General features: G+C 40.8%; 5 protein-coding genes and 1 long non-coding RNA gene across 8 annotated transcripts; 2 read left to right on the forward strand and 4 right to left on the reverse strand.

Moving 5' to 3' along the window:
- Positions 1–361: 361 nt before the first annotated feature.
- Positions 362–25,754, reverse strand: DCAF13 (DDB1 and CUL4 associated factor 13). Its single transcript, XM_065832936.2, has 11 exons — positions 25,601–25,754; positions 23,465–23,664; positions 22,084–22,191; positions 20,196–20,285; positions 19,116–19,271; positions 18,302–18,379; positions 15,895–15,977; positions 13,800–13,964; positions 10,361–10,496; positions 2,067–2,230; positions 362–1,227 (listed from the first exon to the last, which is right to left on the reverse strand). The coding sequence occupies exons 1-11, from the start codon at positions 25,668–25,670 to the stop codon at positions 1,140–1,142; spliced, it is 1,338 nt and encodes a 445-aa protein (XP_065689008.1). The 5' UTR covers positions 25,671–25,754; the 3' UTR covers positions 362–1,139.
- A 38-nt stretch (positions 25,755–25,792) lies between these two features.
- On the forward strand, positions 25,793–41,016 carry SLC25A32 (solute carrier family 25 member 32). The gene is made up of 7 exons (XM_065832547.2): positions 25,793–25,985; positions 29,365–29,515; positions 30,683–30,768; positions 31,871–32,031; positions 37,379–37,492; positions 38,044–38,189; positions 39,885–41,016. Exons 1-7 carry the CDS (start codon positions 25,823–25,825, stop codon positions 40,018–40,020), a joined length of 957 nt encoding a protein of 318 aa, XP_065688619.1. The 5' UTR covers positions 25,793–25,822; the 3' UTR covers positions 40,021–41,016.
- Positions 41,017–49,742, reverse strand: CTHRC1 (collagen triple helix repeat containing 1). Its single transcript, XM_065831650.2, has 4 exons — positions 49,350–49,742; positions 46,002–46,223; positions 44,796–45,012; positions 41,017–43,602 (listed from the first exon to the last, which is right to left on the reverse strand). Exons 1-4 carry the CDS (start codon positions 49,665–49,667, stop codon positions 43,460–43,462), a joined length of 900 nt encoding a protein of 299 aa, XP_065687722.1. The 5' UTR covers positions 49,668–49,742; the 3' UTR covers positions 41,017–43,459.
- An 8,741-nt stretch (positions 49,743–58,483) lies between these two features.
- On the reverse strand, positions 58,484–88,391 carry FZD6 (frizzled class receptor 6). Of its 3 annotated transcripts, none has more exons than XM_065831074.2 (7): positions 88,259–88,391; positions 87,442–87,830; positions 68,360–68,556; positions 64,896–65,913; positions 62,647–62,795; positions 60,946–61,374; positions 58,484–60,463 (listed from the first exon to the last, which is right to left on the reverse strand). In XM_065831074.2, the coding sequence occupies exons 2-7, from the start codon at positions 87,619–87,621 to the stop codon at positions 60,307–60,309; spliced, it is 2,130 nt and encodes a 709-aa protein (XP_065687146.1). In that variant the 5' UTR covers positions 87,622–87,830; positions 88,259–88,391; the 3' UTR covers positions 58,484–60,306. The 3 variants fall into 3 exon arrangements, with proteins under 3 accessions (XP_065687146.1, XP_065687148.1, XP_065687149.1); XM_065831076.2 differs by having other exon boundaries at positions 88,174–88,384; XM_065831077.2 differs by lacking the exon at positions 88,259–88,391 and adding an exon at positions 87,922–88,037.
- Positions 88,392–88,506: 115 nt separating this feature from the next.
- LOC136097501 (uncharacterized) lies at positions 88,507–91,800 on the forward strand. Its single transcript, XR_010650819.2, has 3 exons — positions 88,507–88,621; positions 89,605–89,730; positions 91,112–91,800. It is a non-coding gene; the product is annotated as an uncharacterized lncRNA (long non-coding RNA).
- A 13,359-nt stretch (positions 91,801–105,159) lies between these two features.
- Positions 105,160–131,870, reverse strand: BAALC (BAALC binder of MAP3K1 and KLF4). The gene is made up of 3 exons (XM_065832606.2): positions 131,584–131,870; positions 112,959–113,128; positions 105,160–109,241 (listed from the first exon to the last, which is right to left on the reverse strand). Exons 1-3 carry the CDS (start codon positions 131,747–131,749, stop codon positions 109,137–109,139), a joined length of 441 nt encoding a protein of 146 aa, XP_065688678.1. The 5' UTR covers positions 131,750–131,870; the 3' UTR covers positions 105,160–109,136.
- Positions 131,871–144,179: the final 12,309 nt, after the last annotated feature.

Below are 144,179 nucleotides of genomic sequence, written 5' to 3' on the forward strand. Positions count from 1 at the left end.
CTACGTGAAGGCAAGTGCTCAAAGTGCTCAATTTCCAGATTAAAAAGTTAAACTATAAAGTTTATTTTAATTGAGCTCATTTTCTTTTCGTGCATAAACTAGGTGAAGGTGTAGTTACAGACTGCATTGCAGTGCAAAGGCTTACAAAAATCCTTTTGTATGGAAGATGTTAAGCAACACTTACAGTTGTTAAATATATCATATTTCTGCAAGAGAAGCCTTCACCCTAGGAGGCCTAGTTCAGTTCCAACATAGTTTTCTGATCACCTTAGCATCTTCAGTAAACAGCTAAGTCTGTCCCATTGGAACAGGAGAGGAACATTTCCCAGACAAACAGTAGAAGAACTTCAGACTACATATATCTTGTGAAACTGAAGCTTTTATTTTTTTATATAAACTTAAAATAGAAGGTTTATAATAAATGTCATCTAAAGAAGTTTCCGGCTTTTATATAATTTCCCATCTTTCATCCAGATTTTAGAAGTTTTAAATAAGCTAAAGAGAAAAGATATTTATTCAACTACGTCACAATATTAGCAACAGTCTGAAGTTTTGTCAAGTCATATAACAATTGTTAAGAAGACAGAGCAAAACTATAAATATGTTTACAGATGTCTGACATTCCTGTTGAATTCCTTTTCAATAAAAGGATGTACTGTAATAAGTAAAACACAGTATATTTGTCAGTTGGAATAATCAAGATTTATTTCATTGCCTTAAGGTCACTTGTTTACTATATCAGCTTTGGAACAAAGGGGTTTTTTGCCTCTGACAAATTTGAATAAAGTCCAGGCTTCTTTTTTAGTATGAGTACCACAGATCAGGATTAGAACTACAGATATCCTCCACCAACTACCAAGTTATCTGCTTATATGAGAAGGGTCAAACTCCACTGCAATATACAGTGTTGGGCCAGTAACGTCAGACACACAAATAGCTATAAAAGATTACAGGGCCAATTCTCAGAACTACCCAAAGCAGACGATGACTTGAGACATCAGAGCACGTGTATACTTGGAAGAAAGGCCATGTTTCTGGAGCCACACACCATCTTACCAATGTCCATCAAATTAGGTACTGTGGATTCATTCAGTAGTGACATTTTCTTTCATTGTGACATTTTGCACAGATGAAAACAGTTATTTCACTACTGCCACAATATGTTTCTTCTTTTCTGACACAAATGGCACAGATCCTGGTTTGCTGTGCTTACGACGATTCAGTTCCCTAGAAGTAAAAAACAGAAGAATGGAGTTAAGTAATCAGACGAACAATTTAACAAACACTAGCTTCCTTCTTAAGCTACTAATGGATATATGCTACGATTAAAATAAAATATACATATATTTAAGAATTACTCTGCTTTTATTAATCAAAAGCCATATACTTCTTCCCTTGAGAAGGACTGTCCCTCTGAAAAATAACTTTAAAATGGGCTAATTTAGAAATTCGAAATTGAGCCTTTACTTGGGATCTCAGCTTGCTTTGTTTTCTTGCCAGCAATATCTGCTGCTCAAGTTTGTAGTGTCTTTCAGCTCAGAAAGAGGACTAAAACCCACTACTTTTTCATTTGACTGTTAATTTAATGGCTACAAAGTATTCCACCTGCTCCTAGATATGCCAATATGGCAATGATCCAGGTGACTGTAAACACTCATCATGGAGCCTGGCACTTAATAAAACAAAAACAACCGAATACCACACCAAGAAAAACCACAACCTCCTCACACCCAAACCAGGCCATTTTGTTTCCATTGCAATGTTGCATTATGTTGTGTTTAACAGAGCACTGTGGCTCCTTCCAGCATGGTATTTGCTCCCATTTCTTCAGTGAAGTTTTGGGAAGCAGCCAGTCCTCATTGATACTGGCACTTATCTGCATTTTCCTTATAATCAAAGGCTAATCAATCCAGTAGTTCATGATCACTTATTCAGATGTTAAAAGTAGCTTCTACTTGTTCCTCCCACACCCCGTAGCTGTCAGTCCCACACATCGCTGCTACAGCACAGCAGCGATGCATTTTATTCAGATTGAGAGAAAACAAAGCCAGAAGAGGAAGACATACTTTCTCCGACGAGCTTCTCTCATGATGCGCTGCTCCTTGATTTGGCCAAATATGCTCTTAGGCAAGTGCCGGTGTTGAGCTATGCGTCTGATCTTCGGGTGATACTGGAACTTCTCCTTCAGCTTCTGATTGTAATTCATAGCTGCCTTCTCTCGTGGTGCGAGCTAGAGGCAAAACAACACAGGCAAGCATGTTGTAAAAGAACAGGGATTTAACTGTTGCAAAACTTCCTACAAAAACAAAAAATAACTTTTCATTCAAATGGCTTCCTTCAACAAATGACTGTAATCACAGAAACTTCAGAATTAGGGTAGGTAAGTATTAAAAACCTACAATTTCAACAATACTCCAGTGCTCAAACACAAAACATTATCGCATTTTCAAAGCTCAGTGAAGTAACTGACTACCCCCTGAAAATCAGATTTTAATGTGCTATAGAAATAGCTGACAGTAAAACCTCTTTGATCAGAGTCTGCCTGCTTTCCTAACCCCTGATGATGATCAACTTCTGTTGTGATACAAAGATTTGCAGGCATTTTAATCACTAGCCAGTGTAAGTACAAATGCTATAAATGAATTGTCTTTATGAACAGCTTTACAGACAGCTCTTTAGGTGGCCTAAATCTTACCCAGTGCCTTGATGCATTAGGAAATCTGAAAAGTACACTGAGCTTCAAGTATTAGCTTGACTATATGGCACATAGGGAGTTCCAACTTTCATCATGCACATAAAAAAAAAAAAAAAAGATCTTTGTATCAAACACAGATGAAATTGAGGTGAGCTAGTATTACCACAAAATACACTATTTTTTAAAATTATGCCTGAGCCATCATTAACAACACTGAAACTAAGAAATGCCTTTTCCTAACAGCTAACCTATAAAGGATATATGTGTTTTTTAAAATAGGCATATTTCCTTTGGTCCTAATGCTTTTTATCAAAGGGAAAAACCCTGTGTGCTGTGTTTTTGTTTAAAGCATGCACTGCTTCCTGAAGAATTTCTTATGTATTTTGGATTTGCTTAGATCTTTGGGAATTTCAGCTGAATTTCAGTCTAGTGAGCTTTCACACAAACAGAAAATCTGTTAATATTAAGTATTTAATATTAAATATTAACAGAGGATAATCCTGTCATCTTCCTCCTACATTCCCACCCAAAACACACTAACTCAAGTGACATTTAAAAGCCCTTCCTATTCTCAAACACACAGTGGCACAAGTCTTTTGCGCTCTCACATTTGCTTCATCCACTACTACCTGCACCTGAAGTATTAAAAGCAAAACAATAGTTCAGTTTCTATATAATCAGCTTTGCAGCTGACTCACTGAACAAACCTGAGTTTCAGACAGTAACAAAAAAAAAGCAATAACAAAAGCAACAACTATATTACACACACAGAAATTTGGAAATTCCACCTACATTATTATGCAACATGCTTTTCTCCCTCCTTTGAAATCAGCAATTGGCTGTTCTCCACTCTGGAAATCACTTTTAGAAGTGACTTCTTTTAGAATATTTCATAAATTCTGAAAAAATAAATATCCTACTCAGATAATTTTGGTCCAAAATACCATTGATGGTCTGAAGGCAAGTATTAATAACCCACATGGCAAAGGCATTTCTCTGTTGGGACAATAAAGAAAAAAGGTACCAGATGCAGAGTTGCTCACTGTTCAGAAAATTCTTATTCAGGCATCACAAACACAAAATACTCTCACAGCCTCTGTTTCTCCACATGCCCTTATCAATAAAAACAAATCCTTCTGCTTTACTTACATTTATCATGATCTCTCAAATTGCAAATGAGTAAATTTTACAATCTTAACCCACTAAAACTAACATCCCTCTGCCCTTTACTGAAATTCCTCCTAGTAAGCCAGCCTAAATAGCTTGTTCACTCTCAGTAAATCCCAGGTGTTCCCACTCTGCAGAAAACTGCCAAGAAAATCCAAATTAAAGAGCTTTTATTTTAATTAAATGCAATGATTTTCCTTTAATTTAAGAAGAGCGAATTGCTGCTGATTTAGAATAGCCTTGATGATCCTACAGACAAGAGGTGAATCTGTAAATTAAAGATACATCCAGGATATCTTATTTAAAAAAATAGCACAGATTAAGCAGTGGTTAGCTTGAGTCCAATTCCATTTTTATATATAAAGTCATTTATAGAAAGGCCAGCTGCTGAATGCCAATGCCCCATATACGAGGCTGGGCTGAGCACATTCTTATCTACATGATGGTAGAAGAAAATTTTGCAGTAATGACAAGTTTCTGTCTAGTTACAAAAGGCAGCAGACAGCTAAGAAAGCAGACTGCAAGAACGCATGGAATTCCAGTCGCTCTTGCAAGTCATTTTCCAGAGGTCAGCGCAAGCAGCTGAAGAGAACAGCATTGCTTCCCATCCTGCTTCGAGCTGGAGAAGATGCTGTAAATGCAGCAGGATTAGAGATTTCGTTTGTAGGGACCAGAACACTCCACAGTATAATAAATTAGGATTTATATGACATCATGAGTGGAAGACATGCTCAAAGATGAAGTATGACCATTTTTCATACATTCCAAAAGTGAATGTGCCACTTCTTTCTTGTATGAGGAAAACGGAAATTATGTGGCAGAAAGACAGCTGAGTTGTGCCATTACCGCAGTGGTACTTCACAGCAAATATCTAGAGTAAAAAGGGGCGAAAAGAACCCTAAAATGCAACCAAGTTGTCAGCAACAGGAAAATCTGAACTTGAGTAAACTGCCTATGCCTTTCTTCCCTCCAGATGAGAGAGGTTGGTTATTTTTCCCATCTAAGCAGAAGGAAAGTAAGCATTTTTCCAGAGTTCTGACTGAAGAGCTAAAACCACCTTTAACAAAAAATTGTCCTTTTAAAGACTATGTACTGTGCGGTCTTTAAAACTCCACACTATTAGACTCCTGTAATTCAGCATGAGAATACGAAATAGCTGTTTATCTATCCTGTCCAGGTTGCCCTTATACGGCAGGGCAGACAGAGCACAGATGCAATGTATTTTTAGAATCCAAACATATTACAGCAATTTTCTACACCATAGTTTGTCTTAATTCAATTTTTTCCATTGCTCTGCTGAAAACACCTTTTAAAATTTATTGTCATAAAGTTTATTACTCATTGTTTCCTTGGATCAAAAACAACAGAAAAGGTAGCGTAGATGTTGAGAGCACAAAATCATAGCTAAAGGGATGGAGTTACACGTGCATTGAATCAAAAATACAAAATCACTATGAAAAGATTGCCATGTCATACAATATCTGGTACTGCTTATCAGCCATATGTCACAAAATGGTGTGCCAGCAGCAGACCAAAAGGATATACAATTAGACAGTTTTGATATGCTCCTGCTAATGCACTTTGCTAGATCAAAATCAAGACCTGTAATTGCACTTTCTCCCATCTTTTTCAGTCCTTACTCTGAAGCTGTCACTTCTGCATCTTGTAAGAAAGCAGCAAACCTACGCTACACTCCTCACACTAGTTTTACTGAAACATAAATCATTCATACGCAGAAGGTTTTCTTCTTCAATTGTCCAGTGCTCTGTTCCAGTTCTTAACTACTCTGGAAATGTAACAGAGCCAAATTTGGAGCTGTTACAGAAGTAAATGTTACTTAGCATTTACACTATAGGAACTGCAGGTGCAGATTTTTTCTGATGTGTCAAAAGACTGAAGATCAATACAGCTTTCTGAAGTTTTACTGATGGTTCATTGCTTTCACTACAATTAAAAAATCTCAATCTACCCATTTCTTTGTATTAAGTAGATTAATTCTATTTTATTAACTGAAACTTACTCTATTATTGCTGCATTTCCAGTCTTTTCACTCAGATGAGGCTCTGTTTTCCTCTCTTCCTCAAAAGCCAAAAATCATTTACCTTTTCAGAAATGCCAAACCTCTCCAAAAGCACAGGTACAGAAGACTCAAACATACATAACATCACATTTTATGTACAACAGTTTGGAGTATCTTGAAATTCTTGTTTAACTGGGTCTTCTGCTTCTGGACATGCAAAGCTAGATGTTTATTGCTTTAAAAATGAAAACTTAAGTCTTATTTGATAGTATTTACTATTTAATCAACTTTTATCAAAAAACTAAACACTGCAAATTATTTTAATGCAACTTCTGCAGTAGCCCTAACAGAGATTTGAGGTTTGCCACCCCTATTTAAAACCCATACAGACTTTATTGTCAGCAGAGTGGAGACACAGCATGCCTCTGGCTCCTCCTGAGACTTATTCTTACTTTAATGTTCCACTGATTTTAAATAATGAGTGTGATGCCAAATACATTAAAAAACAATAGAAACATGCACGTCGGAACCGATGACTGCTATGGCAGCCACGGTTCAGAAAGTATAACCTTCCAAGCAGATAAATGTTCATCACTCGCAACATAAGCACTATGTACTCACCACAACTTCATTGGAACCCAGCAATGCTAAAACCAAGACTAAGTACTCACCAAAGGAAAAAAAAAGTTTGATTACCATTCCCCTTTCAGGATGCTGGTTTCCATTCACTCCCACCCCTAAAATATCCATCTTAAAATACAATGCATTACAAGATGTTAGAATTATATCAGAAATACAGTGACCTTTGGATGAGTCATTCAATCAAATCTTCTCAGCGAAGAAAAACAGCAGACCAAGCAACTAAGCGTTTAAGACATATTCTGACACTTCCGACAGAATTACTGACTGTTCAGTTTTGAATATTCAAAATGGTCAAAAAATAGCCACAGACTATGGAAAACTGGACATTTACAAAACAAGCTACCATATGCCTATGAAGATAAGAACATCAATCCTCTAAAAAAGGAGCAGGTACTAAAGAAAAACAGCGGAACCTGATAAACAGCCATTAACAATTGCAATGTTAAGAATCACAGGAACTACCAGGTTGGATTGAACAAGGATTGGCACAGCTGCCTGAACTGAAGCAACATTTCCAAGGTACATCCAAGAACGTGGTAAGACATAAAGATTCCGCTCTTAAGTTCCATGAGCAACAGTTACTCTCTTGTTCCATGTCTTGCTATTTCAACAGCATCAGGCTTGAACACACTTCCACACAAGGTATGGGGATGTGAAACATGACCTCTTCTTATTATAACTTTTTTTTACAAGTTAATTAGCATCACCCATGTGACATGAAAGCAGTTTTTCTACATAATTCACTATGCCCCTTCTACGTTCTTCCTATATTTCTAAATAATTTTGCTTTCTTAAGACGTCTTTCGACATTGCAACCTGTTTTTTTTTTAAGATAGGATGACAAGTTTTGTATTCTAAATGACAAGATGACTTCCATTTCTGATAGTTTAAAAAAAAAAAAGGGCAAAACACCAAATGAAAAAAAAAAGAGAAAAGGCACATGCCACTTGACCTGTGTATCTTGGGAGCTGACAGCTGGAGAGCTTTGTCAGAAATCCTTACAAACTCTTACAGGCACATACAAAAGCTCTATTTGTATGATCCCACAACAGCAGAACTGAATGTATGTGCAGCCTCCAAGAAGGACATTAAGTAGCAACAATGTACTTACAAACAGAAAAAAAAAAAACCCAACAAACAGATGGGCAATTTTATATAGGATACACTGGTCAGGGAACTCAAGGAGTACTAATGTGCAGACCACAGCCAATACCTGATAGTCATAACTAGTAGTGCCTTTCTAGGCCCACTCATGGTCAGTTTTCACTGACGCAAATACTACATGAAACAACAGAATGTCATTCACCACTCTCCACTTTGAACACTGAAAAATATTCAAGTTGTTCTTTTGGTATGTAATATTTCTACAATGCAGGAGTAGTTGGGTTTGCATATTACTTCCCAGAGCCAAGTATCCTTACTCTTTCATAAGAAAAGGAGCCAATGCCACCTAGTAGTCAATAATGTGAATTTTCTGTTCACATCTGAAAATATTAGGAGTCGTTCTATATGAAAATTGTACTTTTTACATTCTTTCTACCCACTAGTCCTTCACAAAAAGGGTACAGAGTTAAGTTCTATGTCAAAAATACCAGACAATTCTGTTGCAGAACATCTTAGATAAGAACAGCATGCTCCTGCTGTGCTAAGTATGAATAAAAAAAGTTTCAGCTAATGCTGTAAAACCAGGTGAAAAGGACATTGCCATGACCATGTTGATACAAGAGCAGGAAAAGAGGTAATATTTCTGCCCAATACCGCACTGTCTAAGCAAATTGAACATAAAAGATAAATCAGAAAGTGAAGTCTGTAATGAGTTGCACAGTCCTTAGAATTAGCAAGTACAGCATTGATATCTAAATGTTAAATGTTCAAGTGGAACACTATGTGGGAAAATCCCAAGAATCAGTTCAGAAGAGGAAAAAAAAAAAATCATAGAATCATAGAATAGTTTGGGTTGGAAGGGACCTTCAAAGCTCATCTAGTCCAGGTCCCTGCAATGAGCAGGGACATCTTCAATTAGATCAGGTTGCTCAGAGCCCCGTCCAGCCTGGCCTGGGATGTTTCCAGGGATGGGGCATCTACCACCTCTCTGGCCAACCTGGGCCAGTGTGTCACCACCCCTATGGTAGAAAATTTCCTCTCATGTCCAGCCTGAGTCTCACCTCCTTTAGTTTAAAGCTATTACCCCTTGTCCTATTGCAACAGGCCCTGCTAAGAAGTCTGTCCCCATCTTTCTTACAAGCCTCTTTTAAGTACTGAAAGGCTGCAATAAGTTCTCCGCAAAGCCTTCTCTTCTCCAGGTTGAACAACCCTGATGCTCTCAGCCTGTCCTTACTGCAGAAGTGTTCCAGCCCTCTGATAATTTTTGTGACCTCCTCTGGACCTGCTCCAACCGGTCCACGCTATAGCATCCTCAACAAAAAAAGAGTTATTCCATTACAGAAATTCAACTTCAATAGTAGTTTGTAACCACAAAAACTGTATAGGCTATCAAGATATATGGGTATATATTTTAATCTATAGCTCTATAACGAAGATGAGAAAAATAATAGGACTTTCAAATACCTATGGCAAGCCATGGCTCAAGATGCAGATGCTGTTTTCGCTGTGCTACTCCGTATCCAGTGCTTCACAAGGCACAACAGTCCATGAACTACCCCATTCCACACTGTAGCCCTAAGTACTCCTACCACTCCTATTCACCTGTCACCTCTCCCAGCTCCACTTCACTTCCCTCCTACGCAGATACTATCACTTAAGAGAGCTTCAGGTAACCACAAGCAGCCCTAGACAGAATTATCCAATAGATCCATCCCCTCAACTGTACAATATTCTTCCATGAATTACAGCTTCCCTTTCCTCTCCCCTTATTCTTCACAAGATCAAGTAGAAACTCCCTGGAGCGTTATTTGACAGCTATGCTGATAGGCTCAGAAAAAGCAAAGTAAGCCACTCCAAAACAACCTAACAATATAAAGCTACATAAAGGGATCACTCCCAGAGGACAAAGTGTCAAATCAATTCTCTAACGTCATTCAGTACTTCAATACAACTGTGCAGAGGAATACATGCAAGTGGTAACTGTAGCAGAAAATTTTGGCTTTGTCTATACATAAACCTTTGAACAAGTGTAACTGATGAGACTTGTATCCAATTAGACTGATGTCTGTTCCTCCTATGGACACTTCAACCAAACTGACTTACACTGCAGACACCACACTACAGGGTGTTCCAAAAAGATGGACCCGATTTCAAAGAAGTAGTGATTTCAAATTGGGTCCATCTTTTTGAAACACCCCATAGTTTGCATACCTGATACCTGAGAGTTACATAGGCTAATGACGATCTCAGTTACGCACCGGGGCAAGTGCTCTGTTTCACAACACATATGCTTATCATTGCACATCATATGCACAACTGCACATGAACCAGTTGCATGCCAGCCAGAATGTTTTAAAAGTACTACCCCTGAGCCTCAGAAGAATAACTTACGTATGACAAATCACAATTTACTGCTTTTTCTCTAGTGCAAAGGGATGAATTCTCACCTGTAGCATGCAGGTAAAAAAACTCCCATCTTGTTTAGTTAGAACTGATGATTATTGTTAACATTAAACAAGACCAAAAACCCCACCCTGCGTAGCAATAACAAGGCATGTAATTCTATTATTACAAGCTGCAGTAAACGCAATGAGTTATACTGCATGTCAGTTCAAATTAAATACAAATGTCAAACTACAGTTTTATATTTTCCCTTTAGAAACAAATTTTTAGAAATTGAACAGGCTAACAGTTGTAATAACAATTTTTAAAATGCAAAATGCAACTCTTACCACTCCCAGCTTTTCAGAAGCATTAGCTTTCCACAGACGAATATTCATCTCATCTGAGCCACAGAGAATATATTTGTTATCTGAAGTCCATTTTACAGTGATGACATGCTGCATTCGCTTTGTATGATATACCTCCCTAAAGAAAAGAAACTTTTTAAAATGATCTATCATCACTTTTCCCACCAACATTACCTTTCAAATAGCAGAAAGCATTCTGTTCAAGACAAAACGAATTTTTAACTTGTTGCTTTTTTAAACACTTAAATCTATACATAGAGAGATTCAAATAAAGTATGATGATCAGACTGATAAAGGACCACCCAGGATAAGATGCTTTTTAGATCTGTGTTTTCATAGAAATTACAGTAAATAGCTAAAGAATAACTATTTTTGCAAAACATGCCATGGGTATATCATATGTGTACTGTTCTCAGGATGGTTTCCATTAACATGCTGTTACACTGATCAAGCATTACAGAATGGGACTGCAGAAGAATTGGTGCCACAGAATCTGACAGCACCATTACAAACGAGAAAGAGAACAGTAAATAAACATCTCCAGCTCTCCACTTATGGCATGGCAATGGATTGGCTACTCTTCACTGTGATTTCCCTCCTTTCCCCAAAAATTGTCATCCTTATCATTGCCTAAGAGACCCCTAGGAAAAATTTTGAAACCCTAAAAACTTGAAGTAAAGTCTACAGTCCTGCAAACAAGCTCAACAGTAAATATCTGCTAGTAAAAAAGCATTCAGAACAGCTGTGTGGCTATTAAAGCACAAACTACATTTAATTTCTCATCAGACTCTACCTCAACAAGTCCTGGCACCTGTTGAAAACTGTTTCTACATGTTACATTTAAGCCAATATTCAATGAAAATTAGATGAGAGTTTCATATAAGAACATATCAAACAAGCAAAACAATATTAATCATAAAGTTATTATTTAATTTCGGCTATAAAAATACAGAACCAAGAACATTTTTCTGGTAATTTTAATTATTTATTTGCATTCTAAAGGTGAAGAATAAGCAAGGCCTACTTATTTTCTGCTTATACCCACTCCTTTGGTGTATTAGTCATGCACTGCAGCTTATGGACCATTCTCTTTCTTCTACGCAGTTATTTTTACAAGTAAAATCCAAGTAGTAATAGAAAGAAAGTATGGAAACACCACCTATTCAAGAGCTGTGGAAAAACTAGACTGGGGTTGAGCTGGAGGGGTTATGAGAAAAGCAAAAGTAATCAATTCAGCACCCTAAATAAGCTTAACCACCTCTCGTAATTCACGCTCAAATGATGCTCTACAAGAACAACCATGTGGAAGACTGAGCATGAATACCTGCAGAAAGCATTAATACTCACACGACCTTTTTACTGATGCTTATGTTTAATAGTGTGAGTACACACATGCATTTTCATAAGCGTGTCTATGTTTAATTTTACTGTTTGTCTCAATAACAAAGCTTTTCTTCACCCACCTTTGGGGAACTAAGTACCTTTCCTTTCCTTACTCTGAATTTTCAGCCTTTACCTCTCCTGTTGCTGTCATCACAAGTTATTAAATACCATTCTCAGGGAAAGGAAAAACACAAAACATGGCCAAATAACCTGGATCTGTCATTTAAAAAATTTACACAGACATCCAGTTCTGCTTACCAAGAATTTATTAAATTTAATCAACTTCATAAATCTTATTTCTTATGGCTAATCAGTTCCCTTATTTCAATTTTCATTTTAAAATAAAATAGAAAGAATTGACAGTTAGGAGTTTCAGACTGCTGTAAGATCAAAAGTCAAAACTGGAATATTGTCAGGATCCTTCTTTACAGATACTCTTAACTGCTCTCTCAGTTTTCCAGGTGAGATCAGATCTTTCATTTGGAGACTTTTCTCCATTCTAGTAGATTAATTTCAACTGTGCAATTCTGAAAAAGTGCAGGTTCCAAAGAATTTTAAATGTTCTAGAATGCCCTAGTCAGCTTGCATGAGTTAAGTTCTTCAATTGTAAGGCTTCTCCTCACTAGACTTGTGCCCACCCAGGGAAGGGGAAAAAAGGAGGGACAAAGAAGAAAATTCCTTCCATGGGCCTTTGCAACAATCTGCTATAATGTGGAATGAAACCTTTTACTGTTGCATTAAGGGGTCTGCAAACATCCCCTCAATGGTGATACGCAAAGTTAAAGCACATTACTGTTGTGAACATTACTATTCCATAGAAAGGAAGACCTGTAGAACACAAGAGCTGCCTAATAACATAAGAATTAAAAAAAACACACCATACACAAAGCAAAAACAAACAAACAATAAAAAACCCCCACTAAAACCAAACAAACAAACCCACAAAGGAACTGCAATATCTAGTTACATTTAAAATATTATAGCAAGGCAGCAAGAAAATGAATACTGCCTGTAGATTAGTTCTAAAGGAAAATGTAAACAACTCCTCTGAATCTTTAATAGAGTATAAGAGCATACAAAGTTACATTAAATAATACACACATAGCTGCATCAATCAACAATAAAAATATACTACTACTCCCCCAAACAATATTTCTACATTTCTACCCCCAAAACCACTAGTAGCAAACTCTTTGGGGGCTTATCTTGGAGAGAGGAAGGCAACTAAAAGTAAAATGAAGTTAATAATAAAGAAAAAAAGAGGAAGAATTGACAGCAGAGAATAATGAAGGTAGGTTTATGAAGAACAAGTGATATCAGACAGATCTGATAACTTCCTTCCATTTTCATCAAACTGAAAAAATAATAATGGAGGCAGAGTAGATCCAATCTGAACTTCAGCAAAATATTTAATACTCTGCCTTATGAAACCTTACATGAAAAACTAATTCAAGGTGAACGGCATTCAAAGCATTGTCACATTAATCAGAATGTGGTTGACAAATATGAACAAAAAGTAGTAAGTGTAACAAAACAGATCACAAAAGTGTCCCAAACTGATCCTCCAGAATTCATACAATGCTTTTCATGTAACGCCTTTAGCAATCGTCCATATAGGACGAAGACAGTCCCTAGAAAACCAAGTGCCACAATGTTGTAAGGCGCTGTAAACTTAAGCAGTGACGGATACAGTACAAAGTGACCTAAAATCATTAATGATACATATAGAGGGAAATAAGATAGGATTCGTCTTGGTAAAATACAAATGAGTACACCCAAGAACAATAACCCACTGCAATACTAATCCAAAATTGTATGAATACTGCAGTTAAGTATAAGTTCTACTCTAATATATACTCCAGAATTATCTGTCAACTACATGACCTGTCAATTTCAAGTTATATACAGATTAAGATTTCAATATTCACCAAAAGTAAATGCCTCAATGAAGATGTTAATGAATGAATTAAGAATTTTGAGGACTAGGGCGGGAGATCACTGGAATGAATGACAGCAAGAAAGGAGTAAAATCACTCACCTGCTGTGACCTTTGTCTACTGGAAAAATGCGGATGGACTTATCAAAGCTGGCAGAGACAAATTCTTTCCCAGTGGGTGAATAATCCACATCAAGAACAGCAGACACATGATCCATATGCACCATCACAGGTGATTCAAGATAGCGCATATCAAAAGTATATAAGCTTTAAAATAAATACAACAGCTTAATATCTTTAAAACTCTAAAGTAAATAGTACATTTTTGCCGAACTGCTACTTTAATCACACATAAACCATACTTAAGAACAGATCCATATTGCAGAGGGAACTTTTTAAAACTGCTCATAACACATTAAAAGAAAGAATGACATACTGTTTAGGGTTTGAAAACAGTTTATTATTCAGAGGTTTTGGTTATTAGATCAGACCTAGGTTTCTTGCTCACTGTCAAAGAACAGTCAGTCTCCACTGCTTCCTTCCTCATCTGTTCATGGGTCACTAACCAAACCTATTTCTGCAATGACCACACTGCCCTCCTTTACTCCATCTTCAGATACAAGCACATAACCTGAACTAAGGCAAACATCTCCGAATCATTACAGGAAGCCTATCAAATTTGCAAGGTTTTCAGATACTCCCATGTTGGGAACACCTAATAATTCAGAGTCTGCTGGGAAGCTCACACATGGTTGGCACCTTTCCTACTGCCTAATTGTCACTGGGTGAGACAATGTTAAGAGCCCAAGGAAAGCTTGGTCCTTCAATACATGGAGATACCAGTTCAGCAGAGCACACTATCTGTAGAAAAGCATTACATTAAAAACAAACACACAGCTGCTGGACCACAGCTGGTTCACTCTTAAGCACTGTAAAGCTCACGTAAGATCTACCTGTACTCATTCTGAATCAACAGGCCCACTGATACACAGCGAGACATAACAACCAAGTAGATCATTAACGTGCTAGTGCCAATATGCAAAAGTGCTTTACAGACAAAACACTGAATGAAACCTGCTTAAGATATACTATTTAGTAGAACTACTATATTAAAAACTTGTAATTTAGCAAGTTTCTCACCCTCCTTGCTGCAGATGAATGTGTAACTGGAATTAATTCAATAGCTCTTATTTAATAGTTTACTGGCAACTATTACTTTTTCCTTCTAAACTCCCCAAGTATGGTAGCATCACATTCAAAACCTCTGGTCCATGTAATCAGCCAACAGCTGCATGTGCATTGTTGATACATGCATTTTCCATTGCGCTTATACTGATTGCCTTAGTTCACAAGAGGATAGTTGCCCTGAGAGTAACAGCTTACAACTTTTAGTTTAGCAAAGGGGAAAAAAAAAATAAGTAACATAGCTTGGTAGCCTTATCATACTATAACCAAAATAGGCGAAAAGCAGTACATTAAATACAACACCCACTTTCAAGGCGTGGGCCAGATTCCATTTCCTTGGAAAAACAGTCTTAAGATAAGTGATAAAATTCCTGTGTTCTAGAAGAAAACAGCAATCTATTGTTAGATCACTGACTTCCTGGACAAAAGGATAAGGAGCACATTTTACAGTGCCCTAGTTTTGAAGAGACAGCTTTTTCAACATCAGATTAGCTGTTCACATGAATAGCATTCTTCAAAAGTAAAACACTGAGACATTGAGACGATAAGTATTGCAGCCTCTGGAACCATTTCACAAAATACTTATATACATCTTTTTTAAAGAAATGTTCTCATCAAAATAGCTGATCAGTACAATATATAAGCTTCACAAGAGGCAGCAAGAAAATAAACACTCCTGTTGGTCCAGTCTGAGGCAACAGTATTCATTTTCCAGGTCTCATTGCAAGTTACATTTGCATTGGTTCAGCTGCATTTTTTTCTAAGTTACACTGCTTTTCCCCCCAGGCACTGAAATACATCAAAAGAAGAAGTCTACTATCAAGCTTTTTTTGTTTGTTTGTTTGTTTTTTAGATCAGTAAGCCTATAATTCTCTAGGTTATTACTTGAGTGATTCAAATTTAGACACAGAGGGCTTTTTAAAAAACATATTTTAGCATGATGACAAATAAATAAGACACAGATTAAGAACATAACATGATCAAGATTATTAAAAAGCAAGGTCACACTTACTTGTAATCTTCATTTGCTGCAGTAAAAATGAAAGCTTCCATGGGGTTCCAACACAGTGTATTTGTCCTCATGTTCAAGATAACCTGAAGAATATTTACACATTGCCACCTTGTTATAGACAATAAAATACTTGCTATAGTTCAAAGCCTCCCACACCACTGGAGACAAGCACTTTCTAGACACAGAACTATGGCAGAGGAATAGTGACATGACAGAATGTTTCCTTAGCAGTATTAGAATGGGAGCTCAAGAACTTCCTCTGCCCCATCATATGCCCACTGCTTTCTGCTACACTCCAATTATGTTCTGTAAGTCATCTTAGAAGCACATTCTTCTAAGTGGTCATTTAACATGTAAACATGTTAGTGGTCAATGTGTAAACTCAGAACTTCTGAAAATATTAACTTCATCATATTTACAGGAGCTTTAAGTTAAGTAATCTATACACATGTCTAACTGAATGGTTATTTCAAAGGATGTAGTCATTAACTGACACTGTGAACCAGCTTTTGCAAAGCCATTATAAAATTGTAATGTTCTCTCAGTTATTACTACCCCTTTATTGTTTTATCTCTGAAATGGCAGTTTGTGAATGTTGCAGGACAGCTGCCATTTCTTATTGAAGCACCAAGCAACATGTTCAGAAGTCACTATGTTATAATCTACTCACCACTATCACTGTATTAGCCATGACTCATTTGCTACACATTCACATGATTTGCTTGGTACTAGTAAGCAGATGGCTACAAGAGGCCAGTGTGCCTTGAAGCTGGAGGAATGCAGCTGATGACAGCCTAACAAGACCCTTCTGCTCTGCTCACAGCAGACAAAGCAAGAGTCATTCAGCAGGTGTATGTCGCATGCCCCCACTTTCAGAGAGAGCGGTGGGAGAAGCGGAGGCAGCAAAGAGGGTCCTGACACCCCGGACCACACAACTGCTCTGCCTTCTGCTGAATCTCACAGGAGCTTTCAACTATTTTATTTAAAAATAAATCCCATACAGTATTCCTGACACGAAGTAGATGTACAATTAAGGAGTAACTTATTAACAACCTAAACAACTCTAAACAGGATTTTCCACAATGCTCTAGGCCAGGCATTATCCTACTTGAAAATTCTGACATTTGGGTGTTTAATGCTATGGTACTCCAAACTCATTTTTGTTCTAAGCTTACTATACCAAACACCATAAATTCACATAAATATAACAAAATATAGTTGTACAATTATAACTCTTACAATAATGAACACAGAGGTACACATCACAGAATGTTAGGCATAGGAAGGGACCTCGAAAGATCACCTAGTCCAATCCCCCTACCAGAGCAGGAACACCTAGATGAGGTTACACATGCATTCATGTATGTATACTTTTTTATATTTAGTATATATACATATGTAAAATTCTGTTAGGCTTGAACCTACTTCACAAAAGCTCAAACTACACCCTTTTAACTGGAGATCTACAGCACTGGCTGTGTCTATTTCAACATTCAGGTCTCTGGCTAGTATCACTGACAGTTTTTTATAAGTCCTGTCTCAGTGGCCCAAATGAGACTTCATTAAAAATGGTTGGAGCACAGGGACAGAAAGAAATACTGTTATGCCAACAACATTCCCATTTTATAACTAATTTAAATACCACTATAGTGTTCTAGTGTGTACCAGACGACTGTTATTGCAGACAGTACATAACACACAAGAAGGATACTGAGTGTGTATTCACAAAACAGAATACTGTATTTCAAGATTAAAATTGTTAAGATAGTTCTGGGGCTCAAAACTACTGAACTGGATCAAGGTTAATACGTGTGTATGAATTACTGGCTTCTTGTTTTAAATAAATACATTCCCTTAAGATAAATAAGAAACTTAATGTCATTGGTAAATTCCACATACAAATACAATTTTGATTCCACCACAAAGGCTTAAACTAGGTGCACAAGGGAGGGTCTATCACCATGCAAAAGTAAAACACTTTTTCAAATACAGAGCAAGGCTCTCCAATGGTGAAAATGAAATGCCTTAGAAGTTACTTTATATCCTCCTGCTTCGCAGAAGGAAGCAAAGAAAAAAAATTCACACATGCCCAGAGAGAATCCAATACAGGAACATAAAGTTCTTATTGTGAAATTACTGTCAGGTCAGGCACTTTATCAAGAATTACAACACAGTGAGCGTGACAGCCCATTTGAATGCAGAAAAGGGCCCTTCTAACTCTGCATAGTTTAAAATCTCAACATCAATTCAAAACTCAGCTAAAAGGCTCAAAATTAGACAACAAAAAACTCAGTGAACTCACAGTTCAGAGCTTCCTTTTCTCTATTGTCATCAACAGTTACAGACTATTTACATATTCAGTACGATTATTAGTGCCTAAGCTTCTGTTAAAAGAAAGAAAGATTACCTTTTTTAATGGAGTTGATTTTCTCATATCATATAACACAATATTTCTGTCAGAAGCACAGCTGCCCAAAAGGTATGTCTGGGAGAAATAAAAAATAAAAAAAAAAAAAAAAAAAAAAGAAAAAAAAAGAAAAAAGAAAAAAAGAAAAGAAAGAAAGAAAATTGGCATGTGTGGTCTTCCAAACACTTCTAGAACACAGGGTCAACAGTTTATATTAGATACCCAGCTACTTCACAAAGCTGGTAGACAAATAGCTAGTTTTTCGGTCAAGGTAATACATCCATCATTCTTTCTGTGCAGCTAATCATTCAGCACAAACACTTCAAATAGCTTTCCCTGTAAGAGTTAGAATCCACCCAGTCCTCTCTACTTCACAAATAACAAGCAATTCCTCATAAACAATTCATCTACAAACACAGCCCAGCCAAAAGGCACATGGGAACTGCTAATCAAACGTGATTGCCATGGAGAAGGGGAAAAGTCTTGGTCACAGGGAGTACAGAACTGGAACAGATGAGAGCTCCACAGCCACATAACTGCTACACCATATAGCTGAGGTACGTATTGCTGTGGGTGGAACAGAGACCACCCCATTTTTCTTTCTCCTCTCCCCCACAGAGACAAAAGATAAAAATATGAAAATATATGGAACTACATTCCAAAGCAATACAGCCATATGTATATACCCTCCTAAATATTATGTTAAAACATATCAAAATATAGATTTGCAAAAAGGCATTAAATATTTGTTAATAGAGTTTAGATCTTATACTGATCAAGAATATTGATTTCCAATACATAACAGAAACATTACCTCAACGGGATTAAACTTTACACTGCTTATGCTGTCAAAACCCCATGTCAGAGAACACATGGGACTCGTCCTTTGCTCATCCCAAATGTCCACTTGATGGCCACAGGTGGCAAAAACAGCTTCCTTCCAGTGGTGATCAATTCCTGTATACACTGTCTTAAACAACAAAACAAAACACCACACCACAAAACAACGAACACAAAAAAGTAAAAACATTTACAAAATCATTTATAAATAAATATGCAAGTATAACTTTACTAAAAAAAAAAATAAAAATCAACAAATCATTGCATATCACATCTGTCATGTTTTTATTCACTTACATTACTGTAAACCAAGTCACCACTGCTACCAGAAACTAAGTATTACCAGATGCACCCTTACACAATAGACCAGCTTTCTGTGTACTCAATGCGCTTGCATGCGTTTCTTGTTAATTTACAACGGGGTCAACATTAGAAGCCCATTTACAAAGTCCTGGCTGCTTTCAAAGCAAACGGGAATTTCAAGGGTACAACTACAAATTTTCAATGAGGATCTGAACAGATTCCATAGACATTACAATAATTAAAGAGTTTCAAACTACCTATTTACAAAAAGCATTTAATATAATATAAATAAAATAAGCTTATCATAAATTGAAAGTGCTGAAGTATATATTTTTAGCCTTTTGCCAAAAAGAAAGACAAAGTAAAAATTTTACATTGAATGGCTGCAAGGCATTGTCATGAAAATAAAGTTATTTAATACAGACTAAGCACTGACAACACACATCTGTAGAGAAAGAGACTACAGAAAGATCTGACCAGTTCTCAGGAAAGTGATGATTAGTAGAAGCAGATTTAAGCAGTCTCTGATGACGCTTGAGATATTCCTTTCTGGTTGTATGTAAAATAAATATAATAAATACTTGGGAGATACTTCAAAAGTGTCATTATAAAATTGGATGCCATTACCTTACATCCCATTGTGATAACAGGCAATATCAAACTATTTCTCCCTCCTCCAAAAGCTACACAAGAATTGCTTCAAACATAATTCAAAAGAACCATGGGAAAAATCAAAACATGGATTTACTACCTTTCCAAGAATTGTATGAATAGGTTCTTCTTCTTCTCCATATTCCGGGCTCTCCATTTTCCACTGCTTCACAGTTTTATCGTCGCCAACCTGGAAATATTGGAGAAAGCTTGTACAGTTTCACAAGAATATGTTGGGTTTATTTTACTAGATACGCTTTGCAATGAAGTACAGGCAGCCTTGCATAAGAGAATGATCTAAGACCTACATGTGAGTTCCCTCTCTTACCTATTCACTGGTCCCTTTTATATCTCCAAGCTGAAGATTGTTTCTCCTTGTCATAATATTCCACTATAAACTGCGAAGATACATGTACATCATCTAACTGGAACGGTGCTAACACTCTTCACGGTAGCCCATACAGCGCTGTGGTTTGGATTTGCAGGTAAAACAGACTGATAAGGCACCAATGTCTTGGCTGTTGCTGAACAGCAGTTGCACGGTGTCGAGGGATTTCCCCCCGACTCCATCAATGATCAACCCTGCCTCCCCATCAGCAAGTAGGCCAGGTGTGGGCAACAGAGTGGGAGGGGACACAGGCACAACAGACGACCTGAACTGGCCAAAGAAGTATTTCATACCATATAACACTGTGCACAGCAATAAAAACTGGAGTAGCAGAAGAAGGTGGCAAGGGAGCTGGCTTGTAAAGTGGCTGCTGCTCAGAGACTTTCTGGGGATCTGTCTGCTTGTGAAAGGAGGTGACTGATTTCCCATCTATCACTGTTAGTGCTCCTCCACCTTTCCTTCACCTATTCAACTGTCTTTTTCTCAATCCATAGATCTCTTCCAGTTTTCGAAAGAGGTACTTCCAGGACTGAATAAGAAAAAGGTGAGTGGGAATGATGACTATGTTTTTAGGCTACATTTTGTGATTTTTAATCAAATAGCACCTTAAACTGCAAATTATTTTCTCAAAGTCATTTTGATAAGCATGTAAACAGTTAAAAGGCACTTTCCACCTCCAGGTGCCCCTGTCGCCTGTTCCTAACCCCGTGCTGCCTCTTGCACTATGCCACCACAAGCTTTTGCCTGCCTGTGCAGTGACCTGGATCAGGCAAATTGGGGGAAAAAAAAAAAAAAAGAAAGAAAGAATAAGCTATAAACATTTAACTTCCTCTCCTGATTGCACTACTTCTGTTTCTTCTTTCCCTCTCTCAATTTTCAGGCAGAGGTATTGTCAAAAGGGGATTCTAATCTGGACTTACTTAGAATTTTTTGCTATGGCTTCCTCTACATCCTAAGTGCTATCCTCGTGACCTGGTATGTATTTCAGAATAGAAAAACATATAGTATTGAAAATAGCTCTTCAACGCTGAGCCTACAAGAAGCAAAACCTCAGGACACTCTACTCTTCAAAACCCATTATTTTTATTGTATCATCTTAGAATGAAACATGAAGACATACTCTTTCTAGATGGTTTACACACAATTGCATCAGTTGTGGTTGAAATAAGCTAATAGAGCTTCAACATAACCTTACTGAACCAGAACCATTTCAAATTAATCATCTTATCTTTAATCACAGGTTATAAAAACAGTTACTTCTCTAAGCATTTGTTTGTCTTTCAATCTACTTACTTCTTCAACTAACATGATCTATCTACTTCTTTAATGAAAATTAGTTTACTCAAGTTCTATTTACATGACCATCCATTAGCAATTTTCTGCTATTTATCCCTTCCATAGTCTTGAATAACATCCATATCACAGTACCAAAATAATTTTCATCAGAAACAGGATTGTCAGGTTCACTGACAGGTTGAATATATGTGTTCATTCAATATTTAAATATTGTATGCCAGAGGGTAAGTTGCTCACTGGAAAACAGATGGCAAACAGATACACTGTATTGCTGCACTGTATTAAAGAGACACATTATACTTACAGTAAAGAATGATGTACCACAGAAACGAGCACACATGCCTCGAACAAAGCCTTCATGGGCTTGTATAGTACGAATACACTGTCGTTTGGCCAAGTTCCAAATTTTAACCTGTTAAAAACAGAAAAGTATTCTGTTGTTAAGTTTTCTATAGCCCAAAACTGCCGTTCATAATTCAAGTAAAGACATCACAGACGTTGTAACAAAATGGCATAGCTGGCTTGAACACTGGTCAGATTTTATAATGTTAAAACTACTTAATTATTCCCTTCTTGGAAAAAAATTTTGAAGTGCTGCTCTTTCCTTCTAACCCTTTCCTCCCACTCAAACTGTATACCTACCATATTTTTGCATTCCCTTATTTCTGAACTAGAATTCTTGCTAAAAGACAGTAGCAACAATAATCTTAGCATCTTAGCAAAAAATACCTCTCTAACGAAAAAAAAAAAGCACACAGAAATAACCTTTGGAAGCAACACAATGTTTTCAGTCCAGTTGCTGCATTATATCCTGTAGAGATATTCAACTCTCAGAGGTTTTGGTGTCGAAGCATTTGGGCCCATTTAAAAAAAAAAAAAAAAAGCAAAACAACAAAAACCACAGAGGTTTTTATATTTGTTTATATTGATACTATCCAGGACTTTACTCACTCTCCCAGCGGATAAGAAAACTGGTCAATGTCTCATTTAAATTTATTCACCTCCTCTCTGAAAAGGTTACTCTCCTTTACACTACTGCATGACACACATACCTTCTGTAAAAAGCAGAAAGCAACCAGCTACCCACAAGTCACCTTTAAAATACAAAAGTACTACCAAATAAACAATATATGGGTAAAAGAGGACAGAGAAGGCAGAAAAGACATGATTTTTTTTTCTGCAACTAACTCCAACAAAAGTGTCCTTGCTTGCTCCTTGCCATATTTACCTAAAATATTCAAACTGACACAGGGTTAGCATTTTCTAGGCAATACGCTAAATTATTCCACAAAGTTTTTCGTTCTGGTGCCTCTTTCCCCTAGCTGATCTGATTTTATGTAGTCTTTTTAATCTGCCGCAGTTTACTTCTTCAAAGGAAACAGAGGTTACATGGGCAGCAAAAAGCAATCATTATGGACTGTAAATATTAACATTCACTGCTTCATCCTGAGGAACTGAATATCACACCCCCTGCTTGCAACCGAAACCTGCCGCCTTTGAAACTCTTATGTGCACTGTGAAGCTACAGACTGCAGTTTGAGAAACACTACTCCAAAATGGGTATGTTGCACCTTCCAAGAGATGTCACAGCTGAACAAAGACACAGAGAGATAAGCAGGGGGCATTAAAAAAAGGCCACACGAAGAAAAAAGAAGGAAGAAAGGTGATCTGTAACTGCAGCTTACCTCTCCATCACAAGCTCCAGACAGCACTGTAGACAAACTCTTTGGATGTTTGGCCATGCAATTAACTCCATCTCTGTGGCCATCAAGAGAGCTAAGAAAAGGTTTTGCAAACAGACGTTCTAGCTTTGTTGCATTCATAGCTCTTACGTACTCTCTTGGGACCTCAAACGGATGTAATACAGGGTCATAGTTTCTTGGAACTGTAGTAAGAATAACACAGACATTAGAAACCCATTGTATGTAGTGTAGGTCAAGGTATGCTGAATTCAGCAGCTTTTATCTGATTTTCCTGCTATGGGAGAATTTTCTGCAACACCAACATTTTTGCCATTCCTACTGTTTTGAAATTGGTTCATGGGATCATTAGTATGCTCACTTAACAAACTCGAAGTTAACAGTCTGAAATAACTCTGAAATTATTTGATGTCCTTTTCAAGGCTATAGTGCTAAACCAACGAAGATATTAATGTATATAATAAACTGGAAGTTGCAGATACCTTGCAACTATTACTTTAAAAAAGAGCCAACTACCACAAAGCGAAACACACGCATACACACAAAAAACAACACAATACCAGCTTCCTACTGTTAAACTCTAATATACACAGAAAGAACACAGTTAAATGGACAAGCACAGAGAGGCAACCTCACACTCCTCATGTTTAGTCAGCTGGAAGCCAGCCCTCACTCAGAAATAAGACTCATTAGTTGCATTCACACGGTCCTCTGCAAGCACTATCTGATTTCCCAGAGAGGAGCGTTTACACCCAACAAGCTCCAGGGAAGGGTCTCTCTGCACTCACCTGCACAGCTGTACCTTACAATAAACTGACAGACAGTGGTTATTGACATTGCACTTCTGTTTTTTGTCTCTTTCATGCAAAAAGGTTGAAAAGTCAGAAAAGTAACTGCCATCAGATCACTCATTAAGAACAGATACTTAGTTCCATCTGCTGATTTCCAAGGATTATTTGACGCCTATTAAAATCTCTCAAATCTCTGATGAAATTGAGTTAGATATCACTCTGTAGGACACCACAGAATTTGATTTTACCTCTCATACACAAATCACATTCAGAAAATTACGATATATTCAGCTACTGTTGCAGTGGGTAACTTCAATATTTTTCAACATTCTAAGTGTGTTACTACAATTAAATAACTAGAGAATACTCCTTCATAGATCATAGCCACCCACCCCCAATCAAATAATGAAGTATATGCAGTTTCAAATACTATAGGTGCACTGTCCTGCTTAAAGTAGTTTGACTTTGTGTATCCACGACACACAGAGTTTTATTCCCCGCTCTTTCTGATGACAGGTGGCCATTTCACAAAATATTTCTCACACTAGGTAGAAACTAAACCTCATTTCTATCACATCACAGAGATGAAACTGCAGGACTGTGCGAGATGATGAGGATGAGAACACAGCAGGGACAGTCATCATCACAGCTACCAGGTTGCAGTTACTACTTGTAAAAACAACGTGTAAAATGTACACGATTTTTGCCAGTTTTAATAAGGGATAGGCAGGAAGCAGGATAAGATGTAGCGGGAAACAACCAGCAGTAAATGCGACAGAGTGCCAAGGGTATCGTGGGTCACACTGAGTGCAGCCTGGGAGGCCCAGGCCGGTGACCAGCGCCCCAGCCCCACGCTCCAGCTCTAGCTGTCTCCAGACCGCGCTCTGACACCCCGAGCACCCAGAGCAGCCCGCGCTCTCCGCCCGGGGCGGGCAGGGGGGGCAGAGCCCGGCGGGAAGGCCGCAGCCCCACGACCCCCGCCGCCGCACGGCGGGTCAGGGCCCGCTGCACGAGGAGCGGGCGAGCGCATGCGCACAGCGCCGGTTACCGACCGGCCGAGCCCGGCGGCGGGAGGGAGGGCAGGCACAGCCCACCCGGGGCTCCGCGGCTCGCAGCTGGCTGACACTCTCCCCCGCTGGCAGCTCAGCAGCGGGGCAGGGCCGGCAGGCACCCGAGTGCCTTCCCTGTCTCCGCCGCCTCTGCCCTCGGCCCTCCCGGACGGGCGGCAGACGAGGCCAGGCCGGGCCGAGCCCCGCTCCGGTAGCCCCGCTCCGGTAGCCCCGCTCCGGTGGCCCCGCTCCGGTGGCCCCGCCGCGCTCGCCGCGCTCACCGCGCTGCAGGTCGAGCTTGGTCTCGCGGACATAGTCGTCGGGATTCCGACTCAGCACCTTCACCCGCATCCTCGCTGCCGCCGGGAAGCGCAGCCCCGCCTGCCCTGCGCGCACGCACACGTGACCGGATTCGCCGGGCGCACTGTTCTCGCGAGACCCCGCTGGCCGGGCCCGGCTGTCAGCCCCGCCCCCCGCCGGCCCGCGCGCCGCCGCCGGTGACGATGAGCGCCCCGGGGCCCGCGTGCGCCGTGGAGGCGCCGGCGTCGCGCGCGCGGTCCGTGCTGCGGCACGTGCAGCTGGAGAACCTGGCCGCCGGGCTGAGCGGCGGCGTCGTGTCCACCCTGGTGCTGCACCCGCTCGACCTGGTCAAGATCCGCTTTGCAGGTGAGGCCGGGACGGGCCGCGGGCTCTGGTGGCTCCCAGAGGCCCCCGCGGGGCCGGGGCGGGGTGTGCGCCGCCAGGGGAAGCCCCCGAGCCCGTCCCCCTACCCCGACTTGCGGTTGCGGGCTGCGCGGACAGCGAGCGTTGTGCTACCCGGCACGACCCTGGCCCAGCTGCCCGGTTCCCAGCCAGAACGCCGGCGACGGTTACCTGAGGAGAACGCAGCCCGGCGAACCTGCGCGGGTCTGCCCCGGGCCGTGTGCCGGGACTCGGCCCGTGGCGCTACTGGAACGAACGGGCTGAAAGGGGCGGCCTCGTGTTCTTTTGCCTTCTATCCCAAAGCATGAGCTCCCTGTCGTTTCTAGGGTCTATACAAGGTGCCGTGTGCCTCGGGCTGTTTTCAGGTGAAACAGAGCGCCTACCAGGCTTTCCCCTCTGTTCCACGACCACCAGTGCCACAGGGCACAGCAAGGTTGCCTGGTTTTAACAGTCAGATTGCCTCAAGCCAATGTACAAAGTTCACCTTGGTGCCAAAGATTTTAAGCACTCAAAGTGTAACAAGAGTTTTGTAATAAACTTGGTTATTAACAGTAGTGGCATTGTTTTGCAGAGAACTCTAACTTCTTTGTTTTTCCAGAGCAGAGCATGTCAGCTTCTCCCTATTGATTTTGCTGTTAATATGAGAAAAATGTTGCCTTTTTATCATGTTCTCTTTCATAGAATTTGAAACATTTTGCTGTTATCTTTGTATTGTTATTTTAAATGGATGCATGGGTGTTCAAGGTACCAAATCCAAACAGTGAACTCTCACAGAGAAGTTTTTTCAAAATTTAAAGCATTTCATTTCCAAACAGGCTATTTGTGAAGTTGGATTTTATTGTATATTCTAATGTGGGCACATCATAGGCTGTGTTATGAAGAGTATAGCTGAGAGGAGTGCTCCTTTCTCTCTTTTTGGTGCTTGTAAGACCACATCTGAGGTACTGTATCTAGTTTGGGTCTCCCCAGCCAAAGGAAGACATTGACATACTGGTGTGATTCCAGTGGAGGTCACCAGACTGGTGAAGGGGCTGGAGAATGTGACATGGGAGGACAGGCTGCCAGAGCAGGATCGGTTTAGCCTCGGGAACAGAAGGCTGGGGGGATATTATTGCAGTCTGTGACTATGGGACTGGAGGACACAAAGAAGGTGAATAGTTGTAGGGCAAGAGGGAACATGCACAAGTTATTTATTAGGAAGAAGAATTTTTACCATGAGAGTGGTCAAATACTGAAAGAGATTACCCAGAGAGGCTGTAATCTCTTCAGCCTTGGAAATGTTCAGGAACCAAATGGATATGTCCTTGTGTAACCTCATCTAATTAGAGCTTTTGAGCCAGAGGTTGGATTTGATGACTTCTGGAGGTGACTGCCAGGCTAAATTACTCTGATTCTGTATGATGGTTTCAGTTTTCTTCCCAATTTCCATCTGTTAGGTTCTGGTTGGACTCACCAACATTCATGGCTTTTTTTACAAAAGTTTTTTCTGAGTCATTGAGATCTGATCCCCATCTTTTGACAGAATAGCTCACGTGTTGGTTTTTGATACCTGCAAAATACACCTTTTGCCACAGGAGAAAATAATGTACTGATATGCACTGAGTTTAGATGTCATTTAAGGATGTAGACTCTTCCTCCTTGCTGCATATGAGTGTGGTTAACAGCCCTTTCTTTCCATTGTTTGAGGCCACACTAGCATGTTTTTGAACAATACCTAAGTTCTTTGCTAGTACTCCAGTGTTAAACTTATTCTGCCTTATCTCCAGGTAGCTCTTTAGCCAGACTGTACAGAGAAAGAAGGATAATTTCACATGCTTGCTTGGGTGGAAAAGAATGATTTGTCTTCAACCAGGAAATAAGGGCTGAGATCAGAAATTGATGTGAAGATTCTCAGCAGCATCCATGGCAGACAGACTTGTATTCATATGTCTGATTTCCCACATCCTTTAATATGTTTTAAAACCTTATGCAATGTCGGAAAGGTCTCACAATGTTCGTCCAGTAGGTAGAAGAGAGGCATTTAATTTGTGTTCAAGTTTTGAGTGATTGTCAAGGTGTTGAGGCTTAGTGACAGTGTGCTCAGAAGAAGCATTTTGTCTTGAGTCCCGAAGTCATGACATGTAGTACTGTACACAAAGGAGAATCAATAATAAATGTGGCACTGAACAGAAAACATCTGAAATTCATGATTACCAGGGTTAATCTTGGTGGGGACACGTAAACTATGCTGACTTTAAAACTTTAAGATTAATTTTCAGTAAAACCGCATTCTAGCCGTGTGTCTACGTTAAGAATGAAAGCTGCTGCTATGCTGGCATCATAGACTAATTCAGTTCAGAAGAGATCTATGGAGTTCACCCTCTGCTTAGATCGGATTGCTCAGGGTCTTGTCTGCTGGAGTTCCAGGTAGCTCCAAAGATGACTTTTCAGGCAACTTCTTCCAGTAGTTGACCACTCTGATGGAGAAAAGGCTCTAGTCAGAATTCCCTCTGTGCCAGCTTGTGTCTGTTATCTCTTTTCATCGCACCATGTGCTGCATCATGTGTGTGATCAGTAACCAACTTCCTCTCTTGCTGTTACAGTAGGAGCAATAGTAGTTACCACTGTAATCTGCATGAATATCTGTGTTCTGAATGAAAGCTTTCAAACAAAAACTTGCATTTTTTAATCTTTTTGACAGTGATCTTTTCTGAATATTTAGAAAATGAGCTGTTTGGTTATTGGGTGGGAGAACATTTCGTGTTTTCCTGCAAATCCGTTCGATGAGAATAGAAGGAGAACACAGGAATTTTTGATGGAAATAACTGTGAGTGCTTGTTAAAAACTGACTTTGGAATCAGTAAGACATGATCCATTGAAAATACTCAGATCTTAGAAGAACATTTTAAAGAGGAAGAGTTGTTACTTGGGGCTTGTCTAAACTCCTTATAGAAATGTGTTGTCAAAGACCCCACATGTCTCAGTTGAAATATGATGCAAAATAGCTGGTGCGCTAAAAAAGAAACAAAATCTTCAATTCAAAGCTGCTGCTCACTAAAAATGTGTAGCAGTGAAGTTAGTAAGCCTTATCAGATTGATGGGAACTTTCTTCTCGCAGGACTTAAAAGTTCTTTTTCTCTTTTTTTGTTACTTTGTCCTTTTTTTTTTTCTTAATGTTCTTTAGTTCTATACTTATGAAACTGTAAACCCCAACTCTTTAACACTTCTAAAACACAGTTGATCAGTTAGGTTTCATGTTTGTTTGCAGCTTGTTTTGGAGGCTATGTACTTCTGTGGTGGCTTTTACACAGCCAAATTTCATGCTTCCTAAAATGTTTTTCAGTTTAATTTCTTTTTTCCATAGTAAGCGATGGATTGGAACTGCGTCCAAAATATAATGGGATTCTCCACTGTATGACCACTGTCTGGAAACATGAAGGACTACGCGGCCTATATCAAGGGGTAACTCCAAACATGTTGGGAGCAGGGGCTTCCTGGGGACTTTACTTTTTCTTGTAAGTAGAACGTAAAATGTGTCAAATTTTGTGTAATGTAATGTTCAAATATACACTGCATCTTCTTTGGGGGGGTATAAAAATGTGCCAAGTGGCTGATAAACTTGTGGTTCTTTTAGTAAGTCCAGGTCTTTTTCCCTTTGTATTGTGGTTTACTGTGTTTGAATTTAAGCAAGTTGAGTCAGAGACCTGTTAAGTACCTGTTGTCAAGTACAGTGCATTCCCTTGATGCTGAAAAAATAATAAGGAACTTGAGAGATGGTGGCATCATTCATGAAGAATCCTCTGAAAGTGCCAATACTCTGTGCTTAAAACCTCACAAAAAATAAAAACCTAAACTGATGTGTTAAGAATTAAAGAACACGATAAAGTTTTCTGCTAAAACTGAATGTTTAACAGCTGGGCAAGGTGCTCGGCCATCTTGTCTAGACTGTGCTTTTGCCAAGAAAGGTTTGACCAGGGGATCCCTCTGGTCCCTTCCAACCTGGTATTCTATGATTCTGATTTTTAATACTGACAGTCAGTTCTTTCATTGTTTTTGTGAGTTGATGAGCTTTGCTAATAAAGCCTGGTTTTCAATACTCAATCTTTTCTACTTTATTAGCTGTGTAACTGTGACCTGATTTACTGCTGATCACTATTAATTGAACATGTTAGGGAACAGTTAGTTAGTATGCATATGCAAACCTCACCTGTCAGTTGTCTAGACTCTATTATTGTTGGACCTCAGTCCTCAAGCTTTGCTATAGGTTCCTATTGACATTTCAGCTCCTGTTGACAGTTTCTCAATCTGCAAAGACTGGAAACTGGATCAAGAGAAGAAAGTTCAGTTTATTTCTGAGCTAGAAGATAGATACCTGTCACTGGTACTCTCAATAAAAAGAAGGCAATCTAATAGTTTTTGTCTTAGAAGTTAATTCTTGAAATCAGATAGCTGCTTCAAGACGGTAATACTTTTTCAATTCAAATATGTATTGCCATAGTTCACTTTAAAGAGCCACCTGCTCAGAGATAATTAATCAGCTAAACAAAGATAGTTTGATTAAATATGTTTCAAAAGTTGTGTACTACCTAATGTTTTCTGTAATCTTAAGACTTATTTTGGGCCTTTTTTTAGTAATGTATGTGTGTTTTCACCTTCACCAAAATATGTTGTATGTTTTCCAGTTACAATGCCATCAAGGCTTACAAGAAGGAGGGGAAGCTGGAAACCCTCAGTGCAACTGAACACCTAGTGTCAGCTGCAGAGGCTGGTGAGTTTGAATGCAAAGAAAATTGTTTGCCTCTAGCCTTTCCATATGCTGCTCCTGTGTCAGTGCTGCTTTTTCTTACAGGTCGCAAGTGTAAGTGTTCAAGTCCAAATACAATCATTTATTGTCTGTAAATAAATTAATCATGTCTAAGGTGAATAGTTGGGTCACTGTGATCTTTCCAGTTTTGCTTAGAAGTAGCAGTTGTCAAAATACCTTCTGACTTTGTTTTAATCATGTATAAGCATTTTCCTTATTAAGTACTATATTGAGTCCAAAAATATAACTATGAATCTGCTGCTATCAGCTTGTTAACTCATAAAATGTTTAACTCATACACCTGGAAAGGAGAAGGCTTATTGAAGTAAATATAATAAGTGAATTGGTCGTTGGTCTTTGAAAATCTTTATCTATGGTCTAAGTTTTCTTGTAAATTAAAGATACAAAATAAAAATACAACTTCTATCAGTTAGACTTTTAATACATTGTTTCTAACATATGTTCTTGTACATTCTGCAGTGTTGTATTTAATCTAGGCAATTGAGAAGACTTTTTATTAGCTGTTGGAACATTCATTTAACGTTGAAATATAAGACATACTGTTTTATGTGAAAAATAATAGTGGGTTATTTTACAACTGAGTTTTCAATAACCTATAAAGCTACAGCAGGCTGCTTCAATTAATCTGTCAAGATGATTAAGCGTATTTCTCATAACTGAGGTGTCCATTAAACAGTTGTATACCCCAAAAATAACTTGGATAATCAGGAATACATTAGGAAATTATGTATGTTTCCTATCTACTACAGATTACAGTACTGACTGTGGAAAGGTGAGGCAAAAAAAGTGCATACTAAGAATATGCAAAAAGTCATATGCTCTATAGAAGTGCTCCCACCGGCAGTGGTTTGGACATGGCTGTGAGCTTTGAAGACAGAGGGAGGATGATGGGTGGGCATATGCTTCACCTGCTTTAAGTAATATGAGTACTCTCATACGATAAGTAGTTTTGTCATTGTAGAAGCCCCTGTTACACTGGACTGAGCAAACTGGGACAAGCTTTGGAGTTGGCATAACAGTCAATCTAACTTCCATCTGTTCTCAGGAGCCATGACTCTCTGTATTACAAACCCAATATGGGTAACGAAGACACGACTTGTGCTACAGTATAATGCTGGTGTCGATCCATCAAAGCGCCAATACAGAGGAATGTTTGATGCTCTTATAAAGATATACAAGATGGAGGGCATACGTGGCTTATATAAGGTAATAAAGTTTAAGAAAAATTCCAGGATGGGCTGGCACCACTTAGTAGCATGGTGGGGCTTGTAAATACTCATCTACAAAAAAAAATGCAAGTCATTTTTTTGTATTAGCTCACTTGCCTTTATCCTGTGAGTCTTCATTCCCACTAAAGAGCTGCAGTAAAAAGAAGAAGAACTATTATACTGTTGAAATGCAGGAAAACACGGAAGAACAGAGTGTTAAGTTTTATGACTAGGCCTTCTATTGGGTGATAATGCTGAAATGAAAGTAAACAAGCTGCTTTTTTATTTTTTGGAGTCTTCCTATAATTAGAATTTGGATAAGGAGGGCAGCAATAGTGTAATCTATCTTGCTGCTAGTGCTTTCTTCCATTTCATCCCTTATCTCTGCCTTTTTGACATTTTGTGGAACATAACATATGACTCAAGTAGCTGCTAATTTTTTTCTTCCACAATGGACGGTTTCACAACTGCTCATTTGCCCTCTAGTTATTGAGGTCTGTAATCTGTCATCTCTAGATCCATAAAATTTGCAGACTTCTAAATATGGTCTGCATATGTGTGGGGTTTTTATTCCCTTTAATTTAGGGAAACAGATGGCAACTGGATTTGGACTTTTTGCCTCCTCCTTCCTTCAGGCCATGACATCAAGATGTGTTCATCAGTGCCTGGAAGGTGTGAAGAAGCCTATTTTAATTCAGTCTGGCTCTTCTCCTGCAAGTAATGCTTTAGAACAAGAACACTGTCTCTTAGGGATTGACCTGATTACTGAACATTAACTTTTTATTTGCAGTGAAAAGTATAATCTTTCCTATGCTGAAAGACTAGTATGCCACATACTGGTGAACGCCAAATTCTGACACCAGAGACAAGGCACCTTACTTATTCCTAAATTGGAATTGTCAGGATTTCTGACTTGCCTGCCTGGATGTCTGCTCTGTTCCACGTAGATAAGTTCTAATTTCTTGCATCTGTTAGGGTTTAAAATATCCTTCCATTGAGTTACTTTTCAGATTATTAATGCATCTAAGATGTGTTGCCTTTGGCACTAGACGCTTCTTTGTAGTGTTAATCTGTAAGTGGGAAACTAAACCAGCTACTTCCTTTCAAAGTGCAAATTACTTGCTTAAGTCTGCAAAGAAGGTGACCTGAATAGGTCCCGAGTGACCTACATAACTATGCACACTGAGCAACTTTTATTTGACGTCAGGATTTTCTCAACCTTCTCTATACTGGGGAAAAAGACACCTCATCAGGTGGCTCAATGACTTGTCCATACTTCATCCTTCCTCCATTTTCTGGTTTTGAGGCAGTTTTCATTTTTTCTTTTTCTTGCTTTATTTGAAAGTTGACAGCTAAAGTTTGTTAATTGCCCTGGGTTGCAGGAGCTGTAGTGCATATGAATGTCTTCTTTTTCCTCAAAATCTTAATTTCAGATAGAGTTCCTTATGGCAAATAAGGGCATCTTGGAGAATACCACCACAGGTTGGAAATAAAATCTGGAAGTAGTTTCTTTCTGATTAATTTTGAGATTAATCTTCTAAAGAATGGTATTTCTGTCCAAGCAATTCCATATCTTTCTCTCTGTTGCACAAGATGCTGTTACTGGTCCGAGCAATTTCTTCCAGTCCTTTGGGGCACAAGGCTAATAATGTCAGGATGATCAAAGCTGTCTTTTAATAAAGCTAATGCTCTGTTGGGTATTGTTTGTTAAGTCTTCATACTTGTATATAGCAACATACACTGAGATTTTCCCATCTTGACTTCAGTTTAGTCCCAGGTTCTACAGAGAGACAGAGGTATAAGTAACTTGCACGTAAAAGATGGTGTCGTTTTTCATCATGATGGACTGAAGATGCATAGGGAGACAACGACATACTTCCAGTGTCTTTCTGCACAAGTTGTCAGAGCAGGACGTTGATACTACTGGTCTTTGCACACTGAGAACCCAAATGAAGACAATGCTAAAGAGATTACAAGAGGAATCTGCTGCATTGTTTCGAAGTATAGCAGAGGCTGCTCTGTCATGAGCTTTCAAACACTTCAGGCAGTGGTGTGAGTACCACATCACCAAATTAACTGTAATTCCCTTCTTTACTAAGAAGCACAGGCTTTCCACTGTACACATCTGCCTGTCTTCGTTGTGATGAGCAACCTTTGAAACACTAGCCAACAGGATATTTTTCTCTTGTCCTGGATCTTTGGCACTTAACAGCTGTTTAAGCCAGCTTTAAAATACAATTTTTTCCCATTGTCTGCTGTTCAGGATTATATACTTTACCATTTCCATTTCTGATTATACATTTAATTCTGTCTTATTTGAATTACTTTTTGAAGGATTAGAATAATAGACATTTTTAAACAACCGTTGATCCTGTCAAGCCCTCATGGCAAATATTTTCTAAAGATAGACTTGAATATTAAATTTAAAAAAAACAAACAGCTCATAGAGTGAAATGATTTTAACATTGGTCTTCACAGTCATATTGTCGATAAAAAATAAATATAAAATTCTATCAAATCTTGTAGCAAGAAAGATTCTTGCGCAAAGTTGTAAGAATAAGAAAATAGAGTAGGAATATCTTTCAAAAACTTCCCCTGCCAAGTTATTTCATTACTGTGAAGAAATCAGTTTTGCTTTGAAGCATTTTTCCATAAGTACATATTGTTTTGTATGATCAATGGAAGCCTGAGTCAGCTCTTATTTTACTGAGGCGCATTGGCCAACAGTTGCTTCAGTCCCTTTTGCATTGTTTAATATTAGCGCAACATTAGCAGTCCTTCAGTCTTTGGAACCTTGTCCCATCACCAGAAGACTTAGAGCATGCTGGTACTCATTTAGCAAGTATAATATCATCCCTAGATGCTTTAGGACTCGTGGGTGCAAGTTATCCAAATCTGCTGGCTTAAATTTAAGAGTTCAGCACTCTTAAATGTTGTTTAACATTCTTCTTTTGTTAGTGGGGAAAATATTACTTCATTTTCCTATGATATAAAAATGTAATTCTAATTATTTCCAAGTAGAGAGCAGTTATTTCCTCTTTTAACACTCTTAACTGTTTAATCATGAGCAAATGTTTGTGAAGATTTTCCCTGCCATCACTATACATAAATTTCATACCATTCCTTGTTCTGCTGACCCAGAAAATTTTTTCTTTGATATTTTCATTTTTTTTGTTTCCCTTCTGTTCCTTCTCTTCAGTTTTTATATTACTGGTTATTTTTCTTTTCTGATCCAGGATTTCTGAAAACCAGAGTTGTCCTTTTGCCTCTGTTGTTGCCCTTTGGCATCAAACTCCATGAAATTCTATGACTCTGTGTAGACGTTTGGTTTAATTCCACTTGTCCTCATTTGGGGAAGTGTTTTTTCCTGGGACTTTAGCTAGCCCTTAATGCATGTGGTCAGTTCGTGGTCACTGATAATTAGTTCATGACCATTCTTTTCTCACAGGAGAAGAAATTCATCCTCATTTATCAAAAAGATCCTAAAAATCACTTCCTCTGTTTCTGTGCTATCCTAAACTTAAGGAATCTATAGCATCTAGAGAGCTGATTTCTGAGGTGGTAGAAGCTCTGTGCAAATTTTATGCCTGCTGTTTAGTTGTTTTGGTTTTTTCTGCAAGTTAGGAGTTCATGAAGTAATTTATTGTTTTTTTCCTGTTAAAACAGACATTTCAAAGGACTTCTACCAGGGTCCCTTCTCTTTTTCTTCTCCTTCTCCAGGGTCTTATCAGTATATTCTTTATTCAACATTCTGGGCTTCCACTTTAGTCCAATACAGAGTTTTATGTATGGACACATCTTTTAATTTCTCTGTTTTACCTGAATGGATCATGGGAAATAAGATAAAACTGTTTGAATACTTTTACCCACATTTTGATCACTTACTCCATAATTGTCCCTTTGCAACAGTTTTCAGCAAGTGTTTGTCTCCTTTAAGTAATTTGTGGCCAAGATTAATTCTCCATTTATTTGTGTTTTTCCAGTGTAACTGACCAACTCTTCAAAAAGAGAATTAGTGCTTCTCAGAACCCATGCAGCTGTCAGCTCATTTTCAACTGAGCTATTCCTGCTCCTGAAGGAGTTCCTACCTTCTCTTTCTTGCTGAGACACTTCAGAAAACACCTGTTTTCCCCTTCACTTCAACTTTTTTGAAGGAAAAGGTTTCTATATGTTTTCATATTATATTCTTACTATCCATTACTGCTTCTTATAAATGGGGACCATTTCCCGGTCTGCTTTGTTACACCTTTGGCCACCTCTGCTGGGCTGCTTTGGGATATGCTCTGAGCAGCGTGAGGAATGCACTCAAACTGATCCGAATCTTAGATTTATTTCATAGAATCATAGAATAATTTTGGTTGGAAGATAACCTCAGGATCATCAAGTCCAACCATAACCTGATGGTGACTCAACTGCTTCCCTGGGCAGCCTGTTCCAATGCCTGACAACCCTTTCAGTGAAGAAATTTTTCCTAATGTCCAATCTGAGCCTCTCCTGGTGCAACTTGAGGCCATTTCCCCTTGTCCTATCAGTTGCTACTTGGGAGAAGAGACCAACACCCTCCATGCTACAACCTCCTTTCAGGTAGCTGTAGCAGCAATAGGGTCTCCCCTCGGCCTCCTTTTCTCCAGGCTAAACAGCCCCAGTTCCCTCAGCTGCTCCTCATCAGACTTGTGCTCCAGACCCCTCAGCAGCTTCGTCACCCTTCTCTGAACCTGCACCAGCACCTCAGTGTCTTGTAGTGAAGGGCCCAAAACTGAACACAGGATTTGAGATTCTTTAATGTAAATCATCTCTAAGTCCATATATACACACACACACATACATACCGATCTCCAGGACTTGATCACAATCATTTTTTGTATCTCTGCTCCTGATAGCCCTCCTCACTGAAGTGACACCAGCTTCTGTCATTGCCTTACCAGACTCAGGTAGGGACCAAACAGTGTAATGCCAGTTCCTGGAAAGGGGCAGACACTGAGCAGCACATTTGCAAGACTGTAGCTTGATTTATGCTCTCACAATCTGATCCATGTTAGCAGCTTTTTAAGATCTGTGCTTACGCTCTGTGAGGTGGAGGCTCTAGGCCACTTGTTTTATCTTGCTCACTCATTAGACGTCTTTACCCTGTAGGTCATTTGGAGAAAAGTAACATTACACTTCTGTGTGATGCCTACTACTAAGAATAGTAACCCAGAATGGGCTTTGAGTCATACCACCCAGTAAATGTGTGCCGTCACAATTTTTAAAGTAATGATGGACATATGTGTGTGTCAGCTGAGCTCTTTCAAGTTATGTAGTTCTTGTGGGTTGCTGTTTAACCTTGTTTTATTCCCTTTTTTTAGGGATTTGTGCCTGGTCTGTTTGGTACTTCACATGGAGCACTTCAGTTCATGGCATATGAGGATTTGAAACTGAGATACAACAATTATAGAAACAGAGTATCAGATACAAAACTGGTAAGAACATTGAGGAGAAAAATGTGTTGTGGCATGTGAACAAGTGGAGATTCATTCAATTTGTCTACGTGATAGAACAGCCACATTTACATACACTAATTGGAATGCAGAATATACAGAAGGAAATAATGCTTTTTCACTTTTTAGAAACAAACAACTGGGTAGTGCTGTTTTCTTGTAGGGAAACCAACTTCTTGTTTTGGCAAGTGTTTTGAGGATTTTAGAGAGAGGAGTGATTTTTTTTGTTGTACTTGTAGAATCTGTGGCGATAGTCTTAATCACTTACACGGAAAACTGGTCAGGTGCAAGTTGGGCAAAGCCAGTTACTTTTGAAAGTGTTTCACTTGTTAGGATTGAGAGGGCACAACACAATTTACAATTAATTGCCTGTAGCACTGTGTAAATGTTGCCATTTTTTAAATGTGTGTATTATAAAAGGAAAACGTCTGGAGTATTTTTTAGTTCAACACTGGAAAATCAAATAAGATTTTAGGAAACTGTGTAATTTAAACTATACTTAAGGCAACCCTGGTAATTTTTGTTGCTTTTAGAACACTGTGGAATACATAATGATGGCAGCTGTATCCAAAATATTTGCTGTGTCAGCAACATATCCCTATCAAGTTGTGCGAGCTCGTCTTCAAGATCAGCATAATACATATTCTGGTGTGTTTGATGTGATCGGCAGGACATGGAGGTAGGCATGCAAAATTAAAAGCTTATGTCTTCGAAAGTGAGTCTTACAGAATCAGAACTCTCATGCTGCTGACTTGCAGAACCAGTGCAGCCTGGACCAAACAAAATGTTAGCTGAACAAAGTTGTTTCATACAAGATGCCACTAATAGCAATAATCTAAGGACAAAGGAGGAGATAGGCGAGGGTCAGTGCTAGCCTGCACGCTTCTGTTGTTTGTTCTGCCGCCCTTCCTCTCTTCCCCAACAAATCTCACAGGTTAAAACATAACATTGAGTTGGCCATTTTGAGGCTCTTAAACAGTGAAGTCTCCCTTGAGCTGCTTTAGATTGTCACATACACAGGAGAATTGTGCTGCTGGGGGTTGTGGCTAATCCAAATTCCTGGCAGGAGGAAGGGAGCTAGGTAGAGCTGTTCACACTGATGTCCTGGGTTACCCTGGGGCCTAGCTGCATTTGTAGTTTAGTCCCAGCATCCTGTGGGGCCTTCAGAGAACTGTTACCTCAGACCTGTGCATATCTTCTCACAAACCTCTTCCCTCAGCTCCAGAAAGCACATTAGAGTTTTAACACAGAATTCTGTAGTTAGTAAGCTTGGCCACCTTAGCAGTATGCAACCAATGTTAAGCTTCCTTTGGATAATATTTCTGGGTTGCAGCATATTGCTAGAGACCCATGCCTGGGTTGACCAACTCCTGGGGTATTAAGAGGTGCCACCGGAATGAGGGAAAGGAGCTGTGTTGTTCCAGGACCTCTGGTTCAAGAGACAGTACAACCATCAAAATGAAAATTGCTCTGTTCCCTCAGCGCTGTGCTTTTCAGTGCTGCAGTCTATAGGAAGGCTTATTAGATCTGATACGAAGTGTGAATGTATACAGCCATTCTGGGGCCACTACTCTGCTCATTAGAAAACAAATGCAACTGGAGCCCTAGGGAGGGTAGTGTAAACCGCACCCAAGCGCACTCCAGGACCTGTGTTAACTGTACTCCAGCTCCAGGTGGCCTAGGCCGCTGTAGGGCTGGAAAACAGGGAGCTGAGAGTAAAACTTCTGGAAAATTCTAACATGAATACTCCAAGTATGAATATTCCAAGTGGGAGAAGTTAGATTCTCATTTATTGGCCCATAGAATCAAAAGGTGCTTTACTTCTCTGAACATAAATGGTGACTCTCCTTAGGTACGTTGACCCTCAGCTCACTTGCAGTTACATGACCCAAAACCACCAAGTCTTTCAGCCTTACTGGCTTCAGTGAGATTAAATCTATAAATGCTTTTTGTAACAGGCTACAGAAATTTTAAATTATTTTAATCCGTTCTTGTTGCATGAAGAAAGATAGTAAATTGCCTCCTACTTAGACAATACAAAACCAAACCAAACCAAACAAAAAAACACAAACCAACCAAACAAAAACAAACAAACCACACAAGAAACCCAGACCACCACCAAAACCCACCACCCAAGCCCTAGGCTAAATAACTGACCCGCAGAACACCTTTGTATGTTTACAAGAGAAGAGAAGATTTGATATATTACGGCTCTTTAAACACTCTAGTAAGAAATAATTCTGAAATTGTTATTTCTGACCTGAAGTACTTCTCTTAGTGAGAGCACAAGAAGAAAAATGCCAGGCTTTGTTTTATGTCTGATTTCTATTAAAAGACATTAATTAAAACTAAATGTTCTTCTGTGTCTTTAAAGGAAAGAAGGAATTCACGGATTTTACAAAGGAATTATACCCAATGTGATCAGAGTGACTCCTGCCTGCTGTATTACCTTTGTTGTTTATGAAAATGTGTCTGGTTTTTTACTTGGTTTTAGAAAAGAAAATAATTAAAGGTATGAGCTTGTGTTCATAAGGAATATATCATTTATTTTTTATATTTATGATCTGGGAGAGATTTAGTTCAGCGGTATTTTTTGACACTCTGAATTCATCTAGTATTTTGAGTAAAGAACCTGGAGATAGTAAAACCCTGCCAGCATCTCTTCTGCTGAGTGTTCCTGCATTGCTGCCTTCCCTCTGAATCAGCTGTGTCTGCTTGCACCAGATGTCTCCGCAACTGTGAAATAATAGCACTGTGACTGGGTGAAGGCAGCTGTGGAGCAATTCAGCTCATCCTGGCCTGCCTGGAATATCGGACTAATCTGTTTTGACAAGTCTCAAGATAACAGTTGGTCAGATTCTACCCTAAGAAGTGGAAAACTTCATGTAAAAGCAACTCTGGGGGCTGTCGAAACTTCTTTAAATCTGAGTCTTATGAAGAAAGTATGTAATTGTTTACAGCAGTGTCTTCTGAATTCACCTCTGTGTTATTTGTCAGATTTTAGGATATGGAATGCTCCAAATTCCATTGCTTATCCAACACAAAAATGCTGCCTCAGTGGGGTGCAGTTTGGAAACTCAAATTGTTTTGTGAAACAGCTGTCCATTCTTGGGTTTGAATAATTGCCAATCTGATGAAACCCCGTTCTTGTCTCATACCAGGACTGACTTGCATTGTGGTTTTTGGTTTTCTTTGAGGACCAGACCAAAGTGTATGTTGTGTGCTTTGCTGGCCACTTATTTTCTCCCTCTTCCCTGTCTGCCCTCTCTTAGTCTCTGTCTCTCTCCCTTTCTCTGTGAGATTCCGTCTCCATTACCGATACATCTGACCAAATATTACTAAGTAAATGCATATTTGCAAGTAGGCTTACATTTTAAAAACATGGGATTTTTCTAGTAATCCCATAGAGATGCAATTTTCAAACCACTGTGGTAACAAATAAGACCATGCTCACTTTCAATAATATTCTCTGGAAAAAAAATAAAATCCATAAGCAGTCTAAAAAATATTGTGCACAGGACTTTATTAAAAAAAAATCCATGAATGTCTTTTTGTTTGGTTGGAGTAAAGGGCTGTAAGAACATATTGATTGCTAACTTAGCGATTAAACTAAATTACAGTACACCTCAGTAAATTTGTTCATTTGCATGCCAATAATTGCAGTCAAGGATATGCACTTTTTGGAGGTCTGGGTTTGTTTAGTTCTTCTTTAAGAAAATACATTACTGGCCATAACATCTGCCTTCTGTTTTTAGTAGGAAGGTATTAAATATCTAGAAAGTATCGCGTAACTAAGGAGGACATAAGTTAGCAAGCATTCAACAGCTAGGGGGAAATAATCAGTTTCACAAGGAGCAGGGAATACTATCCAGCAAAACACCTGAATAATCACTTAGATAAGTTTCCTGTTTAACAGAAGGCTAACCTAAAGCAGAAATAAGGCTTTTAAAATAAAATTTTAACAGATCAGCGAATTGGTTTCAGTTTTACATTAAAATCTGGAAGACTAAAGAAACTGCTCAATATTTTGAATCTTAATGCAGAAATCCACTTGCTTGTTTCTGTTGATACTATTGCCACATGCTACATTTTGTATATTCTTTATTAATAATTTACACTTTCTTCTCCAAGATCCCATCCCCTATGCGGATGGAGTTGATAATCTCATCTGAAAAGGGCATGTGACCGTTCTGGCTGGCTTTGGTTTTTGTTATGGAGGCTTCCATGGGTATTTAGCTGATGATCAAATTTGCTGAAGTTTACCATGCAAATTATTGTACAGGTCCCCAACGGCTACTAACTTCTTCTGCCTTTGGAGGGTGTTTACTTGGTTTTGTGTGTTTTCTAATACAAAAGATGAATGTAATGGAACACTGAGTTAACTCTTGCCACCCACGGTCCAAAAAATATTGTGAAGACATATCAATAAATCATAAGAAAGGAATAAAAGTCGGGCACTTACTATCCTGGATTAGTGTGCTCTAGGCCCAGAACAGGCTACTGGCACTTCAAGATAGATGCAAAAGAGCCTGCAAGCATACACACAGTCACTGTACGTTAACTGACATTCTGTAAAGTCACACCATAGCTTAGCTCATAGTAACTTGTTTGTGTTCAGATACCTTAAAACCCATCGTCCAAGCCAATGAAAACAGTACAGTTCTTCAGAGGCAAAACACCAGCTGTATAACTTGCTGGCTTGCAGCAATATCACACATAAGCTTGCAGCAGGGAAAGCCTGAAATCTTGTAACTTGTTCAGAAAAAAAGCTGATATTTAATACTAAATGGCTGAAATAAATGTCTTATCTGAGATGTAATTTTCTTCCTTTTAATTTATGAGAAGAGTGTAGATTTCTGCATGTTGTACATGCTTTTTCTTCTTGTTGTTTTTATTTCACTAATGTAAAATTGATTTTGTATTATAAACATGACTATTTTTTCCCTTTAGAATCTGTACAATTTTTAAAAATATTTATAACATGTTGCATTTGGAAAAAAATACTTAGAGTGCTGAAGCTAGTGCTGTGCTGGCATGGCCACCGTTGTCACTTGTCCAGTCTGGAGGCTGCAGTTGAAGAGCTGTGACATCATTCTTTCACTTTACCTGTACACTTTTTGAACACCAAGGCATTTCAACCTGCCTTATTTCTATACCTTCCAAACTATTTAATATAGCTAGCTTTTAATTAACACCGAAGTGATGGTATGTATCTGAAAGGCTAAATCCATGACAATCATTTTGCTGGAGCAATGAAGTTAAGTTTTGTAACTGTAAAATTATTTATTTTCTGCGTGTTAATAGTGGAGACCAAATGTTTATACTGCCATCCAGTCTGTCAAGGAGCAAAAGGAGGAAGGAGACCTTAGATAGTCTATTTTTATGAGGTGTTTAACACTTACCACATCACACCACATCACTGGGTCACAGTTAAGTCCACAGAGTTTGTTGAGATACTTAAGACTCTAACAGCAGAGCATCCTATTCTGTAGTCAGGTTTACAGGAGTAGCTATTAGGTATGTTTTCTAAAGGCAAGACCTGAGTTTACTGTCTTAGAATTTTCTGTGAAGTATTTTTAAAAACTGTAAATGTAAAATACCTTAAACAATTTGACGATCAATAAAATAGCCTGGATTTTTTTTTTTTTGTAAAAGGTCTTATTTATTTGATACAAAAAGTTAACAGTTAATTCTTAAAATGGTGGTGGTATATTTTCATACATCAAACATGGAATTAAAAAAGTTAATGAACTTGTCTTTCATATTCTAAAATGATTATTATAAAAAGCCTCTGCAATGTACAAAAAAAAAGGCTAGACAAAGACTACAGATGCAAGACTTTGGTGCCTTTCAGTCAAATACTTGCATCCAGCTCTATAGAAATAACTTCTGAAGAAAATTGTACAATATTTTTTTTAAAAGGGAGTGATTATAGAAAGGGAGATGAAGTTATTTTGGCAGTTCTTCAATGATGATTCGGGAGACTGAATTCCATCCAGTAGAAGCATCTCCCCGTGGATAATCTGAGCAAGTCCCAACCCAGATGGCAATATCCACCAAGCCGGCATTGATCCCTTCACACAGGCCTTCCACTGGTTAAAGACAAAAATCGGGTTACCTCGGCAGCCACAGCTGCTTTGTATTTCACAACTGAGGGTGGACACAAGCTCATGCTGTGCAGTTAGACCTGAACAGCATTTTTAGAAATAAAAACTATTACTTAGAGATGTGGCAGTACAGGTTACAGAGGCATGCACTGCCTTTATCCATGCTACTGTTGACATTTGTGGCTGAACCTGAAGCAGATCACAACCCACAGGATGGCTAAATGGGAGGTCTCTCTGCTTCTCTAAATGTCCACATTTACAGACTGGTAGCTGGGATATGGCTCCAATCCCACCCAGCCATCTTTTTAGCAGCGATGGGGAGGGGGCTGGGATACAGCCATAACTCCCACAGCTCAGCCCTGCAAAGCTGGTTGCCATCCTGTAATCTTTTCCACTCCTAATTCACTGCTTCTGTACGAAGTTCCACATCTCCTGCCTGTTTTTTTTCCCCACTGGCACCACCAGTTGGAGGTGGGTTAATGAATACAGATGGGTCCTACCCTTGATGAAAATAACCCTATCCTATCTCTAGATGTTAGTTTTCATGCGGTCATGAAATAGTACAGGGAAGAAAATGGAGGAAGAGTAGAGACTTGACATTAGCCGCCTTTTCCTAGTGTCACCTCCTTTTATGTTCAATTACTTCACTAATTTGCCTTTTGCTTAGCAGTTGAATAACTGTTCCTAGATATTTCACTTCAGAGGTACTTCTGTGCCGCACCTGAAATTATAGTATAAATTCCAGGAGGAATAAGCCTCATTTTATGCACAGATAATGCTCAAATATCAGTATTTTAAGCCAGGATGATACTGTCTACTTGGCAGTAAGGCGTTTTCTCCATGTGCTAATACAGAACAGAATGTCCCTGTATTCATGTTGTAGCAGAGATCAGTAGAACTTTCTGGAGAGAAATCTCTATCATTTCAAAACTGCAGAATGTAAGTACCATGAAAAATACCACGGTAATAAAGTACCACTTAATAAATAATTCCAATACTGTTACTATTGGTAGTTAACTGTGAGAAAGCAGAGTAACAGCACCAAGTGTTGGCTGGCCACTCGTCTGCCACTTCTTTCAGCCTTTGACTTTCTACGGAAGATTGTACGCTGCATTTGGCAACGAGATTTGCTACTGGCTCCTACTCCATCTCTCTTCTTGTGGGCTTGGCATACATACCTGAAGAAGTTCGGTGTATATTAATAGTAGAATTCAGCTCTGGGCTTCCTTGATCTAAATATATGATGGCTTCAATAGGAAGTGGCCCAGCACATTCTGCTCCATTGAAAGTGAAGTACCAGCGCTGACAACAGGCAGTTTTGCATTTCAGCCGAAGCGATCCGCTGAAGAGGACACGGAGAGCACTGTTCGAGCGCATCTTTGTAAATGTACATTCCTAAAAGGAGACAAAAATGCTTTGGTAGCAACCTCTGGTTTTGAACCTATTTCCTATAACTGTTTTCAGAATGTTTTTTAGTCACTTCCCTCTGAAAGAAAAAGACAAAAACAGAGAAGGGAAAAAAAAACAAAGTAGAGTGTGGCAAATAAATACAACCTGGATTTAACAATTACCACAAGATTTGTGAGAAGCTTAAACCGTGATGAAAGCTCCACAACTGAAAAACACTTTCAGGTTTTTAAGACGTTGTTATTCTGTCTTCAAAATGCTGATAGAAAGCTAGGGACAGTTCTGGAAGTACAAGGCAGTAAGAGATGTCTACTCAAAAGAGTTGATTTTCACTCTAGCCACAGCAATAGCAGTTCAAGTTCTCTAGCCAGTCTGGGCATTGCTTCGTATCTGGGATTTCTTCCCCTCTTCTAGGCTTGCAGCATCGTGTTTGTTTTACTCAGGGCTGCAGTGAGGACAGATTGTTTGGGTTAATCAGGGAAACACTTGGTAATTCTGCTCCTGAACAATGTTGATCCTTTTTGCAGCAGCACCCTGCAACTGAGTTTCAGTGAACAGTGAACAACCACTTTGAATCAGGAGTTACAAAGACGGGTACAGTTAACAGATTAAAGAAGTACATTTCTACTGTTCCTTATGATTGAAATGGCAAAAGCCTTACCCTATTCTGGGCAAGCCTGAGGTACTTTTTTGGTAGTGTGACTTTCAACCTTACAGTCACAGATCTGGTCTTCTAAAAGTACTTTTATACCAGCCACATCATTCTTTTGAAACACTATTACAGAAATGAAATGGGCACATAGCTGTGGAACACAGCTGACATGAATTCAAAGTAGCTAAACCTTTGAGAAGTTCACCCTTATATGTAGAAAAAGGCTTCAGTAGAAAATCTGTGCAATTGCTGCTCCCCAGTCAAAAGAGGCAGATGTAGGCCTGCCGTGCTGGTGGCGCACAGCATCCAGGCAGAGCTCACTTACCGCTATCTTCCCAAGATCAATGCCGTAATTAAGCGCACTCCACGAACACTGCTTGAAGTTGGGTGTCCAGGACTCCTCGATGCTCTCGCGCATGCACTCGCCCTTCTCCCCCTTCAGCCCGTCCCGTCCAGGGATCCCAGGCGTCCCGGGGATCCCATTGGCTCCCGGGTTCCCATCCCGACCAGGAACGCCACTGGGGCCTTGCAAGCACATGCCGTTGTACTGAAACACAGAATAGATCTTGCTGCTTCCGTCCATTAGCTCCAAGGCTAACCAAGTTAAGCACAAACAACAACAACAAAACACAAAAACCCCCTGCTGCGACAGAAACTAATGGGCTGTTTCTGGAGCACCCAGAAAGAGGTGAAAAAGGAAAAATACAATTTCAAAGATAAGCAGTCACAGCAGAATTTGCTGTAAATTAAGATGCCAATTATTTAACGAAAGGGTACATAAATCCTAGAATTAAAAATTTTTCTAGTCTAAGGATTAAAACCTGTTGGAAAACCTCAGAAGACTCAAAACATTCCAATTCAGGAAAAAAAAAGTTGTATATTAATAGTTACTTTCTCCTAACACACCATTGCTTGTGTAACTGTCACAGCTAATAAGCTTGCTTTTTTTTTTTCCCCTTCTTTCTTAAAGGAGAGAAACTTTTGGTTTTCATAGAGAGTGGAGGTTAGCTCCGGTTTTCTTCTGTCACCACTCCTCTGGGACAGTACCACGTCATGATAGTCAAGCCACGCAAGTCAGATTCCAGGACAGTGTGTCAGTGTTGATGTGGATGTGGGAAGCTGCACCCTGGAATAACCCTGAGCTCAGGATCCCCGTTCACAGCGGTGGGAAGGTGCACAGGGGAGGACAGCACACCAGCGTTCTCCCTACCACCACACTCTTAGGAATGGTCAAATGTTGCTCTCCCCAACCACATGTTAACACATGTTGCCTTCATACCTTATGAGATCTGGGCTTCTCCTCCTTGGAGAGCAGGTTTGTGCAGCCCAGAGTTCCTTCCCCAGCAGCATGAGCGCTGGATGCCGGAGGAGCACCCATGTGTGGAGTTGGCAGAGCAGGAACAGAAACCTGGAGCAGGAGCCCACAGGGGCTGGTGGTGGCCAGGCTTTGACTCCAAATGCTCTTTCCCATCTAAAGACTGACTGCTTCCTCCAGTCTTCATCCCAAATCCTCACCAATAGCTATACTCCCCTCCTCCTCTTTCTCACATCTATTTCTCTTCTTCCCTGTTAAACCACCTTATCACCATCTGTTTCAAAAAGAAACAATCATGCAGCTCTTTCCCCTCCTGCAAGCCATGCCACTATCTGCATCGCAGGAGCTGTAAGCTACGGCCCCTGCCCTCTCTCTTCTATCAGACTCATGAACTTTCTTCTTCTGGGGTTGTTCCTTCTCCTGTGCTTTGATGCAAAAAAACAGAATGGGCATCAGAGGCTCAGCTGGAGCCACTCTATAAAGAAAATCAGTAACTATATAAGAAGTAAGACGAACTAAAGAATGCTGGCATTCCTTTGCTGTTTTCACCAAAGAAAACACTGTTGGCCAGTGGCAGTGGAACTAGCGGGATATCACAATCAAGAAGGCCATGTCTAAAAATAGTTAGCTGGAGAGAAGACTGCTTGGCAGAGCACACACCGACCGAGGGACCATGAGAATGATGCAAAGACATTTCTGTTTCACACAGCCTTGGTTATCTGCTCTTGCTGCTGTTTTCCCATTGGACTCCATTTGTAAGAGTGACTGGGTCTGGCTTTTGCACATAGTTAATCACCACAGAAATCATGCGGACATGGAAATGGGCAAGAGCTGGGGTGGCCGAACCTCAGATGTGCTGTCTCACTGTCCCCCCCAGTCCCGACGTGCATCACAAGGGGCCACCCAGAGCTGCATTGCCTCCTTCCAGAGAGAGCAGCTGAGCCATTGCACACAAAAAAAAATGATGTGAGTGGAAGAATTACCTGGGCTTCAGGCTTCACTCCAACTAAATTCATCTATGCCTGCCAAATCAAATCTTTTTCATGCTTTCTTGAGCTGGAAATGCATAAAACATCTTTCAATATGAAAACGTCTGCTGAAGACAGGATCCCCTCTCGGGCAAGCCCTCAGTCTGCCCTGGAAGGGCTTTAGCTGAAGCTGTCTGTACAACCAGGCTGTGCCCAGCCCGGCTGCCATTTATTTACCTGCACTTCGCTGCCCACTCTGCCACACCTGAAAGCACAAAGCAATGCCAGAGAAATCCCCTGTACAAAGGACACTAAAACACCACTCCAATAGAAAAGAGAAGCTCCTCCATGTGTGCAGACTCTTTATTCTCAATGCAATTAAATTTCCTCACCAAAAGTGGAAGGGTAATGAGTGGTGAGAAAGGGAAGGAGTTCTGCCACCCGTGGTGCTTCCAGCACATCACTTGGGGGATCTCTCTGGAGATCACAGAAGAAATGGCAATGCCACTGATTTTCTATAGGAGGTGAATGGCAGTCCAGCAGCTCACAGAAATAGCATCACATCTGCTTTCTGCATTCCAAGGACTGGAAAATCTCCCTCCTTTCTTCTGTCCCTGAGATGGGATAGTCCCAACGCATTCAGGTTTCTAGTTGCAATGGAATTGCAAACAGCAGTATGCAGTCCATGTGCCAAAGGGAATAATAAATTTATGTAGCTCCAAAGAAAAGCTGTTTCGGTAAGCGTGCAGATAACAGTTTTCACAGTATCTAATGGCTGCTAAAGGGCAGTCCTTTTATTTCTCTTTTTGTAGTCCATCATTTATTCGTTAGCCTTTTAGGAACTACACTGCATTCACTACTTCTGTTGCAGGCGCTGTGAGACTCCCGCGCTGCCCCGGCAGTCTGCAGAGGGCAGGAACCAGCTCACAGTGCAGCCTTTATCCCCCGGCCCGGCCTCGCTCGGCCGGGCGGACACGACGGGGCGCGGAGCCCGCGGCGGCTCCGACCGCAAACCCCACAGACTCTGACTCGAGCAGGAAAACACGAAGACACCCACCCAGCCGCCGAAAACCAGCGGTTTCTGCCAAAGCCCGTCCAACCCCTTCTCAGCATTTTCCTGATTCAGCACAACCAGGGCGTAATTAAAAAAAAAAAAAAATTCAAGAGAGAACTCAAACGGCGCAGGGCGAGCTCGGCGGTGCCCGGTCCGGAGCGGCCCGGCGCAGCAGCGAGGTTTTCCGAAAACCGGCCTTTCTTCGTAGCTTTGGTTTGGTTTGGTTTTTTTCCCCCAATCTTAGCAATAAAAGAGCCGCTCCTCCGGCCGCCCCCTCCGCCCCGCACGGCGCCCCCGGCCGCCCCAGCCCCGCGCCCCGGCCCCCGCCGTTCTCACCACGTCCAGCACCTCCCGCTGCCGGAGCGCCTTCTGCTTCCCCTTGGGGCTCTCGGAGCCGCCGGCCGGCGGGGCCGCCGGCAGCAGCAGCGCCAGCAGCAGCAGCAGCAGCAGCGGCGGGGCGCGGCGCATGGTGCGGGCGGGGGGCGCGGGATGCGCCGGGCAGGGGGAGGCGGCGGCGCAGGGGCCCGTGTCCGCCGCTCTGCGCGGCAGCGCGGGGATAAATGAGCCTTTCAGAGCGCGGAGCCCGAGCTCCCTCCCCGGGGAGGCCGGGAATTTCCATCCTGTAAGGGAGCGGGAACGTCCAGGCAGAGCCATCCCCCCGCAGCCATTGGCACGGGGGCCGGGGGGCTCCCGCCCTCTCGGGCCGGGCCCCGCGGAGCTGCCCCCGGGCGATGCCGGCAGCCCCGGGCCCCCGAGCGGCGGCAGGGCTGGGGGCGGGCACGGCAGGGCCGCCCCCTCGGAGCGACGAAGAGCACTCTTCCAAGTCTGCAAGAATTTGCGCTGCAGGTTATCACACCTTTCCGATGGAAGAGCTGTTTTGCCAAGAAAGCACACAACGCCCAGCAGGAGCCTGATGCACCGCGAGGGAAAACGGTGATAAAGTAGCAGCTGGGCGTAAATCACTGATTTCATTTTAGCAGACGTACGAGGTAAGGGCACAAAATCCTTCTGAGCAGCAGACTTTTATTGAGCAACTTGGTGTTGCTGGATCGAACATGGTCTATTTAATAACACAAGAAGTGCCCTCAGCAACCCAGCATAAACAATTTCATTTTACTTTAATTTAAAATAAAATTTTATTTTTCATCATACCAGAAATGAAAACACCATAAAATAAAGAATACTGTATGTCCTTAAGCATTAAAAATGAAAGTAACAAATACTTGAAAGGTAACTTCTGTATATTGCAATTGCTGTGGCATTTGTAGAGGTGAAGTTTCCAGAAGGGGGAGATAAGCTTCAATACATTTTTTTTTTTTCTGAAGTATTTAACAAAACCACACATTTCTGCTGTAGGAATGCATGTTACAAGACACTGAGCTGTTCACGCTAGACCGCACAGAACCAGATTTTTGTTTACACTAAACGTCTTCATCTTGTTCTGACTGTAGCTACCTCTGGACTTAAAGCTCCTGTCCTTCACCTCTTTTCATGTCCATACTGACTGAACAACAGCAGTGAAGTGAGATTTGGACCAGAGGTTGCATTGCCATCACCTACCCTGTCACGCACTGTCCTAAGAACTGGGCTCAGCATCAGTGTTGCTGAGGTGTGCACTCCAGCCTTGTGCAGAGATACAGCGGTACACCCAACCGACTTCATGGAACAGCTAGTAAATAATAACGCTTCCCTAAACCTGTTGGGAAAATTTATGGAATTATGTAAATCCTTAATTACAACAATTGCTTCTGCTCTTCAGTGAACATCCGTGAACACACACATGCAGAACCTTCATTGTGCAATTGTGCACTGCTGCCAGCAAACTCTCCTGCCTCTGGTCCAGGCTGGTGGTAGTGTTGTGAAGATGGTAACGTTTGACTTCTCTGTACCATGTATATTCACACAAGCATCGTTACCAGGTGGTTGGGGAACCCCAGCAACACGTGCTGTTGCTAGGGCACGTCCCTTCCCAGACCGCCAAACTTCTGTGTCACAGATTTCATTTCTTCAGGAGATGTGCTATAGCTGAAGCACACAGCACAGCAGCACTGTACACCTTCCTAATACAATTACTCAGTATTTTAGATAACAAAATTTGCACACACATCCATATGAATTTCCCCAGCTGGGTTTGCTCACTGTTAGAGTTTGAGTCTGGGCTAGAAGGCTCTAAATGGCAAATGACTGGCTTTGCAGGGAGAAGCAAACTGAGGAGCGCTGTAAGGACAGTCTTACCAGGTAAAGGCAGGAGATCTACTTTGGCTCTGCTAAGTGCACTGTGCAGTTCCTAGAGCTCATTTGACTTGCAATGTGCATTGCCATCTGGAAAATAGAAACATCAACATCCTCCTTATCCTGCTTCAGTCCGAGAAGCCTTGCCATCTGCTAAGCTTATGCTCTGTGGAATTTTTATGTGTTTAAATGCTTCTGAGGGCAGCAAGCATTGTTGAATGCTGATGAGATACTCAAATTGAATCAGAACTACTGATCTACTTTGCCTTAAATATCTCGTGGACAAAAGGAGCTGTTATAATGAACATGCCAGAGCATCTTCGAACCAGGAACCACATTATGTCAACCACTGATTCCTTGATCTTATCCATACTGCCATATGACATGGAATTTATCTTTTATATGTGGCTTTACAAACATATCAGCAACGATGATGAGGTACGTACATCCACTGTTTAAATGCCTCTAAAATCCTCTGCACAACCTGCTGTGCTGCTGCACCACACAGGCAGGCTCACGCAGGGTCACCGTGGTGCCATCGCTGCAGATGCTCACACCGCCCAGCTGGAGCCAAGAGTGCAGTCTCTCCCCTCTGTGACTTGAGCTGTTCCTCCCCAAACATAGCCTCTCAGCACCCCAAAAAACAGCCACACAAGCCTGGAGAGGAGGATGTGCTCATAAGCACACAAGTTTCCGTTCACCTCAGCTATAAAATGTTTACATTCAAGGATCTACCCACTGGGACACTGGGTCTCTCTGCCTTTCTTGTGCAAACTCTTCCAGTATGTGAATGCTCTTTATTACAGCAGTTGTTTGGATTAAACCAGTAAATAGTTGCTGTTCATTCCTTGGTCTTCACAAAATGAAACAACTGCAGCAGGAAAGATTAGGAGCATTTCATAATGGGAAATGCATTGCCCGTGGTTGATGTAGAGCCTGGGAATGAAAGGCCAGGTCCATATTCTAAAACTGGTAGAAGAGACTCGGATCTGGCAGAACAGACCTGGATCTGGTAGAAGAGTCTCCTTATACAGTGGGGAGAAGCTTTAAGCACTCAGAAATACATTCTTTTCATATGGGAACTATGTTACTTGTGGCTTTTCACAACCAGGAAAACCAGGCTTAGGTATCTAAATATTACAGAAGGTTCAAGGCTGAGAATCCTGAGCCAAAAGAGGCCCAGCAAGGTAAGTGCCAAGACCTGGTCATTTCATCTGCTTTTAACTCTTACTGCTTTATATATTTCCCTGTTCTGGTGATGTCTGGGGATTTTGACTGTCAGTGCTCTCCGTACATCACTGTGGGGAACACACGAGCACCCCCAGGCTGGCAGCAGCGAGCTGCTCAGCAGTGCTGTGCTCAGCATCCCAACACGCGGCTTCTTTGCACATCTGCCCTTGGTGCTTTTAATTGTGGAGTTCATCATTTAGGTCTTGCTCACTTTATTGCTGATACGTGAGGGTGAGTTGTAAGTCGATGTAAAAGGCTGAGGTCAGAGAAGACTGCTGAATTTCTCGAATGACTCTTTGCAGCCTGCCTGTCTGATTGAGGAGACAAAGAGTCGTCTGTACCGCTGGAGAAGAAAACTGAAGTAAGAGCTCTCAGGGACATTTATTACAGGTTTAAGAAATAGATTTCATTTTCTGCCACAGAACAAACTTTGGAATTGCATAAAAATTGATGGGATCATGGCCTTGATCCCTTCTAACACATTTTAATTTAAATATATTATTTATATAGCATGCTTAATATTTTAAAATAATCCAAAACTTCTCTTCCTCTATTTTGATGCTTTACCAGCATGGATACACTTATTTTAAAAAATCTTCGAGTAGCTTTTACATAAAATTATAAGCATGGCATTATAATCACAATAGTGCTTTGCAGGTGCACATATTAACATTTGAATCTTAAAAACTAGTTTGGGGCAGACTTTTTAGTGGATTATAATACTCAGTGATGTCCTATTTCTGCCTTAAAGAAGAGATTAACAGCGTAAGTAATATCAATATTCTACTTGCTGAGACCCTGTACCTCCAGGTGACAGTCAAGTCCTGCTAATAGTTCACTGTGCAAGCCGTGAAAAAAACAATCGTCTGAATGACAACCAGACAGAACAGACAGAGGTTTGAGCATAATAACAGGGTTTGCCAAAGACAAGAGGGGCGCGACTGTTAGGAAAGCATATGCTGACTCTTGGGAGGCTTGGCTGCAGAAGATTCATGTGCCCATATACAGGAGGACAGCATGCTTTGAGTGTGAGAGAAAAATCCTGGAGGTGTTAACTCTTTACTGCTGAATAAACACATGGTGGTTCTCAATATTACTATAGGAAACGTTGTTTTGCATGAGAGAGGATTAACATTTTCTGTTACTCAGATTAATTAAGTTTTCTATTGAGCTAAATCTTCAAGTCAAGACCAGGACATACGTAAGATACCAAAGAGCTCATCTTGTGGAAACAGCTCTTGTCACAGCCTGATAGGGCTTGTAGGCAGATTTTTTGTCTGTCTAAGACATTTCCCTATAGCTGTGGCTTTTACAATAACAATGGAAGCATTGAGCATCTTGAGCTGAACACCACTCGCAAATTGTCAGAGTTAAGAAAGACTTTAATCAAACTATTTGGGACAACCATCTACTTCAGGTTAACACAGGATATCCAGGCATTTCCATAGTGTAAACTTTATGATGCAAAGCCCATACTGAGACCTGTTTTCACTGATTGCTGGCTGAAAGTGTCTGACTCTGGAGGAGTCTGGTCTGTAGCTCTGCAAGACTGTGTCTCCCAGGTGCGGGCGGTGCAACCCTGGCTGCAGTCATGGAAATGTTTGGGTTGGAAGGGCATCTGGAGCACATCTGGTCGAAGCAGGTCCAGTTAGATCAGGTTGTTCAAGGACTTGTGCGCAGGGTGGAACGGGAAAATTAATTCAGTCCAGCTTTAAGTTACATTCACTGGGCCTCCAGTGAATCATCATGTGCAAGGGGAGAGCTGAGGCTCACGAGAAACATTCGCTCATTAGAGCGGCTGTGAATTAGTCAATGGTAGAAAAATTACTTGGCTGCCTCATGATTCCTCAGTGAATAGAAAGGCCTTTTGCAGAAGTGAAAAGCTAACTTTCCTTGAATGCTGCGCTAGTAAATAGTTATTAACACGTGAAATGCAATACTCCAGACAGGAAAGCTTCTTCAATGAAGGGAATCATCTTGGATTTTCTACACCATTCATCAAATACACTGCCACAGGTCTGTCCTTCCAGTTTTGGAAGACAGTACCTCAAATTCATGTTAAACCTAAAGTTAAAGGAATTAACTTGAACTTCGAAATGTTTATTTTTCTTTGTATCCAGTTCCTCAGGATAAGCAAGGCAGCAATGCAGAGCGGGCTGCAGGCTGAGGAAGGGCTGCATAGCACTTCAGCGTGGCTTACAAGGACCAGAAGTCTAGAGCCACCATCGTGGGAACACACAGAAGCCTGTAAATGCACGGGGATTTGGTCAGAGAAACAAGTAAATTGGCCCAAGACAGTTGCACAAAAATTCCTGTCTTAGAGAAGCAACAGAGGGGCTGAGACACAATAGCAGTGGCAGATGTGAAAACGCATGGTCCCGGTGGCTCTGCCTGTTGAATGTAGCGACAGAGCCTGTGGCATTCCTGAGACCCGGCTTCTTATCTCAGATCATCTTGCCTACTAAAATCACATTGTAAGAAAAATAGCTCCAATTAATTTCCATGCTGAGTCCTGACTTCAGCCAGCCCGACACATTTGCATCTCATGTGCTCAGTGCCACATCACACGCCTGTCAGCGCCACCTCTTCACGTTTCACAGAACGATACGTGCCTGGGCTGTTAATCCATGTAATGTACACACTTGTTCTTTAGCTGAAATAACAGCCCTGTTTAGCTGGGTAACAGCCCTGCCTGTAGGAATCTGGAAAGAGAGCAAGTCCCAGAGAGGACTGTGTCCAGTGGGCAACGTCAGTGACTCAAACCCAGGACCACAAGCCTGCTCAGCTGCTTCAGCACCCTCGGATCTCCCGTCTTCATCTGGGTCATTCAAGTCTTCTGTGAACCCTTGGATAGTAGGTATGATACGACTAGAGCTGAGTCTGAAGCAAATGCAGCTTCCCAGCTAGCTCAGGCCAACAACTATTTAAATAACTTTCTAATTATTTTCTCAACGACCTCATCTGGCAGTGACTTATTTTTGTCCCCATGTAATTTCTTATTATCCAGTTCTATGTGGTCAAGCAGAGCATCAGGAAGATAAACTGGGATGCACATTATCTTACTAAAAATATAGATACTTTTCTCATCCCTCATACACAACGGACATGGAACGTCCTTTTTCATGTTAAGATCCCTTAAGTGGCCATGTCTAATGATCCCAGCATCACCTCTGTAACTTACAAACCTACTTAATGGAAGTAAAACTTTCTCCTGTTGTTTCTCTTCACCTTGTATGTTGAGAGTGGCTCCTAAAATATCGGTCTGTTCCTCTTCATTCACAACACCCACTGTCCTCTCACGCCCACGGTGCCGTACCTGAGCGTGTGCTCTCCAGGCTGGAGACCAGTCTCCCTCCAGTTCCCCTGCACCCATCTAGCGCCTCCCTCACAAAAACTGCTCTCTGAACACAGCTCTTCCTGCAGTAACTGTTCTCCTTCCAGCTCCCATTTGTGCTGAGAAACCAGCTACGAGCCATTTAATGAAGGTAGATTGGTGCATGTTTAAAGATACCTTGTTATTACATTTTAAATAGTGAGACCTGAAATAAAGTAAACTTTTATTATAGATTTAGTTTTGATGAACAAAGTTGAAATACAGGTAATAAGCATTAATGAACAGCTCAGATATAAATGTACTGGCATGTTTTTAATCTTTTAATTATACTTTGCATCTCAAGTGGTTTTTAATAAGAAGTAAAATCCAGTTAATATGCAGAAGCAGATTTCATATATGTACATCAGAAAGATACTTTCGGCTTCATTTCTACAGATACGAAGCAGACAGCTCAGGAAGGTGCAGTATAGGTTGCCCAACTTCTTTAGTTACAATTAAACTCTAGTCCATATTAAAAAGAAAAAAAAAGTATGATAAGGGACAAAAATTAGAAAGTGCAGAAAAAAATGCACAGGAAATAACATTTGTTTCCACAAGACTCACAGAATACCTTTGGTGCCAGCCACCGAAATGGCTGCAAATACCAGCGGTTAACAGTGGCAGAGACCTCCGGTGGCTGCAGCCGGAGTGGTCGGACGCCTTCCAAGGCCGATTGAGCGAGCGGCCGGCGTCAGGGCAGGGGTGCAGCCCTTCTCCTTTGGAGAGCAGCCTGAAACGGTGCCATGGGTGCTCAGACTTCAAAGGGAAACAGGATTCCTCATCCTGTTCAGCTGCCACATTTCTCAGTGCTTTGCAGAACGCTAAACTTATTTTTATTGAAATTCAACTTTTTGTATTTAAATGCGGTGAGGTTTTTTTAAATTTTTATTTTGCTTCTGAAATTCAACTGGATTTGACCACCTCCAAACCAAGTATATTCTAGATCCTGTAAAGGACCTACAGTTCCCTGTAAATCAGTTGGACAATTGTAAAGACAAATAGCATGATGATTCTACTTGTTAGTACTCCATTCCTGAATATTTTTTAAGTTTGAAAAGCAAAAGGATTAAAAAGGCTTTAAATACTGTACATATTTTTCATCCTATCTGCTAATACATCTTTTAAATGTTATAAATATAAACAAAATAACAATTTTTCCATATACAGGGTTAGTTTTGCAAACTTGGAGTATTTTTTTCAAAATATGTACACAGATTTATTTTATATTCTAAGCTTTACGCCAGTTTTCACTAAATAAAATTTAGAATAGGAGAGTAAAATACAGTATACACAACACGTACCACTAAACTACTGTATTGGTAATTTCAGGTGCTGTTTACATCACAAATGAAATATGATTTAGTATGTTAAATTTATCTTGTCCTCTGAAAGATTTTATATGCAACCTGATCACTCAGTGTAATGCATACTTTGAAGTGATTTATGACAGATACTTCAAGACAAAGAAGACCTTCTGGCACATGTATTTCAAGGCTCAGAGAAGCTGCCTGTATCCTTTATCCTACAAACAAAGGCAGAAAACAAGACTAAACAGGAGTTGGACTCGATGATCCCCGTGGGTCCCTTCCAACTCAGGACATTCTATGATTTAAAATCGCTGGATTGACAACGCATCTTTCAGAAGAGCCAGTCTCGACTGAATTGCTTCAGTTGATGGAGGTGTTTCAGTAGGAATTTATTTTTATGGTTTACAAAAAGCCCTTTTAACATGAATTGTCTATTTTCAGTTTCAACTTTGGTCAGGTAACAGATGAAAGCAAGTAACCCAAACACTTTTTGTTAGAGAAACTGACTATGAGCTTCTCCATAGCCCACCCCCGTAAGGCAGCTGCCCCTACCCCAACCCATCACTGCACCCTCTGCTTTCAGGTTTCTGCCCCCCCCCCATGTTTGTGGACATTCAAATAGCCGTTTAACTTCACTGATACTACTCTGGTATTTCGAGGTTAAAGCATCCACGATCTCTTTAGCTGCAAAGGTCACCTTGGGAATTCACAGTCTGTAGGTTGTTTCTGGTACAGCGGCACTGAACACACAAGTGCCACAGTCTCTGCCACTGCTGCATTTCACTTCCAATGAATGTTGTGGTTACTGCTCAGTATTTCACACTTATTTGAAAATGAATCTATTTTTAAGCCCACGGTACTGGTGTAACTCCAAAATTACTTTGTATTCATCTTTTTTTTAGAGCATTTACCACAAAACCATGATTTTTTATGGACTACGTAAAAAAGGGAATAATATTAAATTTATTAAAAACATGTACCAACATTTTAGGAAGGTTGCAGCAAGCACATAATGTGGAAATACACAGTCAGTGTAATCTAAACTAGGTCTTTAACTAGAAGTCATTAAAGAAAGCATTCTAAACATTAGGATGAAAGAACTAGTTCAGTTTCTCACTCTTCCATAACCTCTGTGTTCATGTGAACAATTCCCACCATTGTTCTGTCTCAGTTTCTCACTTAAGCATTGCAATGTTTTGATCCCTCCTGTTTATTACCTCACACAGCTCTCGGAAAAAAAGACATTAAAGTGCCTTAGGTGCCAAAATACTCCAGTGATAGAGCAAACATGCTACATCTAGTTAATAAGAAATATCAACTCGGAACTCTTACTATACAACAGTATATTTTATTACTAACAAAGACAGTAATAACAAAAGAACTGGACATGTGTATAAAGTTACCCATTTACAAACACGACTACAAGAATGAAGGGTACTTAGTGTGCATTTTCACAGGAGATTTTTCAGAGTTTTCTCACTGTCCTCAGCAGCAAGAATGCTGCATATTTTTAATAGGGAAATTATTTAAAAACCTCACCATGTCCTATTTAAGGCAATAAATTATAAATGCTAAAATCCAGACACTGCAATATAAAGTAAATACATTCAATTTTTAATACACGATGGATAAAACAAATAACTTTGGTTTATCGGAACTGTAGTTCCTGTTGATTCAGCATTTACATGACCTTTGTGCCACGCAATTTTGCTTGGCTGTTCAAAGCATCACCATGAAAGCTGCCCACATTGGAACACAATAATATCTCTGCATAATATCGAAATACTGAGAAATAAATATTCTCATTAGCAATCAAATGCAAGATGCTGGACAGTCTTACAAAATGCATTGAGATTTAGGTTTAGAAAACAGCAAAATCCTGGCTCCAAATTATCTCAAGCAATAAAGCACATTGACTGCTTTGGAGTCAGGATTGCTTAAGAACCAAACGACAAAATTCTTATTCATGTCAGTAGTACTTGCTCCTGAGAACCACCCTATCAAAACAAAGGCTACATGTATTAAGGCCTTTTTGATTTAAAGAAGATTTAAAGATTGCTGTAGCATATAGAAAAAGCTTTGTAGAAAAAGTTGTAGGGTCTTAAGTAAATATATTGTTAAGCCTGTATAGCAATAACTCAACAAGTTTATTTTCTGTAAGATATATCTCTACAGAATATTAAAAAATTAAGTTACTTGCATAGAAACAACATGAAACATACACTTCCACTGCAGCTCAGCCAAAAGCCCTGAAGTGTATCTACTTCAGATTCTGTCCCTCATACCACAAGAGATCTGAAGTGTTTTCTTCTTTGGCACGATGCGCTGGGACACCGCAGCAGGAGGGGTTCGAGGCAGCATTTTCGGAACCCAGGCTGCATCTTGCACATTATCCCTGCAACAGGACGCGGGTGTCTGACCAGCCCTGCCCCAGATGTGCCGTGTACAGAAAGGTACAAGCTGCTTTCCTCAGAGCTAAATAACCTCGTCTGAGCACCACAGGACTGGTGACCTCAGGAACAACCTACGGGAAGCACGTTAACTTCACCAATTTGTACAACACATACAAACCAGTAGTTCTAAATATTGACCTTAAGCAGTCAGTTATTTACAAAATTCATTTCTATGTACAAAATAAAGTACTTATAATTCCAGGTTCCCTTTCATATTCAGTGTACAAGCTACCATAAAACAGTGTTATAACTGATACAACATGACACATAATTTATAGAGCATTTATAAATTTGTGTATCCCTTAAAGTGACACTGCTGTTTATAACAGTAAAAAATACATATATATCAAAGATGCAGATAGGCAGATGCAATTTTTATGCCTTAAAAAGTAACAGTGCTTTCTAAGCATTATTTTAATACAATTACAAAGTGTTCTTTATACTGGGAATACTATTTGTTTCTCTTTTTCTTAAATTACTGCTAGTCAATCCAGCTGTGTCCTATAGAACTTCAATTTCCATTATTCCTGGATAGGATTCAATACAGTACATTATTGCTCAGATATTTTTATTTTTCTAAGTGCAAAGCAAGAGATGTGTGTTTTTTCATAAGGCACAGAATATCTGTTATTTCCAGTGTAACACAGAATCTATGTCAGTTTTATACACTGAAAACGTTCATATAAAGTGTCAATCTTTCAAGGGTTTGAACTGTTTACTGAATCCAGCTCTCTTCTGGTATCTGAAGCTGAGTAGACAAGTAGTGATACAGATGCTGACTGTGAGGCATCAGGTATTCGGGAACAGCTGCTTTGTAATGGAGGAGACTCAATGAAATCATTTTTAGGAGTTATTCTGTAAGTAATGAAAAAATAAAACACAGGGAGTTCATTTTAAGCACATTGCATTACACTGGAAAAAAGACATTTTTAGCAACAAAAATGACAATATGTCTTAAGTTATATTATTTTCAAGAGAACGCAATGCAGTTCCGTATACTTTTCCAAGCTTAGGTCACCATCCTTCTTTTTCAGACCTGCCACCTCTCAAAATGACTGCACTGCAGCCACAGATTGCTTGAGGATCACTGTTCAACAATACGAAAACATGCTACTACAGGCTGAAGCTCTGAAACTCAATGCTTAAAAAGAAATAAGTATCTTACAAAAAGCCCATATGCTAAAGATAGGTGGCCATGTGAAATATTTTGTATGAATTACAGTACTCTTGACAGCTACTGAGCACTATTTGTATATCGAGAGTATCTTCAGAGACAGGACACGGAAAACTTACAAAATTAGTGGTAAAACACGTGAGACTGAGTTAAAGCACCTTACCTTCCTTCACCTGCTCTTTTCATACTCTCAGCCATGCTGCTCATATCACACGTGCTATCTGCTTTGTTTCTTTTTTCCACCTGATCCACAGTCAGTTTAGAACCAGATAACATTTGATCTCCACTGTCTTCGCCTTCCTCGACTCTTCGGGCTGATGTTCCATCTGCCTCTATCTCTTTCTCAGATGTCTCTGGAGAGGTTTTAATTTCTGCAACAGTTTCTTGGCTCAAGTAATCATGGTTCGTGATCGCTACTGCAGAAGTTCCGTGATTTGTTGTGCCACCCGTACTGGTCCCCATTGATTTGGAAATGACTTTCAGTCTGTGTGATGTTGATTTGTAGTGCTTCTTTTTATGTTTAACTTTGGAATTGTGCCTCAAGAAAAATTCGCATGATTCTTGCAGCACTCTTCGACTCTCACTGATCGGACTGAAAGCAAATACAAGCAGGTAACTGAACGAAGAGGATAACCTTAGATATAACATAATACAGCTTCGTGAAAGACCAACTAATGACACAATCTGAGCTGGATGTTAATGAACATTAGGAAAAAAAATGTATGTGAAAAGAGGAGAAAAATAAAAACCGGATCATAATGGCTCCGAAGTAATTATGTCTGTGGAACAATTTAATAAAGCAGATTTATACATTTCTTACTTCTGCAAGTAGGTCCAATTACTTCAGCAGATTAATCATCTAAGAGAGGAAAGCAGGATTAGCTCGTAAGCAGCTGTATTACCAAATTAACTTTATAGAAAGTAAACTTGGTTCAAGTGAAAAAAGGTAAGCATTATAAAAATGACTTTGTTATTTTAAAATTCTTATAGCTGAAAGCAGTTAACATTTGAAATACAAGAAAAACTATAAAGGAAATGGAAAAAGAAGGGAACGGGAAATGAAGCTATAAGCTCACCATCAAGGAATGCGGATGTAAAATAAAAGGAGCTTAAAGACTGCTGCCTTGGGAAATATAGAGAAATAAAAAGATCTAAACCCACAGTATAATTTATGAGTAATAGATAACCTAAAAAGAAATAATCAAAGAATAAAAAGGAATGGAAAAAATGACAACTACAAGAAATGGAAATGACATTCATAATATGTTTCAATCCATAGATAGAAATTTACTAAAATGAAGTAATAAAACAATTATTCTGTTTCAGGGGGGGAAAAAAGGCAACAGTAGATTAATACAACAAAAGTGATACTAAGTAGGGTTCAAGGAAAACTAATTTTAAAGTAAGACAAGCCTGACAGAGGAAAAAAAAAAAAACAACAAAAACAAAACAAGAGGATGTTATTATCGCATGATAGTAAACACAGCTAAGTACTGCGCCAAATGAAGTAGTCAGAACACGTGAAGGGATCTAAATTGATAACTGAAATTATCTTCCCTCATTGGACTGAAAACCAGATATGTATTAGGTAATGCTAAACACAACAGGTCTTCTGCTCAATGAAAGACAGCTCAGAGGAAAATATTTCCTGTCTTCTGAGAATGCTGTTAAAAAGTCGCTGCATATGTAAAACTTCCACAGACTCCAGTAAAATTTCACTGATGCCCATATGCAGCAATTACACTCTGAAAGAGTCTAAGGATATTGTGATCAGCTGAGCTGTATATTTGAAGAAACATGTCCGAAATCCAAGTTATGTTAAAGTATACACTTGAAAAAACAGGAATAAAAAAATTGTTCTTACTCTCTCTTGCGGTTTCTGTTGAAGAAATTGGCCCATTCAGAACAGGTCTTTTTACTTCCCACCCAAAAGACTGGAGATATGCCAACAATTAATGTCAGCAAATATTTCATCAGAAACAAAAATATTTCTGGTCTCGCTAGTACCTTTGCCTAGAAGATAACAAAGTTTAATAAATTTAATAAATGCAAAAAAGAAAATATACTTGCTATTTTTTTTCAGATGCAGAAAACAAATTATGTAAAAGAAAGACCTTCTCCTTATGGCTGCTGTTCTTTGTTGAGGCTTGTACTGCAGACAAATGTTAGACATGTAGAGTCAAGTCAGACCTGGTTAATGTCTACAGCTGAATACACAGAGATTAGTCAGAAGGGAATATTTTTCTTTCAAATTGAAGGGAAAGATAATTGGGGGGGGGAGTAATAGTAACAGTGTTCTTCAGAGATAGTTTGTATGTATAAGATTTATCCCTTCAACTTAAAAGAAACAGTAAGTGGATGAGCTGGGAGTTAATCAGATTAAACAGCATCTTCAAGGAGCCGCGGGGAACTACACAGTAGTTTTCTGTTTATTGCAAAATTAATCCACCTATTTGCAGAACAGGATCATAGGAGCTGAGACATTTAACTCAGCAAGAGATTATTATCTTCTGCTCCCATGCTGCAAATTCAATTTACTTTATGTGGCTTATCTGCCAGTCCCATCTATGAAACTAACTATTTTTGTTAGCCAGGCAACATTAGCTATCTAAACTGAAGGGTTTTTTTGTTCGGTTTTGTTCTGGCCAATGTAATAAAAGTGTACAAGCTGGTTCAGGTAAGCCAAGGCTGAGCGCACCACGTTAAGCTGCTCCGCAGTCAGCACAGGCTGTTTATTACAGGGACAGATCCCATTAACTGTGTCTTTGTGTAACACCCCCTGTTGCTATCTACTCTTTCCAATGGGTTAATTAAAGGCTGAGAATAGATGCTCTTTCTGCATTATTATGCCAAGCTGTTATTTAAACACTACAAAACAAGGTGTGTTTTTTTGTTGTTGTTGTTTTGTTTTGTTTTTTAAAGCATAAAAGCCTTGTTTTCCACATTGTATATTATGGACCATTTAGGCTGATACAGAACCCAGTGTAAAACAAACTGAAGACAAGGTACACTTGTTAGGAATGGTAATGGAAGCAAAAATAGGCAAGAAGTCTGTGAGCTGTGCTACTATCAGCTTACACTGCCTTCAGTACAGAGGATGTTTAAAAACGCAGAAGGATCAAGCCTTATTATTCCATAATGCTTGTGTTTATATTCCTCTTTTTAATGATAGTTTATTGCAGTAAAATCATTATTTTACTTATTGCAGTAAGTGCAAAGCAATGAAAGATGTCATGAGACACTTGCATTTCTCTCAGGGATGGTGTTGTCTTGTATATTTTTTTCTTAAATTGAAAGAAATAAACTATAAATTACTTGTGATTCCTAGAGTTTTATGTACTTACAAGAGATTTAATCCACAGGGAGTGCAGAACATGAGCAATTTACTTTAAAAGCCTTTCCAAGGAAGCTGTTTTTTTAAGAGTCAAATGTTAAATACAAACACCTCCACAATTTAAAGTGCTGTAGTGTTGTGTGGTTTTGCTTTTTTTTTATTTGCTTTTTGTTTGGTTGTTGTTTGTGGTTTTGTTTTTTTTTTTTTTTCACATTACTGAAAAAGCAGCTTTCAAATGGCAACTATTGTGGAAAAATACACTGCAAATTTGTTTCGTAACTTCAAGTGTTTTACACTTCTATACTTTGAAGAAAAATACTAAAATGATTTTAAATATATGGTTATAAGCAACATTTTAAATCCAATTTAGGCTCAATTTTCAAGAATCATTACTTTAGCTTCAACTGAAATTGATGAAAACTCACTTTGATACTGAACTAGGTACTCAAATACTGAGTAACTACTTTCAGGAACAGACACTGAGAAAAATGATCCTCCCCCCAACACAATTTGTAACATCAAGTTCAAATACCATAAGGATTACATATTCCCTTCAGAGCTGTGAGCTGGAAGTTAATTGCTGACTGCTATCAATCTGATTTCAAAGCAGACTTATCATACCACTGATTTTGACTTAAAAAGCAACTAATCACTGCATGTTCTTGAACTGATCACTCAATGTGAAAATAATTTACTAACTGCATGGCAGACACGGTGATGCATAAAGGCTTTTGTTAATCAACTTTCCAGTATTATTTATAAAGCAAATGGCTACTTGCCTGATAAGGACAAGGAATATGGTACTGGTCACAGTGATCAAATACCCAAGTCGTTTCCCAGATTTTCCGGTTCACCAGTTCATATACATAACATCCAAGAAGTGCTACGAGTGGCACCAAGTATAAACCACTAAAAACTCCAATTCGGATCATAAATTTCTTTAGCTTCTCCTGGTTTCTGCCATCATGCTGTATGACTTGTCGCACATGATTCAAAGAAATAATACCAGCTAAAAGAAGAGAGAGACCGAAAAAAACACAAAGGCACAAGGGCAAAAGCACAAAGTACAGAGAGGCATCCAGATCGTAGAGACCCACAAAACAAACTCCACTGATATTGTCCCCTTCAACTTTGTTCATCGCAAGGAGCATAATGGTTAGAAAACCAGGTGTTCCCCAGGCAACCGCGTGGAACCACATGGCCTTTTGTGCAATAGCTTCACAGCTCCACTTCCTTCCCGCTGCAAGGAACCAAGTGATGGTAAGAATCACCCACCATATAGTTCCTGCCATAGTGAAAAAATACAAAACCATGAAAAGGACAGTACAGGCTTTGTTTTGGGAGCCAAGAACAACTGTTTCACCAATTTCTAACTTATCATCTGCCTCGTTACAGGCAGTTTTGTTCCCAAGTAAAAATCCAATGAAGTACATTAGAGAAACTATGCTGTAACAGACGGAGTAATATATGATAGGCCTCTCTGGGTATCTGAACCTTTTAACATCAATCAGAAAAGTCAGGAATGTGAAAAGCGTAGCACAAAGACAAAAGATTGAAACTATTCCGATGAAGCTTTTGGCAACATCCAATTCATAATTTTTGAAGTACATATTGGGACATGGGGGTGCACACTGATCAATTCCTAGGAACTTGTAGCCTTGTCCGTTGGTGGTGTGTAGGTGCCGTGGACACCAGAATCCATAATCCCTCCGGGTCTGGCCTGGGGTCTTCTGAGTTCCATGGACATTAGTGGTTACAGCACCAGTGGCAGGAAGAGTCTCATCACAATCAACTAGTCTACAGGAATAAACAGAAATTAAAAGACCTTAACACTCTTCATTCTCAACGAGAATTATTTCTTAGAAATATCCAAAAAATCTGATTCTAAGAACTGTTAAATTTTGCAGATAATGCAAAAATGTGCATCATATGAAATAATCAGGTGGCATTTTAAAAACCAGACTTCAAACATTTTCAGTTTAGAAGACTATTCAAACACAGCTATTTAACTGTTGTTCTCTAGCTGTTGTTTTATTGCTTATGAAACAGTACCCCTAATTGCAATTGTTGTTTTAGAGTCTTAGATTCTACTGAAGATTTATATATGTACATAAAAGTATTTACAGTAGTTGGGATTTTTAAAATCTGGCTAACAATAGACTGTTGGAGACAGCAAATGATCTTGTCAAAACGCAAGCTGCAGTCAAGAAACAAAGAAGTAAAGGTGACGATATCTAGAATTAACTGATGACTAGTACGTGATTATTATTATATTTTTTGCGATACAGTGATATCTCATTGTCGACAACAATAAAGCTACCTGAAAAAGACAAAAACAGAAAAGATAAACATTGTAAAAATGATCACTATTTCAGTAATCTTTTTTCTAGCTCCATAACATACATTTAAAAATTGCTGAAGGCTCAATTGCTCAAGAGTTTAATTGGGCACAATATGTGACCTTTTTATATGGTGAATATAGTATTAGCAGTGTTGGACACATCTCCAAACTAGATTAGGTAAGTATAACTCAAATAGGTAAGCATTTACTCAAAATAGGATTTATATTTATATGTGCTGTGAGTTTAAGCATATATTTAAAAAGAACAAGTTTTGCATTCTAGCTTTTAAAGTAAGATTCTATTATCTCAAAGCGTTCTTTGTCAAACACTATTATAAAATGAGTCCCTCAATGTCAGTTTGCAAGCTAAAAAAACCCTGCAGTTCTTTGCTTCTCTGAACTCTCACACTGTCCAAATAAATCCAGACTAATCACAAAGAAAACTGATTCTGTAGCAGATTCTTTCAATAACCATGGGCTGCAGCAGTATGCACGGGAACAGTATGGATTTTATTCACCCATGTCTTAATAGGCATTATGTGTGTCTGTAAGAATATGAGTATGCGTGTCTCAGGATGTCAGTCACTGCCCATCTTCATCCACGGGCTCCTGCAGCCAGATCTCTGCTGGTGTGAGAACATCCCACATTACATGGAATTCTCCATATAGGCTACTAGGGAGGCATCATTTCACACATGAACAGAGCAGGTTCATGCTCAGTAAATGATAGTGGTAATAGAACAATTTAAAGCTGCAGTAATTTCTGCTAAAACATAATGTGATTTCAAATGTCATTTGAAAGATATATTGAATAACTGGGTTCACTTGTAATTTTCCTAATTTCTCAAAACAATTTTTGAAGACATTTGCTGAGCTGAGTGGCACTACAGTTGCATAGAAGCTCACATTAGATGGGAAAAGATGCCTTCTTGTTTTAAAACCCCACAACTTAATTTTTTTCTGCAGAGCTAAGGGAAATTGCATTAATGCCATCTGTCATATTTACTCCGATACAGATTTCTAGCAGAGATCATGGCACAGGATGGCTGTTTGAGCTCTCCCTCAGCCCTATCAGACATTAGCAACTGCATGGGGGGAAAAATGATTTGAGTTTCCACTCTCCATTCCTGTACTTCTTACCCTGAGATGTATTTAAAAAAATAGGCCTTAATAATTTATAAATATCTGCAGCTGAAGATCAGAATCTCGAGAAGATTAAACTGGAGTGTTTTCGGTTGTTTTCATTTTATATATATAGACTCATCTTTTCCTCAAATGTAGTATTAACTGTCTTCTCTCTGGAACAGACATGTGAACATCTTTGAGAAAAAAGTGATTTATTTTTTTTTTTTAAAGAGACTTTTGGGAGGCAGTACAGGAAAAACAACACAAGACAGAATTTGCACATTTAAGTAGTTACGAGTAAGATAAGGCTTCTATTTCTGTGTTTGTTCGAATACGTAATATTTTATAATTCACTATTTTGTGAGCAACTACTTATAAAACGTATGTGAAGTAAATATAATCATCCCTAGTTTAGAGACCAGAAACCAAAGCAATATCTGTGCTGTAACATTTAATATTTTAAACTTTAAGAAACTTGTAGTGAAACGCTTTTTTTTTTCTTTTTCTTTTTTTTTTTTTTAGGTATCTGAATACTGGAAATAACTGCTGCAGAACTTTGCTGCAAAAAAAGCTGCAAGTCGGAAATGCAGGTGGTCATTTAAACAATAAAAAAGTTTTAATAAAAATAATAGTCCTATGCACAAGCACTGTAACGTCACCAGTGCTGAGGAAACTACAGCAAGGTAATATTTAACATTCTGCCTCAGATTTTCAAGTCAGTATAGGTCAAATATGAAAATACCACCCTTACCATCTGTCAACATGAAAAATACCCACCTGCTACATTCCAGCTCTTCAGGCCATGTGATTCCAAAAGTGTCCATCAACTGCTTGCAGTCCGAATACACTTTCTCACAGAGGCTTCGACAAGGGTGAATCACATGCACTTGCTCCAAGCAGGCAGGGACAAAGGCTTTGCACAGAAACGAGTGGATGTCTGGTGAACAGTGAAGATTCATAAGCGGAAAAAAAGGCTATGAGGAAGAACAAGGCTTTGGTTAGTAATTTTCAAAAAAGATAACACAAGGCATCAAAACTAACTTTTATTGCTAAGGCTTACATTTGGGTTGAAAAGATACTAGAAAACAGTGTTTGTTCAGCAGCTGTGAAAGAGCACGATTCAGTGGCCTGAGCAGTGAGTTCTGTTCACATTTCTGGCCCAATCCCTCACCCAGAACCTTGGCCAATCTGTAACTATTCAAACCTGATTTTTCCTAGTTGACAACATTAGAAATCTGAAAGGTTTTATGAATGCTCAACATGTTTAAAAAAACTGAGTAATGTTCCATCGTTCATCAGTCAGCTTTTAAATAAGTGCCCTGAGATTTTTAAAGGCGTGTCTGTCTCTGTAGTTCCTGTTTAATCACATTTTCAGTCCTAAATGGTGTGCTGCACCCATCAACTTCTCTCATGCTAGAGAGGTTTGGGGCTTTTTTGATTAATGAGGTCCAAATATCATTATTCTTCATTTCCAAAACATTGTATTTCAAAATTTCAACATGACTGAGAATTTCTCTGTGTTACCAAGCACCAGGCAGTGAATAACTGACAATGGCTATTACTAGAGAGCTCATAGAATGAAATGTAATGCAACTTTTTTTCCCCGCTCAATTCATTCCATTCATTACTTACAGTCAGAAAGGCTTTTAAGCAAAACCAAAACAAAACACACACCCCACATTTTATCAACTTTATTATTAGGGAAAGTTATTTTAGCTGAAATACTACCATGTGTGCAAGCTTCAGACACAGCAGAGGCTGCAGGTCATTTTTGAGGCAGGTTCCTGAAGGAAGCAGGTGAAGGCGCATGTGTTCACAGCATGGCCAGGCACCCTCCTGCGCTCCCCGGGGGGCTCCAAGTGCTGTACAGCCATGACCCCCCATTCCCAAAATGTCCCCAGCCTTGAAATCCACTGCAGGCTGCTCCTCGCTGTCCCGTCACCCCAGGCACACGTTCCTGACCCAGCTCATGAGTCAAACAAGCTAATTCAAACACCATTCCAAGGGAACTAACTCAGGCCTGCGCGTAAAACTCACCCGCAAGAGCTCGTCAGCCAAAGTAAATTTTAAGCAGGCTTTCTGATGAAAAACTGCTTGCGTTTCAGGAGAATGGAATCTCCATTTCACATTTAGTCAAATTCATGCATCAGGAAAGCTGAATTAAGATTTAACACACTTTGAAATGTGCTAATAAATATGGACACTGCACAAAATTTTCAAAGTAGGCTGAGTTTTCTCATAATGTTTTTATTTAGGAAGAATTTTATTTAATCCTTTGCCATTAACAGCCATGACTCTCAAATATCCAGGCAATGACTGCTAAAGGAAGGAGTATCTTCTGAGTCCAGATCAGCTTCTTTGCTTCTGTCAGCTTTTAAGTAGCCCAAATATATATATATATCCCCATACCCAAAGAGTAATTCTTACTACTGAACATGCAGTTTAAAAGGAAAGACCGATAAATAAATTTTCCCCTTCAAAATGGAATATCTACCAAACCTCAAAGGACCATAGTAATAAACACAGGAATGTGTGAGGAGGGGGGGAGGGCAGAAGATAAGCTAGAGCAAGAATAACATAGAAATGCTTTCTGAAAAGCCAAACCAAGGCTGGCACTGGGCTGCGCGCAGCACCTGCCCACGCCATCCCACTCACGTCTGACCCCCGGGGGCTGCACCGCAGCTGCAGGAACCCAACACCCGGGGGGCTTGTGACAAGGAGACGAGAAGAGCTCTGGTGCAGTGAGCTCCCCTTCCATAAATTGGATTACTTCCTAAATGCTACATGGCTTCAGATGAAAAAAATAGTCAGGAGGTAACCCTAAATTAATTACATTCTCTTTGCATAATTACGATGCTTGTTTTCTTTTCAATTAAATTTTATTTGCTCCAACGGTTAATTTGTGTTAGTTCTGTTCTTCCTGGCACTTAGGAAAAAATAAGGATAATAGCCTGCGTAGTCATATAAAACTCCTATAGAAATTGAGCTTACTTTTGAAATTAAGCCTTGTAGAAATCATCTTGACTGTAATGAATTCCTCCTTTTTGACACCCAATGTTCATCTCAGTTGATAAAAAATAATTTTCTAGAGCAAGTTTTGGGGTGCCAGTCAAGAACTTTTGCAGATGTACGTAAACCAGCAATATTTTCTCTAGAAAGTAAGAACTAAAAAAAAAACAAAGCCAAACAAAAACCTAACAAAAAATACTTCTTCCCCCTATTCATTACTCTGCATTTACCAACCCTAGATCTCACCAACCATTTTATAGTTGCATCTATCACCAGATCTTTCTGCAACTCTTTAGTTGACTTTATTTTCTCAGCAAATTCACTATCCATCCCTCTCTAGGTAATGTAGGAATTAGCTGTGTATCAGAGGTTCCAGTACAGCTGATGAGGGGAACCACTCTAGTCATTTATTTGGTATAGGACAAAACTGTCAGCTAATGATTTAATACTCTTTATTGTGAAAAAATACTTATTTATTCCGACTTTTCTTCGTGTTCCTTAGGTAGGTATTGGAAAAGAAAGTCCCTGTTGAGTTACCAGCATAGTTTATTTTAAAAAAATGTAGGTTATGACCATGTCAAAGCCATTTTGAAAATTGAAGTATAATATACTGGCTGAATCACCCCTTTCAAAAAATACATCAAATGCCTCAAAAACTCCAATTGATTCTACAGGGAATGAATCCCCTCAACCAAAAAACTCTATAAGATGTGAAACTTTGCCTCAAGCACATACAAATGGGATTTGTAAAAATACAGATTTATTTTCAGAAGCTGGCTATTTTTACCATTTGAGAACAGCAAAATAGGTAGTGAATTGCACCTGGAACTCTGCTAAAAATTAGGTGTCTTTAAATGTGGGCTTCACTTCCAGCTAGCCAATTTGAAAATGTTTCATTATAGAAAATAATAGGTCTGTATTTCCTGATGGACCAAAAAAAGTGAAATCTTACCAAAGTATTTGCTCCTCCAGCTGCATGGCTGCAAAATGCAAAAAGCTGAGATCACAAGCTCACTGACAGTGAGAATCAAGGCTGCGTTACCTGGATCACGGGTGTCACAACCATCAATCATTTTTTACCCAAGTGGTTAGCTGGATAACCTGCACACATGTACATGCTGATGTGCTGAGCATCCAACTCTGGGATTAAACACAGAATGTAGTACCATGGTCCACAATCACATGAAAGAGGCTCTTCCAGGAAAGCAAGGCACTTGGCATTTCTAGCATTAGCAACGACTGCCCTGGCACATGAAGAATGAAGATGAAAACCTGCAGATTTGGTGACAGCAGTGCTAAAAACAGAGTGAAACCAGATTCCTTTAAAACCAAGAATGAAGTCTTACAAAACAAATATAAGTCCTAAAACATAAATCCTCATCTTCCTGCCAATGGGAACCAAAACCCAGAAAATGTGAGGCAAACTAGAACACACTAACAATCTACCAAAAAAAATCCCCAACAAACTGTAAAGCAAAGCTGATGTAGTCTGCAACAGCAGTGTAGAACTGAGGACTGTGGGACACAAACTCCCTACCATGGTGCCAGTGCAGAGCACAAGTGGCACAGTTGCCCTGTGCCAAAATCCCCCAGGGCAAAACAGTCTGAACTGAACCCCCTGAAGCAACCATGCACCCACTGTGGGCCATTAATACAGTCAAACAATCAAACGGAGTAGAAGATCACTAGCCAGTGAAAGGAATATTCTCTGCACCAAACAAAATGCCAACAGCTTATTTAATAAATCCTAGATTCTTTAGGAAGTATGTCTATGTTCTATTTTCTCCAGAGGCAAAGCCAAACTGGCTCAGAAACCCAGCTTTGTTGTGGTCCCACAAACACTAACACACCTGAGATGAGTGAAAACAAATGGTGCAGAGTACAGTATAAATGGTTAGGTGCAAACACACTTTCAAACGTGCTTTGCCAACAAGTAAACTGCAACCTAGAACTGTACGTGAATCTCATGCTCAGCGTTCTCTGCTTTGAGCTCAGCAGGCTTACAAGTCCAAGACACAACAGACACAAGCTCATTATTCCTGGCAAACAGGCAGATGCTCCATCCTACCTCATCTCAGCTGGATTCTACAGAAAAGTATCACCAGAAATGATCAGATGTCTCTACAGCTGGCACGTACAACTACTACTAACATATGTCAAAACAAGTGAAAATACTTAAATAATAGAGAAAAAGGTGATCTTTGGTGCAATCAGCTATGACAAACTCCGCTTGTAAGCCACAGGAAATATCTTGAATTGCTGAGATACAGAGGATCAGAGCCTTTTTTCAGCCACTGGAGGCAGTTATTTGAGACAGTAACAACTTACTCTCCTAACCACCGAGGTCTAGGTACCAAGTCAAAACATTTAGTTTAATTGATCTAGCTAACACTGAGGTTAACTAAGTTAAACAATGAGAGACACTGTCTTGATGTTAAGCAATAGTACCTGTTTCATGGTTTGATATGAACCTTGTGACGTAAAGCAACAACATTACAACTCACGTAACTCACGTAACTACATATTTCAATCCTGGAAACACAAAAGGGCTTAAATCTGAATTTCTACAATAATACTACACTGTGTACAGAATCACAGACTCACAGAATGTTAGGGATTGGAAGGGACCTCAAAAGATCATCTAGTCCAATCCCCCTGCCGGAGCAGGAACCCGAGATTGCTACCTATATTAAATACACGCATTGTTATTCATAAAACTATTTACCTGCTTTACAGGAAATAACACCTCACCTAAATGATTAATAATTAGAATCACAGAATATGTCAAGTTGGAAGGGACCCATATAAGGATCATCGAGTCCATCTCCCTTGCTCCTTGCAGGACACTTATTATTAAACATTAACTACCAATTAATCATTAATAACTTACAGTACCAGACTTAAACACAACTACTGTCCAATAAGTGTTGCTATAGAATTAATGTACAGCTTCAAAGCCCAAACACAATATATTTTACATATACACTTTCATACATGATATTTAGCAAATACAGCCACTGTCAACTATGGTGAATATAAATGGTCTCAAAAGAACAGGCAGTAATTACTCTTTATACTCATAGAGCTATACTAACAATTAATCTTCACAGTATCTTTAGCCACTTTTATAATGATAATCTGTTTCAATTAAAACCAGGGAAACAAGCATGGCACGGTACAGTTTATTTAACTCTACACTGTTGTTTCAACAGAGTTATTCTGGACTGGATGCGAACAAGATCAGCATCATACCCAGAGAGATTAATGCCTTCATACAATTCCCAGATGGGCTGGCAAGGGTGGTAATTCGCTGATGGTCACAGTGAATCAGCTGCCAAGAAACTCTGAATTCTAATTCACGCGCAATTAAATCATGGTAAATAAATGTCCTAACATATGAAACTAAACGAAAGACAAAATTTTCAAGTTCAATTAGATTCAAAGCAAGGTTGAAAAAAGACTAGGTTCTTCCTATTGGAAGTGACATTGATGGATTTAGACCAAAGGCAAGTTAAAGGCATTTTTAAGTTGGCATGTAAGGATTTAGAAACTATTTAGCAGGAGGCTATGGCAGTTTAAGCGTCAGCATCTTGTTGCTACATGCCTGCTAGAGGTTGCTACGTGACAGCAGAGCAGCGAAACAGAAATGTGGGCGCAGCTCATGAACATCTGTGCAATGTCAACCACCCTTCAAGCTACCAATGAAGATGGTATGAACTAATCTGGGGGCCCACATACTCCATGTCACTACCTGAGCTGGGGGTAATAATCAACTATTGTTGCTAGTGACAAGTATCAGTCACAATCTGTATTTTCTAAACCTGGTTAAAATTACACAGGTAACTCCTCCACAAAAGTTTTTCAGGATGAAAATTTACTGATAGGAATTAAATATTTTAGGTATGAATACATATAAATATAATATGCATCATTATTGTAACTTAATTTGACAGAGGTAAAAGAAAACCATCAAAAGCAGATGAATTTGACTTTTATTTTAATAAGGTGCTTTTAAGAAAGCAGCATTACTTTCTGCAGCTTTCACAATAGAATTACGGCAAATGCAGTCATGTTTAATTTAAAAGCTTGTCAAACATTTTTTAAATGTAATCACTTAAATGTTTACAGAGGTAAGAATGAAATCTTCTGTCAGAGTAGAAAGTAGGTTACCTCCATAGCTTAAAAGACAAAATAGTTTCAGTTTCCTACTCAAGAACAATCTGGAGTTCAAGGAGAAACGAAAGAAAAAGGTAGTAAACAAGCAAGTGGACCAAACAATGCTGTTCTGCAATGAAAAGATGTTTGCAAAGATATGAGCTTTCATCTTTGCCATTCAACTGAACAGCAAAGGCCAGGCACATACTTGGACTTTCCAAGGGCTCTGAACAAAGCCTGGGGACAACTCAACTTGCAGAAGCTGATAAGCTTAACTGTTCCCAGCAGTCTGCTCCTCCCACGGCCCTACCGGTCCTGGAGCTGCAACTGGTCAGCACCCAAAGCATCGCAGTTTAGAAGGCAAAGTCAGATGGCGGTCGACCCCACAAACTGCTGTGCTGTAAACTCCAGCGGCACAGGGACTGACCAGAAGGCACGTGTCCAGGCAGTGCAGGCTCAGTGGGCCAGAACCTCAGCACCAGCCTCCAGCTGAACCACACAGGGATCAGTGCAGATCCCAGACTGTGAAACTGCTCAGTGAGCCGAATTACTCATCAGCTACATGTTCAACACATTTGCAACAAAATCATGAGTATATTTGCAAACTCTTCACCATCATTCACCCTTACACATACAATATAGTTTGATATATATTTTATATATATATATTCATGTCTGAACCCTCATACTAGCTGTTCAAAGTTGATGGGAATATTAATTAGAAATCCAAGATGGGAGAAGGTTTTCAAAGGTCAGTAGGGCTGCAAGGCACTCATGCACTTAAAAAAACCTGAACAAACACCCTCCCCCCAATACACTCCAAAGAACTACTCCAACATCACAACTAGGCACTAAACTTGCCATTGCCAGTATACACAGACACATACACAGCAAGATAAAGCAGCCTATTCTGCTTTTTACTTCTATGGGCTCCATTGCACTCACTAGTAAACACTGTATTTATTTCTGTAGTAAAACAACTTAGTTCCATGTTTTCCCTTTAAGTATTTTTAAGTGCAAAATAAAAATATTTTTTAACTATATCTAAGGTTAGAAACAATATAAACAGGAATATTACATCTCACTAAGAAGCTATTCTCAAGCAAACTAAAGTATACCAATACTTTCCAAAATAGCTTATTAGCAAAATTCACTGCATTTCGTGGTTCTAACCTAAATTATAGTTTGACCTAAATTATAGATATCCCAGCCTCTGCAATTTACCGTCCCAAACAAACATGAGAGAATTTTCCCAAGCATTGCAGAACTGAACTATTTATACAAAGTTTTAAATTATATATGTTTTTATCCCCATATATGCTATACAGAGCATAAAAGACAGACAAATGTAAGCTAACTGAAGGCAAGTACTCTGCAGGCCCTCAAATATCTGAAGTCTAGACAGAGCTCCATTACATCTAGACTGTGGTAGCAGAACAACCTCAAAATACTCTTAAATTCTTCATGTATTTCCTATGTATTATAGGAGTTAAAGGATTTATTACTGAATTTTTTGCATAGAATATAACTCAGAAGATTACCAGTAATCATGTTGACAGACTGCCTGTTATCTATAAAAGAGCTCCTCATTTGAAGGGGATGCCAGCAGAAGATGTTAACTGCTGTAGTTCCAGAAGAGTCAGATTCATGTTTCTCCCCATCTTTGTGTGTGTGGAGATGCATTTCAGTGGAACAGCACCACACAAGTTACCACAGTAGGAACCCTCCACCATGCTTTCCTTGCCTACTTCACACAAACTAAATTGGGAAGATCTCAGTCACGACAGGATTGATCTTCTCAAACAATCTGCTGTCAGCCGTCTACAACATCAAGGAAAGCAATCAAGAGCCAGATCCACAAAGGGGACTGCCTATCACAACACAAACTGGTGACACCAACTTTCCAGGCACTTCAACACATCCTCACAGCAGTTTCCCTATCTGATGTCCTCACAGAGAGGCACCTGAGAACATCCACAGAATTCAGGAAGCAGAGAGAACCTCATGGCCAGAGAAAATGCTCAAGAGGACCAGGATTCAAATAGCACGTATCTCCCAAACTTGCCTAACACTAAGATCCGGGACAGCATTTATGCAACAGACTCCTTCTCCTAATGCTCAGGAATCCATGTTCTGACACCTCCTTTGCCAGTCTATAAAATAAAAACGTAAGCAGCCTTGAGAAGTTGGGGGGGAGTGGGTGGGGAGGTGAGGGGGAGAAGCTTAATTCAGTTAATTTAACTCAGTGACTGGTTTGCTCATAGGAGAGAAACTGGGGATCTTGTTCCACTAAGTATTTAAGCATCTCAAATAATGTGATACAGGATAAACAGAAGAAAACAATAGACATTTCTGTGCCAGAAAGCCATATAACCTGCAGTTAGAGATCTAACTGTTGCTGCCAATTCAGTCGGGAAGGGACAGTCAGTCATCTTCCCCACAAGTTACTTAACTCCCTTTTCTAAACCCCGGCCACGCCAATTCTAAGACAATACCAGAGCACCAGATGCCTTTTACCATCACAGAGTCACCAAGATGGCAAGAAAGCAAGCCCTGTGGATGCGAAGACAACTGAACCAGCTCTGCACAGCCCAGTACCGGCCCAGCCAGGTGCCATTTCTACATGGCTGCTGGTCCTCCTCCAAGTCCACCCAGGAACAGTTATTTGGCACAAAACCTTCGGCTCAAAGCTGACCCCATCAGACCTGAAGAACCTCTGCAAGGAGCCACACTGTTACCTGCATCAGTTTTTCCACTCTTCACAGACCTGGGTTAGTCCTGCTGTTGGTTAGCTGGGGACATGGATATCATACATAAGTTGGAAATTCTCCTGATTTATGAAGTTAATTCTCATGCTAACAGGGAATAACAAACAGCCACCCTCAGCCTCTCAAATCCAACAGAATGAAAAGTAACTGTATACGTTGATTTCTTTCCCATATATTATAAAAACGAGACATAGCTTGTCCCATGGCCAGCCAAGCAGTGTCAATGTCTCAAGGCACAACCAGCTGGACCTACTGAAATCAGAAGACAGAGGCAAGAACTGCAAGTGGCGAGGCACATAACTGCAACTTCATGGGCTTCAACTCCATCATCTGACTTGCACATGCCTGACTGATGTCTCTTACATCAAAGCAAAGTGAATGGATTAGTTAAAAGTTTAAAATTGCTAAAATTACTAATTTCTGTAATGTAGTACAGTATCAAATGCTTCCCTGAACTTCAAATAGACTGGCTTAGTCCCTAGAAAATCTGCACAAGTCACTTCTGTCAGGCACATGGGTTGACAAGAAGGACAGGATTTTCTGAATGAATTCTCAGTAACAGAGAAGCACAGACCAACACGAGTCAGACATAGCACTTGAAATAAATGACCTGAGAGTCTGCACCACAAACCAGAGACAGTTCAAAAGGACAATGGAAAACTGGATGGCAGCCTCAGTTTGTTTGTGTTTGGGAAGCTTTCACCATGCAGCCAACTTTCTATATACTTAGCATCCACCATCTGCTGTAAATTTTGATGCAGAGTAATTTTCTGCTTCCCACTGCTTCTGGGAAGATGAGTGTGCATGCAAAATGGAAAAACAGGCCTTTCACTTTAAATTCACTTCTATCGCTGTCATCTTCACTATAGCTTCAGAACATAAAAATATAATTATTAATAATAATCATCATCATTATTACTCAGAATAGATAATTACTCTAACAGGAAAAACGGTACTCAAGAATTTTTTAAAAATATATACATAAAATCTCTTTTTGAAAAAAATGTGATACTTCATTCTTAAGCATTTGTGGGAAATAGTTCTTATCTGCCACAAAGGTATGTTGCTTCTGTGGCATTTTTGTTCAGTTATTCATTTTTATGAAGATAAAATGTCTAGAACCCAAGTAGTTGGAGATTTTTGCAGTTATAGATATATGTACCTTCATAAAATTACCTTTATTTATTAACATTTACTTACTCTTGTTATTTATTCTGAGACACAGGCCAACCTGAGAGGCAAGAAAGCAAGGCAGACAATGTGCTTTTAAACAATTAAAAAAAAATAAAAATCAAAATTTTACAGGATCGATGAGGTAGCTGTTAAGAAGCTAACTCCTTTACAGCATTACTTTATGATCACCTCCTACTTCCTCTAAATGTGAGATATCTAAATATAAGAAAGGGCTCTCATAACAAAGGTAATGATGTTACTACAGAAGCCTCTTTCTGCGTGCACTGCCTCATGCAGTCTCTCCTCCATCCCAGCCAAATCTGTGACACCGTAAACACCCTGCCACCTCCTGCTACCGAGGTCAAAAAGCCAAAGGAGAGACAGTTTCCCTACAGTTAATTACTTGCTGTAGCACAGAAGTAACTTACCACCACTTTACAGGACAGCCTGGTATGAGCCTTCACCCACCCCTCGCAGGAGCCCATCTAAACAAACAGGCACACGCCCAGCACCTCCACCACACTGCAGGAATCCACATCCCCGAGAAGCTGGGGGCTGTAGGGAGCTCACAAGCCACATTATTGTACTGTAACCTCACAGGCAGTCAACGACTCACATTTGCTTTTCTTCTCTTTCACAGATGCCTCTGATAAAGAGGAGGATGCATCCACCTCCATATAAGAGGCATATGTAATGGCACCTCTTCTCCCCTGGCATCTCATTCCCAGACTGTTGCATGCAAAATGCAGCACCTGCTCTGGGGGTCACGCCGAGGCAATGCTGCAGCACCTTGCAGCTGAGGTGGCACTGGGGCAGGCAGACACAAACAATGCTCTGCAGGTAGTCACTGACAGGCCCACCAAGGACATGGAAAAGGCCCAGAGCAGCTCTTGGCCCATCCTGCTGCTCAACTGGTTAAGGATCGGGACGCTTCAGACATGTGACAGGGTGTCAACTTCTGCAGGAGACCTTCCATTTGCCTCTAGAACTGCCAAACTATTGACTATAGCAGCAACCGGTGAGGCAGATGCATGAAGGCCTATACAAAGTCAGCACAATCCATAGACAACATCCTGCAGCCAAGTTGTCATCCTGCACATCACATTCATCTTGCAAGCAGAAAACTAAATTTGTATTCCACCTCCAGCTGCATTACAATAAGGGCCTGGGCTCCATACAGCCTTATGGCTATGCAGCACTGGCAACAAACAGCATCTCTCACAGTGGCAGGAAGGCATCTAACCGCCACAAAGCCCTTTTCAGAACGAAGGCATCACACAGAATCACACACAGAATCACACAGAATTGGCTAGGTTGGAAAAGACCTCAGAGATCATCAAGTCCAACCCTTGGTCCAACTTCAGCCCATTTACTAGATCATGGCACTAAGAGCCATGTCCAATCTCAGTTTAAAAACCTCCAGGGACGGTGAGTCCACCACCTCCCTAGGCAGGCCATTCCAATGCCTGATCACTCTTTCCGTAAAGAACTTCTTCCTAATATCCAGCCTAAACTTCCCCTGGCAGAGTTTAAGCCCATGTCCCCTTGTCCTATTGCTAACTGCCTGGGAGAAGAGACCAGTTCCCACCTGGCTATAACTTCCCTTCAGGTAGTTATAGAGAGTGATGAGGTCACCTCTAAGCCTCCTCTTCTCCAGGCTGAACAACCCCAGCTCCCTCAGCCTCTCACCATAGGTCATGTGCTCAAGTCCCTTCACCAGTCTTGTTGCTCTTCTCTGGACCCGCTCCAGCACCTCAATATCAGAATCCTCTTCCATTCTTAGGCTAGATTTGTAGAAGATATAAGCACCACGAGCCTTGCAAAGATGTCCACAAAGGTACCTTGGTGGTCCACCAAGGCCCACAAGAAAACCAAGTTGCTGTTGCCAGAGCTACATGGGCCAATGCACTGGATTTGTTAATGAGATGATTGATCCCATAGTTTGTCAACTCATGGACAAGCAGAGGGAAAACAGAGTGGGTCACCTGTACACCACAGTATACAATTTTGTCCACTGGTCCGCTATTCAAAGTAAGATAATGTGAGGAATAACCTTTGAAATTGTGGTCACATCATCCTTAGAAGACTTCTCCCTAATCTGATTTGCTACTGACCAGGTGAAGTTGTCACGGTTCCACAGGGCAACAGCCACTTCCTTAAAAACATGGGGACAATTTTGAAATTGAGTGTGATGATGGCAAAGTGTAAGGGCAAATACCAGCTTCAAATATACCTTTCTATATCTGAAAGCTCTGCACCCACTGCTGCCTTTCCCCAGTTCCCAAGGCTGATGTGTTCCCACCAGCCCGGGCTCAGCTCCCAAGCCCTAACCACCTCCTATCAATGAAGGCAAACCAGTTCCAAACAGTTTTCCTTCTCTATATAAACAGCTTTATAGAAGCTTGCATGACTGCATTAATTCACAGGTGTTTTCCTGGAACAGGCTACAGCCACAGGATTAACAACTTCAACTAGTGATCCACTCCTGTAACACCAAATTACTTGCTAGTGTAAACATAGTCTCTGAACACAGATAAAGATGAGGCTCTGGGAATCACACTGTCAGCACCATCTCAATGAACTATCTCAGGAAAATTCTCTGTCTTCATCAAGCATGCGTTCCTTTGGCCCTCCATGCATTCTGAGCAGCAAACCTTTAGAACAAGAAGCAAGACAGTACTAGTCACTTCATCAAGTGGACAAGGAAGGCTGTTCAGACACAGCAGCATTAGATTTTGCAGATGACTGACATGCTTAAAGGCAACATAATAGGATTACACACATCTGCCTGTTTTCAGACAATCTGCACAAGCTATTTAACCCTTGAGGACAGGCCTCAGTACTACAGGTAACAAACACTTTTTTAGTAGCTGTAGTTTAATGTACTCACAGGAATCAGCAAAGATGGTTTATGAATGTGTTGCTGTAATAATCACTGCAAGAACTAACGATGACATGTTTCTTTGGAACACCTGAGAGCAAGAGTGCCAAAATGAAAACACACTCCCAAATTTGTATGGCAGTCCACAAAATGACACAAATGTGTATAATTCATCTGGTTTTGACCCCTTAGCCAAAGCTTTCTACATGGTGATGCTTAAAACAGAATCATTCATGTCCAACTGTTCTGTGTTTCTAGAGACTTCTACAGCACAGAGTCAGTTGTACTGCTTTGTATTTCCCTTGATCCATATGAAGTGTCTATAAAAAAAAATACTTTGGCATTTGCCAACTTGCAGCAATTTAGCTGTTTCACCAAAAAGTTTTGTGACCACCACTTTGTTATGGTAAGCTAGAAAAGTTATCTTAGTTTGTCCTAAGTAACATTTGGTGCACAGCACGCTGCATTTACTTTTCACACAAACTTTCCCTGCCCATTAGTACCAGTGGTGTATGGTAAACACCAAAAACGTTACAGGTAAAACATGAATTAACAAGCCCCCTGTGCTTGTTCCATTGGGTCAATGTCCACACCTCTGCACCTTTTCTCTAACTTATGCTCTGAGGCAGCATCAGGGATTCAAGCTTCAAGTTTTAAGTAGTAGAGGTTCATGTATTACACTAAGCACTGCTCACATGGAGTAAGAGGGAGAAGCAAGATGCCTGTGTGTAGAGGTTTTAGTAAATTCACACCTGTGCTATTTTGCAGAATGTCCCAGTAACAAACTGCTAAAAAAAAAAAAAAAAAATCACGTATTTCCACAAAACTCCCAACCTACAGAAGGCAGATAGCTTCCTCCTCCCTGTGTGTATACACAAACATATGTACTGATTTAAGCTTGTCAGACACCAGGCTTTCAGTTTTTAGAAGTATCTTCATATTAAATTAATTGTAAATTTATATTTAGTGGAAGCTAACTAAGTGATTACATTAAATATTTTAACTCACAGAACTTGAGTTTTAAGCTTTTGAAGGTACTTCTTAATTCACTTCAACCTGGTTTTGTTAGTTTAAACTGACCCTAGTTCTCAGCTTCTCCCACTGCTGCAGCCAGTGGCACTGAACTCTCCATAGACACACACACATACCCTGGCACACAGTCATGAACCCAGAGGTAAATGGAAAACTCACTACTGAGTCATTTTTCCAGTCTCTCTGAGGTACTTTATTGTTCTGTGTAGAACATTTTCCAATGCCTTGTATAGTCTGCTTTAAAAACTCACTGGCAAGCTTTTCGCCTTTGTACTTTCACAGACCCATAGATCTTACCCAGGTCAGGAAGTCTTAAGGGCTTGTCTATGGTGGACACATTCCAGAACTGCAGCAGAACTGATTAAGAGATATGAACAAAAAGTTACAACACTGTAATATTATCTGCCTTGCTGGAATAATGCCTATGTTGACAACTTTCTCCAGGGTAGTTGAAGTAGGAATTATAATTTGGAATTAGAAGTTACTTGGTTTTGTGGATGACCACGAGAGGGAGTTACACCAATTTAAGAACAGCTGTAATAAACCAGCAATCCTGCTGTGTTCATCAATTTTCCTCACTACACAAACCCCAGCCCTTCAGCTTTCCAATCTGAGCTAGTAGCAACATGAGCAGTGCTACTGTTAAACTGCTTCGAGATGCACACAGGCTAAGCATCTGCAAATAATTAGATTCCACTGTCATGCAGCTGTTTAGCTAACACAAAACTTCACACCACAAAGCCATGTGGTTTCACTTTCATAAGATCACCTCTTGTTGTGTAAACACAACTAATCCAAATATAAAGTAAAACTCAAGCAGCCTAAATTCAAAAGCTCATAATTAAATAAATAAATAAAACAGGGGGGATGGCGGGAGCAACTGGAAATTATTAATTTTCTATTGCAGAAAATAAGAACCCAGAGGGACTATCATGACCAGCCAGAACACCCACAACAGAGGCCGTAAGATTGAGTTAGTTCTTTTTCCTCTTCTAATTAGTTTGGTGTTCTGGTTTACAACACATCATTAAGAAGAGTTGATACATGAAGCAGAAATTAAGACCACAGATTAGCTGATTTCCTGGAGAACAATCACCACCCAAGACAATGGCTCCACATCATCCTCTCCTGGAGAATTACTGTGAAAACACCACCCAAGAAATGGCAATTTAACACCTTTCCAGAAAGCAGAGAAACTGTACAGAAGCCTTTGTGCTCCAGCAGATGGAAAGCACAGCTCTTCCGGCTACACAAGGCTCCCCACAGCAGAAGACACCAGTCGAGCCTTGAGAGCGGGACATAGCAGAGTTTCAGATAGTGAACTTCACCTTCAGGTGAGACTTGTCCCTTTGACAAATCTTCATTCTTTCTGGGAGTAAACACTCCAAGGAAGTAATGGGAAGAGGTTTCCAGAGGGGATAGGAGCAGAAAACAGAACTAACATCAAGGCCCCTTCTGCACAAAATACTTGGATTTCTTCAAGCCTCCACCATGTGCCCTGAGACTGCATGATTCAGCAGCTTGCTCAAAGTCAGTTAAGATAAAGTGAGGAAAATATTACAAGCCTCAATCTCAAAACCCAGTGTTTACATCCTAAGACCATGCCCAGTCTTGAGAACAGGCTGTGGGGAGAAGAGGGAGAAGAGTGAGATGGAATTAAACACCAAAGCCTTTAAGCATTCCTGCTGCAGATCAAAAGAAGTAAGTTTTAACCAACATGCTATTAAAATTCTTTCTTTGATATGAACAAAGTTTGGACTACCAATTACAGAAAAATTCAAGCTGTTAAAACAGAGGTCTCCTCCACCTCCCAACCCACTGCCTTTTAAAACTGCAAAATGAAATCAAACAATATTCCAGAAGTCATGAGCTCCTCCTCCCCTGCTGCAACACCAAGTTCCCTGCGAAGGAGAACCCTTTGACAATCCTGGGAAGGGTCACTGTTACAATCAACCATGGACAAACTGTACTGGTGCCACTACTGAAAACCATGTAGAATCACAGCAAAATATGTACATGACATTTGTATGTACTGGTCTCCCACAGAAAAAACAATCCCACAGCAATGAACAATCAAACTTACCATATTAACTCAAATCTCACCACCAGCAACAGTTTCAACACAAGCTGCACACAAAATGGGAGGAAGCTTCCTTACACTTTCACCAGTAAAGCAGCTGTCTGAAAAATTCAGCTTGACCAAGGAGTCAATCAGCACTGCTGAATCACAAAGGCAGGCAGATCAGCACACATACACACCACGTAATTTAGAAATGTCTGCACAACACTAGAGTGTGTCAGGGAAGTGATTGCCTAAGCTTGTAGAATTATTTGGTATATTGCTTCTTACAGAACTTGGTTAGAAACCGCTTATATAGAATTCCCTTGGCATAAATAAGTTTGCTTAGCATCATTTCTGCAAGGTGCGAACCTTTAACTTTCTGCTTCACTAAGTAAAAGAGGCTACAGACTCTTCAAGCTGGAAGATTTGGGGAGCTGCATCCTTGGAGGTAAGTAGAGGAACAGAACAGCATCTGACAGAAGAATGCTTTGGACAAGAACTTATTTTCTTCAACTGTGGGTGCAAACCAACAACCGCAGGTCAGAACTTTAACTAAAAGCCTGCCTGACGAAAATTAGGAGATCCAATGATTAACAGGGAGACCCCAGACATCAATTTTGCAGTTGGCCTGGAGTGACACACAGGGGGTAGAGGCTTGCATTGTGAGGGTCCCTCTTCAGGAGGTACCCAGCTCAAGCTGCTCTACACTGAACCTTGCGAATAAGTTATTTATTTTAGAATAATTTCTATAATCCATGCCTGAATTTGTTCTGTGGGACAGCTAGGCAAAAGAAACTTCCTTAATAGTAGTAAGGTATAGAATCACAGAACGATAGAATAGTTTGGGTTGGAAGGGATCTACAAAGGTCATCTAGTCCAACACCCCACCATGAGCAGGGACATCTACAACTAGATCAGGTTGCTCAGAGGCCCATCCAGCCTGGCCTTGAATGTTTCCAGGGATGGGGCATCTACCACCTCTCTGGGCAACCTGTTGCAGTAATTTAACACTCTGGTTGTAAAAAAATTCCTTCCTCATGTCTAACCTGAATGTCCCCTCTTCCTGTTTAAAACCATTACGAAATTAGAGGCCAGACAGTGGCAAAGACAGGACACTAGGAAGCAAACACAACAAGGTAGGGAAATCAAACCCTAACAGACAATGTTGTTCCACATAACCACCCAGTCAGTTGGTTGAGTAGTGACCAACCACTGTGGCAGTTGGTTATAATGGAGACAGGATGGAAAAAGAAAGAAAACAAAAAAAATTCCCCACTATCACATCGTCTTTATTAATTGGCTATATGAGAACAGGTAAGCCATGAATCCTTTCCACAAGGAACTCCCTCCACACAGAAGGCATGCACTGGGCACAAGGTACTGACAGTTCAGCAAAGTCAGTCAAAGCATACTAATAAAAATGTCTCTGTGGTCTCCCTGCTCTAATAGCAGCATGACTGGCAGGGACGAATACTGACAAAAGCTGGCTCAACAACTGTAGCTAAGACACAGCAAGCAAGAATCAGCAGCATACCTGATGCGATAAAGTGGCAGATGCTGTAGAAAGGATTCCTGACAAATGATGACAGGAGAAGGCACTGCACAAAGTTCACAACTGAAGCCTACAGCCTACCTTCTACTTTAAAAGCCCAGAATTCATTTGAGATCTGCAGCTTAATTCAGTTGCTTGCATATGCACGTCTTAACATTTGATATCAGAATTCCCATATATTTTCATTGGGCTGGCAAAAACAATGCAACACCAAAGCCTGTGCCCTTCCAGGCTGACAGCCAGAGGCCAAACAGGGAATCCTGGCTATCCCAAGCAACACTAAAAAAATGTTTTGGCACCTGAACCAAGCTCCTCCTCCAGACTCAGTAAAGAAAATGTAAATAAGATTTTAGTAATAGTAGCCACCTCCAATAGCAGCTATATATATATATATATATTTTTTTTTTTTTTTTTTTAATCAGAAGCTTCTTAATTTTCGACTCACTTCTGTTTTGTTCTCTGCACAGCATAAGACCGTAAGCTTTTCAAGACCTCTGTTAAGATGTTCCCCCTCCTCTTACCACTGAAAAGCCTTTATTAAAACAGGTTTAAAACTTGTTTTACAAGCCTCTCACCCAGAGAGGCTCTCACCCTTTCTAGCTATTGCTGCCGGCAAAGCCTTTCCACAAGGTGGCATATTCTCAAGGGAGCCATGTTGCAGTCAGTTCAGGTAAGAAAAGTGTTTGTTTTCAGTTAAACGAACAAAGAAAAAGAGATTTTCTTTGAGTCAGAAGTTTCAGCATCCAGTCAGAAGACAACAGAATGCAAAAGCCACAATAGAGGGCTAAGAATAAGTTTAGGTACGTCTCCTTAGCAAATACAAACTAAGAGAGGAACAAAGAACAACTTCTAAACATTATTTTCCAGGGTGGCCAGGATACGATAAGCAATGTCCCTTCCGAGCTTCAAGAATTCCTCTGTGTATCAGTGAGGTGCCTGGGCTGTACGTCATCAGGTCTGCAAAAGAGCTCTAAATAGCACATTGCTGTGCTACACCCATTCCTCTTCCACTCTATTACACGATCCAAAGCGGGGAGAGAGGGCGTCTACAGCAACCAAGAAGCTCTAGTGCACTCCAAAAAGATTAAAAAAAAAAAAAACACCAAACACCTGCTTCCTTGCTTGACATTCAGTGCAACAGATACCACAAACCATTTCTCAATGACAAAAAAACATTGTTTCACAGTGTTCGTATTTACATACTATAGTAAGGGTGGAAGAACTTACCTCCATTTGGAGAGCAGCTGTGTCCTGATCATAGTGCCCCATGATGTTGGGGAAAAAAGTCATATTGTAAGGCATTCCTGAGCATCTGGAAATAGTAATTGGTTCACATGTGAATAAACTGTGTCCTCGCACCAGAGTCAGAAGTAAACTGCAAGCTGCAGAGAACACAACTACTCCCATTTTGTCAGGATCTCCAACTTCAGCACATAGCTCTGTTCAGTAGTTACACCAGCTTTGCACAAGGACAAAAACACACATCTTCTTCTGCTGGTTCCAGTGCAAGGCAAGGATGCAGGCTCTAGGGCAGACAATCAGAATCCTCACCACTGCTTCAGGTAGTTCCTCATTTGGGCTGATTGCGATTTTACCAAATCCCGTCTTCCTCGAGCCTGTACGCGGCAGAAGAGCAGAGTAATTAACAGCAGAAACAATCCGGCCGCGACCACCCCTCCGAAGGCCGAACTCGCTCCCGCTGCGCACCGTTCGGAGATCGTGGCCTCGCCCACGGGGGCCAGCGTGTTTGGCCCCGGCTCCCGCAGCCACCGCTGCTCCCACCACCCTGCTGTCGGCGCTCGGTTCCCAGCCCCGCCCTGGGAAGCGGCGCCCGTGGGGCCAGGCGGGGAGCGGGCCGAGAAGTCGGCCCAGGAACCGGGACTCGCCGGGCGCGGCCTCGGCGCCGCATCCCCGCCACGCCCGGACCACACCCGGGCCGCGCCCCCATCGCCCCCTTACCGGGACCCGCCTCCCGACGGACGCTTCCCCCCCGGCGGCCGCCGCGGGGCACTGCGCGCCGCTCCGAGGAGGAGCCGCCACTCACCGGGACGTGACCCGCCGCCCCGCTCCGCCGCTGCACTCAGCGGGGCCGGCCCGGCAGCCGCGCTCTGCTCTGCCCCTCCCCGCCGCGCCTCCGACGGCCGCTCCACCACGGACAGGATGTGGCGTGCGGGGGGCGAGGGAGGCGGTCGCGCGATACTTGGCGGGCGGGGGCGGGGCGTTCCGCACCTTTCCGCCCCGCCCCGCTGTGGGGCCTTGGGGCTCGTCCCGGCGGGTTCTGCTCTGCGGGAGCAGCAGACCGCCCGGCCCCAGCCACCTGCCCGGCCCCAGCCACCTGCCCGGCCGCCGTCAGTGCAGCCCGTGGTCCCGAGGCGCGCAGGCCCGTCCGTGCTCCAGCGCCCCTCAGGTGCAAGTTCAAACTCGTCTGAGAAGGTCCCCGAGGCTGAACGCACAGATACAAACGGCATCAAAAATCTTTCAAAACAGTACCTGGTATTTAGGTTTTCATAAATACACTCAATATTAACTCTGCAATACACTATTTAAGTATAAAGACGATTTACAGACTCCGAGGCGTTAGGAAATGGCCATATCCTGCCCGCGGAAGCGGCCGTGAGGTTTGTTCCCAAACACACCTGGGCAGTGAGTGGGGTCTGTGGACCCTCGCTGCCACCATCCTGCAGAATACCTCAGTCCCCATGAGGTGAGGGCTGGAGGCGCTAGTTAAATGAGGCTAATGCTGAGGAACAGATTGATACTAGAAGTCGATGTGGAACAATTGAATTTAATGAAGGGAAGGGAAGTGATTTCAGGCATTTGCAAAGAGAAGAGATGTTGAGGTGAGAATAAAGGGAGATGAAGGGGACCCACTGGGTTCTGGTGCTCAGACTAGGGCTGTCCTCCAGAGACCCAGCTACATGATGTGTGAACTGTCTTCCATGCACCCATCTCTGCTGCTGGCTGAGACCACACACATCAGACAAATACATGTCTGGTAGCACTTAGCTAAGTTCACAAGTGCAGGCCTGAGCTAATGAGACCCAACTGTAGAAATGCTGGAGGTTATGAGGCAGAGATGACCAAATTTCTCTGCACGGAGCCACCTGAGGTCTCATCAGGCTGCTTTTCAGCCATGTAACTTGTGCTGTGCTCCAGGACTGGAACAGGAAACACCAGATGCTGAGACATGCAAACCAGGTTTAGAAATGGTTTGATGACGTTCAGGCTGCGCTGCCTTTCTGCTAGTGTGCCCCAAGGCAGTCTGTGCAGAGCCAGGCGCATTTACCCAGACAAACTGTCCATAGATGGTGCAGAGTGTGAAGCTGCACATGGTTATTCAGAGAACCACAATCTCTTCATGCAGATCTTTTGTGTATCGTTCCCTTGCAGATTCCCTTATGTGAAACCATTCTAGCACCTGCATGATTCATGGGGAGGATGATACCTACCTGCCGCAGATCCACATAGCCGTGATGGAATGGAATTTGCTGTATGAACAAGCAACTGAATGGAGAGGTGACCAACATTTTCCCAGCAGGTTTTACAGATCAAATTAATGAAATCTTATTGTTTGCAGGTTGTGGAAGTGAATGTGCTCAAGTGTACAAAGAAATCTACATTGTCCTCTGTTGTTGTTCCTGTTCTCATTTTCTAGCTGGCTCCTGCCCTAGTCTCTCTCAGTAGCTCCTTTTCATCCTAGAAATATGAAATTTTTCTCTTCATGAGCTCTGAGAGGCTGCACACTGTACAGGTCTGGCGGTGAAAGCACCATGACTGCACAAGAGAGCGTCTTCCCACTCCGCGTCTACAGAAGCCATTCTAGGGAAGTTCTTGCTCAGCCCTTAATGAAGCTGCTGATTTGCTCTTCTCTCCCGGAACACATTCAGTTCCTCAGATATGCTGAAACCTTGCAGGGACAGGACATAGTCAGTGCAGATTCACACTTAAGTGGATTTCTACTGAATTCTCTTTCATGTTTCATTGGCTAAGCTTATAGGCATTTTCATGGAAATGACAGCAGAACTATCTAGGACCATCCATACCAAGTGAAAAGTCACTGCTTCACAGTACGTAGGGTTGACAAATTCTCACACAAGCTTCTGTTATAATTTTATATGGGAAAACCATCGTGTCTTACATGATTTTCATGGAAGCTTAATGAGAAATTTTGCTGAAGACAACAGGGCAAAAATCCAAGGTATGGAAATTTCAGCCAAACCACAGAAACTTGTCACAGTAACACACATCTGAAATTAGGGTATTGTGAGGAGTTTAGCCACCTCAGCTGTAAGCACTGCTAGGATCATACTGTATGAATATGGCATTATATAAAGTGACGGCTTAGTTCCTTCCATCAGAATGGCTTTTCATAAATAAATTAAATCTCTGAAAAACAGATATGGCTAAATCATATTGTTTTCCTTCCTTAAAGGTTCTCATGTTTTTGTTGCATGATGGGAAAAGACAAAGAAAAGGAAGGATGAGCCCTTTCTTCAATCACATTATTAATATACTTTCTTTGCTCACAACCTAGTTGCTAAGCAAGTTATTCCAGAGGTTGTTTCTCAGAGCCATGATCTAAATATATTTGTTTCTGGTGCCATAAAGGTCTTGACTAACCAGAGTGAGGAATGTGAGTGCCCTCACTGGTATCTAACAAAGCGCCTTTAAGTATCATTAAGTATTTTATGCATGTGCTCAAATATATTGCTGATTAGGGATGCAACTACTCGGATGTGTAAGTACTTTGCTCACCTGGCACTGAGGATATTGTTTACATTTCAGTTAATGTAATATTAATTTGTTGACCTTTCTCTGTCACCTCTTCAAATTATTATAGTTTAGCAATTTTTGCTACAAAGACTTCAAGGGATTTAGAGCCTTTTCCAAATCCTAGGTCATCTTCAGATGCCTTTCAACAAATGTACAGAAGAGGTTTCAGCAGTGGTCAATGACAGCTCCTTTCCAAGCTCTCCTGGCTCCTTCCACCATTGTGATGGATGTGGTGGAACAGACCATGTGCCGTCCTGTCCAGATCCACGCTCCACCTAGCTTAAACCTGTTCTTGGCAGAAATGGTCGCGGCTTGCTTGGGCTATGAACTGAAGCACCCTTTTCTTCTTCGAAGTTTTGTGGGGACATCCCTTCAGGAAAGGCAAACAGCAACGTGATCGCGTTTACCAGCTCTGTGAACACGTTAGTGCCCCATGTGCTCATACCCTAGGAAGGCAAGATCTAAAAGAGCAGTCGCTGGGAAGAAGCCTGTCTGTGTGACACAAGGGGGACATGTGTGTGTGGCTTTAGTGCTCACAGTCTGCACATGAGGAGCTCTACGCTAGCTCGAGCTTTCTCCTCTTGGCACATCTGAAAGTTTCATAAATGAATTACACTGTTCGAACATTGTACCAAAGTTTGACTTAATGTAATTTAAATATTACAGATTTGCCAATTACATAGTTTGATGTTGGCTGATTGAGTTATAAGGTTCATAATGTTCCTATTATTCTGCATTTAAAACACATTATTCATAATTTGGTGAAATTTCAAAGGACTAAATAGCCAGTAGATGGCACCAATAAATCCTGTTGTGAGACTTAAAATTGAGAAATATAATTCATGTATTTTTCTGGAATGCATTATGCGAATGAGAAAAGCTGGACAAAAGAGCATCATTGATATACTTTATTCTTATTAGTTTATAGTAATAGGGAAAACATTTCCGTTTGTAAACAGAATGTGTTTCCTAAGTCAAAACACTACCATTTAATTGAACACATAAACTCCTGAGGAAGGCTTAGTAAGAACGCATAGATGTGTTACAGTAACTTCCTAGTAGTTTAGAAAATGCAGTCTTTGATGAGTTAATGACTTCTGAGCACTTCTCCAATCTCATGCAGCTCTTTCATCTCAAACCTTTCTTTACATTTTCTTCCATAAAGCCTTTAAACTGTAACCCCCCCCAAATGCTCAACAGCAATGAAAACTGGAGAAGGAAGCATATTGAGAAAGCCAGGAGGTTTTTGCAAAGCCCTGTGCTAACCACGTTGCTGGGTACTTGGAACCCATGTCATCTCCCTCCCCGAACAAAGTATGACCTATTTAGACTTCAGTCCTTCCAAGTATTATGGCAGTGTGGGTTGTGACACCCACACATAAGAAGATGCTGATTTCCTTTATGCTAGAAGGTTCTCATCTTTCATTTGTCTCTAAATGACAACACTGTGCCTTCACAGCGTTGCTTTAATAAAACAGTGATTATACTAATAGTATCCTTTCCCAACAGGTTACCTCCCCTGGTCTTGGATATTAAGCACAATGTAAACTAAACAGGAAATAAGCTCGTAAAGAGTAAACTTTCCTAGGAATGATCAAGGATATTTCATTCCTTGTGGGCTTTTAGCAACCACCTTCACTGCTGGTAAATTTGCAGCCTGTCTGCTTGGGTGACATTAACAACAGGGACGGTGGGTGTGTTTCCTGACCCAGCCCCTCTTATTTATTAGTTTCTGCAGCTGGGGCTCCTGGCTTTGGACAATGTCACAAAGGCTGGGGGAAAGGAAATCTCTGCTACAGGGCGTGAGTCATTTCCAAAGTAAAAGAGGGATACAAAGCCAGCACTCTGTTAGGGTGGACAGACAAGGTACAGGTGACACTGATGGCAAATCAGAAAATCCTGCCTTAATGGTGTGTGTTGTAGCTGTGTGCTTCACTCTCTGCGAAACACTGATGCATTAACTTCAGCTGAACTGTCCCTATCAATACGATGTGTGATTAGCAAAGTGGGATTGAGTTTACACACATTTCAAATGCTGCTTTTTAAGTTGGTAGTTCAAGATATTTATTGAAACATGAGAATGGCAAGGTTACAACAAAACAAAAGTTTTGGAAGCTCAGGCGCTAACTACTACAGGGTGATTTCAAAGGTACTCATCAACATGTTAAAGGCAGACTAAGGACTGTTCCTGGGTATTGGTAATTACATGCATCCTATACCCAGGTAATGCATACTGTCTTCCCATCATAACAATCCCGTGCTGCAGGGATTTCCCAGGTTCTGGGGAAGTATGTAACAGAGTACCTTGTACAAAAAAACCAGGTCTCTCTGTAAATACCTCTTCCTGCCATCTCCCAGTGGGATTTCTGGATTGGCAAATTCACTATTTGCTAAACTTTGAAGGAAGAAGTACCGATAGGAAATTTTAAAAAATGGTTTTCATTGTTTCACAATTTCATATTTGTCTTCAATAGCATCTCTGTGAAATTATATGGAGTAAAGTTATTGTTAATGTATCACAATTAAGTAGCAGGTATCATGATCACTGTATCCATCATTTTTACAAATAGAACTGCAGGTTGTTTTCTGTAATTTTTTTTGTCATTTTTTGGATCTGGTTTGGGTAAAATTATTTGAATTATATAGTTTTAGTACTCAGAAATAATGGATGGACCTGCTTTTCTTAAGCTTCTTGACAGTTGCTCCCAAGCTATTACAAAATGGAAACAGCATGCAGAATACTAAATATGTTTTCAGCTGAGATGTACAGTTCTGCCTGAGATCAATGCAGAATACACAAATGAGTCACACTTTAGATCTCAGGGTGACTGTAACCACATGACCATTCATTTCTCAGGTTATTAAATTCTGCTGCACTCCAGGACTTGTGTCAGCATTAGTTTTAAACTAGGATTTGCAAATACACTTATGGAACCAGTTATGCCACATCCTAGGAGATAGTGCTGACCACTGTTAACACTTAAAAATTATATAAACCTCATTTTCTCAGTCTCCTTCCGTGTTGTTTCATCCTTACAGTTTAGGATCAACCATTATATCACCAGTCAATGTCTGGAAATGAAGCCTTTCCATCCAAGACTTTGTAGTCAGAAAGATTGTGGAGCCAACTGCGTGATTGTGAAAGCATCCCAAATACAAATTAGGACTGAAAAATGAAATGTGAAATATTGTTAGACAAAAATAAAAAAAATATAGACAAAGCAAATAATGAATGAGAAAGAAAAGGCTCTAAGATGTGTCAGCAGTAATCTCAGTAGCTCATAATTGGAAAAAAAAATGCTTCATTTGCAAGAAATTGATTCTAAGCACAAAACTACATTTTCTTGACTATATCTGGTTAGAATTCAAATTGATCTTCGCACCTGGCATAGCGGAGTTTTTGTAACTCCCAGATACCATCAGCTATGACTGACAATTTGAGAGAAGGGGGGCCAGAGAAGGGGCTAACCACTACTCCATTACGTATTTTTACATGATTTTTGTAACAGTCTGCTGGTTCCATGTTTATGCTCCTGTTTGCTTTGTCAGACTTATTGCCATGTAACTGGGTGTGTTCAACTTGAAGGGGGAAAGAGGAGGCCAAAACTCAAAAGGTAGAGCTTCAAACAGAGAAGGAAAGCCAGGAGGCAAGGGGGAAGGGGCAGCTGGCCAGACTTCTTCAAGGCGATGGGATGAGAAGCAAAGCAGAAAGGCCAGGAGGCTCTTTGCTCTCTGAGCAGGGCAGACAGGAGGCTGGGCAAGAATTTACTTGCTGGATGGAGGTGGAACATACAGACTTCAGCTCTGGGTGATTGCTAAGGATCTTACGAAGCATCCAAAATGGCAATGCAAAGAAAAAATGTGGCATATTAGCAATAAGAGAACCCTGAAATGTGAAGTGGGATTTGTGTGTGTCTGTGACACAAGAATCCTAACCTGCTCTTCTCAGAGCACAGGTTCATGAAGGCCTGTGGTCTTGGTTTCCAAACTGGGAATATGTCCGAGAAGTATCCATAAAGCATCCCCTCTTACAAAGGGAAGGTGAAAGGCAATCATATCATCTTCTCCTGGATCTTAGAGAGCTTCTGGGAGGCAAAGAGACATTTAAGGTTCATGGGAGACTTCTCTGGCCGCCTATGCCAACAGAAACCTAATTATCATGGTTGTTCTTATCCTCAGAGAACCCAAACTGCCCTTGTGTGATAGGGATACCCATGTCTTCTTCCACGGAGGCACTCATGTATGTTAGTATGATGTCCATGTCTCACAACAGAACACAGTTCAGATCCTCACAGTAGCAAAGGACAATAAATTAACAATGGCTAAGTGTTTGTTATTGTTTTTAACTGCCTCAGGGCCTTAATTTTAGTTCTGCCCTGCTATAAGTTGCGTTTATATCTGTGCTGGGCCACATGGTCACAAATGACCATGGTGAATCACACTGTGCCACCAGTGGTCACCCTGTGCCCTGATGATCCTATACTCAAACTTTCAGGCAGTTTAAAGACCATCTGAGAAGTTCAATTGAGATCACAATACACTAGAACGACACATTCTCCTGGAACATTGTTTTTATTGGTTGTATTAGGGTTAAGTTTGTGATGGGGTTCTATGTCTGGCCCAACTTTGCAGTGGTAGCATGCTGTAGGACTGATGATTTTCCTGGTGAAGAGTGAAGATAAAAAAACAACCCCAGAGTAGTAGTAGAGGCCTTAGGTCTACTGAGCATCTAGATGGAGAGGCTGATCATGGCTGGTAGGTGATACAGACCTGAGGGTGCTGACAGCACTTAAGGGACTATGCCAGCTGAGCAGTCCAAGTCTCTAAAGAAGGGAACAGGGACAACCAGCCCTGTTTACAGAGGTCAGAAAAATAATGAAAGTTCCATACCAGAAGTATTGTAACGAAGCTCCTGGGAACTTTTCAAAGTGTCAGTACAGCAAAATGGATAGACAAAACCAAAATCAGTTTAATTCATCCAACTCAGTTTCTTCTGGAAATGCAATTGGGGCAATGCAGCTAGGATTTTTCAGGCTGACCCTTAAATTCATAAATCCAATTTTACTGTCTCTGTGCATCAAATGTCATAACAGCTAGCATAGAGTAAGAACTGACAATAAGTATCTAGGAACTTAATTCTTCACCACTCAAGAATGGTTATTTGCTCCTGCACAAAGGGACCAAAAATAAATTCAAATTAGTCATAACAGACAAAGATAGTGGTTCATTTCTATTCTCCTATTTGCACTTCCATTATACTATCATGTGCCTCATATTTTGTACCGAATTCATTCAACGTCCTTTGCAAAACTCAGGTGAAGGTGTTTAGGCAAGTGTTATGGAGTAATCTAAAATAAAAACCAGATACTAACATTTTTAATAGAAGACAAAGAACAAATTATCTTATTGTATAATTTTATAATCTAAAAAATGTTAATGTATTCATTGATTTACATTGTTGTAACCAGCATTGGGATTTAATCCAATGGACTGACATTTCCATAATACTGTAATTCCTGTTTTGGCAAGATATACATGTTTCTGCATCTCTGCCAATTGCATTGTGTCCTTTCGTCAGCCACCAGCAAACCCAAGGTTTCTACAGTCCTGGGAGTAAACAGAATAATTTATCTAAGCTTTTGTTTGAGCGCTGTGTGAATTGTGTGAGTGGAACTGTCAGATGCCAGGAAAGAATTCTCAAATTTCTACAAATTTGGAAGAATCTAAAGCTGCTTTATATTCAAGAACTCTAGCTGTGTCAGTTCAAGTGCTGGTTTTAACCTGTTTCTGAATTTGAAAGCAATGAAGCAGAAGAAAATCAAACCTGCATTACTGGAGTTTTCTGCTTTCATACTAATTCATGGCAAAGCAACATGGTTTACTCTAGATTATAGGTTATTGTGGGAGAACAGTAGCAAAATTATGCATGTAGAATGGATAAAGAAAGGCTGTTTTCACTTGTGAACGTGCACAAAAGTAATTTATTTTTCTATTGTATAAAATTATATAAAGAGAAACCTTTGAAAAAAATACAAACCCACTGATTTTTGCCTGCAGTTAAGTCACCTTATACCACATTGGCAGTATAAAGGGAAAATATGCAACATACACTCATACATAAAGCCTTTATGCTAGTAGTGTGTTATGCAATGGTCTTAAAATAAGTGAAGATCAGTGCCCCTGGAGTCAAAATTTACCTTTGATAGGTGCAACCAAAGCAGTCAGTCAATAGAGGAAGAAAGATATTCACGTAGGCCTAACCCCACTGACTTTTGAACTACTATTTTAGATATAGGAAGATAATCATAGTGTAGAAATGATTTATACTAAGTTGTCACCTGGGTTTGCTCAAGCAGATCTCCAAGAGGTTTTTGAGAGGACAGAAATATATCTAAGAAGTCAGTAGCACTGACTGTTCAAGTATGTGGAATAAACACCATTTGAATTTGAAGAAAAACAGTTCAAAGAACTGAGCAGATATAAATCAGGATAGCCTAAGCTGGTAGGAAAATATCATTAATTTACCACTGGAGAGGTCTGTAAGGTGATGATAAACTTGGTGAATAAGAACCAGCAGTATCTCCTCTTGGAGATCAACCTTCCATTTGCCTCAGAAAACTTCAAGATAAAAGCCCTCGGTGATTAATACCTGTGATAGTGAATTTCCAGAACACAATGTACTTGAGACAGTAGAAAAGAATTCTCCATTAATCTAAACAGATAACCACAAGTAATCAAATGCTTTTCAGAAATTACCGCTCCTTGGTTCTGAAAGACCAACCTTCCACCTGAGACAGGGTGTCTGACCATCACCAGAGGAACTTCTCATTGCTTTGCAATGTAATTTCTGTGCTTAAACCACCAGTGGAAGGTTCTCTCATGTATGTAAGTCAAATTCTGAATCACTGCAGGATCTTCCAAGGAAGACATAGAGACTGTGAGTATGGATCTCTCGCTTCTGCCACAAGTCATGCTTAACTCTAAGGGTGCTGAGTCAGAGTAGTGCTGACACAACCGGGAGAAAGGGCTGGGGCAAAACTTTTCAGCACAGAAGTGCTTGGAACATTAGAGACATTATTTCCCAGGGCTTGCATCCTGCCATGGCCAGAGCAGCCTGACTTTGTATACTCTCTATAAATAAACAGGATACATCAGAGATATCTGGATCTGTCATCAAACTCTGTTCCTAAATCAAATGACGTGAATTGTACGAGTCACTTTGATCAAAAAGGGGTTATATAAGGACAGTTCTAGAAGGATTACTTTATTGATTTTCCTAGATCTCTAATTAAATGTACCACAAATGTTACACATTTATAAGAGTGGAGCTAAATGAAAAACTTTGCCTTTCATGTGAGGAGTATGATATGAACTCTCTTTAGTCCAAATTCTGTCCAGGTCCAAAGTCAGCTATGGGCAGCTGGCAGCTATAGTTCTGAAGGCATCAACCCTATTGTAGCTTATCTTCAAAACGTCAAGGTTAGTCCCTTCTAGAGCAGGCTAGCTGGCAGTTAAAATTCAGTATGGCCACTAACACAGCCCTTCCAAGAGCCCTGTGTCATTTTTGTGAACAGCCCTTCGTAGACAAAAGCCTGCAGTGATGACACAAGGTATTATAACATCTGATTTTACCCAGACTGTGATTTCCGATAGGATGGGGCAGTACCTGTCACTCGAGCATGGTGCCTGTGTAGCTGAGTGTAGAGCACTCATGTGCTGAGCGTGTGTACAAGGTGGACAGGGATGTGTGATGGATGAAAGTGGAAAGAGTGGTGTGAAAAAATGCAAGATTCCAGGAGGGCTGAGCTGGGGAAGAAACAAGGAATACATGTAAGGTTGTTCTGCCTGGCGAAGGAGGATGGAGACATACAAGCTAAGGGCTTGGATGGCTGTTGGGCTGCCCAGGTGGTGTCCCCCAGGAAGCTGGAAAGGAGGGGCTGATAGGAACTGGCTTTCATGGTGTGTGAAAGCAGCTTTCCCAGAGCAATGATAGAATTGCTCTGAAGCTTACAGGAGGTGTTTATGACAGGCTGCTGATGCTCTGTGAGATGAGCCCTGGGGCTTAACACAAGGGCGCCCGTGGATGTGCCGAGTTGGGATGCCTGTGGGTGTTGGAGGTCTCTGTAGGGCAGAGGAAGGAGGACACAATGGAATCCATGCCGCCTTCAAGGAGCAGCTCCTGGGACAGCCTGGGTTTATTGCAGAGGGTTGTTTTGTGCCTGTGTTCACTGGGACTGCACATGCACATGTGCATACATGCAGTGCAGGTGGTCTGGGACTGGTATTGGAGCTGAGTGATTTGGCAGCATAGATTCACCTTGTGATAAAAATGCATTTCTAATATGAAATGCCAGTGAGAGCTTCTTAGAGGGAATTGAAGAATACCTGTATAGTGCAGGCTTAAGAAACTGCTTTCTTACCAGGGATGGAAGCCATTAATGCATTGTAAGAAAACAGCATGCAAACAGATAAGCAGTGATGACTGCGATTTCAACTGCATGCCTGCTGGGAGATGTGGCTCAGTATATAGTCTGGAAGTTAAACTATTGTATTTAATTAATTATTCTTCCAAATTGTCAAAAGATTGTCATGATATCAGCCACAGTCAAGGGACAGAAAATCCTTAGCTCCTGCGTTTCAGGAGCGGGTGTCAAACACTTGCCTCAGCAATGATGTTAAATGTGTTAGTTCATCTGAAAGATGGTTTTGAATGGGAAACATGAATAATGAATATTATTTCCATAGAGCCTGTCCATTAGTACTGAACTCTGTACATCCAAGTGGTTCTCAGAGGTGATGATACTGCTTGTGTGGGGTTTTAGCTGGACTGTGAAACAGTGAGAAGTAATTTTGCGCCTGTGCTTGGCAGTGTTGATGATGAGCTTTAGCTTCCCCAGGTCTAATTCTGAATTGGTAAAATTATGCTCTCTATAACATAATAATGTGTCTAATAACATGCTTCAAAAATTATGTCATATTAATACTCTGAATGAAGTGGAAAAAAACATTGAGGATGAGGAACTAATTTGAGGGTAAGGTGGATGCCCCCAGCACTGCAGAAAGGCTGGTTCAGGGACACAGGCAAGACTCAGCACCTGGTGTTTTAGGATCAAATCAGCCCTTCAGCCCTTGAGTCAAGAAAACTGAACATTAAGCCACTTACTAAGTGTCACCTGGAAACTTCTGTCTGCCTTGCATGAACAAACTCAGTACTTTTATTTCCTGGTAAGAGCAGATAAAGATGACCATAAATATTTTCATGCCTCTGCATCTGACAGCTCCTCACAGCTGATATAGAATAGGCTGCTGATTAGCTATGGTGCCTTTTCTTAAGCTGCTTTTTGACTGTGAGCAAATTGTTCATCCTATCCACGCAGTTAATGCCCCAGACATACTTCCCTGTATCCAAAAATGTGGGTGTTTGACAAAGGTTAATGGAAATTAAATTAAAGCTGAATAATACTGATTATAACGCAAGAGTGTGCAAGCAAAGCTAATTAGTACAACTGACAACACAGCTCAGTCCTGACCTGTGACACCACTCTCTTTCTTTCTCCATCAGTCCTATTTTTTCTTCAGCAGCCACCCACAGCAATCTAAAACTGCTTGTTTCAAACAGCTGAGCAAGCTTGGTATGGATGGATTTGCAGAGGCATCCATTCCACTTCTTTCACTCAGGACTTAGATGGTGTGCAATCCTCCCAAAAGAAAAGAAAGAACGTTCTCCCTTCTTGCTTATGAACATCCTAATTCTGCCACTAAGATCAGAGTATTTCCTATGTTTTAGTGTTTTCTGATTTTTTCTGTGCCAGGAACTCTTGCAAATAAACTTGGATTCTATCTTGTAAAAGAGGCATATGTTAACAAATATATTTTCTGCTGAATCAGCTCACTTTTTCCCCTACATTAATGGCCCAGCTTTGCACTCAGTTTACTTCCAGGCAGGAGAATTGCTTTTAACTCTGGATGATACACATAGGCTGTCAGGTGTCCATACTAGCACCAGTACTGTATAATATCTTCATCAATGACACAGATAGTGGTATCGAGTGCACCCTCAGCAAGTTTAGAGATGACACCAAGCTGAGTGGTGCAGCTGACACACCTGAGGCATGGGATCCCATCCAGAGGGACCTGGACAAGCTCAAGAAGTGGGCCCATGTGAAACTCATGAGGTTCAACAAGGCCAAGTACAAGGTCCTGCACCTGAGTCATGGCAACCCCCAGTATCAATACAGGCTGGGGGAGGAAGGGGTGGAGAGCAGTTCTGACGAGAAGGACTTGGGGGCACTGGTGGATCGGACATGGGTCAGCAATGTGTATTTGCAGCCCAGAAGCAAATCATATCTTGGGCTGCATCAAAAGGAGCATGGCCAGCAGGTCAAGGGAGGTGATTCTGCCCCTCTGCTCTGCTCTGGTGAGACCCCACCTGGAGTCCTGCGTCCAGCTCTGGAGCCCTCAGTACAGGAGAGGGGCCCCTGTTGGAGAGGGGCCAGAGGAGGCCACCAAAATGATCAGAGGGCTGGAACAGCTCTGCCATAAGGACAGACTGAGAGAGCTGGGGCTGTTCAGCCTGGAGAAAAGAAGGCTTCAGGGAGACCTTATTGCAGCCTTTCAGGGGGAGAAGATAAGAAAGATGTGGACAGACTTTTTAGTGAGGCTTGTTGCAATAGGACAAGGGGCAATGGTTTTAAACTAAAAGAGAGGAGATCAAGGCAAGATATAAGGAAGATTTTTTTTACCATGAGGGTGGTGAAACACTGGCCCATGTTGCCCAGAGAGGTGGTAGATGCCCCATCCCTGGAGACATTCAAGGCCAGGCTGGACGGGGCTCTGAGCAACCTGATCTTGTTGCAGATGTCCCTGCTCATTGCAGGGGGGTTGGACTAGATGACCTTTGAAGCTCTTGTCCCTTCCAACCCAAACTGTTCTATGATTCTATGATCTGAAATCAGACAGGAGAAGTTGAAAACCCCAGGATGATAATGGAATAGAAAAGAGGTCTTGCAGCCCTGCATCCTAGGCCACCCCATCTTGTTTCTGTCTTTTACCTCTTCCACATCTTTCACCAAGATAATCTGGAAAGGGTGCACCTGGGAAGGCACCAGTGCAATGAGGGATGCTTGGCCTGAGGACACTGAAGATTTAATTTTGAAACATCACAGCATATCTAGTTCTTCAAAATATGAACCCAAATTTGCCTCACTGTGGAAAGAAAGGTACTGTGGAGGCACTGTGCACACAGTGTTGCAGATCATGTAGTGCCTCCTAAGCTTTAATTTCAGAAATGCCGCCTCAGCACATGTTCCCCGGAGGCACAAGAGGAGAAAAGTCCCTTAAACACCAACTGCTCTGGGGGCTTTGCTTGCAACAAGCTCTTCCCCTCCATCACTCCCTGCAGCAACAAGGACTCTGTTTGCCAGGCGCAGTCTGACCCTTGAATTTGGAGCATCCTTTTTGCAGGGTCCCCATGGACTCTTACATGACTGACTGCTGGGCTACGGCTTCCTCCTGTCCCCAAATCCTCTGGCTTTTTGGCACATCTGAAAGCTGTTCCTTTGTAGTATTCTTCCTTTTCCACAGGAAACAAAACTGTTGCTGTGTCAGCATCTTGGCCAGGAATCAAAGAGAACAAGCTGCTTGTCAGACAACACCCGAGGCATAGGCAATTAGGATGAGGATGATATTTCAGCAAGAGTAACCCTTTCTGGCACTAAGGAAAAAGATCTTAAAAATTTAGTGCATTTTTTTTTAAAAAAAAAAAGCACTATCTAAAAGTCAGGAGTTTATTTGTGTGGCACAGGTTGAACAGTGCAGCAGCTACTTTCTCTACCCTGTGCTTTCCAGTTCAGGCAGGAGTGAGAGTATTTTATTGATTATGTATTCTAGTTGCCTCATACATTTACAGGACCTGCACCAAATAAACAAAACCGCATCCCCTCTGTTCTCTGCCCTCCCTGCTTCTCCTGCTGGACATGAACCAGGCTGCCGGCTGCTAATCCTTGGCTGCTGGACTCCTGGAGGCCGCGGATCTTTTCAACAGGCAGTTAACAGCTTTGGTGCCAACAGGGGCCGTGCGATTTCTCTGGCAGGAGTATTGTGCTGTTGTCTTCAACATTGTACTTGGCTGCCAGTCTTTCCACACTAGTGGATTTTTAAATTATTATTATTTTTTGCACAGCTACTGGCTAGAATTTGTCATTATTTCATGGATTATTTTTTTTTTTAGTGTCACAGAAAATTCTAATCAGCACAGAAACATTGCCTTTAACAGGGGCCCAAATACACAGCCCTCACTAAGGTCATGCCTATACTGGTATGTCACTGGGAATGTATAAAAAAGAACTTTTTGCACCTGCTGTGTATAGTGGTGAGGCACTCAAGCAGGATTCACTTCTTGCTGTCTCTTGTGGTACTTTTTAATCCTCCTCTCTTAATTGGTTGCCTTTGTAGCAGTCACTCATTGCATGCTTATTTTACCACATTCTGAGAGGGTCTCAGACACACCAGAAATTATCAATGTCTTGTGCAAGAAGCAGAGGATATAGCTATATTAAACATATCAGAATTGCTCAATATCTTTTGGATGAAGAAGAGGATATAGCTGTATCCTGAAGCCTAACTGGGACTGACTCTATACATATATTGTCCTACGTGTTTTTTCACAGTAGCATTTTTTATAATGCCTTTCTGACAAATATAACATGTACTGTAGTAATTTCTATCTGAGCACTGAAGTGTTTCCCATGATTCAGAAGTAAATGTTGTCTTTTTGCATGTTTGAATATATACCTTCTTTATCTATAGCCATGCCATATGGATTTTTTCCAAGATTTTGAAAAATTCATCACCAGCAGAACACTCCTACATGACTGAAGTACAGAATCATCCTTCTCCTCAGCCAGCTGTTTTCGTTTGTTTGTTTTCTGTCAATCATCCTCACTTCCCATGTCTTGTGTCAGAGAACACTCTGTGTCCCTTGGGACAAGGACTGTTTCATCTTGTGTTCTTACACAGCGACCTCAATAATGAATCTGCTGGGTGCAATTGGTAACAATGACAAGAGAGGAAGAACAACAAATAGCAATCATTACAACCCAAGGAGAGGTGGGTTTTCATTGCATGGGCATGTCATGCCTGATATGAACATGTCATCCCTTTTCCTTGCAGACTTTATATCTGCATGAGCCCTGAGTAGTACCACATTAATACTGTATGTCAAAAGTGTTTTTTGTTCACAGATTACCTCAGGGATGACCTCCTTGGAGAACAAAAGGTTCTAGAAAACTGAGTAGAACTGGGCTTTCTGGTAGTTGTGATAGAACAACACGTGAAATGAAGAATCAGTTGTCCCTACCCCACACAACTGGTATCTATCTATTGTGATCTTAACAAACTTTCCTAGACAATCTCTCAAACACTTATTGATCCCCAGTGTTTTTTGTTTTCTAGCATTTAATTTTTCCAGCTCCCCCTTAGGTCCATTTCTTCTTCCTGCCTTCAATACCTTCTTTGGTCAACATAAAGGAAGACCACAAGAATGCATGCATCAGTGCTCTCTTGGGCATGGAGCAGGCAGGCTTGCTCGGCTCTCTCGGGGACTGTGCCTGCGACACTGCCGAGTGCTTTTTCTCGTCTCTTCCAGACTTTCTTAAAGTGAGGTGCCAGAAACGGCCGAGTGCTTCAGCAGGGACTTTCCTGAGGCTACATAACAGGGAAGGATTGCCTCAGTGTGTACTAAATTTGATATTCATAGAGCCAGCTCTGAGTTATAACTCTTGGTCTCTTCTCCCCCCCCAATAACATGACATGTTATTGGAGATAATGTCTCAGATTGCCAGTCTCTTCCACTTTTGCCATGACAGCAACCTCAAACACTCCCCTTCATAATTACAGAGCTACCATTCCTCTCATTTTTAACCTCATAAGCCTGCTTTGGCAAATACAGCAATTTCTTATGGGAAATATACATATTTTAGCTTCTTTGATGTGACTGCACAGTCCATGAGCCACAGCCTGAGGACATCAGATACAAAAATACTTGATTCCATGAAGAGGAGGCAGGAACCATTCATCATACTTTTGCAGTCTTTGGTCTTGGCTTTTAAAAAAGATAAATCAGCAGCAAACACATGAATGTAAAGTGCACAGAATAATAAACAGACACTTAAAAAATGTTCTTTATTTTAATTTCCAAGTTCAGCTTTCAATAATTTGCAGATAAAATGAGAGTACAAAAATTCTCCCTTTAGTCTAGTTTGAGTTTAGATAGAGTATTCATTATTTCCAAATAAAATTAAGCCTGCTTTTTCAAACACCATTTCTATGCACAAAGTATATAGCTCATTCTTTTCATAAGGCATGTAAAACAGATTTCAGTCAAAACATTAACATATTTTATACTTGGGCGTCAGAATTAAAAATATAACTAAAAGGTTCACAAAAATCCATGCCTGAACTGCAGAACAGAAGTACACACTCAAGACACTACACTGTACACACACAGAGACATGCTTATATGAATATATATGTATATGAACATATTAGGAAGATAAAAAATATCTGTTTTCTGTTTTGTATGTGATCTTAGCCATTTAGCTAACAATACATTTTAACCCAGTACTCATATATTGCTTACACAAACATTATACTTCCCATTCTTTTCAGTAAAAGATCATTTCTGTCACACAGTAAAATTGTGTATCTTCCACTCAATGTCATACACTAATGGTGAAATGATGAAATACATTAAGGAAGCATAAGGGACAGAGTGAAGGAATACTGAAAGATAAAATTGCACTGAGGCATTGAGAAGATTAATTTGCCTAATGATGTCTATCGGTAAGTGTAAATTCGCTCTCTTCTTTATCCAATGTCCCCTTTATTTTGAGTTACTCCATTTCTTGCGTATTGGAAGAAAATACGTTTTATATGTATGTGCATATCAGAGGAAGATCCTATCTATGTGTTGTGTTGGAATTGTGGAAACATGGCAAAGTAAGTTTGTTTCTGTTTAAATCCTGAATCACAGAAACTCACTCAATGTTGGTAAATTATTTCAGCAGAAAGTGTGTTATTTCAGTGTAGCTTTAGAAATCCTCCAGTGCAGCCAAAGGACATGGAACAAATGAGGTGGCATAATATCTTTTTGGGGAAAATTGCATTTCAAACATCCTGTCATATATGAAGACACAGATGTCTGCACATCCTTTATCTAAAAGTGTATGTCTTCTAACATGGTTATTTTATTTCCTGTGTTTGAGCTGTTTACATTTGAAAGATGCTACTCAAAGAACTGACCCTATAAGTAAGACTCTTCACTCCTAGGAAGGTCACCTGGAGTGAAGATGCCCAGATGATTGTTTGAGCTTGCTTCTTCCACTAAAACCAGCAGAGGAATTTATTTTTAGGACTTTAAATTGTTTTAGGCAGTCTAGACTATATTCTGTCACCCTTAACTATACACAGTGGTATATTATTTCATAAACAAATTGCTTGTTTCTAGTTGTGGTTGTCTCTAGCAGAAGAAAAGTGAGGAAAACATAAATATAACCCTATCTATGTGCACAGGCAGGATCCACATCTCCACAACACATAAGGTCATTGGAAGCTTGCGCATCGACAACTAAGAAGCTACCTAAGACAAAGTAATTTATTTTAAGGTAGCACTTAATGAATAAGAATAGTGTTACATGAGAAGGGTTTATCAAGTTGCCTGTAATTAGGCATGGATTTTACCACAGAAGTTGGATCCAGCCTTTGAATGCCCTAAAGTTAAGTTTCAGGATATAAACAGGTTTATAAGATCTTGAAGTAGCTGAGGAAAGTTATCAGGAGCAGACAGAGGAGTCACCCAGGTCCTTCAGCCTTCATGACTCCACAGCTGCCACCCTGATGGGAGATATGGTCACCATAAGCAAGTTCTCCAGTATTGCCCGGGTCATTACATACCAAGGCCATCTCCTACTAACCATCCTGTCGCATTTCATGCTCTGAATACAAGACTCAAAAACTGCCTCCCTGATGGCTGCTCACTTGCAGCAAGGGCTCTTTCTCATACCAGTGTTCTCTGCAGCATTGCAGGCTTTCTTCTGTTGTGTGACCCAAGCTATCAGATATGTCTGGTCAGCATGCCATTACAAAAGAAATTGATAGCTAGCAAATGATCTGCCACAGCTTATTCATCCTTGCACCTGCTCACACTAATGTGGTGAGCTGTGGAACAGATTCTTACACAATGAACCTTCCCTTTTGCCTTCCTTCAAAATCCCCTCTACTCTTTCACACACCAACATCACTGATCGCTTTCTGTAGTTTCCCTGTATCACGTGGGTTTCTGCTGCACTCTCTGCCAGTAAATCCTTTGAAACAGAAGCAGGTTACAGGTCTGGCACAGATCTGAAATGGCTTATCTTCTGCTTTGCGTAAACAACGTAGAATCCCAGACGTGTGTTCGACTAGGTCAGTACACGGCCTCCAACAATGGCTGTCCATTTCTAAATTAATATTGCTGAGCTGCTACAGCCACTGTTTATCGTTAGAGTGAATCAAGTCACTTCCTCTCCTGTAATGTTGCCAGCAAGTTGGCAGAAAGCCACAACTTAGAGCGACCTGCCCAGACTGCGGTTGTCTTACCCATACAACACTATTGTCAATATATTTTAGTTCTTCTGCAGTACAGGATCACTTACCAGATAACACACTAACCCACAGGAACATTAGCGCAAGTTCTTTGCCCCCTTTTAGGGCATCTAAAAATAAATATTTCTTACATATATTCTGCTGTAAGCAAAAATCTCACACTGACTCTGGATTTCAGTTTGCCTTTCTGTTGGAATAATTAGTGAACAATTCCCTATTGCATAGCCTTGTTGCACTCCAAGTAAAATATCACATACTCATGACACAGTAGCAACTTATTAACATTATCCTAATACAGAATAAATTAGGATTCAGTCTCACTGTTCTGTTTATACCTATTTGCATATGTGTAAAAAAGACTTCTTGCAGTCCATACATGGATTTTCTTTTCAACAGCATCAGTTTGTTATGAATGACCTTTGAATAGTTATTTTAAATGGCCCCCTGAAGATATTCATATATGTCTGATGGCAGAGGCAAGTAAATTTGACACTTTTATCTTCATAAACATACAAACTCCCAGAGAATATATACCATTACTTCTATATTAAGAAGTAATATGTTGAATTAATTCCTGGTCTTTACTACACTGAACATTTATATTTCTTTTAACTGTATATTTATGATAAACATGGAGTGCTATGATACAGGACGCTTATTTACAATGCAATTAAATAAGTTCTGCACAGCAAATCAACTATATCTGATCAAATAAAGTTAATTCTTGGAGTTGCCATTGTTTTAAAAATCATGGTGATTTTCATGTAATGTTAGTGATCAGTCTGAACCTCAACACAATTAAAGGGGCATGTATAGAACAACCAAGTGGCCAGAACCCTACTTTCCAGCTAAGACTAGGAACTTTGAGTAAGGTTGATCAATATGAAAGTTACTGTTTTCAAGACCTAAGTTCTGTCAATACAGAAAATAAACTAAAACTAAGTAATTAAAAGATTAATACATAAAAATGTTACTATATGACTTAACTACATATAACAGATAAATATAGTTTAAAAGAGTTTTAATGGAAGCCACCTGTGTGTCTCTTTCTGAGATCTCTGGGCTTGAGTTTTATAAAAGCGAGTGCTTTAAATTAACTCTGTGGATTTGAATGTACACACTTGAAACTCCTCATGACTAAAAATGCAGGTTCATGTGCTCATTTCCTGGTTTAAACTGGGAAGAACTGTACCGCCCATCATCCAGCTTCATTCTAACAGCAACGCAAAACAAGACATACACAAGGAGATAACATGACTTAGTAAATACCAAATGGTATGAATTTTGGCTTATGTCTGTCCAGTGCCACTGCTTCAGGCAAGTGACATGTGAACATCCTGCAGTGTCTGCAGCTGGTTTCTATAAGACATGTTTCTGAAGGCACTCAGCAGCAGCTGCCAGCTGTGTTCAGCATGGAACATGTAGAGATCTTCATGTCTTCAGCAACTGGTGACATTTAAAGTGCAGTGACGGATTGTTAGGTCCATCTTCACCTGCGCTTTGTTTTGTTAATTGACACAATTCTTTGTTTTCCTTCTGTCGCTTTGTCTGATGCTTTTTGTAATATTAATGGTGACTTCTTTTGTGGACATTTTCTGTGTTTCCCGTTTACTCTGTGAAAGTTTTAAACAGCACAGTGATTCCACACTGATAGCACAAACAGGCATTGATGATTACCTCCTAATTTATGAAAACTGGACTAGTTAATAAACAGAAAGACTCCAGCATTCTTCACACAGTGCTGTGATATGGAGCAGCTTTCTCATTCAGTGTGGACACGAGCTTTTATAACTGTTATAAATGCAGTGGACACCAGTTGGCTTTGGATCAACCCTCTTGGCTATCATTAGCACCTCTGCACATATGTATTCTAAAAGCGGAGCAAATAGATCTGGTTTCAGTCCAGAAGTGGAAATTAGAAGTTCTTTTGATGTCACTGGGAGTTGAGTGTGATTAGCCTGAGACAGAATTTTCTCTATTTTACATTTCTTAAGTGAAAATACAGTTTCAAAATAGCACTTAGTTCTGTCTGCATATAGGGTACAAGTACAGTATTTACCTTTCAGAGCTTCATCAGATTATTTGCGAATATCAAAAAAAGTCATTCCATCTAAGGCATGCAAGTGCATCCCTAATTTAAATTTATCCTTCTCCATCACCTAATCTGTCTGCTTGTTGCCATAAGCTGCACACTATACTGCCTAGTAAACAGCATAGGTCTGGCAAAGGACACTCAAAACCGGGCTGACAGAGACACAGAGCTGAGTTAGATGGATTTGATTATTACATTTGCAGTGTTTCATGAGACAATTAGTAATTGTAAAGAATGCCAGGTAAATAAGGCATCATTTACATGGTAATAGTGCCAGGTGATAAACCAATAAACTCCCACTGACATGAGTGAAAAGTACATATTTATCTGAGAGCAAAAACTGGTCTTTATTTGCTGCTGTGTATTACTGCAACTTTCTGCAGCCCGAATACAGCTGCTCCCTTGTTATGTGCTCCCCCAGTGCTCCTGTTCACAGAAGGACTCTCGAAATGCTACACACATCGTGAAAATCAAACCAGGTCATTGTCAGTCAGTGACATAATCTGGATACCACCTTTGCCTTTGGGGTGCTTGACCATTATATTGCCTTCACTGGTATTACAACTTCTTTCAGCAGCAGCATATTTTATTTCCAACAATCCCAGGCAGCACTATAATCTTGGGGAAGAGTGGCTGGAAAGCTGCCTGGCAGAAAAGGACATTGAAGTGTTGGTCAACAGCCGGCTGAACATGAGCCAGCAGTGTGCCCAGGTGGTCAAGAAGGTCAACAGCATCCTGGTTTGTATCAGAAATAGAGTGGCCAACAGGACTAGGGAAGTGATTGTCCCCTTGTGCTCAGCACTGCTGAGGCCGCATCTCGAATCCCGTGTTCAGTTTTAGGCCCGTCACTACAAGAGACACTGAGGTGCTGGAGAGAGTTCAGAGAAGGGCAACAGAGCTGGTGAGGGGCCTGGAGCACAAGTCTGATGAGGAGCAGCTGAGGAAACTGGAGCTGCTCAGCCTGGAGAAAAGGAGGCTGAGGGGAGACCTTATCGCTGTCTACAGCTACCTGAAAGGAGGTTGTAGCGTGGAAGGGGTTGGTCTCTTCTCCCAAGTAGCAACTGATAGGATGAGAGGAAATGGCCTCAAATTGTGCCAGGGAAGGTTCAGATTGGATAGTAGGAAAAATTTCTTCACTGAAAGGGTTGTGAAGCAGTGGAACAGGCTGCCCAGGGAAGTGGCTGAGTCGCCGTCCCTGAAGGTGTTTATAGATGAGGTTCTTAGGGATGTGACTTAGTGGCAGTGTTGGGTTAATGGCTGGACCCAATGATCTAGAGGGTCTTTTCCAACCAAAACGATCCTATGATTCTATGACCCCCACAAGAGGATACTAAAATTTCCCAGATGCAGCCTGTGTCAAACCCTTTCCCTTTTGACACCATTAACTGTGCCCTGTCATGTAACCAGTGGTACAGGTAAGGCAGTAGGATGCTTTAGACTCTGAAGTTTAGAGTTGATGCCTGAGAATAGAACAAGAAACAAAGATGTAAAGTAGTTTGCCCCCTGCTGCCTCACAGACCAATGGCAGAACCCTGAGAGCACTGGGTGTTGTATCTCATTCTATTCTTCAACGTGTAGAAGTAAAAGAACTGTAGTCAATATGAATATCCAGATGAATAAAATGGGCACTGGCAAACCAGAGCTGGACCCTAACTTAGATACTACACTTTCCCTGTAGGAAAATAAAATTATTTTTTGACTGTAAGAAGTCCAGACAAATTAAACTTCCTTTCTTAGACACCTGTATTGGATACATAAAATAATGTAGATGCCCTACTTATCATCAGAAATTTTCTTTGCAGTGCGTTGCAACAGTACAGATCTGTATTACTGAATGTATCTTGGCTACTAAAAGGGCAGGAAGAGCCATAGGGCCCCAGGTCAGGAACCCACACTTCACTGAGAAGTCCCATTACAGTCAACACTCACATTATTAATATGTTGTGGGAATTTGCCCATAGTTCCTAGGAAGTCTAAATACAGAAGTAATTTTCCAATCACTTACAAAATTAGACAATTTTCTTGAATGATATGTTAGATATACACTATAATTCTCAAGTGTGGCCAAGTCATTTTCAAATTGGATTAATAATTATGTTAGTTCTGTTCAACCATATCCAATCTGACCAACTCATTTTTCTCTGTGGGATACTGGCTATGGCAAGCATTTGTGTTTTTCATTTACAGCAAATCCATGGCTCTAGAAATCATGGTCCTGTAGAATGTCCCTATACATCTGGGGCTCCAGTATCTTGTGGAAAGATGCAGCAGGATTGAGGTCACTGGGGAATATTTCTGTACTACAGCAGTAGAGAAGATAATGCAGTGAAAGTATAAAATAAACACATATATCAGCATGTTGTTTGGAGGCAAATGCAAGGCGAAGTTCAATCAAATTCCCCTTTTCATTTGCTCAGTCCTCCTGGGTTTAAATTTGCCTCCTTTAAGGATGTGGCTCCCAAAAGGGAACAGCTTCTTATGGGGTGGGTGTAATAATTCCACCACACACCATGTTGAGAGGTCTTCCTATCTGAGAAACTGAGGAAGCACTAAAAAAACATAGGGTTTCAGTTATTTTGATCTGCAGCAGCTCAGCAGCTGCTACACAAACAAGGCAGTGTATGGAAACCTGTGGGACACAGGCAGGCAGGCAACTATGACAGAAGGAGTTTGGGCTTTGGTCTGGTCCCAAAGCCTTGGGTGTTTGTACGTTATTGCTATGCTGAATGATCCTTCTGCAACGTACACAGTAGGGTGAAGGGGAGAAGCGGGGAGGGTCTGATCCAAAGCCTACTGAAGATATTGAAAAGACTCCCATTGACTTTTTCAGACTTCATATCCAGCCCTGAATGAACCAGAGTTTGTGCAGTGCACACAATTTAAGAAAAGCAGCAATTAAGGAAAAACACATTCCATTTCCGTTAATTAATTTAAACAGTTTGCACAATTCATGCCACAGCTGGACTCAGCTGACAAAAAGTAAGTGTAGGTTTTTTTTCCTGTAACAAATCTGTGTGTTACTTTGATTGCTGAATAAAACATCAATTTGTGGCTATTCAGGCGTGAAGCACTGTCAGAGGTGCTGGGCTCAATCATACTGTGGCTGCGGTGCAGCCATTTTTCCTTATCCCAACACATTAAATACAGTTTGTCTGCAGCGAGAAAGATTGTCACAAAAAATAAGTCTGGTCTAGTTGAAGCTAGTGCTGAGCATCGGGGAACATAATTATGCTCTTACCTCTGCTGTCCTGAAGCCGTTCTGTCTCTGCGTTGTAGCTCCTGCGCCGTGGACCATGGGGGCTGCACACTGAGCAGCACTGTTGTTCCTCTTCTCGGTGCTCAGCGTTCCCGCTGTGGCTGATGCTGCAGTTACACCTGTCTGAGCTGATTTTCCATCCTCCAGAACACCTAGCAGTGACACATGAAATTGGGCAATTAATACTGTGGGGAAGTTTATAATGGCAGCTCTGTCTTCCCTTTATTTCTCCACTTCTTTTGATAGCACAAGTCATGGAAAGTGCTGTACGATACTACAGTGAGAAGAGTCCACCTGCTTTTGTCACCTTTATCCTCACACTTTACATTATTTGACCTTTTTCCTATAGGCCATTGCTCTTAGAAACACTGGCTCAGAAAACGTGTAAAACCGGTTAATGAGTGCAGCGTACCAGTGGCCTTTTGGTCACCTGCAGATCTCCACTGGCTTCTCCACACAGCTGCTGGCTTGATAGAGGATTTAACTAAGGACCCAAAGGGACTTCCCTTAAATCTGTCTCAGTTCTGGTAAATGAAGGGGTTAGATGTGAGCATGACAGATGAGACTGGTATGAATGGAGACATTGCTCTATTTATGTCCTTAAACAATTTTTTTAATCTGAAGTTGAGGAAAGAAATTAAGGAAAAATATTTTTAATATTGGTTTGATTATCAGAAATTGAATAAATTACTAATTTGCTTTCTGCTCAGCTCTGTGAATGAGTCGTGTGGTACAATATGAATTGCATTCACAAAAGTCAGTTGTCATTTATGGCGAGTACGGAGCACTAAACATCTGGTTGCAATACTGAGTCTCAAATAAAAACACAAAGAGCTAGTGGGATGCGTGACTATAACACTCAATTTTATTTTTTGCAAAGCTCATTTGTGAAAAGCTTTATGTTCAAATAGAAAAAAAAATATTCACTAACTGGCAATGCAGGTATCAAAACTGGAGGAAGAAGTAAGGAGTCTCAGTTACTAAGGCAAAAATAAATACGAGGGAAAGCAATGACAATTTATTGTTACTTGAAGTGTGTCACCAAAAACTTCTGCTGTGAACTGGGTAGCAATTCAAGCACAGTATTAAGGGTATTAAAAGAGACACAAAGTCCTGAATTCTGTTCCACATATCTGTAAGAAAAGCTGCTTTATCAGTAGAAAGCAACATCAGTAGCAGCTTGCAAAGGCAATGGCTGAAATCAAATAAAGTCTTGATATTGAAAATATCCCAAACTGCGTAAGACTTGAAACATCCGAACACAAAACTAGTCAGTGCATTTCCCTGAGCAGTCAGAAGATGGTGTTAGAGTTTTCCTAAGAGAGTTTAACCTGGCATGGTGGTCACTAAGAAACTTGAGTTGGAAGTTGAAAAAATTACATTATAGTTTATTTTAAAAATATTTGTCTTTGGAAGTTGCCTTTTCTGCTAGATATAAAACCTAATGTCATTCTCTGATCTAAATCTATGGGCAATTTCCCATAAGACACAAGTAAACCTCGCCTCTTCTGCATCTCCTGAATGTCCGTACTTACTTCTGGTTTTGGTCTTACCTCTTCCTACTGCTCTACCGTGCAAGATGTGAGGCAGAAAAATGGCTCGGTGCAGAACAGTAAGTGACACAGACTGGTATAATGGATAAAACCAATTGTCAGGACGAGAGCGGGAGAGGCAATTAGGCATGTGTGAGTCAGGAGTCAGGCCGCGGTGTACTGCTTCACCTTGCAGTGGAGCTGTGAGAACAGGCTTGAGCACAGCTTTGAACAGGCAAAATGCCCTAGGCATTATATACTAATTCCATTAATTGAATCTTGGATGTTTCAAACACATATAAATTGTGAATTTTTCCTTCTGTGGAGTCATCCTACTAAATTACTTTCCACCATGTGTGCCTTTGGCCATCTGGCTTCTAAATAAGTTGTCCGGAGGAACAGCTGTCAGCTGAAGAACCACTTTGTTCAAGGACAATTGTTCATGTATCAGATTGTGTTGCATCTTTTGCTCTCTCACAGAACAATTTTTCTTACATCAGTTCATTTCTGGAGGATGATGGAAAATCTCAGTCCTGAAAATGGTATATTTGGGTCAGTTTTTGTGTTCTGTTAGTTTGCAGCCCGAGCATCCTTGTTGCATCCTGCGTTGCAGGGCTGAGACATTTTTCTGCAATACTTCTCAGAAATGAATCATATCAGCACCTGATCCTTCTGCTGTCACTCCCACTATATTGTTTTACAGGTAACCTAGTGGTCACCAATACTAGCTTATCCTAGCAGTCCAAAAAGCTTTTTTATTTTATTCTCAAATGTGTTTGCTCTTCTGAAGTTGACACTTTTAGATTTCTTTTTCATTGGAAAACAAGTGATTTAGAGAGTAAGCAACTGCTTAGAAGCTTCAGTGACTTGCTCTTTATGTATGAGCACTGAGCAGAAATTACATGAGAATGCCTGAGCAGTGGAAGTAAGAGCACAAGATTTGTTGGCAATTCATAAAGTGACAGCTATTTTATAGACTAGAAATATAACACAAAATGCTGACTGCAAAACAGAGATGATGTTAAAGTAAATATTAGGAGCACATGACTGCTTTTTAAGTAGCATATATTTTTGCATTGCTGTTTGGGGTTTGCCATAGCACACAAAAATGGAAAAGTTAACTTTCTTCTTCTGTACAATCTAGAATGTGCAAGCTAGCAGGGGCGTAATGCTCAGGGTCTTGCCTCGGTGTCATTTAAACCAAGCTAACTTTAGAGACATTTATGTTATCCCCATAGCATGGGTTTGGTAAATAACCTCTTTGGTCTTTCATTGCAGAGCTTCAGTAGAAGTTTAAACAAATGGGTTTGGTAATTTTGTTTTCATTCTCAAGTTCTCTGCCAGGACAAACCCTGACAAAACTCTGTGGGCCTCCTGAGGCCAGAGAAAACAGCAGATCCCATGACAATGCTCTGTCAAATCCATATATTTTATTTTTAAAATACCTGGCAAGCCTAGAGTATTCTTACAGCTCCGTTCCTAAAACTGAGTTTCTGGGTGATCATCAAACCCCCAACAATGTGGTGGTGACCTTTCCCTCAGGAATGGTAGTCGGGGTTTGGGGGATAGCCAGGCCGTTCCCATTATGGGGAGGAACAGATGACAAGGGGCAGGTATTTCATTGCATGTCATCAGGCTTATTTATAAAGAACATGCATGAGTTCTCTCTCAATGGATGTGAGGAGAATACCGAAGCAGCAGCCCCATTACTCGCAAATCCAGGTCTATCGTTCCAGCAAGAAACGTGCTTCAAAGAAATTTGCTGTCCCATGGCAATGCATATCATCATCTTCCTTTTCATGGGCTTGCTGGGCTGCACAGCTGAGCTTAGTGCTGTCTGTCTTGCCAGCTCAGTAGAAATCCTTTAGGCTGCAGTTTGACAAATGCATCTTTCAGCAGCACCACGGAAAAAAAAATAAAAAAGGATTATTTTAAACTGAAATCAATCCCCAGACTTTCCTCATCACCCGATGATGCAACCAGTTGGACTGGCACAACATGGGAGGGAGCGCAGGAATCAAAACAAGCAGCAGAAGGCAGCTCAGGTTGGTGCGTTGTCCCACCAAACCAAACCAAACCAAACCAAACCCAACCCCACTCATCCAGCTACACTCGTTCTTCCTGTTGAGTTGCCTTGCTGAGCTCTCTGACTCCTCTGATATTGACACATTCACATCGCTCCCAACTGCCTCTGTGGCAGGGAACATAGAATTGTTTCACCTGTTTAGCCCAGATTCATTAAGGATTCTCGTTGTGTCCCCCAAAGTCTTCTAAAGAAGTTTCTGGCCCAGAACAAGATGTGATGTGACTGACTGATTATCGATAACTTACAAAGTATGTATAAAATCTCTTTCACCAAGAAATCTGACAATTTAAACCAAATGATGGCAGTTCGAATAATCTTTTGTTTTGCATATTTTCACATTCAAAATTTGAATAGATATTGAAAAAATAAATTTGCCTGAGTTTTTTTTTTCACTAAGATGCTGGCATTAAATTACTGCCTTTTGTTCAAAGTTCAAAAAATACAGAAGTTTTGGAAAATTTGGATAAAAATCAACAATATTTATTGAATTTGACAAATCAAACTAAAAATTGGTCCCTAGGATATCTGGGTATGTTTTAGCTGTTCTGCAGTTTAAAAGAAGGGTATTTAAGGGTATTGTACACACATCACTATGTAGTCAACAGAAAAGCTACATATTGTAAAATCAGAGATATCTCAATACAAGACCAGCAAAACAGATCAAATCTGTCTGAAATATGTATCCTAGGTAAAGAACAACAGGTGTATTAAAGGTGATATAAACTCCTAGAAGAGGACAAAGAGAACAGAACATGACAATCGTCACTGGTAACACAAAAATAAAGGCACAGGTATTTTTCAGTAGCTCATATAAGCAGCATAAATAAAATTAACTCCTCAAGAACTGCTGCTACTCATAATTAATAGTTTATCCTAACACTGAATATTCAAAGTGACAGTAAGATACCAAGTATTTCCAGTCTTTCTGGAATAATCTCCTACTCTCTCTGCTGTAAACATAATGAAAAATTCAGTGTACCCATGCAAATATCAAGATAAGCTTTTAGAAGGAAGACTTGGAGCACTTCAATGCTTCTGTTACCTTAATTTTCTAAAATTGTCTTTATTAATTAACCATAGTTATTATCATTATGATTCCTTGTGTTTCAGACTATTAAGTCAAATATTAATCACAGATAGGACATGATCATTTTGTAAAGAAAACAGACGTTTTCTTCATAACAGAATTGTAAGCAGCAAGCAGTACTGTTCAAAGGCCTCATTCGCTTCCTAAATGCCACTTGGAAATCTGATGCAGATTCACCAATGCCTTCAGAGAAATCCATCCCTGATGCCCTTCTTCCTCCACAGGCTGTAACTTATGCCCTAACTTCTGTCCCTCAACATCAACCAGGTGTCCTATGATCTCCCTCTCTGCCTCACTTATCTTCCTGCAGGCTGCACCTCACTTCTTTAAAAGCAATTGTCACCACATCCCATCTCCTTCCATGTTCTACAAGACCTCTTAATCTGTGCTAGCATGTACATTTTTGTCTACAAGCCTACTCATTTTTAAATTGTAATGAGTTTTCAGAAATTCCTAGACAGCAGCATCCTACAACTGTGGAAAATGAAAACAAGATATAATGTACAGATAAGATTCACTTACATATCACCAAAAAATTAATTACATAATAATAAGGCCATCCCTGCAATGTTTGTTTTCTGTAACCATTAAAAGTAATTTATTAATACTGAAGTACGTAAGTTCTTAATACCTCAGGCATTTTGTATTTTAGGAGATAAATAATTAAAATTGCACTCCAAAAAGTTGCTCGCAAGCTTGCATGCATTCAAAATAATGTATGCTTAAGTCACCTTTTGTAGCTCTCTGAAACCATTTAAATGGGGAAGAAACAGTTTAAGAAAAAATTTCAAATAATTATTTTAGGAAATAAGATGTTCGTCACAGAGAAGTCAAAGAAAATATGGAATGGAGATTTTAGACATGTACTTCTGATATCTTCAGTTATATCATGACAACACTAGTGAAAAAAAAAAAAGCAACAAACCAAAAAAACCCAAACCAAACCCCATTAAAAAAAAAAAAAAACCAACCGACACAAAATAAACCCACAAACCAACAAGCAAACCACAAAGCAATGAACAAACAAAATAAACAAGGATAACCAATGCATAGACACTCCCATAGTTCTTCATACAGCCTGGTTACACCTAAGATTTCAAATGATCCTTTATGAGATTCATAGAGAGGAGAGGGTAGTTTTACTTTTAAGATTTAACTCTTTCCAACCAGATTCTAGCATGGAAATAAAGATTACATGAAGAAGGGGGAAATTACATAATTAATTCATATGGTGAAGGTAAAACTGGAGTAAAAAGCAAAATAGTGTCATGGATGAACAGCTGGCACAGAGAGACAAGGAAAAAAGGGGGTCAGGTTTGTGTATGACAAAAGATAAAGGTACGACTTCCCCGAGGCTTTTTGCTGGACCTTATCTCCGTACTAGAAAGCTAACATGCATTTGCTAAAGATAAAGTATGGGAGAAAGGAACCAGACAGCAACATTTTGGGGTAGCCCTTAACTATCAGGACTACAGGAAACTTTTCAAATCACAAGCAGCACCGAAGGTGGGTCTGCCTGGATCTCATTGCACAGACCTTGTTGACACAGCAACACCTCTGTAAGATCCAAAACCAAACTGAAATTTCTCTGACTAACAAATATTAGCAATGCTGCCATAGCTAATACTGGCAAGAACTTCGAGATGGGTATGAAGCTTCATAGCACAGAGGTAAAATTACTTTTAGCCAAAAGAATCAGACCTTTCTGGAGAAAATCATTGCACATGTACTTGCCACAATACTCTCCTACCTGAGTTTAAAGCAGCAGGTATTGGCCAAAACAGGACATGAATTCTGACCCAAACACGCTATAGATCTGAATCAGGGCTGTGGGCCCTGTGCCGTCACGTGCTCTGCTGTTGAATAACACGCATGTATTTGTTTGAAGTGAGTAGCTGTTGATTAGTATGCTAAATTTATGTCTTTGGAATTGACTACAAACAAACGAGTAAGGTTCCATTTTCTGGTTCAGCAACACCCTTTTTTTATTTATCGTGGCTGTTATCTCATGAATAATGCAGACGATGTCGTTTTAGAAAATGCCTGCATAATAAAATACTGCATTGTAAAAACAGACTCTGAGAAAACTCACAGTGAAGACAAATGAACCATGTTAACACAACATGCAGCTGCTTCCAGAGGAAATATGTATTTGTTACCATCATTTTCTTACTTTTAATGCTAAGTATAGAGAGCACTGAAATACCTGTTTTCTGTACCTGTTTTCCTGATTTTGTGTTTGGGAAAACAACATAGCTGCAGGCCTGAGTGCCGGTATGCACTTCAGGGGCAGAAGTAAAAGATAGCATGGATCCTATAAAAAATGAACAGAGTGGAGGTCGTGACAAAAGTCAAGTTTAAGTCATTTCCTACAAAACAGAATCCTCAGGGATGAAGCCAGAAGCTCAGGAAAGTGCAATAGTTTTTTTTCCTAATGAGGAAGAATTTAGAAACTTTCAGACATAGGAGAGAGTGGGTTTGTAAGGCAGGACAAAGGGTCCAGAAGATCTGCAGAGGGAGGACCTGCTGCAGCAGGAAAATATAATCAGAAACAATGTTTTGCATTTATTGAATCAGCAAATACAATAACATAATACATTTACTGCCCAGACATTCAGAGAATCCAGAAGTATTTATCTGAACTCTAATTCAATACAAACCATAGAGAGTGAAGCAAAGCAAAACGTGTGCTGGCGTGTGGCAGGTGTGGGGATGCACGCCCTAGAGCGCAACCAGCCTCTTCATTCTCCATTGAGATGGTATCTGCTTGACTTTCAGCGCTAAGGGAAGTAGATGATAAATAAGAGGAAATTCTGTATCTATGCAAGACAAGGGTGCTCAGGTAATAGCTTATAGCAGAAGGCAAATCAGGCTCTGAGATCCTGATCTGGCCATGGTTTTGTCACATTCGGGAGCCTTATGGAATTATGTTATTTCATGAGATGATGGTATTAAATGTTAAATTCAGTACAAAGAGAACTGGCTCACGATGAATATGTTTAATGCTTTTAAATGACTTTACGCACATTGGAGACCAAGCACTATATCTTGTGACAGGTTTGGTGGCAGGGTTGCTTATTTATGGATTTCCTGCCACTTCATTTCTGAGCATAAAACAAAGAGGAGATCTATAGATTTCTGTATTTCAAAACTTATTTTACCATTGCCAGCTTGAAATGAGCCAAGAGGCTCCTCTTTTTTAGATAAAAGGAATTTCTAAAAGATTTTAAAACTATAATTTAACATGCACATGCATAAATAAGCATCTGATAAATAGCTCTGAAAGTCTGGCCAGATTTATTACTGTAATATGAAGATTTCTATTAGAGAGTGTTTAAGGATTCTTGCAGACAAATAGAATACAAAAAGGGCAGCATTAAAGCTGCAAACCTTGATATTTCTTACATGGCCTGATTTCCCAGGTACAGGCAGACGTTAAATCTTTGTATATTACTATATTTTTATTTCAAATTATGATATAGTGTCATGGTACAACTGTCTTATAAACAAACTTAACAGTGTTGCACCCACGTCTGTGAAGCAAAAGGTGAATATAGAATTTATATTTATTCCAAATAGAAAAAGCGCAGTGCAACACTCTTTAACAATGCATGATCCTGTCAAAGCTCCAGACTAAGGATACTACATGGAAGACAGTCTCCAGAAGCAGAATGAGAACGAATTGGTCTGACCATGAAGGGAAGACAGAAAAGGTAAACTTGAAAGAATAGTAATCAGGGTGCTAGGGAAGGATGTAATGGTAGAGAGACAACAGGTTTGATGGACAAAGAAACAAATTTTAATAAATGGAATGGGAAAAAAAAAAAAAAAGAACTGAATTTTCATTATATTGTGGAATAAGAATTTTGTAAGACATTGAAAGCTGAGAACATTTTATGCCTGGGAACATCACAAGATGGAATGGATTAAGGAACTTAACCAGTGCCAGAAACAGATCACTCATTCCTCCTAAGTGAAAAACTAACATACAAATAGCAAACCGCTGAAAGGCTTTTCATAGTACTGCATTTTAGAACAGGTGGAGCAGGGATCTGCTTCTCCACATGCCAACGTACAGGCTATGTTTCAGTACATGAAAAATTTGCATTAAAATGACACCCTCCATGCACAATACCTCACACCACTGGTCAGCCTGTTTTCCAAAGGTGCTTGCTTTTGTCTCAGTTCCTGTCTGACCCTTTCATTGAGATCCTAAGAAAGAAGTTCCCATGACAGGAAAGCCCCGAGCGAGAGGGAGAACAAGCGGCAGGCTGCTGGCCCTCTCTCAGCCATCCTTCCCACAGCTGTGCCCACCCTGTGTGAAGACAGGTTCTGAAGAGCGGCTTAGATTTGTAGACGTTCACATGGTCTTTCCTTCTCCTTCAGGACGCAGTAATGAAACATCACTCATTATGCTTTCGACTAATTTCCAACACAGAAATGCAAAGTATTATTATCATTCTCATTACCTAGCTAATCATGCGTGGAATTTTAAGATGATTAGATAGTATCATTTCAATTAATCATACTGAGGAGCATCAAAAATATTTAGGCAGACTAAACAGAAATCCTCATGGAAAGCATCTAAATGTACCTGAAACTTGAGCTGAAATGACTCATCAGTTTTGCTCACCAAGGTTCAGCAGCTGGAAATTGAAGCTACAGGTCCCAGGTAACACATTAGACATGTATTTTGACTAGGAGTGATCAGTTACTGCCCTAATTTACAAAGACTTAGGCAAAGTATTAGCCACTGAAAAGCTGTAAATTAAGTCTGAATGTCCCAAAGGTGTGCTTCGTATGGGAAATAATTCAAGAAAGACTAGTGCACTGTATGGCCAGATGACATTTTCAGCCTTACAGTCTATGAATACATGAAAGGATACTGTGACTGCAATCATAAAATCCTTTGGCTTAAGATATCTGTATGCATGTGAAAAAATTACCACTCACATTCAGTGTTCATCCTAAAACGAGGGCAATAGCTGTGTTAAAACCTAATGTCATCAGCTGTTAACAATCTACTAGATAAACCTATGAGATTTTTTTCGTCTTTTCCACAGGCGGTGTAAACGCTCAGAAAGCACTGGGTCACCAGCTTTGTGCAACTGACAGAAATTCATACTTTCAGCACTGCAAGTGCTTGAAACAATTCTGATGGCCCCACTGGGAAATACCAGCAGTTTACGAGAATGACAATTGCAACACAAGGACAATATTCAGATGAAATATACAGAGACAGAAACACAACCATATACATTGCTAGGAAACTGGGAAAAAAAAAATATAGTAAAATCAGTCAATCAGTAAAGGGACTGGCTGATTATTTTGTGCTTCAGTAGCTAGCATCCACCTGAACAGACCAGCCTAAATCTGTGATCTTCTGGGAGGAACCAGAGGCTCAGAATTACTTTTTTTTTTCATCAGCTGCTTAAAATTTAAGGCTCAGTCAAGCGAACAGCAATGCAGTAACAATCCAGAGGGTCTCGATGGATTCAGGAAAACTTGAAATGGAAAATCCTGCCTCTCAGCCTACAGCTGCCCATGCTGATCGATCAGGAGAATGTTGCTCCTCTATCTACCCCTTTCTTTTACTTTTAACCTGTATTTTCCTAAACAGAAAAGGCAGTGTAACAATCTAGAGAAGTAATTATGCATGTACTCATCAGATAATAAAATCAGGATAGGAATGCATTATTTATTTACATACAGTAGAGGATCAAGCCACTTGTTTCATGCAAGGCTGCTGCTGAGAAATGCACACAATCATACAGCTTTCGAAATATTCTCCACATAATCTAGAAGAGAGCGCTGCTTTATGTGAGCCAAACAAAAAGCCTTACAATAAGCTCGTGGCTTCAGTCATTCATTTGCTGAGTCTTAACTTAGTTCTGTTTTTATTAAGAAATATATTTCTGCACCTGACTACAGGTGCAGAAAAGATGGATTTCTGCCACTTAAATGTTGCATTACTGTAAAATGCGCTCATTGTGGAAATTTTGGAAATTTTAATCAATGGGCAATGAGGTAAACTGCACTCTAAACTGCATTTCCTGTATGAAATATATTACACCTCTACTTTGAGACTGGCAGGAGTCTTCACTTAAACCTAATTCCATTTTTAAGTGTTAGTTTTGAACTAGACATTCCTAAACTAGAAAATACAGGATTAGAACTGGCCAGAAAGTATAAATTCATTGCTGAGGAAAAGAACAAAGAATTTTTAAATGCCCTGAATCAGGATATAAAGGGGGGAAAAAAAGAAAAAAGAAAAAGAAAAAAGAAAAAAAAGAAAAAAAGAAAGAGAGAGCTTTTTCCACAAGAAGAAGGATTTTGTTGAGCAATTTCGTTCTGAGCATCCTCCAGGCAGGACGTGTCATTGACAAAAATCACGACCCAGGTTTCCTGCTCAGAGCCTTTCAGACAGTGTCCCTGTCTCACCATCCCTCCTCCCCAGCACTGCTGCGGAGGCGGAGGGAACAGCTCTTCACACAGTTAACGACACCGCTTTGACTCTGTAACTAAGGAAATTTTTCTCATGAAGGATTTCAATGGTGCAAGAAGGATTTTTTTTCTCCACTGGAAAATTGTCCAGAGAGAAGGTTCCAAATCACCTCTCTAGCAAATCATCACTATTGATGCTCAACCTCCTGGTATCGTGATGGCTAGGAAAGCCTTTTATGTAACTCGTGTTCATGCGCATCGCATTTTTAGTGAATTTATTTTATTTGCAGGTAAATGATTATATTGGGGCAAACTGTGGGTGATCAGTCCTAGTAGATCTGCTTTAGACTGCAAGTGGGATTTAGCAAGAATATTGGCCATTAACTAAACGGAAATTTATCAGAGACCAAGAGAAAAGGTGTATTTTTTTAAATGTTTTTAAATTATTTTTTCCCAGCTTTTGCCATGCTTTGAGAGAATCCCAGAGGTAGAAAGTGCAACCAAAGAAGAAGCGGGCAGCTGGAGATTCCTGCCCAGCCCCTGCCGTCTCCTCCTGCTGCAGCTACACAGGGCAGCTGCTCCCACCTGAGCCACCAGGACCTTGCAGGAGGCTTCACGCAGCACCTGAATGTCACTAACCACCTACCATTAAACAAGACTGAAGTTTTTCAGCAGTTGAGTATAATACATCTAGCAAGATAATAAGCTGGAGGCTCATAATAGAATAAATTTTCTTATCTGTAATTATTTATGATACTTTACAAAATTTTGCTTGCTATAGACTCCTCCTTTTTATATGGCAGTTGATATTTATTAACAAAGTATTCTTTTAAAAATACTTTTAGAGGTAGTGGAAGGAGGTTGCTTAGTATGCTCTGATAAGCCAAATAAGTATCACTGACATTTTTTAACTGAATCAACATAATGAAATAAATACAACACCCACAAAGCATATGATTAAACAGAATGGCCATAGTGCAAAAACAGCAGCAGCAACAGTCCCATCCAAATTAATGACATCCCCTACACATTATTTCAAACATGATTCACATCTGTAACAATCCTTCTCTTATTGAGAAAAGCTTAAGCACGGGTGGTCTCAATATCAATAGGACTTTTCCATGCTTGAAAATAAGGAGATGTTTAGTTTTGGGGGGTGAGATGGGGAACGGTGGGATGACTCAGAGACGTAATATGAAAATGCCAAAGTTCTCTGACAATATGTTGAAATATTTTGTTGCTTCCAATCGGTATTTCAGCTTCTGTTCTTAAATGACATCTGTACCTATGTGAAATTAAGACAGTATTAAACTATCAAATAACAGCAAAGGTAAAAATGTACAGAGAGTGAGAATTAACAGCTGTAGTTGGGCTGAAAAAATGTGGTTATTACAAGAAGATATGTTTATTGGCTGAGTCTAATTTTCCCAACAATTTCAATGCTATCTTGTAGTGGATTAAATACTGTTTTAGGCCAATACTGGAATCTTTGATTAGTTTCTAACCCAAGTATATGTATTGAATGAAGAACAGCAATCCTGAGTAGTTTCAAGTCAGTCGGTTTACAGCCATTGTTTGTTACAGAGATTATCCATTTAATTCTGTTGTTTTCCTCTATTGCTATCTAAGGTCCTTTATAATTCCCTAATCTATAGGCTGATGCAGAAGTGTCATATTTTACGGGCAAAAATGTTTATTTTTCCATTTCTGAGGGAGCCATACAGCTAGGCGGTGCATCCATGTTATTTCCCTTCTGTCCTGCACCCCTCTCCCACAGACGTGCTGGGAAAAGTTTGAGTAGTAGTCCCTGCAGCATTTGGGAATGGTGAACTCTTCTGAAGCTGCAGGGTCTCTGGGCTTTTCCATTGCTTTGGTACTGAGCTTGTACCTGCAGTACTGACAGCAAGGTTTGCTATTTACGTGGTCTTCCAGAGTCACAGAGGAATGAAACAAAACTAGGTGCCATTCAGAAAGAAACCCTTTGAAGAATAGCCCTACCAAATCATGCTTTTAGGAAAGTGATTTTCAGAGGGCTTTGAAGCCAATCATCTTCTTCTTGTGCAGATGGAAGCACCTACACAAACCCACTCTAAAGAGGCACTTTACGCATATAAAAAGTCGGTTACCCATCCATATAAATGTTAACACATGAAAAGCTGGTGTACAAAGTTGAGCAGACACACAAGAAGGCTGCTCTCTGAAAGCTAGATGGTAAAAGTCAGATCCAAAAGCTTTTTCTCCCTACTAGAGTATGCTATTTTAGATTTTCTTCCCCTTTTTGTGCAATTTAGAAATGATTCCTCAGTACCACCCTCCATACAGAGTCTAGGGAAAACTGAAATGGCAGAGATCATGTAATTAAAATCCAGAAACAATATTAAAATGGGATCCTTTAGCAAATGCCATGTCATTATATCCAAGGTCTGGACTAAGGCGGAATAGGGAATTACTGTAATACATCTACAGCACAGGAAAAGGCTGTGTTTATTCACTTTTACTGTAAAGCTGTAATATGGTTATCTCTTTAAAAGATCACATGTCAGAATCACTGCTATAATTGTTTCTTAGATATACCAGATTTTGAACGAACTCGTTAACAAAGGAACACGAATAAATGGGCATAAGAGCATAAAGCGATACTGTCATACCCGCATTACGCACTAGCAAAAGTGATCCCGCTTTGGCTCTTAAATTAAAATTGTGGGTTTTTATTAAATACCTCTCTGCAGTCTGATTTAGGAGAAACCATCTGCTGCACAGAATAAGTTCTTCATTTACAACCTGATGCTTGCTTATTCATTTCTGCGCAGCCTGTAGCGTGATGTATACCTGGTAAAGGAAAGCACAGATGGCTGCGGTGCCAGGCCCGGTTGCCATGGCAACCTGTGCTCCCACAGCCCCGCTCCTTGGCTGCGGCCACTGCCGGCCTCTCCGCTGCAAAGGATGGAAAAGCGATTTTCAAAAACTTCTCCATGGAAAGTTACCTCTGAAACCCCGGGTCCCACACCCTGGGTCTCGACCAGAGGCTAACTGCAAAGAGGAACCTGGTCTGTAAAACTTTGCAGAGTTGTCACAGGAGAGCAGAGTAGCAGCATAGCGGGTCATCTAAGCCAAGAATTATCCATCAATGCTCAACTACATTAAAGGCAACTATGCAAGATACTGTTAGCCAGCCAGATTGCTAGATACTGATAAAAATTCTCCTTTATTCCTCTGATTTTCTTTATTTATTTTACAAAGGACTCGATTCTACTCCCACTTCATAGCTGTTTTGCAGATGTCTTTGCTAGGGGATTGAACCGATCCTAAATTGCAGATTTCATTTCTGGCAGACTGCTGACTGCAGGTACATTTGCCGATGCCATGAGCAAGTTTTCCTCCCAAGTGCATCTGGTGAGTCTGTGGAAAACCGGATAATGCTTTTCTTTAATATGCTTCGGGAGAAAAGACTTTAGTACACAAATAGTGCAAAGTACAAAGAATAAAAAACAATTGCTTTCAAAGCCTTAGCCAATACTGTGAGTCAGGTAATAATAAAAAATAAACAAATGTTTTATTAGTTGAGTCACTGAACAAATGGGTCCCGAGGCAATCAATATACAACCTTTCAGTTCTGATGCAAAATAATTATTTTTTACTTTATTGCTACAACATTTAAAAATTAATTTTTTTTTTTTCATTTCAGTAACAATCTCCAGCCAAGATTGGGGCCTTATTGTGCTGATTGCTATTGGTAAACAGTAAGAACAAATCCCGTCCTAAGGAGTTCGCAGCCCATGAGCTAAATATGATTGTAAGGTCTCCCTGACCATGAGGTAACATGCTGCTTTATCCACTGTGAGACACTTTCAAGTATAATAAAAAAAAACTAAAAAAAAATAATTTAATACAGCAGCTAACTTAGACACTTAAAAATTGAAAGAAGTAGTAATAAGATGAGATAAAGCCTGCTTTAAAACAAAACGAAGTTAATTTTTGTTATAGTAGATATTGAACAGCCTTATAAAGCACTTTTACAGTACTGGTTTCTGGTAGGAAATTGTGCATCTTAAGTTACTAGCCTACACACATATATACACACATACATCAGCAAGTATATCTACACGTATATATCAGCAAGTTATCCCAATACAACGTAGCAGGCTATCCAAATGTGTTCCAAAATACTCAACAGTTTTGGTGTTCATTCAACCTTTTTTCCCTGTGGTTTACTTGTAATCCGTGGTGACTGCCCTGGGGGCTCTCCTGCTCCTGCACATTCTTAATTCCCCAGAAAGTCATCACTTGGGCTAACACTTCCACTTAGCTGAATCAGACCCTCAAAAAGGGAAGGCAATTTGTGCAAAGGGCTGCAAGGATCAAGGAGCGGTTACTAGGCAGAAATGTAGGCTATTATTTTCCCCAGCTATAGCTTACGCAATAGCTGAATCCTGTGAAAAGTTCTCCGCTGACATAGCAATAGATGTTCTTAAGAGAAACTGCTCTATTGTATGGGCTCGCTGCAAGTCTTTCCTTTTTTCTGTCCTTCCTGGAAGCCGCTCACCCTATGAACAGCATGTACGCTTATCTTCTAGAAGGTGTCTTTCAATTTCACCACCTGCAGTGCTTCATGAAGTTATCTGTTACTTTTCTACCCCTCTTCAGCTGTATCAATTTACCCTGTTCGCCATTGTCAAAGCCTCAGCAACATACTGCAACAAGTTGCTACCAGACAGTTGTCTGTCTTATTTTAGCTATATTATAACAACTTGTATTTTCCTGTATGTTTTCTTGTAAAAAATAGGGAGATTGGAATATACTTTATTAAAATGGATGTATTTTTTAAAATGTAGGTAAGTGAACAAATATTCTTAAAAGGAATTGGTTGAAATCGGAATAAAGGAAAAGCAAAGGTAAAATTAAAAAAACCTCATTGCTTCTTTTTTGATTTAATAATACTTTAGCTTTGAAAATGATTTAGTAAAGATACAAGCATTTGGCTATGCAAATACATATAGTTCAAGTGAGAGCAGACACAGAACGCTAAATATGCTGACTGACAGAAAGAGATGGACATAATGATATACTGAAGTGGGATGAGATTACTAAGATTAACACACCATAGTTACTAACCCTTTCCTCATTGATATGCTCGGCGATCCTGCATACTATCCCTGAGTGACTGACCTCTCTCTCCATTTTGATCAATGTCTGGTGGTGTTTTTCCCACTTAATTGAAACACGTTGACAATCACAAACACCTACTGCTTTTGGCTTTTTTTCTGAAGTCTTTCCTTCATACTGCCTCCAATTGTCTCTCTTTACAGAATTTCACGAATGTATTCCAAGTGAAAAATGACAAAGAACAACTTCATCCTCTTATCCCCAGCACCGCTGGCTGGTTCCCCCTTCCCCAGCTGCCTCCTCCCTTTCTATGTCCCAGTTACAGAAGTTTACTGCCTCCGCTTAGGCCAGCCTCACATACCATCTCCTCATCTCCCCCATTCTGCACTTATCCACCCCTTCACTCTTCCCTTTTGTCTCTCACTCTTGGTTAGTTTTCAGTTCTCACAATGAAGGCATGTTTTCCTCTTCTGGTCTTAAACCCATACTTGACCTCATTTTCCCCTCCAATTGCTGCTTCCTTTCCGTTTCATCCGTAAATTCACTGGAGTACCTCTCTTTATTCCTTTCCTATCTCTGGCCTTACCCTACAACAGATCTCAATGACTTTCTTTATGACTTTCAAGGGACTGATCGGGACCAGTGTGGATTCCTCAGGTTCCTTAAGCTGCTGCCACCATGGCTGTGTTGAAGGATTTATCTCACTCTTCCTGAAGCCCTACTAGTCCTTCCTTTGTTCCTTCGAGTCTGTACTCTCCTCATTCCCTTCCTCTACAATATCTTCTGTAAGATTGTCTTGTGTACAGTTTCTCTTACCCTAATCAGTCTCTATTGGACTTGAGTATTGTTCTCCTTATCTCTGGTATTCTCATCTGTAAATACAAAGTCAGTTATCACATGTTTATAGGAAGAATACTTAATGATCTACCTCTTTACCACCTCCTATTCAATATCAAATCTTGGACTATCTGGCTTCTGTTTATGATGTTTAGGCACCAACTCAAAGTAAACATGGCTAAGATAATGCTGAGCCTGGGTACAGAGCTAATGCTCGCTGTGTTTAGCCTTCATTGCTGGAGATAAGACTCTCACCTGTGATTCAGCCGTTCTACCCAGTATCATCTTGAAACTCTTTAAATTTCTTATATAGTCTTCTTTAATACAGCATTTCATACACCAACTCGCCTTCAAATTCTCATAGTTTCACATGTGATTATTACGAAGTCTTTTTTTAGCCTTCAGGAGTACAACACAACGCTTTATAACTTCTCCCTCCCTGTCATATTTCAGTCAGCACGGAGTCATCATCTCCCTGTTGGACAGTTGGACAGCGATGCCCACCTTTGTGAATTTTCACTCCTGCACTTCCATGATTTCTTCCTGGTTCTTTGTAGCTCTCTATAAAAGTCTGCAAAGCTACTTCTTTTCCTCTGAAGCTGCCTACAGGCATTTACTTGCTTCATGAGCAAATTGTAGTCTGTCTGGAGCAGCGACCATTTTCATGTTGTGTTTGTACAACATGCAGCACGATGAATTTCTGGACTGAGGCTGAGACTTCTAGATACCACTGTAAAACATAATATTTCTGAAAACATTTAAACCCCACATGAGAGCAGAGCTCCTCATTCTCTTCCCTATCTCTGTCCCTACTGTAATACCTCAGGTGCACAACTATGAGTGTGCCACACTGGCAAGAGCTGGGAAATTCAAACTTGCAGGTCAGCTGTGTGCAGCCCACCGTCTGATCAGTTTTCTGTGTAGCATCCTAAGTTGAGGTAGTGTGGAAGAAGGCTGACATATCACAACCTCTTTGTTATTTTAAAACTACTTCCTAAATTACTTGGGTTTTTTCTAAAAAAAAAAAAAAAAAGAAAAGAAAAGAAAGGAAAAAAAAAAACCAGCCATGTCCATGTATTCCACAAGCAAGAGCCTCAAAGACCAACCTCTCTTCCCTTCTGGCGACATCGTTACATAGTTGATGACATTTATATGCCCTCTCTCGTAACCGAGCACCACCGTGAGAAGGTCTCTCAATACCGAACAAGCTCTGTGGGAGGAAAGCCCAGGGCGCGGGTGGCCGGTCCCGGCGCGTTGCCCGGGAGTTGCAGGGTCGCAGGGAACGGCGGATGCTCCGGACGCACCGGCTGCCGGGGCGAACCCGCCGTGTTTTCAAGCACAGACTTTGGCGTCTGCATTTATTGGCACGGGTAGAAAAAGACGTTCGAAAAGCAGGTAACGCGGATAGGTAAGCGGATATACACACCCATACACACTACATCTATATATGTGTATGACAGTCTCTTCCCCTCCCCGCCGGCCGGCCCGCGGTGCCCACCGCGGCGGGTCCCCACTCACCGGGGTGCGGGGCGCCCGGCTCCCGGCCGCCGGCCTCGGCGCTGCCGCCCTCCTGCGGCGGGCTCTCGGAGTCCGTGTTGGTCAGCCAGGTGGACTCGGTCTCTCGCGTCCAGCTCTCGTAGTAGCGGGGCTCGATAGCGTCGGCCCGGCTGCCCCCGCAGCCCATGGCGGCTCACGCTCGCTGCCGCTGCCGCCCGGGCACGGTACCGCCGCCGGGCACGGCTGCCCCGCCGCCCCAGCTCACGCCCTCAGCCCCATCCTCACTCTCCCAGCTCTCCTCGGCTTCGCTCGCCTTTCTCCCCCTCCTCCCCGGCTTTATCATCTCCACTAGCGCCCCCCTCCTAGCTGTCCCCTCCCCTTCTCCTCCCGTTACTCCCTTCGCACCTCTTCTGCTTTTCTCCTCTCTCCATCCCACCGCCTCCCAGCCCGTCCCCGCTCTCTCCCCATCCCCAGCTCCGCGGAGCCCCCCGGTCGTGGGGCATCGCTGCCCCCGCTGGGGCGCTGGCTCTGCCCTGCAGAGCCCCCCACTCCCCGCGGGCGGGGACAGCCGGAGCTGACCCACGCCTCGGGCTGGCGGGCTTTCCCTTTCCCCTGGGTTAGGCATTTATACGGATAGGATTTAGACATTTTTGCCACAGCTAACATTGCCTAGCAGTCCTCCTGGACTGGTTTGGCACCCCATTTATGTATCCTGCCTGGGCCTTGCACCCCATTTTGTAACGCTATCTGCCGCTTACTTGATTTAGCCTGGAGAGCCTTGCTTCCATCCTTGGCATTGGCTGATTTGCTGCTGTACAATTGGGAACTGAAGATGCAATACTAAGTGCTCAACTCCAGAGGAACTTTCACTCTTTCCTCTGGGGTATACACTTTGGGAAGCAACGAGGAGCATGAGGTTCCTGCAAAACAGACTATGATTTATGCTATTGTGGGTAATGTAAATGACAAACACAGAGATTTGACACGGTTTCGAGTCAAATTGATGGTGGTTGTAGTTTGTATTCCAACAGCTGCTTCTCAAGGCCCTTGTCAGGGCTGGAGCAAGCCTCATGGACACTAAGGTACTGCGGCATCCTATCATGAGAAGGAGACTTCATCCCGAATGAATGTTCCTCTCCTGTAATCATTTTGTAGTAGAGTAGCAGGTACGACTCTTTCCCCTAAGACAACTTACACAATGATACAGAGATCATGTGTATTGCACTTCATGCTATTACACAACATGGCTGTTGGCTAAAAGAAGATACATCCACTGAAATCTGGAAAAACTCAGGCTACTGTTGTTATTAGAGTTGTAAGTAGAAACACAAACCCTCTGGAGCTAGAAGCTCTTGTTCCTGAAGGCTGCTAGAAGATCTTTAAGAGGATCCAAGAGGCCTTAGTTTTGCATCCCAGCTGGTAGGTCCTATGTTCTGCTTCTGAAGTGATTCAGTTCAGAGAGTCCTGCCTGGATTGCTGAATCACCCATTACGCTTCCCAAAGCAGATGACTATTGAGACATTTCGAAGCAGCTGCTCAGCCATGTTCTGACTCACGATGATCCTACTTTCCTACCGAGATCTGCTGAGATCCCTCACAACATGGGATTGCTGCTGACATTTATAACCCACGTACTTTGTGCCACCCAGGTCCCTGTATCAGTGGAGCACTGATCTGAGAGGAAGCAGCTACTTTTTCATCACTGTAATAATTTTTTTGTATAGTAGTAAGACTTTTTTAATAAAAAGAGTGTTCCAATAAAGATTTTGTTTCAATCAGGCTGCCCCACCAGCACAGAGTCCACAGGGCAGTGGAATACAGTGGTGTCTAAAAGACATCAAACAGGTCCAACACACATCCAGCTTCCCAGGAACTCTGTGTACCCTGGGTGGGCATAGGCACGGCCCAGGAAAGACTGTCAGATATGCTTGAGTCTCCAAATGAAAACCTGAGCAACACAAAGCCTCATGCTGTAATTGTGTGAAGCAACTTTCTAGATTAACAGCACTGGAACAGAAGCACACACGATGGAATAGAACCTTGGGAGAGTTTTTTTTATTTTGTTTCATTTTAACTTAAAAGTCGGAAGGGCTCTGGCAGATGCTGTCTCCTTGCATGTGTATTTCCACATCACTTAGATTTCAGTTCTAGCTGTACTTGCAGGAACTTCATCTTCTGCTATACGTTTTTCCTAGCACAGTTTTCAAACCCTTGAAAAGCCACTGGCAAGCGAACAACGAAAGCCTTCTCTTTCTTTTCTGTTATTACTGCCACCAGTAGAGAGGAATTAGACTGTAAATGTAAAGCAGGTTCCTAAAGCATTGTATCAAACCATGTTCATTTTCCTTGAGCCTTACAGAGGTGCCTGATCTACAGTTGTATTTTGCATCAGCTTTCAAATTTCTGCGTTTCATGGAACATGGAGCAAATTAATGCAGAAAAGTAATATTATAACTATTACTGCTTTCATATTCAAGCAGCTGGTCTCATTTTTGACTGATTTATAAAATCACTTGGACAACAGTAAGGATTAATTAAGAAAATTAGTTCTCACCAGCAACTGCACAGGGCACAGTGTCCATATATCTGCACTCTCCTGATTCACTCCTGAGCGAACGAGCAATCTCCGAGATACAGAGCGGTTGTGTGAATGTGTGAGTGGGCCTGTGCTGTAGCTATAAAGTATCATAATCTATGGCAATGAAACACTTTTTTCATTGTACATTGGCTGACATGAAACAGATGGTGGCAGCTTCAATACAGCAAAGTAGCAATACAAGACTATTAATTTGATAATGTTAATTTTGCACTGAGAATCAGATCAGGGAAGAAAGTGGACAGAAAATAATATCTGCCCTCAGAAACATAGAAAATACCCAGAATCAGATAAATCCTTGGTGAGAGCCCATCTCCACCCATGGTGTAGTCAGATGGGAACTAATCTGCCGATGAAACTGGGCAGTGAGTGGTCCATGTAGAGCAGGAAGAGGCTGACGGCTCTTGCCTGGGGACCTCCATGGCTCATTGTTAGAGTGGGGAGAGAGTTTGTGTTTAAAACTTGTTCTCTCTAGTCAGGTATTTTGTGTATCTGAGGAGAATTAAAACTACAAAAGTATAGAAGCAGTGTTATATCCATTTGACATCACCACTTCAAGCCTGCAATATGCCTGTAAGCAAAATTGCCTCCAAAGCTTTCACACCATGTATTTGAGTCAACTTTCCTCCTGATAACAGATATTTACTTCAAGTAAATGATAAAGCATTCATCTTTACTGCTGTAAGTACTTGAAAAATATAATTTTCTCGTCTTGATTGTTCAAATATTTCTCTCAAACAATTTTCAAATGTATACCATACAATTTGCACAATGCTCTGCATTAATTATGTATTTCTTTCAACAATGAAACAATAGCATTCATATATTTCATGTGGCCATTCAAACCGAGAAAGTTTTCAACTTAGTATTCACAGCTTCCTGAAAATGTATATGTGATATTTGGTATTAGCTACAGCTGAAGGTTTTGTCAGATGTCTCCAAACAGCTCATAAATAGGAAGGAGTTAATTAACTCTTCTATTGCATCTTTTTCATGTTTGAAGTGGACTCTGAAACAGAATCTCAAATCCCAACATCCACATATTCAGAGAGCAAGACTTTGAATTCCCCCATCCAAGCCTACGAGTTTAGTTTTAAATTGGATTAAACCCCCCCAAAAGAATAATTTTCTAGATTTCTATTTGTGAATAATCGTGCCCCAGCAGCATGGAAATTCCCCATGATGGTGTATAATACTACCCTGTGAAAACTGTATGGTCATTTAAGCTTCCCAGATTTCTCAGCCACACCTTTGAACCACAGCTGGACTTTAACTCTGACCTGTGCTTCTCAAAGTCCAGTCTCCTTCCCAGCATCTCTAGCAATGTTTCACGGTATCACAGTATCACAGTATGTTTGGGATTGGAAGGGACCTCAAAAGATCATCTAGTCCAATCCCCCTGCTGGAGCAGGAACGCCTAGGTGAGGTCGCACAGGAATGTGTCCAGACGGGCTTTGAATGTCTCCAGGGAAGGAGACTCCACAACCTCCCTGAGTAGCCTGTTCCAGTGCTCTGTTACCCTCACTGAGAAGAAGTTCTTTCTCAAATTTAAGTGGAACCTCTTGTGTTCCAGCTTGATCCCATTGCCCCTTGTCCTATCATTGTTTGCCCCTGAGAAGAGCCTGACTCCATCCTCGTGGCACTCACCCTTTATATATTTATAAACATTAATAAGGTCACCCCTCAGTCTCCTCTTCTCCAAACTAAAGAGACCCAGCTCCCTCAGCCTTTCTTCATAAGGGAGATGCTCCACTCCCTTAATCATCTTTGTTGCCCTACGCTGGACCCTCTCCAGCAGTTCCCTGTCCTTCTTGAACTGAGGGGCCCAGAACTGGACACAATATTCCAGATGGGGTCTCACCAGGGCGGAGTAGAGGGGAAGGAGGACCTCTCTCGATCTACTGACCACCCCCCTTGTAATACACCCAAGGATGCCATTGGCCTTCCTGGCCACAAGGGCACAGTGCTGGCTCATGGTCATCCTGTTGTCCACCAGGACCCCCAGGTCCCTTTCCCCTACACTGCTCTCTAATAGGTCATGCCCCAACCTATACTGGAACTTGGGATTGTTCCTGCCCAGATGCAGGACTCTACACTTTCCCTTGTTAAATTCCATCAGGTTATCCCCCGCCCAACTCTCCAGCCTGTCCAGGTCCCGCTGGATGGCGGCACAGCCTTCTGGCGTGTCAGCCACTCCTCCCAGCTTAGTGTCATCAGCAAACTTGCCAATAGTACACTCAATTCCCTCGTCTAAATCATTAATGAATATATTGAATAATATTGGCCCCGGTACTGACCCCTGAGGCACTCCACTAGATACTGGCCTCCAACTGGACTCCCCACCATTGACCACCACTCTCTGGCTTCTCTCTTTAAGCCAGTGATCCCACTTCAAGTTTTGCAGAAGCAGGAGGTTTAGGATCAGTACAATCATCTTCGCTTTCCCAGCAAGTAGTGGAAAACCATTATGTAGCAGGCATTTAAGTGTCCTCACAGAGTGGCATCTTACTGGTATTTTACGACTGAAAATTGGGCCAGATGTGCACATTCGCACAGTGTCCATCATGACTTTTTGGTGTGCTGTGTGAGAAGAGATCATCAATACCAGTACATGGAAACATAAGATCTTAGGTTTGCCTCCATCAAACTTCTAGAACATTGAGAGTCTCCTTAATTTGGGAAGTGAGGATCAGGATCCTCTGCTGCACCTGAATACAGTGTCACCCTGTTTGAAGTCGAGGATGGAAAGCAGGTTGCAACCACTCAACAGAGGCAGAGATATGGTGTTGGATGATGGTGGATGGTATTTTTCAGGGAAGTGGGATGCTAGATATAGGGATACATATGTGCTTCCTGATGGCTAGATGTATTTGCCCACTGGGAAAATGACATCTCAGATACTTTCTTGTGAATTGAAATAGTTTAAAAGGATTGAGAGAGGAGGAGATATAAAAATGGGTGCAATGAAGAAGGTTTGGCCGTATCACTACTTTGTAACATCAAGAGCTGCCGGTTGTTCCAAATAGCCATTCCCTTCACCAAAGTGTTCAAAGAGCATAATAACCACCCGTGGGAACACATCCTACAAAGTATTGTTAGACTGTGACAGCCAAGATGAGATCTCCTCCTTCTTAAACAGTGTAGGTCTTCCTCCGGTCCCCTTCGGTGTCCCACATGTGTCCGAATAAACTTGCAGCTAGTGAAATAAAATTATTTTATGGGAAAAAAATTTTGTCAGTTGTGCACCAGGCTTGATTTGAGAGCATTTATACATCTATTGGCTAAGGATCCTGAGTGTAGCAGATCAAGTGTAATATTCAGCAAGGATATTAAGTGTAAGTGCAGCAAGTACAGAGAGAGACTCAAAATTGTTCACACAGGGAATTTGTGGGTGGCACTCCCCAGAGGAAAGAGCTATTGAGTTTATCTCTAACAAGGTGCAAAGCAACTGCCGCTGCCTTGCAGAATCTGGCATTGGCATCAACTGTAACATCGCTGGAAACCTCAGACTGCAAACCGAGTCACAGCACTGTGTGGTGATGGATTTATTCTTATTTACCCACCTCTCTGTGGAGCTCCTCCACATAAATCTCTTTATCTTGTACTCTGCTCCAAGATTACACTTTGTCCCTAATTAAGAAGGTAAATCATTAAACCTAGTTATAAAATCAGTATTTCATGTAACTAAGTATCAGAGTGGGTAAACATTTATCACTTAAGATGTTCCTGGCAGAGTGATTCTGAAATTTTATGGCTCTAACGCCTAAATCTTAATTAAAATAGCTTCGACTTTTTCCTTCACATGCATTCTCCTCTCTGAGAGTATTACAAGATTAAGCAGGTACTGCCACATTTTAATTGCTTATAGGTAACTCATTTGTTTTGTTGTAGACTAGATGCTCTAACAGCTTAAGGCAACAGTACAAGGAAACCCAGATATTATTAAAAAGGAAGTGGACAGGCACTCCATTAGTTGCGTACTGCATTAGGAAAGCTCTGTAAGTTGAGGAATTGCTAATCCTATACATACAGGGTACATTCATACAGCTATAAACCTGACAAAATACAATATTTTTCTCTTTTCTCTTCTTAGGCTTTGTTTCCATTCCCTACAGAGCCAAGAGGATGGAAAATAAGCAGAGGGAAACAGGCAGGGTTTGGTCACCTTTGTGTTACCAGTGTGTCAGGTGGGAGTTCAATTAGGAGCAAACGTTAAATTTTTGAGTCATGTTTTGTCATTTAATAATTAAAATGTTTTTAAAAGATAAACAAAGATCATCCTCATTCAAAAACTATTTCCTGATGTATGAGTCTTCCTTTTAGTTCCAGTGCTTCTGCTGAGTTTTTTTAAAGAACAAATTGAAAACTTACCTCAGTGCAATTGTTCTGAATTCAATCTCATTCTTTATAAATTTGAATTCTGAATGAACCTGTCCTCCTGTTAATTTCCTGATTTATTCTGTCTAACACTATGGAGTGTGGAGCACCTTCTTCTTAAGACTCCTCCGAAGTTTTAACTCTTTGGTATGAGGTGGTCAGTCCCAGGGGAAGGCAAAATAGCAGTTGATCAGCGACCACTACCAATGCGTTTTTACACAATGCAACTGTAAATATTTTGAGGTTTCAGCCCTTTTTGGTTGGTACACAGCATCTGACTCAGCGGCTGCTGCACGGTGTCTGTGTCTGATTCTGTGTGTCAGTGCAAGGGGGGAAAGCAGATGATACCGTTATTATGCAAAATCACTTCCACCCACCCTAGTGACTCACCAGCACGTCACTGAACAGGATTTACATCTGTTTCAAAATATGTCTATCTCGGTTATCCATTCCCGTCTCAGCAGTTTATTTATTTCTTCCTTCCACTCCTGGGAATGACGACAACACGGCCACGCTTCTTCCTCTCGGCAGCAGAGCAGGGCTGGCAGCTGCGCCCGGCCAGTTCAGCTCTGCTTGCCAGGAGCAACAGTCTCTTGCTTATGGACGGAGCAGAAGTGCCGTGTTGCAAGGGCTGCATCTTGCCTCTCCACTGAATAACAAAGTGCTTTTCCTATGATGGAGGTTTTCTTCTTCTTCAGTTAAGATTTTTTGCCTCAATTAAGAGCATGTCTATTCATTTGTATCGTAAAGAGTTGACTCATCTGTCAGCTAATGTGAGGTAGCGCTGATCTCCGCTTGCCGTGATGTGCCAGTCTGTAAACAATGACAAATCAAGGGCTACTTAACTTAAGACACACTCATTTGCCTCAGTTTAAATTTGCTACTTCTTTTAATACCATAGTCGAGCAAACTGCAGTGACAAGTCAGTCAATTTGGCAGAGGAAGATGAAGATGATCCCTTTTGGAATAGCTAGCTATTGTCCAGTGTCATTTGCTACCTCTGTATTGTGCAAGCACTATAACTGATTTTGACCTGTTAATGACATTAAATCATTAATTGATTTCTTATTTATTTGAGGAATTCTATTGAATGCTGAATTTTGTGGTTTGCTGCTCTGCCGTGCTATGTGTCTAAATGTAAGTTTTTGACATTTAAGGGTATTTGAATATTTGGGCTTAAATTAAATTGGGATTGGATGGATTTACAAATCTGAACATGTCTGGAAATCTGGAGGTTTAGCTCTGTGCCTCATTTCTCAAACCTGTGGAAAGGGAATATTCTAGCCTTTGGGTTGCTGCCAAATAAATACACACACATTGTATGAGATGCCGTGCTGGTGCACAAACTAGGACATAGTGTGTAAAAGCAAAAAGGCCTCTCAAGAGGAAGGTGTTTCCTGCGAAGGAGTGCAGTTGCTCTGGAGGAGGCGCAGGCAGGCAGAGCCAAGGCAGCATTGGCTTCCACAGCGGCTGCAGAGCCGGAGCCGTCTGTCCCGCTCCAGGGATCCCCGGCTGGGTTTAAATTTGCCTTCATTGGTTTTCCCCATCACTGGTGGAACACTCGGGTCTGACTCAAGTATGAAGGCCCAAACCTAAAGAAAAACCCTCTAGAGGAAGCTTCACTCATCCATCCTATAATCCAGGCCATGCATACTGAAATGTGATAATTGATAAACATCTGGCTCTTCCAAAATCTTCCACAATTCTTTATTAGGTAATCTCCACAAATCACTTTCCCTCGCATGTGTCTAAGTTCATGCCAGTTTTGAACTGTCAGAAAGTTTATCTTCTCCGGTAACTTTCCAGGTCTTTGGTTCCACATGAAACAATAGATCTTTTTAAAAAAATCTAATATTTACCTTTCCCTATTAATTGTTTGCAGGTGAAAGACAGTTGTTCCTACGCTGACTTCATGCCTTATTTCCTCTTTAAACACATTTGTAATAACAACTAACCAGAATATAAGACTATGTAAGAGCTTCTCAACAGCCGAAAGTTGTGTTCCAGCCAGTTTTTAAACAGAGAGGGTGGCAATGCAATAATTTAAGTAAAACCATGGCTTACTGATGTGTTAGTCTATTTAGCTGTGTAAGATCACATGTTTTATCAGCCATTTCAAGCCAGCTGCAGCAGTCGCTTTTCAAAATTCTGGGTGTTTTTCTGTACATAATCATCCTGTTGGGCTTAAAAACATCCATTCTCTGGTCTTCATCAGGAGAAAATTCTAGTAATGAACAAATACAACATATATATGTAATATAAAAGCTTGACAGCTTTGAAAAAACACCTATTCCTAAGGATTATCCCTATAATATATTGCTACTTGATTTTAAAAGGAAAGCAGTTTGTATTAGCTGTGTACAAAACCATCAGAGAGCTGCCTGGAAAGAAGTTGTCCCACCACGACCCAGGCATTTCCTTAGCTGTCTTCCACTTTGGGTCTCCTGCTAGTTGTCTCTCTTCATTCATGAGCTGAACTCACCACACTAGAGGTCTTCCCTAGAGAGGGCATCAAGGGCTGCAGATTAAGATAAAATAATAATAATCTTCTTTCTGATCATCTTTGATGCTAGCCTAGTGCATGAGGAGAAAAATAACAGATTTGTAGAGTCTGATCAGACCCAGACCTTAAGGCAAGGGAGAGGGGAACTGAAGGTCTAGTGATTCCTGGCAATGAAGACCCTCATGCAAAAAACATGAGGAGTCCTGCTCAGAATAAATCAATACAACTGTGAGAAGAGGTTGGTAAAGTCAGTTCTGGCCCTTCTAAAGAAACATTTTTCTTCTCCCATCCTTCAAGAAGAGTCAGAGGTTTGTGCAAGATTGCATGCTGAAATCACTGTGTGCATATAGCATTCGCGTGTAAGAAATGATCCAGGAAAGGGAAGAGGAATTAATGTGTGAACGTGGTGTTAGTCACAATTGCAAAGTCCTTGAGGTCTATTTTTATACATGATGGCATGAGCACTTTGTGTCAGGTAGCCATATAGCCTTCTGTAACTGCAGCCTGGGTACAACCCATGGAGCAGATCCTCCTGGAAACTGTGTTGGGGCACATGGAAAATAAAGAGGTGATTGGTAACAGTCAGCATGGCTTCACTGAGGGCAAATCATGCCTGACAAATTTGATGGCCTATTACTACAGTGTTACAGCATTGGTGGATAAGGGAAGAGCAACTGATGTCATCTACCTGGACTTGTGCAAAGCATTTGCCACCATGGCACACAACATCCTTGTCTCTGAATTGGAGAGACATAGATTTGATTGATGGACCATTTGGTGTGTAAGGAATAGGCTGGATGGTCACCCTCAAAGAGTTGAGGTCAATGGCTCAATGTCCAAGTGGTGACCAGTGATGTGTGGTGTTCCTCAGGGGTCAGTTTTGGGACCGATGCTGTTTAACATCTTTGTTGGAGACATAGACAGTAAGATTGAGTGCACCCTCAGCAAGTTTGCTGATGACACCAAGCTGTGTGGTGTGGTCAACACACTGGAGGGGATGCCATCCAGAGGGACCTTGACAGGTTTGAGAGGTGGGCCCATGCAAATCTCATGAAGTTCAACAAGGCCAGGTTCAAGCTCCTGCACATGGGCCAGGGCAATCCCAAGCACAAATACAGGCTGGATGGAGAGCAAACCTGAAGAGAAAGACTTCAGGTGTTGGTCGATAAGAAGCTCAACATGAGCTGATGATGTGTGCTTGCAGCCCAGAAAGCCAACTGAGTCCTTGGTGATTCTCCCCCTCTACTTCACTCTCATGAGATCCTATCTGGAGTTCTGCGTCCAGCCCTGAGGCTCCAAACATAAGCAGGACATGGACCTGTTGGAGTGAGACCAGAGGAGGCCACAAAGATGATCAGATGGCTGGAGCACCTCTCCTGTGAGGACAGGTTGAGAGAGCTGGGGTTATCCAGCCTGGAGGAGTATCTGGGGAGACCTTATTGCGACCTTTCAGTACTTACAGGGGACCTACAAGAAAGCCGGAGAAAGACTTTTTTACAGGATGAGTAGTAGTGGCTTTAGACTGAAAGAGGGTAGATTTAGATTAGATATAAGGAAGAAATTCTTCACCATAAGGATGGTGAGGCACTGGAACAGGCTTCCCAGAGAAACTGTGGATGTCCTGTCTCTAGAAGTGTTCAAGGCCAGGCTGGATGGGGACTTCAGCAAACAGGTCTAGTAGAAGGTGTTCCTGCTGGTGGCAGGGGGTGCATTGGAACTAGGTCTTTAAGTTGCCTTCCAACCTAAACCATTCTATGATTCTATGAAATCTTTTGTTGCTGATGCCATTTTGGATGAAATCAGTATGTTTTTTCATCTGCTTTCAGGAAAGAGAAAGATGGGGGTAAAGAAGAGAGGCCGGAGAACAAGAGCTATCATCCCAGCATACTTACAGAAAATGTATATCTCAGTCATAATCATGAAGTTACCCTGCATGTAACAAGGAGACAAACTAAACAGTCATTTTATTGAAAAATCAGCCTTCTCCAGATGTCACCTAATGCAGGCAAAGTCCACTCATTCATGCCCACAATATTCCCTGAATTTTGTATTCACTCAGCTGTTGTTTTCAGAAGGAGCTGTGCTACAGACCAAAACACTGCCGGAGGGCAAGGCCTTGCTTGGCCATTAAATCTGCCCACAACATCATTTCAGCAGACAGATTCTTTATTCACAGTTTCACTCTGCACCTGGGAGCCCTCAGTGTGCCCCGTGGGTTTATCACACAATGTCTGTGCAAGCAGAGCAGTGTGAGTCAGCCGCCCTCAGAGGATGGAAGACCAACAGCTGAGGGGGGCATCAGTAGTTGTTTGCCATTTGCATTCCTAATGGTTTGACAAAGTCAGGAGCTCAAACTTGCTTCCACTGACCACAGCTCTATCACCGATATGATACCAGTGTGTTCAATGTTCAGCTGGGCTCCCACGCAACGGCACAGTGGCACCTTTGTTTCATGCTCTGTGTGCAATTCATCACATGGATAGGAAGAAAACCCACAAATGTATTTAGCTTTGAGAACAGTTAAAAAGCAACAGCAAAAAAAAAGCTTGAAGCAGCCGAGCATGACACTGCAAAACAGTGACTTTCAGAGAGCTCCTTGTAAGAACTAGAGCTTGAGACGTGAGGTTGGGGACATCACAGAATGGAAGTGAAGCCCTTGGGATTCAGTTAGAGATAAAGGTATCTAATCCTGTCTATGGCCCAGTGCAGTCCATGGGGATCTAAGGAATATATAGTTTGGAGAGCAGTTCAGCTGCCCAGTGAGAGTGGCCAAGTCAGGAAGATAAGCAAAGCACCTGGTGATTTGGGTAGGATCCAGGAGGAGACGTGCCTCCTGTTGGCCCCATGTCTTACCTGCCAGTCCTACCAGGGTATCTCAGCTGTCTCACGGTGTGAAATGACACTGGGCATCACTGTTTACACAGCTGTAACAAACTGCGTATCAGGTTGTCTATGGCGACAGCTTAGACATCAAGCTGACATGCGGACAATGCGATTTTTGCTGTCTGGAGCTGAATCTCGCACCTTGTCTTGCTTGTTTAAGCTGCCTCCTGTCTGCTAACTCTGCTCCTTCCATTCTTTTGCAGGAGATGCTCACGCATCCTGATTCCTTTGCCATGTTATGCAAAAAGGTTGGAAACG

This window comes from Patagioenas fasciata, chromosome 2 (genome assembly GCF_037038585.1).
Source record: "Patagioenas fasciata isolate bPatFas1 chromosome 2, bPatFas1.hap1, whole genome shotgun sequence".
Lineage (NCBI taxonomy): Eukaryota > Metazoa > Chordata > Aves > Columbiformes > Columbidae > Patagioenas > Patagioenas fasciata.

Bases quoted from the DNA above. Each gene is read 5' to 3' on its own strand.
- DCAF13 (XM_065832936.2), bottom strand. From the start codon at position 25,670: ATGCGGGTGAAGGTGCTGAGTCGGAATCCCGACGACTATGTCCGCGAG. The intron at 20,286-22,083 runs GTAAGTATAATG...CAATATTTCCAG, and splicing joins GTGGTACATCATTCTTTACT to GTTGGCGACGATAAAACTGT. The intron at 10,497-13,799 runs GTGAGTGATTTT...TCTTTTCTTTAG, and splicing joins GTAGACAAAGGTCACAGCAG to GGAGGTATATCATACAAAGC.
- SLC25A32 (XM_065832547.2), top strand. From the start codon at position 25,823: ATGAGCGCCCCGGGGCCCGCGTGCGCCGTGGAGGCGCCGGCGTCGCGC. The intron at 29,516-30,682 runs GTAAGTAGAACG...TATGTTTTCCAG, and splicing joins TGGGGACTTTACTTTTTCTT to TTACAATGCCATCAAGGCTT. The intron at 37,493-38,043 runs GTAAGAACATTG...TGTTGCTTTTAG, and splicing joins GAGTATCAGATACAAAACTG to AACACTGTGGAATACATAAT.
- CTHRC1 (XM_065831650.2), bottom strand. From the start codon at position 49,667: ATGGCTCTGCCTGGACGTTCCCGCTCCCTTACAGGATGGAAATTCCCG. The intron at 46,224-49,349 runs GTGAGAACGGCG...TCTGTGTTTCAG, and splicing joins AGCGGGAGGTGCTGGACGTG to TACAACGGCATGTGCTTGCA. The intron at 43,603-44,795 runs GTATGTATGCCA...GTCTTTAACCAG, and splicing joins TATACACCGAACTTCTTCAG to TGGAAGGCCTGTGTGAAGGG.
- FZD6 (XM_065831074.2), bottom strand. From the start codon at position 87,621: ATGGGAGTAGTTGTGTTCTCTGCAGCTTGCAGTTTACTTCTGACTCTG. The intron at 61,375-62,646 runs GTAAGAACAATT...ATTTGCTTTCAG, and splicing joins AACAGAAACCGCAAGAGAGA to TCCGATCAGTGAGAGTCGAA. The intron at 60,464-60,945 runs GTAAGGTGCTTT...CATTACTTACAG, and splicing joins AAAAGAGCAGGTGAAGGAAG to AATAACTCCTAAAAATGATT.
- BAALC (XM_065832606.2), bottom strand. From the start codon at position 131,749: ATGGGCTGCGGGGGCAGCCGGGCCGACGCTATCGAGCCCCGCTACTAC. The intron at 113,129-131,583 runs GTGAGTGGGGAC...TGTCACTGCTAG, and splicing joins GCCGGGCGCCCCGCACCCCG to GTGTTCTGGAGGATGGAAAA. The intron at 109,242-112,958 runs GTAAGAGCATAA...AAACTTTCACAG, and splicing joins ACGGCTTCAGGACAGCAGAG to AGTAAACGGGAAACACAGAA.